The sequence below is a fragment of the Taudactylus pleione genome, unplaced genomic scaffold (genome assembly GCF_031769625.1).
Source record: "Taudactylus pleione unplaced genomic scaffold, aTauple2 ptg000393l, whole genome shotgun sequence".
NCBI classification, from domain to species: domain Eukaryota; kingdom Metazoa; phylum Chordata; class Amphibia; order Anura; family Myobatrachidae; genus Taudactylus; species Taudactylus pleione.
In genome coordinates this window covers 852,612-996,790 of record NW_028284794.1, presented here as the reverse complement: position 1 = coordinate 996,790, position 144,179 = coordinate 852,612, and the positions used below count along the sequence as shown (strand labels likewise).

The 144,179-nt window shown below is 46.2% G+C and overlaps 1 protein-coding gene across 1 annotated transcript; it reads right to left on the bottom strand.

The window, feature by feature from the left end:
- Positions 1-47,668: 47,668 nt before the first annotated feature.
- LOC148506832 (uncharacterized) lies at positions 47,669-131,693 on the bottom strand. The gene is made up of 11 exons (XM_088446081.1): positions 131,618-131,693; positions 123,069-123,122; positions 97,168-97,575; positions 79,594-79,938; positions 71,814-71,835; positions 70,101-70,114; positions 63,326-63,674; positions 51,218-51,325; positions 50,720-50,903; positions 48,691-48,710; positions 47,669-47,909 (listed from the first exon to the last, which is right to left on the bottom strand). The coding sequence occupies exons 1-11, from the start codon at positions 131,691-131,693 to the stop codon at positions 47,669-47,671; spliced, it is 1,821 nt and encodes a 606-aa protein (XP_088302207.1).
- Between the last annotated feature and the right edge of the window lie 12,486 nt (positions 131,694-144,179).

The window sequence follows — 144,179 nt, the reverse complement described above, 5'->3', positions numbered from 1 at the left end:
TCAGCATGCTTGGCCAGAAGAAAAGTGTCAGAAGAGCCTTGGTCCTTTTAAAGCCAAGATGCCCTGCCAGGGGTATTTCATGTTCTACCCAAAGCAGACTCTCCCGATAAGTTTGGGGTACTACAAGCTGTCGCTCAGTGACTTGCCCTGGTGTCATACGAGAGACAGGACATTCTCTGTATAAGTAACTATTTTCCCAGTACACCCTGCATGTGTGGTTTGCAGTGTCAGGTTCATCAGCTGCTACTCTGAGGGGGAGTAGGGAGGGGTCAATACTTTGCTCTGCTTGAAATGCTAAGCTCCCTAATGCACTCTCAGAGGGAGGGTGTTATTCCTGTGTATGTGGATTGCTCTCACAGGGGGGATCAGGGCGGAGAGATGCTGCAGCGTATCTCAGCACTCCACCGAACTGAACTTTCTGAGATCGTGTAGTGACAGCACACACACGTATGGCACCATCCTTAGCAGACATATTATTAAAAAATACAGCCTTCCCCTGGTCAGTCCTGCACATTTTCCTCAACAGTGTTGCATGCATTGGCAGAATTACTGGCAAGAGTGGCACAAGACAATACAGTATCAGCATTAACCACATTAACCCGACCTGGTGTATTCTTCTTGGGTATCATTACATGGCATCATTGCCCCTCTCTTACACATAGACATTGGTACTTTATTGGGATCACTTGCCACTTGGAGAGGAATGAGGTTAGTGGGAGAAGCTGGCAACATTGTATTAGATACATAAGTTTATGTCACATAGGTAGCTCTCAAATTACCTAGGTCAGTCCCAAGTAATACATATGTGGGTAAATGGGGCAACACATCCACCTCCTGGAAACCTCTGCCGACCCCGTCAGTCTAGGTATACCCGGGCCATGGCTACTTCAGAGTGAATTCCCTAGACATTGCGTTCCGCAATTGTCTTTCTGTGAATAAAGTTCTCGGGGTCCACTAATGTAGGATGCACTAATGTTGAATCTGCCCTGGTGTCATGTAGCCCCACATTTACCTGCTTTCCTATGACCACAGCTTGCAGATTGTTGCTGAAGCCCTCCTGGGACCCTTGTGCGTACAAAATGGCATACACAGGTTTTGCTGCTGAAGCCCCTGCAGGAGATGGTGTCCTCTTCTTCTTTACTGGACAACTAGCACTGAGGTGCCTGGGATAATCACATACAAAACACCAGTGGTCCGTGGCCCAAACCATATTTCCCCACACCCGCTTTACTGGTGCTGCCAGGCTGGCAGCTTCTTTCATCATCCTGGGTTTGCAATCCAGGACCCACTCCTTGACTTCTGCTGAGCATAGGGAGATGAAATGTTCCCGCTGAATGAGGTCCTTTAATGACTCAAAGTCAGTCACCTGCACTCCATCCAGCCATTGCTGCAGGTAGGTTGTTAGCTGTGTGGACAGTCCTGCATAAGTATCAGAGGCACTGCGTGAGAGACATCTGAACTTCTGCCTGTAAGCTTCCGGGGTAATGTTAAATCATGTCAACAATGCCTTTTTGATTTCATTATAATTCCCATCCATCTCCGGCGGAAGGTCGGCATACGCATCCAGTGCTCATCCTCTTAGGCCTAGGGTTAAATAACTGGCCCACAGATTCAAGTCCAATTGAAATTGACAGCAAGTCTTTTGAAAAGTACTGTAAAAGGTATCCAGTTCACTGTTCCTTTCCATTACTGGAAATATGATCTTGACGTGGACGATGGGTATTCACGTTGCCACCTACAGGATGATGGGTGAGTTTAGCTAACTCCAACTGGAGCCTGCGATCAGCCTCCTTTTCCTCTCGGCCCATAGCAGCTCTGCATTCAGCAGCCTCTATTGCCATAGCAGGTGCTTCCAGGTCCATAGCTGCCTTTATGCTCTGCAGCCTCTCTGGTCTCCTTAGCATTGAACTGCTCCATAAGCTGCAGCACCAAAACCAGGTCAGGCTTTTTCACATACTTCAGAGCCGACTGCAGATACAGATCCAAGATAGGGATCCCACTGGAGTTTTTAGAGGAGTCCGATCTAAGATGAGTGGGGCCCATAATGTCCAGTGCCATCTGTTCCTGAACAATAGAAATAGGATCCAACTGATCCCCTCCAGCTCCTTGCTGCGGGACTGCACCCATGAGGGCTTGGATCATCTGTTGCCTGGATTGGTACTCACTGGGCAGATCCTTCTGCCTGCACCACGCCTAAAGCTCTTCCTTCTTAAGCTCTTTGTAGTTTGAGGCCATCATTCGCCAAAATAAAAATAAGAGAACAGGGGTGGGGAAACAGAAATTGCTTTCACAGTGTGACCTTTTACTGATATAAGCTTTGAGTTCTGGTATCTGGTGAAATTTAGTTCCTCTCTCAGAGTACACCCTCCTTCACTTAAGTTTTTTAAAAAAAAACAATTATTATCCCATCGCTGCAAACAAAATGTCACGGTCCTGCGGGCCGACCCTCTAGATACGCCAATCTGAGAATCGCCGCCCGTGACTTTTACAGGTTACCTCAGCATGTGTGGTTAACTAAACCTGGTAACTGCCACCAGCAGAAGAAAACTGTAATGCTAAAGCCTAAGGTGAGCTTCTGCTCTCACATGCATACACAATTATCAATCCTTAGTAAAAATAGGTAACATAAGCCATATGAGGCCTTGGGTCATAAAACCACAGATCCAGAACTAGAATTAATGTTTAATTCAAGAATATCTTCAAAGCTTATTTACAAAAAGTTACAAGAATATAATAATGTTAAAAGGAATCACACAATTACTTACAATTTCCAATAAAACATAAATAAAATAACAAATTGGAGAAACAAACCAAGTTGACTTAAGTGGTTCTGGGATGAGGCAATCCCAATGGTGAGCTCTGGAAAATCAGTATCCTTTGATAGCCTCATGCAGAATGAACAACAAACTAGGGTTGCATCACATACTTATGCCTGTTTCTCCAGGCATCCCCCTCTCCACCCTCCCTGGGGTGATTTTAACCCATGTCAGCTCAGAGTGGATTGTCCAGCTGGCTGAAGCTTCAGAGTTTCCCGGCCACCTGAGCAGGGGTTCTTTCATTATACCTTCAGCTCTCTGTGAAGTTTGGGAACATAAGCTTAGGTCAATAAACGTGCTCACTGATTAGGTGAGGGAATATACGCATCTGTAGACTGACTGTCTATTAGTATAAACAACCAGAGGTGGATTCGGCCACAAGGACAGGGGGAAAGTCCCAGCTGGGCCTGTCCCCTCTCACCTCTACTGGGCCGCTTTACACTGACCATGGTGCCAGCCATCAGCTCTGATGGCTGCTGGGCAGCAGTCATGAATGAGCTTCTGTACATGCACAGAGCTCATTCAGCAGTAAAATGTGAAATGGCCATGGGAGGGTTGCTGCAGCAGCTCTTCCCATGGGCCATTGTGGAGCACGTGAGTGACATCTCCCGGCTCTACCTCTGAGTCCAGCAGCCACCACGCCCACCAGTTCAGGAGCTGGGAGTGGGTCAGAGCAGCCGACTGCAGGAATCAGGGAAGTAATTGGCTGTGTCTGGCACCAGCAGTGGCACTGTGTCATAAACTGAATACCTATACATATATAGGCTTAAATAATGCTGCATTCCAAGATTCTTGTAAATAATCAAACATGTATTGGAATCCATGATTCAGAGCCCCTGTGGCTATGTTTACTTTATTGCCTTTTAAAAAAGAGCCACAAGGGGCTCTGAAACGTTGGTGTATGCCAATACATGTATGATCATTTCCAAGAATCTTGGGGTGCCACAGTATTTATTTAAGCCTGACCATCATATTACTGAGGACACCCAAGGAGTTGTCTTTATCAGAGAGTGCCAGTCCAGTCATATATATATATATATATATATATACACAGGGGGAATGGCCAGCACTCAGGGGTCTTCTTATACAAAATAAAACACCACACTGTCACAGCATAGTGCGCCCAACACCATTTCAGTTTTAATAACTTTTTTCAAGGACAGATTAACTGTGATCCTTTTTTGGGGGGCCCTGGGGCATCTACGTCTATTTGTTAAAGCTGGAGTACCTGATTCTTGGTTTGTTTATATATATATAAAATATATTGTGGCAAGCATCTTCTTTAGTAATTTACCTGAATCCACCCACGTCACAATGCCAAGCTTAGCTTTCCACACACGATACGTGGATTTTTTGGTGCTTTGCCCAGGCATGGCAACAATGGGATTCCCACTACGGGCAACAACTGTTGCCTGATTTACAGTTTATACACAAACACCCTTGCCATCAACATCCTCATCATCATCAACATCCTCATCATGCTTGTTGTTATCGCCAACTAGATAAATATCCTCCTCATGCAATTCCACAGAAGCATCCTCGATTTCTACGTCAGAAGGCAAACAAATGGTGGAAGGAGGATCCTCTTCAAGTACAGTATTACTAGAAAGGTCAGGCTCACACATGACAACAGTGGACACAGTTGGTTCCGGTGTCTTACTCATCTTATCAATTTAAATTTTTTGTACCTCTCCAACCAGCAGAGGTGCTTAAATTATTAGACCCATCAGTCATCATAAATACAGGCCAATGCCTTATCCTTTCCTTGCCACTTCGTGTAGTGAATAGCATATTGCCAATTTTTTGTTTCTCTAAAGCTGACTTAGCTTTAATTTTATATATGAAAAAAATAGACAATAGTATCAATCATTGAGCAGTATAGTATCAGAGAGCTTTAGGATCTATGTTGCAGACCCATCAGAGGTAAATGTCATAGAATACAATCAGAACAGACAACTACTCGAAAGTTATTTAATAGCGCAGGCAAAGTCTTCACTGGATTATTAAAAAAAACTCTTTTTTTAGATGGGGCAATAGATCAGATAGACTCTTAGCATCGCTGACTAGATCTCAGAAATCAAGGAACCATATAACAGATATTTATGATACAGAGAATAATAGGTCAACAAGAAATAATGAGGAAATTATGAAATTATTTCAAAAATGTTATTCAAAATTATATACAGCCTCTCCACAGGAGGAGGATTTAATGAATGATTAATGCTGCATACACACACAACGATTTTGTTACGAACGATTTTATGAACGATTTTATGAATGATTTTATGTCAGATTATCTGTCAGATTTTTTAAAGTTTAATGAACGATTTTTTTGGACTACAAACGATTTTTGCATACTCCCTTAATGAAAATCGTTGATTTGACAAGTCTGACTGAACTACAAACGTGAAAACGCATGAACGATGATTGTTCATCGTTTGACTCAGAAAGTGAATGATTTTTTCAAATGATTATCGTTAAACAATATCGTTTAACGATAATTGTTCAAAAAATTGTGTGTGTGTATGCAGCTTTAGTATTAAAGGCTCATTTGCCAAAATTATCTCAAGCACAAAAGGATTCATCTCAGATATATCAATAGAGGAGGTACAGGCAGCGCTCTCAGCATTACAGCTGAGTAAGGCCCCTGGCCCGGACGGGTTTTCATCAGAATACTATAAGATTTGGATTACACCTATATTGTTTGACCTATTTCAGCATATACATAAAAACAATCCGATATACCCATCTTTTAATTTAGCATGGACAATTTTACTTTTAAAAACAGGCAAAGAACCGCAATTGGAGTCCTCATATAGACCTATAACGCTTTTGAATTTGGACAGCAAATTATTGTCCAAAATCATGGTAAATAGGTTACAATCAATAAGTAATGATCTATTGCAGAACACCAATTGGGGTTTGTAGCAGGCCACCATTTAGTTAAGGGGATAAGAACAGCCATAGCAGCGGTAGTACAGGCACAGTGAGTAACATGTTCCCCTAGTAATATACTTAGCCTGGATGCTAATACAGCTTTCGATACGATATCATGGTCATACTTACACAAAATATTGTCTATAAGGGACTGTGGAGGGAAATTCATTAAGTTCATTCAGTTCTTATACGATGATCCAACTACATCACTTCTTATTAACGGGAACATTAGCCAAAAGGTGACAATGAGTAGGGGGACACGGCAGGGGTGTCCACTCTCCCCTTTACTATTTAACCTTGCATCGGATCCAATGTTAAGATTGGATCCAAGATTGGGAAGAATTGAGAGGAATTAGGGAGGGTCCTCGGGAAAATAAGATGACCGCTTTTGCGGATGATTTGTTGATGTTCGTGACAAACCCGAGATCTTCCCTGGTTCCGCTGATGGAGAAATTGGCGGAGCTCAGGAGGGTATCAGGGTTTTCAGTAAAAGTCAGTGGCAATGTATTTAATGGCAGGCTATAGGAAACCAGCATGGGCAAGAGATTTGCCCTTTAGATGGGCATCTAAATTTATAACATACTTGGGAGTGAAGTTCCCAAAGACATAAGTGCTTTATATAGCTTTAATGTTAGAGTGGCAATAAAGGCATGTGAGAAAGAAATGCGGGGTTGGAGTTCACTCACTATGGGCTCTATTTACTACAATCCGCATTGGTAATGCAGATTGTAGTGTGATATTACCGAATGAATTCGCATTGCGAATTCAGGCAATATCACAGGGATTTACTACAAATCCCTTACAGGGACAGAGCTTGCAATAAAGCTCTGTCGCTGCGAATACCCTCCGGAGCCTTATCACGGTATTTTCACAAAAAATACCGTGATTAAGTGCCCGCAAATGCGCCGACCAGTCACCGCTGCTACCCCCCCACCGGTGCTAAGCCCCACCCCCCAGTGCTAAGCACCACCCCCCATGATCGCGGACCCCCCGTGACCCCCCCCTGTGACCCCCACCTCCCTTAATAGCACTTACCTGCATGCTCCGGGCCTTCGGTGATGTTCTCCATTCCACTGGTCAGGTGATCTCCCATACTGCACTGGGGCCCGATCACCTGATGACCGGGCAGCAGTGCACTGTGGGAGACCAGCTGACCGGAGAGGAGCCATCACCGGAGGCCCAATCACCGGTCCCTGGAGTCAGGTAAGTAAATTTTTTTTTATTATTATTTTTTTCTTTTTTCACAGTGATCAGCTTGCGGTCTGGTTTAGACCACACAGCTGATTACTGGGCCCGACTCCCGGCTCTGCTCTCCCCGTTAGAGCAGGGCAGGAGGCCGGTAACCGGTAACAGGGCTTTCCCCGATATTTTTTTCACATTTATTTTTAGTAACTTTGGTCGGATCACATTTCCCATTACAGTTATGGGAAATGCGATCTGCTTTACTAAAAATAAGTGATACTTAGGGCTTGGAGTAGAATTTTATGAATTCTACTCCAATTGCCCTTTAGTAACTATAGGTGATACTAAAATAATGTGAAAAGGGTGTGAAAACACCCTTTTTCACTTTATTTTAGTAAAAATAATGTTAATAAATAGAGCCCTATATCATTGTTAGGGCGAATTAACCTGATCAAAATTATATTATTTCCTAGGATTTTATACCCGCTGCAAGCACGTCCGATTGTGCTAGCCTGGAGGGATGTACGGGAGATTAATAGCTTATTTAGCAATTTCATGGGAAGGGAAAAGAACTAGGATAAGTTTCGAAAAGTTACAACAAGCGAAAACCAATGGGAGAGTGAACCTTCCCAATTTATAAATATATAATTTGTCAGCGCAGTTATGATATATTAGAGACTGGTTAGAGGAAAAGGATAACTATGCCCACACGTCGCTAGAGCAAACATTTCTTATAGGTATGGGTTTGCCGGCATTTGTTCATACACAGGATGGAGAAGTAGATTCAGTGCTGGATAAAAATCCACTTTTAATGGCCACAAGGAAAGCATGGCTAATCCTACATCATAGATTCAAAATAAACCCCCATATGTCACTATATCTGCCATTTATGGAAAATCCCAAATTCCAGGGAGGAGAGACGAAATAACCTTTTACCATATGGAAAAAAATGGGCTTATCCCAGGTCGGGCAATTATTTAATATACAAAGTAGGAAGCCATTGACTATGGTACAAGCAAGTGAAAAATTTGAAGGAATAAATGTTTGGGGCTTAGCATTCATCCAGGCTCAGTACTATATGAATAGTGTGATACGGGCGCTGAGAGAGAGAGTTTGGGACAATAATTTAAACAGAGTGTTGGGGCAAAGGGTTCCAAAACAAAAGGCGATATCACTTAATTATTCCTATATTCGTTCACAGATAGAATATAATGAAGTTAAGACGGGGTTAAGCAAATGGAAGGAATATTTTCACCAACTTTCAGTTAATACATTACTAAGTGCCTTGAAATAATCATCTAGACTACTCCCTGTTCCAACATATGGGGAAATGTTCTATAAGATCTACCACAGAGCTTACTTAGCCCCGCAGAGATGATGTGAGATGGGTCTATATTCTTTTCAAGTAAATGCTTCACATGTGGTGCTCAAAAAGCAGACCTTTTCCATTGTTTTTGGGATTGCTATGTCATTAAATGCTTTTGGAGAGGAGTAGGGGGTTTTGTGTGCCGGTATGTCGAAAGGGGGTTTCAGCTATCAGCAGAATGGGCCATATTTGGGATAAGACCATTCGGCGGCAGAGACACTTTGAGGAGACGTAAATTACTAATGGCATTCTCTGCAGTGGCTCGGAAAACAATATTACAAGTATGGGTGCACCCAGGAAAGCCTACTATGTCGATGTTTCTTGATAAGTTATACTACCTGTTCCATATGGATTGGGTAGAATCAGCAATCCAATAGGAAAAAAGTACTCAGAGGTTTTATGACACTTGGGGTAAATATATGGTAACATTGTCTAGACCAATTCAGGAAAAAATACAAGTATGCTTCACAGGGATTGTGTGGAATGATCAGGGGCAGCTAAGTAATGGCTTGGATGAGTAAGGGGTTTTTGAAATTATGATATACATATATTATGTAAACAGTATGGGGAGGGTGGGAGGGAGGGGTGGAGGGGTAGAGGATAAGGGAAGGTATATTTATGGGTATTAAGATATACATTTTTTTGGGAGGGTGGAAATATATAGTTAGTTAGGGGTTAGGGGTTCTCGTGATGTCGTGTCGTATAAGTAATCAAGATATTAGCCTTGAAGGCAAAAGAGCTTTTATTACTGTAGCTGAATGCTTGTAGTACAGGAAAAAAAGAAAAAGGAAGTAAAAATGTTTTTTACCCAGCATAGTCCTGAATATTGTATATGTCATGCAAGATTGTTATGTGTTAATATGGTATAGATTATAGATTGTAACTCACATATTTATTATGGGGAGTTGCATTTAATAATTTTGTAATTTATATAATGGATTGGTGTAATAAAGAGAATTTATAAAAAAAAAAAAAACAGGATAAAAGTAGATTTTTTTAGCCTGACTTTTTGGCCTGACACTGCCCTGGTACATCGGCCTTCATAGATGGCCTTGTATCAGCACCTTGACTGCTGCCAGCAACTACAAGACTGGTATGTGGATCTTGCTCTCCGGTCATGTGACTGTTCTCCATACTCACTACACAGACAACCACAACCACACAGCAGCCCTTGACAGACAGTAGCACAGCCCTGTGCAGCTACGCCGATGACAGTGACAGCCAGGTGTGGCTAACACGCACACAAATAAAAATATTTTTTTTCACACTGTGGGTGGGTGAAGATGAGCACCCCCTGGACAACACAGCACAACAGCCAGACCCTATATGGACAACAGTAGCCAGCCAGCCCCTATATGGACATCAGTAGCCAGCCAGCCACTATATGGACAACAGTAGCCAGCCAGCCCCTATATGGACAACAGTAGCCAGCCAGCCCCTATATGGACAACAGTAACCAGCCAGCCCCTATATGGACAACAGTAACCAGCCAGCCCCTATATGGACAACAGTAGCCAGCCAGCCCCTATATGGACAGCAGTAGCCAGCCAGCCCCTATATGGACAACAGTAGCCAGCCCCTATATGGACAACAGTAACCAGCCAGCCCCTATATGGACAACAGTAGCCAGTCAGCCCCTATATGGACAACAGTAGCCAGCCCCTATATGGACAACAGTAACCAGCCAGCCCCTATATGGAAAACAGTAACCAGCCAGCCCCTATATGGACAACAGTAGCCGTCCAGCCCCTATATGGACAACAGTAACCAGCCAGCCCCTATATGGACAACAGTAGCCAGCCAGCCCCTATATGGACAACAGCATATCCAAGCTCCCTCCCTGTGCGCAGGACCTATTATAAAATCCAAAACCCGTGAGTATCCGACAGCGGGATGAGGATGTTTTGCCTCTTTTCCAGATTCGAGCCAGGCGGGAAAACCTGAGCTGACTTGGATCTTCCCTTGTGAGTCTGCCCCTGCTTCACAGCAGGAGCAGACTCACAGACTCTAAAACCTCCTCTTGTACAGCATGGGGAGCGATTCTGCTCATCTCCTGTCTCCGCAGCCAGGAGTAGCTCTCACAGCAGCAGCGCTGCAACTGTTGCCACGCTGCTGCTGGCAGAGCTTAATTAACAATGTTAAAACAAAAAAAAGATTACCCTGGAAACTTTATTGTGAGATGACTGCAATTACTCAATTGTGATGCCAATATGTACTGTATACTGTAGGTGGGTACATGTGGGGTCCCGCTACTTCTAGTATACCTTGAGATTCCTACTTTTTTTAAGATTCCTAAGTTGCAGCAACTCCCTCAAATATGCAAAAGATGAGTTATATATAAATTATATGGAACCATATTCAATTTGAGGCGAAAAGTCAATTTCGGCGATACTTTTTCGTCGATGACGTCATTTTCACCTGTTTTGACTTTCTGCCGTATTCAAATTGGAAGACTTTTCGCCTAGGCGGAAATTCAATGCAATGCAATAGGCAAAAAAGTTTTGCCTATGAATAGCAGGCGGAAAAAAGTGCAGAATTGGGGTTTTGGGGTGCAACATTGCGGGAACCCCCGTGCAGCCTTCAGACAGTCCCCCAAAGGTAAACTGTGTCATTTGTTTTTTGAAAAAAGACTTAAGAACACCCCCAAAAAAGTAAAAAGTTAAAAACTAGTGATATACACTCCAGGGGGGTCCCCAAGTATGCCCCAGGTGTTGTTTCAATTGCAGGTGCTTGCTGCAGGTGGATTTTTCACTATATTTTTAACTTCACATTAGCAACTTTTAAATATGCTATCCCCCATTTTCAAGAACCCCAAATTTGATAGGAATACTTGTTTTGTCCAAAAAAAAATTATAAATACTATTCTTCACCACTTAACCAAAAACGCAAAACGGCACCTATTGAGCCAGTTTAAAAACCCCAAATACCTTCAGCAGGGCTATTCGTGGGTACCCATAGTGATCCCCCATTTCCGTGCATCTTTTGGGGGGTGTCAGGCTGATTTCCCCAAATCTGACAGCACTTTCCGCCTGTTTCAGTTTCGCCGTGTGCTGTTTTCGCGTACTTTCAAATTGAATATGGGGATATGTGGGGACGTGCGCAATACTTTTTTGAATACAAAACACGGGATGTAGGTGAAAAGTCCGGGAGGGGAAAAAATATTGCCGGCAGTTTCTAATTGAATACTTCTCTTACTCGGAATATGACAGTCATATATTTTTCATTCTTACTGCTTCCACTGTCAGGGAAAGACTTAATTAATGGGACATATCTGCAGATAATAATACACAAGTAAGTTTTCCGGAGACAATTGTAGAGTCCTTTCGGAACTAAACAAAAGAAGATGCCTCTGAGTCCACCTTTATGTTTTTAAGTTCATTTCAGCAATATAAAAAAAACTCTCTATTTATAGTAACCTTAAAATAAGGAAAAAGCTGATGTTCTGCACAATGCTGACACCCACCAGTGCATAATGCCGATACCCACCAGTACACAATGCTAACACCCACCAGTACACAATGCTAACACCCACCAGTACACAATGCTAACACCCACCAGTACACAATGCTAACACCCACCAGTACACAATGCTAACACGCACCAGTGCACAATGCTAACACCCACCAGTGCACAATGCCAACATGCACCAGGGCACAATGCTAACAGCCACCAGTGCACAATGCTAACACCCACCAGTGCACAATGCCGACACCCACCAGTGCACAATGCTGACACCCACCAGTGCACAATGCCGATACCCACCAGTACACAATGCTAACACCCACCAGTGCATAATGCCGATACCCACCAGTACACAATGCTAACACCCACCAGTACACAATGCTAACACCCACCAGTACACAATGCTAACACCCACCAGTGCACAATGCTAACACCCACCAGTACACAATGCTAACACCCACCAGTACACAATGCTAACACCCACCAGTGCAGAATGCTAACACCCACCAGTACACAATGCTAACACCCACCAGTGCAGAATGCTAACACCCACCAGTGCACAATGCCAACACCCACCAGTGCACAATGCCAACACCCACCAGTGCACAATGCTAACACCCACCAGTGCACAATGCCAACACCCACCAGTGCACAATGCTAACACCCACTAGTGCAGAATGCTAACAGCCACCAGTGCACAATGCCAACATGCACCAGTGCACAATGCCAACACCCACCAGTGCACAATGCCAACACCCACCAGTGCACAATGCCAACACCCACCAGTGCACAATGCCAACACCCACCAGTGCACAATGCCAACACCCACCAGTGCACAATGCCAACACCCACCAGTGCACAATGCTAACACCCACCAGTGCACAATGCTAACACCCACCAGTGCACAATGCCAACACCCACCAGTGCACAATGCCAACACCCACCAGTGCACAATGCTAACACCCACCAGTGCACAATGCCAACACCCACCAGTGCACAATGCCAACACCCACCAGTGCACAATGCCGACACCCACCAGTACACAATGCTAACACCCACCAGTACACAATGCTAACACCCACCAGTGCACAATGCTAACACCCACCAGTACACAATGCTAACACCCACCAGTACACAATGCTAACACCCACCAGTGCACAATGCTAACACCCACCAGTACACAATGCTAACACCCACCAGTGCAGAATGCTAACACCCACCAGTGCACAATGCCAAAATGCACCAGTGCACAATGCTAACAGCCACCAGTGCACAATGCTAACATGCACCAGTGCACAATGCTAACAGCCACCAGTGCACAATGCCAACATGCACCAGTGCACAATGCTAACAGCCACCAGTGCACAATGCTAACACGCACCAGTGCACAATGCTAACACCCACCAGTGCACAATGCCAACATGCACCAGGGCACAATGCTAACAGCCACCAGTGCACAATGCAAACACCCACCAGTGCACAATGCCGACACCCACCAGTGCACAATGCTGACACCCACCAGTGCACAATGCCGACACCCACCAGTGCACAATGCCGACACCCACCAGTGCACAATGCCGACACCCACCAGTGCACAATGCCGACACCCACCAGTGCACAATGCCGACACCCACCAGTGCACAATGCTAACACCCACCAGTGCACAATGCCAACACCCACCAGTGCACAATGCCAACACCCACCAGTGCACAATGCTAACACCCACCAGTGCACAATGCCAACACCCACCAGTGCACAATGCCAACAGCCACCAGTGCACAATGCCAACACCCACCAGTGCACAATGCCAACACCCACCAGTGCACAAAGCCAACACCCACCAGTGCAGAATGCCAACACCCACCAGTGCACAATGCCAACACCCACCAGTGCACAATGCTAACACCCACCAGTGCACAATGCCAACACCCACCAGTGCACAATGCCAACAGCCACCAGTGCACAATGCCGACAGCCACCAGTGCACAATGCCGACACCCACCAGTGCACAATGCCGACACCCACCAGTGCACAATGCCGACACCCACCAGTGCACAATGCCGACACCCACCAGTGCACAATGCTAACAGCCACCAGTGCACAATGCTAACACCCACCAGTGCACAATGCTAACACCCATCAGTACACAATGCTAACACCCACCAGTACACAATGCTAACACCCACCAGTACACAATGCTAACAGCCACCAGTGCACAATGCTAACATGCACCAGTACACAATGCTAACACCCACTAGTGCAGAATGCTAACACCAACCAGTGCACAATGCTAACAGCCACCAGTACACAATGCTAACACCCACTAGTGCAGAATGCTGACACCCACCAGTGCATAATGCTAACACCCACCAGTGCATAATGCCGATACCCACCAGTACACAATGCTAACACCCACCAGTACACAATGCTAACACCCACCAGTACACAATGCTAACACCCACCAGTACACAATGCTAACACCCACTAGTGCACAATGCTGACACCCACCAGTGCATAATGCCAACACCCACCAGTACACAATGCTAACACCCACCAGTACACAATGCTAACACCCACCAGTACACAATGCTAACACCCACTAGTGCAGAATGCTAACACCAACCAGTACACAATGCTGACACCCACCAGTGTATAATGCCGATACCCACCAGTACACAATGCTAACACCCACCAGTACACAATGCTAACACCCACCAGTACACAATGCTAACACCCACTAGTGCACAATGCTGACACCCACCAGTACACAATGCTAACACCCACCAGTACACAATGCTAACACCCACCAGTACACAATGCTAACACCCACTAGTGCAGAATGCTAACACCAACCAGTGCACAATGCTAACATGCACCAGTGCACAATGCTAACAGCCACCAGTGCACAATGCCAACATGCACCAGTGCACAATGCTAACAGCCACCAGTGCACAATGCCAACATGCACCAGTGCACAATGCTAACACCCATCAGTACACAATGCTAACACCCACCAGTACACAATGCTAACACCCACCAGTACACAATGCTAACAGCCACCAGTGCACAATGCTAACATGCACCAGTACACAATGCTAACACCCACTAGTGCAGAATGCTAACACCAACCAGTGCACAATGCTAACAGCCACCAGTACACAATGCTAACACCCACTAGTGCAGAATGCTGACACCCACCAGTGCATAATGCTAACACCCACCAGTGCATAATGCCGATACCCACCAGTACACAATGCTAACACCCACCAGTACACAATGCTAACACCCACCAGTACACAATGCTAACACCCACCAGTACACAATGCTAACACCCACTAGTGCACAATGCTGACACCCACCAGTGCATAATGCCAACACCCACCAGTACACAATGCTAACACCCACCAGTACACAATGCTAACACCCACCAGTACACAATGCTAACACCCACTAGTGCAGAATGCTAACACCAACCAGTACACAATGCTGACACCCACCAGTGCATAATGCCGATACCCACCAGTACACAATGCTAACACCCACCAGTACACAATGCTAACACCCACCAGTACACAATGCTAACACCCACTAGTGCACAATGCTGACACCCACCAGTGCATAATGCCAACACCCACCAGTACACAATGCTAACACCCACCAGTACACAATGCTAACACCCACCAGTACACAATGCTAACACCCACTAGTGCAGAATGCTAACACCCACTAGTGCAGAATGCTAACACCAACCAGTGCACAATGCTAACATGCACCAGTACACAATGCTAACACCCACTAGTGCAGAATGCTAACACCAACCAGTGCACAATGCTAACAGCCACCAGTACACAATGCTAACACCCACTAGTGCAGAATGCTAACACCAACCAGTACACAATGCTGACACCCACCAGTGCATAATGCCGATATCCACCAGTACACAATGCTAACACCCACCAGTACACAATGCTAACACCCACCAGTACACAATGCTAACACCCACTAGTGCACAATGCTGACACCCACCAGTGCATAATGCCAACACCCACCAGTACACAATGCTAACACCCACCAGTACACAATGCTAACACCCACCAGTACACAATGCTAACACCCACTAGTGCAGAATGCTAACACCCACTAGTGCAGAATGCTAACACCAACCAGTGCACAATGCTAACATGCACCAGTGCACAATGCTAACAGCCACCAGTGCACAATGCTAACATGCACCAGTGCACAATGCTAACAGCCACCAGTGCACAATGCCAACATGCACCAGTGCACAATGCTAACAGCCACCAGTGCACAATGCCAACATGCACCAGTGCACAATGCTAACAGCCACCAGTGCACAATGCTAACACGCACCAGTGCACAATGCTAACACCCACCAGTACACAATGCTAACACCCACCAGTGCATAATGCCGATACCCACCAGTACACAATGCTAACACCCACCAGTACACAATGCTAACACCCACCAGTACACAATGCTAACACCCACCAGTGCATAATGCCGATACCCACCAGTACACAATGCTAACACCCACCAGTACACAATGCTGACACCCACCAGTACACAATGCTAACACCCACCAGTACACAATGCTAACACCCACCAGTACACAATGCTAACAGCCACCAGTACACAATGCTAACACCCACCAGTACACAATGCTAACACCCACCAGTACACAATGCTAACACCCACCAGTGCATAATGCCGATACCCACCAGTACACAATGCTAACACCCACCAGTACACAATGCTAACACCCACCAGTACACAATGCTAACACCCACCAGTGCATAATGCCGATACCCACCAGTACACAATGCTAACACCCACCAGTACACAATGCTGACACCCACCAGTACACAATGCTAACACCCACCAGTACACAATGCTAACACCCACCAGTACACAATGCTAACAGCCACCAGTACACAATGCTAACACCCACTAGTGCAGAATGCTAACACCCACCAGTACACAATGCTGACACCCACCAGTGCATAATGCCGATACCCACCAGTACACAATGCTAACACCCACCAGTACACAATGCTAACACCCACCAGTACACAATGCTAACACCCACTAGTGCACAATGCTGACACCCACCAGTGCATAATGCCAACACCCACCAGTACACAATGCTAACACCCACCAGTACACAATGCTAACACCCACCAGTACACAATGCTAACACCCACTAGTGCAGAATGCTAACACCCACTAGTGCAGAATGCTAACACCAACCAGTGCACAATGCTAACATGCACCAGTGCACAATGCTAACAGCCACCAGTGCACAATGCCAACATGCACCAGTGCACAATGCTAACAGCCACCAGTGCACAATGCCAACATGCACCAGTGCACAATGCTAACACCCATCAGTACACAATGCTAACACCCATCAGTACACAATGCTAACACCCACCAGTACACAATGCTAACACCCACCAGTACACAATGCTAACAGCCACCAGTGCACAATGCTAACATGCACCAGTACACAATGCTAACACCCACTAGTGCAGAATGCTAACACCAACCAGTGCACAATGCTAACAGCCACCAGTACACAATGCTAACACCCACTAGTGCAGAATGCTGACACCCACCAGTGCATAATGCTAACACCCACCAGTGCATAATGCCGATACCCACCAGTACACAATGCTAACACCCACCAGTACACAATGCTAACACCCACCAGTACACAATGCTAACACCCACCAGTACACAATGCTAACACCCACCAGTGCACAATGCTGACACCCACCAGTGCATAATGCCAACACCCACCAGTACACAATGCTAACACCCACCAGTACACAATGCTAACACCCACCAGTACACAATGCTAACACCCACTAGTGCAGAATGCTAACACCAACCAGTACACAATGCTGACACCCACCAGTGCATAATGCCGATACCCACCAGTACACAATGCTAACACCCACCAGTGCATAATGCCGATACCCACCAGTACACAATGCTAACACCCACCAGTACACAATGCTAACACCCACCAGTACACAATGCTAACACCCACCAGTGCACAATGCCAACATGCACCAGTACACAATGCTAACACCCACCAGTACACAATGCTAACACCCACCAGTACACAATGCTAACACCCACCAGTACACAATGCTAACACCCACCAGTACACAATGCTAACACCCACCAGAACACAATGCTAACAGCCACCAGTGCACAATGCTAACATGCACCAGTACACAATGCTAACACGCACCAGTACAGAATGCTAACACCAACCAGTGCACAATGCTAACAGCCACCAGTACACAATGCTAACACCCACTAGTGCAGAATGCTAACAGCCACCAGTGCACAATGCCAACATGCACCAGTGCACAATGCTAACACCCATCAGTACACAATGCTAACACCCATCAGTACACAATGCTAACACCCACCAGTACACAATGCTAACACCCACCAGTACACAATGCTAACACCCACCAGTGCACAATGCTAACATGCACCAGTACACAATGCTAACAGCCACTAGTGCAGAATGCTAACACCAACCAGTGCACAATGCTAACAGCCACCAGTACACAATGCTAACACCCACTAGTGCAGAATGCTAACACCAACCAGTACACAATGCTAACACCCACTAGTGCAGAATGCTAACAGCCACCAGTGCACAATGCCAACATGCACCAGTGCACAATGCTAACACCCATCAGTACACAATGCTAACACCCATCAGTACACAATGCTAACACCCACCAGTACACAATGCTAACACCCACCAGTACACAATGCTAACAGCCACCAGTGCACAATGCTAACATGCACCAGTACACAATGCTAACACCCACTAGTGCAGAATGCTAACACCAACCAGTGCACAATGCTAACAGCCACCAGTACACAATGCTAACACCCACTAGTGCAGAATGCTAACACCAACCAGTACACAATGCTAACACCCACTAGTGCAGAATGCTAACAGCCACCAGTGCACAATGCCAACATGCACCAGTGCACAATGCTAACACCCATCAGTACACAATGCTAACACCCATCAGTACACAATGCTAACACCCACCAGTACACAATGCTAACACCCACCAGTACACAATGCTAACAGCCACCAGTGCACAATGCTAACATGCACCAGTACACAATGCTAACACCCACTAGTGCAGAATGCTAACACCAACCAGTGCACAATGCTAACAGCCACCAGTACACAATGCTAACACCCACTAGTGCAGAATGCTAACACCAACCAGTGCACAATGCTAACAGCCACCAGTGCACAATGCTAACACCCACTAGTGCAGAATGCTAACACCCACCAGTGCACAATGCCAACATGCACCAGTGCACAATGCTAACACCCATCAGTACACAATGCTAACACCCACCAGTACACAATGCTAACAGCCACCAGTGCACAATGCTAACATGCACCAGTGCACAATGCTAACAGCCACCAGTGCACAATGCCAACATGCACCAGTACACAATGCTAACACCCACCAGTACACAATGCTAACACCCACCAGTACACAATGCTAACACCCACCAGTACACAATGCTAACACCCACCAGTACACAATGCTAACAGCCACCAGTGCACAATGCTAACATGCACCAGTACACAATGCTAACACCCACTAGTGCAGAATGCTAACACCAACCAGTGCACAATGCTAACAGCCACCAGTACACAATGCTAACACCCACTAGTGCAGAATGCTAACAGCCACCAGTGCACAATGCCAACATGCACCAGTGCACAATGCTAACACCCATCAGTACACAATGCTAACACCCATCAGTACACAATGCTAACACCCACCAGTACACAATGCTAACACCCACCAGTACACAATGCTAACAGCCACCAGTGCACAATGCTAACATGCACCAGTACACAATGCTAACACCCACTAGTGCAGAATGCTAACACCAACCAGTGCACAATGCTAACAGCCACCAGTACACAATGCTAACACCCACTAGTGCAGAATGCTAACACCAACCAGTGCACAATGCTAACAGCCACCAGTGCACAATGCTAACACCCACTAGTGCAGAATGCTAACACCAACCAGTGCACAATGCTAACAGCCACCAGTGCACAATGCTAACACCCACCAGTACACAATGCTAACACCCATCAGTACACAATGCTAACACCCACTAGTGCACAATGCTAACACCCACCAGTTCACAATGCTAACACCCACCAGTACACAATGCTAACACCAACCAGTGCACAATGCCAACATGCACCAGTACACAATGCTAACACCCACCAGTACACAATGCTAACACCCACCAGTACACAATGCTAACACCCACCAGTACACAATGCTAACACCCACCAGTACACAATGCTAACACCCACCAGTACACAATGCTAACAGCCACCAGTGCACAATGCTAACACGCACCAGTACACAATGCTAACACGCACCAGTACAGAATGCTAACACCAACCAGTGCACAATGCTAACAGCCACCAGTACACAATGCTAACACCCACTAGTGCAGAATGCTAACAGCCACCAGTGCACAATGCCAACATGCACCAGTGCACAATGCTAACACCCATCAGTACACAATGCTAACACCCATCAGTACACAATGCTAACACCCATCAGTACACAATGCTAACACCCATCAGTACACAATGCTAACACCCACCAGTACACAATGCTAACACCCACCAGTACACAATGCTAACAGCCACCAGTGCACAATGCTAACATGCACCAGTACACAATGCTAACACCCACTAGTGCAGAATGCTAACACCAACCAGTGCACAATGCTAACAGCCACCAGTACACAATGCTAACACCCACTAGTGCAGAATGCTAACACCAACCAGTGCACAATGCTAACAGCCACCAGTGCACAATGCTAACACCCACTAGTGCAGAATGCTAACACCCACCAGTGCACAATGCCAACATGCACCAGTGCACAATGCTAACACCCATCAGTACACAATGCTAACACCCACCAGTACACAATGCTAACAGCCACCAGTGCACAATGCTAACATGCACCAGTGCACAATGCTAACAGCCACCAGTGCACAATGCCAACATGCACCAGTACACAATGCTAACACCCATCAGTACACAATGCTAACACCCACCAGTACACAATGCTAACACCCACCAGTACACAATGCTAACACCCACTAGTGCACAATGCTAACACCCACCAGTACACAATGCTAACACCCATCAGTACACAATGCTAACACCCACCAGTACACAATGCTAACACCCACTAGTGCACAATGCTAACACCCACCAGTACACAATGCTAACACCCATCAGTACACAATGCTAACACCCACTAGTGCACAATGCTAACACCCACCAGTACACAATGCTAACACCCACCAGTACACAATGCTAACACCCACCAGTGCACAATGCCAACACGCACCAGTACACAATGCTAACACCCACCAGTACACAATGCTAACACCCACCAGTACACAATGCTAACACCCACCAGTACACAATGCTAACACCCACCAGTACACAATGCTAACACCCACCAGTACACAATGCTAACAGCCACCAGTGCACAATGCTAACATGCACCAGTACACAATGCTAACACGCACCAGTACAGAATGCTAACACCAACCAGTGCACAATGCTAACAGCCACCAGTACACAATGCTAACACCCACTAGTGCAGAATGCTAACAGCCACCAGTGCACAATGCCAACATGCACCAGTGCACAATGCTAACACCCATCAGTACACAATGCTAACACCCATCAGTACACAATGCTAACACCCACCAGTACACAATGCTAACACCCACAAGTACACAATGCTAACAGCCACCAGTGCACAATGCTAACATGCACCAGTACACAATGCTAACACCCACTAGTGCAGAATGCTAACACCAACCAGTGCACAATGCTAACAGCCACCAGTACACAATGCTAACACCCACTAGTGCAGAATGCTAACACCAACCAGTGCACAATGCTAACAGCCACCAGTGCACAATGCTAACACCCACTAGTGCAGAATGCTAACACCAACCAGTGCACAATGCTAACAGCCACCAGTGCACAATGCTAACACCCACTAGTGCAGAATGCTAACACCCACCAGTGCACAATGCCAACATGCACCAGTGCACAATGCTAACACCCATCAGTACACAATGCTAACACCCACCAGTACACAATGCTAACAGCCACCAGTGCACAATGCTAACATGCACCAGTGCACAATGCTAACATGCACCAGTGCACAATGCTAACAGCCACCAGTGCACAATGCCAACATGCACCAGTACACAATGCTAACACCCACCAGTACACAATGCTAACACCCACCAGTACACAATGCTAACACCCACCAGTACACAATGCTAACACCCACCAGTACACAATGCTAACAGCCACCAGTGCACAATGCTAACACGCACCAGTGCACAATGCTAACACGCACCAGTACAGAATGCTAACACCAACCAGTGCACAATGCTAACAGCCACCAGTACACAATGCTAACACCCACTAGTGCAGAATGCTAACAGCCACCAGTGCACAATGCCAACACGCACCAGTGCACAATGCTAACACCCATCAGTACACAATGCTAACACCCATCAGTACACAATGCTAACACCCACCAGTACACAATGCTAACAGCCACCAGTGCACAATGCTAACATGCACCAGTACACAATGCTAACACCCACTAGTGCAGAATGCTAACACCAACCAGTGCACAATGCTAACAGCCACCAGTACACAATGCTAACACCCACTAGTGCAGAATGCTAACACCAACCAGTGCACAATGCTAACAGCCACCAGTGCACAATGCTAACACCCACTAGTGCAGAATGCTAACACCAACCAGTGCACAATGCTAACAGCCACCAGTGCACAATGCTAACACCCACTAGTGCAGAATGCTAACACCCACCAGTGCACAATGCCAACACGCACCAGTGCACAATGCTAACACCCATCAGTACACAATGCTAACACCCACCAGTACACAATGCTAACAGCCACCAGTGCACAATGCTAACATGCACCAGTGCACAATGCTAACAGCCACCAGTGCACAATGCGAACATGCACCAGTACACAATGCTAACACCCATCAGTACACAATGCTAACACCCACCAGTACACAATGCTAACACCCACCAGTACACAATGCTAACACCCACTAGTGCACAATGCTAACACCCACCAGTACACAATGCTAACACCCATCAGTACACAATGCTAACACCCACCAGTACACAATGCTAACACCCACTAGTGCACAATGCTAACACCCACCAGTACACAAGGCTAACACCCATCAGTACACAATGCTAACACCCACTAGTGCACAATGCTAACACCCACCAGTACACAATGCTAACACCCACCAGTACACAATGCTAACAGCCACCAGTGCACAATGCTAACATGCACCAGTACACAATGCTAACACCAACCAGTGCACAATGCTAACAGCCACCAGTACACAATGCTAACACCCACTAGTGCAGAATGCTAACAGCCACCAGTGCACAATGGTAACACCCACTAGTGCAGAATGCTAACACCCACCAGTGCACAATGCCAACATGCACCAGTGCACAATGCTAACACCCATCAGTACACAATGCTAACACCCATCAGTACACAATGCTAACACCCACCAGTACACAATGCTAACACCCACCAGTACACAATGCTAACAGCCACCAGTGCACAATGCTAACATGCACCAGTACACAATGCTAACACCCACTAGTGCAGAATGCTAACACCAACCAGTGCACAATGCTAACAGCCACCAGTACACAATGCTAACACCCACTAGTGCAGAATGCTAACACCAACCAGTGCACAATGCTAACAGCCACCAGTGCACAATGCTAACACCCACTAGTGCAGAATGCTAACACCAACCAGTGCACAATGCTAACAGCCACCAGTGCACAATGCTAACACCCACTAGTGCAGAATGCTAACACCCACCAGTGCACAATGCCAACATGCACCAGTGCACAATGCTAACACCCATCAGTACACAATGCTAACACCCACCAGTACACAATGCTAACAGCCACCAGTGCACAATGCTAACATGCACCAGTGCACAATGCTAACAGCCACCAGTGCACAATGCCAACACGCACCAGTACACAATGCTAACACCCATCAGTACACAATGCTAACACCCACCAGTACACAATGCTAACACCCACCAGTACACAATGCTAACACCCACTAGTGCACAATGCTAACACCCACCAGTACACAATGCTAACACCCATCAGTACACAATGCTAACACCCACTAGTGCACAATGCTAACACCCACCAGTACACAATGCTAACACCCATCAGTACACAATGCTAACACCCACCAGTACACAATGCTAACAGCCACCAGTGCACAATGCTAACATGCACCAGTACACAATGCTAACACCCACTAGTGCAGAATGCTAACACCAACCAGTGCACAATGCTAACAGCCACCAGTGCACAATGCTAACACCCACTAGTGCAGAATGCTAACACCCACCAGTGCACAATGCCAACATGCACCAGTGCACAATGCTAACACCCATCAGTACACAATGCTAACACCCATCAGTACACAATGCTAACACCCACCAGTACACAATGCTAACACCCACCAGTACACAATGCTAACAGCCACCAGTGCACAATGCTAACATGCACCAGTACACAATGCTAACACCCACTAGTGCAGAATGCTAACACCCACCAGTGCACAATGCCAACATGCACCAGTGCACAATGCTAACACCCATCAGTACACAATGCTAACACCCATCAGTACACAATGCTAACACCCACCAGTACACAATGCTAACACCCACCAGTACACAATGCTAACAGCCACCAGTGCACAATGCTAACATGCACCAGTACACAATGCTAACACCCACTAGTGCAGAATGTAAACACCAACCAGTGCACAATGCTAACAGCCACCAGTACACAATGCTAACACCCACTAGTGCAGAATGCTAACACCAACCAGTGCACAATGCTAACAGCCACCAGTGCACAATGCTAACACCCACTAGTGCAGAATGCTAACACCAACCAGTGCACAATGCTAACAGCCACCAGTGCACAATGCTAACACCCACTAGTGCAGAATGCTAACACCCACCAGTGCACAATGCCAACATGCACCAGTGCACAATGCTAACACCCATCAGTACACAATGCTAACACCCACCAGTACACAATGCTAACAGCCACCAGTGCACAATGCTAACAGCCACCAGTGCACAATGCCAACATGCACCAGTACACAATGCTAACACCCATCAGTACACAATGCTAACACCCACCAGTACACAATGCTAACACCCACCAGTACACAATGCTAACACCCACTAGTGCACAATGCTAACACCCACCAGTACACAATGCTAACACCCATCAGTACACAATGCTAACACCCACCAGTACACAATGCTAACACCCACCAGTGCACAATGCTAACACCCACCAGTACACAATGCTAACACCCATCAGTACACAATGCTAACACCCACTAGTGCACAATGCTAACACCCACCAGTACACAATGCTAACACCCACCAGTACACAATGCTAACAGCCACCAGTGCACAATGCTAACATGCACCAGTACACAATGCTAACACCCACTAGTGCACAATGCTAACACCAACCAGTGCACAATGCTAACAGCCACCAGTACACAATGCTAACACCCACCAGTGCAGAATGCTAACAGCCACCAGTGCACAATGCTAACACCCACTAGTGCAGAATGCTAACACCCACCAGTGCACAATGCCAACACGCACCAGTGCACAATGCTAACACCCATCAGTACACAATGCTAACACCCATCAGTACACAATGCTAACACCCACCAGTACACAATGCTAACACCCACCAGTACACAATGCTAACACCCACCAGTGCACAATGCTAACATGCACCAGTACACAATGCTAACACCCACTAGTGCAGAATGCTAACACCAACCAGTGCACAATGCTAACAGCCACCAGTACACAATGCTAACACCCACCAGTGCAGAATGCTAACACCAACCAGTGCACAATGCTAACAGCCACCAGTGCACAATGCTAACACCCACTAGTGCAGAATGCTAACACCAACCAGTGCACAATGCTAACAGCCACCAGTGCACAATGCTAACACCCACTAGTGCAGAATGCTAACACCCACCAGTGCACAATGCCAACATGCACCATTGCACAATGCTAACACCCATCAGTACACAATGCTAACACCCACCAGTACACAATGCTAACAGCCACCAGTGCACAATGCTAACATGCACCAGTGCACAATGCTAACAGCCACCAGTGCACAATGCCAACACGCACCAGTACACAATGCTAACACCCATCAGTACACAATGCTAACACCCACCAGTACACAATGCTAACACCCACCAGTACACAATGCTAACACCCACTAGTGCACAATGCTAACACCCACCAGTACACAATGCTAACACCCATCAGTACACAATGCTAACACCCACCAGTGCACAATGCTAACACCCACCAGTACACAATGCTAACACCCATCAGTACACAATGCTAACACCCACCAGTACACAATGCTAACAGCCACCAGTGCACAATGATAACATGCACCAGTACACAATGCTAACACCCACTAGTGCAGAATGCTAACACCAACCAGTGCACAATGCTAACAGCCACCAGTGCACAATGCTAACACCCACTAGTGCAGAATGCTAACACCCACCAGTGCACAATGCCAACATGCACCAGTGCACAATGCTAACACCCATCAGTACACAATGCTAACACCCATCAGTACACCATGCTAACACCCACCAGTACACAATGCTAACACCCACCAGTACACAATGCTAACAGCCACCAGTGCACAATGCTAACATGCACCAGTACACAATGCTAACACCCACTAGTGCAGAATGCTAACACCCACCAGTGCACAATGCCAACATGCACCAGTGCACAATGCTAACACCCATCAGTACACAATGCTAACACCCATCAGTACACAATGCTAACACCCACCAGTACACAATGCTAACACCCACCAGTACACAATGCTAACAGCCACCAGTGCACAATGCTAACACCCACCAGTACACAATGCTAACACCCACTAGTGCACAATGCTAACACCCACCAGTACACAATGCTAACACCCATCAGTACACAATGCTAACACCCACTAGTGCACAATGCTAACACCCACCAGTACACAATGCTAACACCCATCAGTACACAATGCTAACACCCACCAGTACACAATGCTAACAGCCACCAGTGCACAATGCTAACATGCACCAGTACACAATGCTAACACCCACTAGTGCAGAATGCTAACACCAACCAGTGCACAATGCTAACAGCCACCAGTGCACAATGCTAACACCCACTAGTGCAGAATGCTAACACCCACCAGTGCACAATGCCAACATGCACCTGTGCACAATGCTAACACCCATCAGTACACAATGCTAACACCCATCAGTACACAATGCTAACACCCACCAGTACACAATGCTAACACCCACCAGTACACAATGCTAACAGCCACCAGTGCACAATGCTAACATGCACCAATACACAATGCTAACACCCACTAGTGCAGAATGCTAACACCAACCAGTGCACAATGCTAACAGCCACCAGTGCACAATGCTAACACCCACTAGTGCAGAATGCTAACACCAACCAGTGCACAATGCTAACAGCCACCAGTGCACAATGCTAACACCCACTAGTGCAGAATGCTAACACCCACCAGTGCACAATGCCAACATGCACCAGTGCACAATGCTAACACCCATCAGTACACAATGCTAACACCCACCAGTACACAATGCTAACAGCCACCAGTGCACAATGCTAACATGCACCAGTGCACAATGCTAACAGCCACCAGTGCACAATGCCAACACGCACCAGTACACAATGCTAACACCCATCAGTACACAATGCTAACACCCACCAGTACACAATGCTAACACCCACCAGTACACAATGCTAACACCCACTAGTGCACAATGCTAACACCCACCAGTGCACAATGCTAACACCCATCAGTACACAATGCTAACACCCACTAGTGCACAATGCTAACACCCACCAGTACACAATGCTAACACCCATCAGTACACAATGCTAACACCCACCAGTACACAATGCTAACAGCCACCAGTGCACAATGCTAACATGCACCAGTACACAATGCTAACACCCACTAGTGCAGAATGCTAACACCAACCAGTGCACAATGCTAACAGCCACCAGTGCACAATGCTAACACCCACTAGTGCAGAATGCTAACACCCACCAGTGCACAATGCCAACATGCACCAGTGCACAATGCTAACAGCCACCAGTGCACAATGCTAACATGCACCAGTGCACAATGCTAACAGCCACCAGTGCACAATGCCAACATGCACCAGTGCACAATGCTAACAGCCACCAGTGCACAATGCTAACACGCACCAGTGCACAATGCTAACACCCACCAGTGCACAATGCCAACATGCACCAGTGCACAATGCCGACACCCACCAATGCACAATGCCGACACCCACCAGTGCACAATGCCGACACCCACCAGTGCACAATGCCGACACCCACCAGTGCACAATGCCAACACCCACCAGTGCACAATGCCAACACCCACCAGTGCACAATGCTAACACCCACCAGTGCACAATGCCAACACCCACCAGTGCACAATGCTAACATGCACCAGTGCACAATGCTAACAGCCACCAGTGCACAATGCCAACATGCACCAGTGCACAATGCTAACAGCCACCAGTGCACAATGCTAACACGCACCAGTGCACAATGCTAACACCCACCAGTGCACAATGCTAACAGCCACCAGTGCACAATGCTAACACCCATCAGTACACAATGCTAACACCCACCAGTACACAATGCTAACACCCACCAGTACACAATGCTAACACCCACCAGTGCACAATGCTAACACCCACCAGTACACAATGCTAACACCCATCAGTACACAATGCTAACACCCACTAGTGCACAATGCTAACACCCACCAGTACACAATGCTAACACCCACCAGTACACAATGCTAACAGCCACCAGTGCACAATGCTAACATGCACCAGTACACAATGCTAACACCCACTAGTGCAGAATGCTAACACCAACCAGTGCACAATGCTAACAGCCACCAGTGCACAATGCTAACACCCACCAGTGCAGAATGCTAACACCCACCAGTACACAATGCTAACACCCACCAGTACACAATGCTAACACCCACCAGTACACAATGCTAACACCCACTAGTGCAGAATGCTAACACCCACCAGTACACAATGCTAACACCCACTAGTGCACAATGCTAACACCCACCAGTACACAATGCTAACACCCATCAGTACACAATGCTAACACCCACTAGTGCACAATGCTAACACCCACCAGTACACAATGCTAACACCCACCAGTACACAATGCTAACAGCCACCAGTGCACAATGCTAACATGCACCAGTACACAATGCTAACACCCACTAGTGCAGAATGCTAACACCAACCAGTGCACAATGCTAACAGCCACCAGTGCACAATGCTAACAGCCACCAGTGCACAATGCTAACACCCACTAGTGCAGAATGCTAACACCCACCAATGCACAATGCCAACATGCACCAGTGCACAATGCTAAAAGCCACCAGTGCACAATGCTAACATGCACCAGTGCACAATGCTAACAGCCACCAGTGCACAATGCCAACATGCACCAGTGCACAATGCTAACAGCCACCAGTGCACAATACTAACACGCACCAGTGCACAATGCTAACACCCACCAGTGCACAATGCCAACATGCACCAGGGCACAATGCCAACAGCCACCAGTGCACAATGCCAACACCCACCAGTGCACAATGCCGACACCCACCAGTGCACAATGCCGACACCCACCAGTGCACAATGCCGACACCCACCAGTGCACAATGCCGACACCCACCAGTGCACAATGCCGACACCCACCAGTGCACAATGCCGACACCCACCAGTGCACAATGCCGACACCCACCAGTGCACAATGCCGACACCCACCAGTGCACAATGCCAACACCCACCAGTGCACAATGCTAACATGCACCAGTGCACAATGCTAACAGCCACCAGTGCACAATGCCAACATGCACCAGTGCACAATGCTAACAGCCACCAGTGCACAATGCTAACACGCACCAGTGCACAATGCTAACACCCACCAGTGCACAATGCTAACAGCCACCAGTGCACAATGCTAACACCCATCAGTACACAATGCTAACACCCACCAGTACACAATGCTAACACCCACCAGTACACAATGCTAACACCCACCAGTGCACAATGCTAACACCCACCAGTACACAATGCTAACACCCATCAGTACACAATGCTAACACCCACTAGTGCACAATGCTAACACCCACCAGTACACAATGCTAACACCCACCAGTACACAATGCTAACAGCCACCAGTGCACAATGCTAACATGCACCAGTACACAATGCTAACACCCACTAGTGCAGAATGCTAACACCAACCAGTGCACAATGCTAACAGCCACCAGTGCACAATGCTAACACCCACCAGTGCAGAATGCTAACACCCACCAGTGCACAATGCCGACACCCACCAGTACACAATGCTAACACCCACCAGTACACAATGCTAACACCCACTAGTGCACAATGCTAACACCCACCAGTACACAATGCTAACACCCACCAGTGCACAATGCTAACACCCACCAGTGCAGAATGCTAACACCCACCAGTACACAATGCTAACACCCACCAGTGCAGAATGCTAACACCCACCAGTGCACAATGCCAACATGCACCAGTGCACAATGCTAACAGCCACCAGTGCACAATGCTAACATGCACCAGTGCACAATGCTAACAGCCACCAGTGCACAATGCCAACATGCACCAGTGCACAATGCTAACAGCCACCAGTGCACAATGCTAACACCCACTAGTGCAGAATGCTAACACCAACCAGTGCACAATGCCAACATGCACCAGTGCACAATGCTAACAGCCACCAGTGCACAATGCTAACATGCACCAGTGCACAATGCTAACAGCCACCAGTGCACAATGCCAACATGCACCAGTGCACAATGCTAACAGTCACCAGTGCACAATGCTAACACGCACCAGTGCACAATGCTAACACCCACCAGTGCACAATGCCAACACGCACCAGTGCACAATGCCAACACCCACCAGTGCACAATGCCGACACCCACCAGTGCACAATGCCGACACCAACCAGTGCACAATGCCGACACCCACCAGTGCACAATGCCAACACCCACCAGTGCACAATGCCAACACCCACCAGTGCACAATGCTAACACCCACCAGTGCACAATGCCAACACCCACCAGTGCACAATGCCAACACCCACCAGTGCACAATGCCAACACCCACCAGTGCACAATGCTAACACCCACCAGTGCACAATGCCAACACCCACCAGTGCACAATGCTAACACCCACCAGTGCACAATGCCAACAGCCACCAGTGCACAATGCCAACAGCCACCAGTGCACAATGCCAACACCCACCAGTGCACAATGCCAACACCCACCAGTGCACAATGCCGACACCCACCAGTACACAATGCTAACACCCACCAGTACACAATGCTAACACCCACCAGTGCACAATGCTAACACCCACCAGTACACAATGCTAACACCCACCAGTACACAATGCTAACACCCACCAGTGCAGAATGCTAACACCCACCAGTACACAATGCTAACACCCACCAGTGCAGAATGCTAACACCCACCAGTGCACAATGCCAACATGCACCAGTGCACAATGCTAACAGCCACCAGTGCACAATGCTAACATGCACCAGTGCACAATGCTAACAGCCACCAGTGCACAATGCCAACATGCACCAGTGCACAATGCTAACAGCCACCAGTGCACAATGCTAACACGCACCAGTGCACAATGCTAACACCCACCAGTGCACAATGCCAACATGCACCAGGGCAGAATGCTAACAGCCACCAGGGCACAATGCTAACACCCACCAGTGCACAATGCCGACACCCACCAGTGCACAATGCTGACACCCACCAGTGCACAATGCCGACACCCACCAGTGCACAATGCCGACACCCACCAGTGCACAATGCCGACACCCACCAGTGCACAATGCTGACACCCACCAGTGCACAATGCCAACACCCACCAGTGCACAATGCTAACACCCACCAGTGCACAATGCCAACACCCACCAGTGCACAATGCCAACAGCCACCAGTGCACAATGCCAACACCCACCAGTGCACAATGCCAACACCCACCAGTGCACAATGCCAACACCCACCAGTGCACAATGCTAACACCCACCAGTGCACAATGCCAACACCCACCAGTGCACAATGCCAACACCCACCAGTGCACAATGCCAACACCGACCAGTGCACAATGCCGACAGCCACCAGTGCACAATGCCGACACCCACCAGTGCACAATGCCGACACCCACCAGTGCACAATGCCGACACCCACCAGTGCACAATGCTGACACCCACCAGTGCACAATGCCGACACCCACCAGTGCACAATGCTGACGCCCACCAGTGCACAATGCTAACGCCCACCAGTGCACAATGCTAACGCCCACCAGTACACAATGATAACACCCACCAGTGCACAATGCTAACACCCACCAGTACACAATGATAATACCCACCAGTGCACAATGCCAACACCCACCAGTGCACAATGCTAACACCCACCAGTGCACAATGCCAACACCCACCAGTGCACAATGCCAACAGCCACCAGTGCACAATGCCAACACCCACCAGTGCACAATGCCAACACCCACCAGTGCACAAAGCCAACACCCACCAGTGCACAATGCCAACACCCACCAGTGCACAATGCCAACACCCACCAGTGCACAATGCTAACACCCACCAGTGCACAATGCCAACACCCACCAATGCACAATGCCAACACCCACCAGTGCACAATGCCAACACCCACCAGTGCACAATGCCGACACCCACCAGTGCACAATGCCGACACCCACCAGTGCACAATGCCGACACCCACCAGTGCACAATGCCGACACCCACCAGTGCACAATGCCGACACCCACCAGTGCACAATGCTAACAGCCACCAGTGCACAATGCTAACACCCACCAGTGCACAATGCTAACACCCACCAGTGCATAATGCTAACACCCACCGCCAGTGCACAATGCTGACACCCACCAGTGCACAATGCTGACACCCACCAGTGCACAATGCAGACACCCACCAGTGCACAATGCAGACACCCACCAGTGCACAATGCTAACACCCACCAGTGCACAATGCTGACACCCACCAGTGCACAATGCTGATACCCACCAGTGCACAATGCTAACACCCACCAGTGCACAATGCCAACACCCACCAGTGCACAATGCTAACACCCACCAGTACACAATGCTAACACCCACCAGTGCACAATGCTAACACCCACCAGTGCACAATGCTAGCACCCACAAGTGCACAATGCTGACACCCACCAGTGCACAATGCTAACACCCACCAGTACACAATGATAACACCCACCAGTGCACAATGCTAACACCCACCAGTACACAATGATAATACCCACCAGTGCACAATGCCAACACCCACCAGTACACAATGCTAACACCCACCAGTGCACAATGATAATACCCACCAGTGCACAATGCAAATAACTACCAGCACACAATGCTAACACCCACCAGTACACAATGCTAACACCCACCAGTGCACAATGCTGACACCCACCAGTGCACAATGCCGACACCCACCAGTGCACAATGCTGACAACCACCAGTGCAGAATGCTAACAACCACCAGTACACAATGCTAACACCCACCAGTGCACAATGCAGCAACGTCCGCCCTTCCGGGCCAGCACGCTCTGCATTATGGGAGAGATGTCATGACGTATCTCCCATTACCCACTGCAGGAGCCGGAAGGGAGCCGGCTCTTGCAGTGGGCGCTGCAGCAGCCACTGAGATTCTATCTGACTCTCATTGGCTGCTGTTTAACACACACATCTCCGCCAGCACTGGTGGAGATGTGTGTGCAGCAGCAGCCAATGAAAGTCTGTCTGACTCTCTTTGGCTGCTGATTAACACACACATCGCTGCCACTCAGCGGCGATGTGTGTGTTATCACAGCCTGAGCCCGCCCGCCTGCCACCCTCCTCCTGGCGCTATTGGGCAAGTGCTCAGGGGGAGGGAAGGGGCTCGGCTGTGCAGCACAGGACCAGCGCTGGGAAGCCTAGTGCCAGTCCTGTGTAAATGTGTAGCGCTGACCGCACTCACTGCAGTCGGCACCACACTGCCTAACTAGGGCAGACCGGACCGTGGCCAGCAGCGGTCCCCCCCCACCCATGCCACCGGTCCTATGGCGCCCAGGGCACATGCCCTGCTCGACCCCCCTTAGTTACGCCACTGCCCACCAGTGCACAATGCTAACACCCACCAGTGCAGAATGCTAACACCCACCAGTGCACAATGGAATCACCACAGTAGGGGCCTGATTCAGTATGGATCGCAACTGCAATTGTGATTACGCACGCAGTCTCACTGTGAAGATATGCTAATGACTGCAAACGCTATGCCAGACGCAGCACAACACATGGACGCCCCCTTTACCTTACAAACATCCGTAGTACTTAGCAAGGCTTCGAATGCACCAGTAACATCGCAGCCTCACACACACTTGCAGAAGGTTACTCAGGAATTGCTAACCTTGTTGCAAGCAGTGAAAGTCCAAGCTGCGTATGGCATCACAGTGGCTAATTTATGCATACCCCTGTAATGGCGTTCAATCTCACTGGCACGCCTGCGTTTCTCCAACCACTCCCCCGTCACTACCCCCAAACGGTACTTCCTGTCAATCACTCTGCGATGGGTCTGCAGTGTCACTTCAATTGCAATCCTGATCACAGTGAGGTGTTTGCACACTGCGATGCACATGTATGCGCAGAATGTAACAGTCACCCAATTGCGTGCGTAATCGCAGTTACAATTGGTAGTGAATCAGGACCTAGGAGCAAAGTTACTGGGATGACTAAATGAACCCTATTATTATAACTGCAATTAGTTCCGACTAAACATAAAAATAAAATTAAAAATGTAAATTAAATTGTACAAGTATTTACCTGTGTGACACCACAGGGTCTAACCAGGCATCCAAGTGGTGCAGATGTGAGATGTGACTAGGAATACTAGGAGGAACTGGCTACTTTCTCATAGGGTCCCCAGCCTGGGCCACACAGGTAGTTACAGCTCTGTCCCGCCATACTCCTCAGTCAGAGAAATAGCAGCAGCATATAGGGGGCTGCACACAGCAAAGAGACCAAGGCCCCCATTTACTAACGAGTTTATCACCAAAATGAGTGATAAATGTCACTATGAGGGGTATTCAATATGAAACGTTAACTTCACTGTCGAAGTTAACATTTCATATCGGAGTTTTTACCTGTGTTAAGTCTGGTGCGTGCTCCCGCTTATCCCCGTATTCAATATAAAATTAACGAAAACGGGAACTCCGAAGTTGGATTTGCGTAAAGTTACGATTTTTTCTTTAAAATAATTGTAAGACCCCATAAAGTTGTAAAAACATGGGGGAACACTATGGGTACCCCCATTTTAGCCTTTAATTGAAAGTCGGGGATTTAAATAGCCGCAGCAGGTGTTTTTTTCCCGACATTGAAGAAGTGTTGCAGAAGAGCACTTAGGTTATTTTTTTCATTTTTTAAGTGGTCCCATCAAATTTGGGGTACATGAAAATGGGTACTAGCATATTTTGATGTCCCCAAAAGTAAGTTTTTTAAAATTCTGCATTTGTGCACCTGCCGCTATAATTCTATTCTTCAAAACACCTGCCGCATACTTGCAGAATAGCCCTGAACCTATTTCCCTATTGTTTAACAATTTTTCCCTTTTTTTTTTTTGCACCCCAATTTTTAAGTAAATTTTTTGGGGTGTCCCTATTTTTTTTTAAAACTTTTTTTGACACAGTTCTTTTTTAAATGTCATTCTCAGGGGTGCAGGCTATTTTTTTAAGCCTGCACCCCTAAACCCCAATTCTGCACTTTTTTTCGACACCTATTCAATGGTGAAAACTTATCACCGGTTTTTATCAAAGACTTGTCAAAACTGCGATAAGTCTTTGAAATTGAATAGGGTGTAAAAGTAAAACCTGCGATAATGACGTCATAATTGCGATATTAACGCAAAAACGATGTTATCGCTCCCTTATTGAATACCCCTATATGTATGATAAATGGTGCTCCAGCCAATCAGCAACCAACTGTCACTATGTATAATAAATGGTGCTCCAGCTAATCAGCAACCAACTGTCACTATGTATAATAAATTGTGCTCCAGCTAATCAGCAACCAACTGTCAACTGTTAGAAAAATGACAGTTGGGAGCTGATTGGCTGGAGCACCATTTATTATACATAGTGACACTTAACACTCATTTTGGTGATAAAACTCTTCAGTAAATGAGGCCCCAAACTTGCAGCAGGTTAAAGTGTGTTTGCAGATCATAATTTTCTCATGACAGCTGCTGAGACTAGGGAGTCTGTCTGTCCCCATCAGCAGCAGCAGCAGCACTCTCCTCCCTGCTTCCTCCATGTGGGTGCACACAGCAGTGCTGACCAGTGTTGCCAACTCTGAAATTGAAAACAAGCAACCCAATTTATGGGGGTGTCTCTTTGTCCTCACTCTCTACCTGCCTAACTTTCTTTATTCCCCCCTTCTCTAACCTAAGTATATTAGTGTATGCACAGCCTTATCTGCCTATATTGCTTTTCTCCCTCTACACCAGCCTCCATATTGTTACTTCCTCCCTCTTTTCATACCTCATTCCCTTGCCAGTCTTCAGCTGGGTACATACTTGCCGATGTGTGTGTCCAGAGATGTGACACCTGACCACGCAATATATATTGGGCGGTAGATACATACTGCATGATGAGATGACCGAACGCCTGATATGTCAAGCACCGGCTCCATCCACTATGCCAGTGTCGGAATCTGGGTTGTTCCATCGGCCCTACATGCAGGTCGATGAAACGACCCCGATGGACGACCCGGGGGAGTGCGCAGGGTCATGCATAGTGGGTACACACTGGTCGATGTGGACGATGTGTCAGCCCAATCAGCAGGATCAGGTGACATATTGTCTAGTGTGTATGTACCCACCTTTCCTTTACCTGACTCCCCATTCCTCTCACCCCTCTTCTTTACCTCCTTCATTCCTGTCACCTGTATAATCCCATTATCCCCTCACTATAACAGCCTCAGTCATTTTAACTCGCCCCCATGTACCTGCCTCATTTCTATCATCTAGTTTACCTCTCCTTCATGCCTGCCCCTTCCAACTTCACCCTATCCACTGGCTACTGCCCTCTAGGGATGGGACATCGAAAGAAAACATTGTAAGTACCAATGTTTTTAACATTGAATACAAAACATTATTTAGATAAAAACATTGGTTCTCTGGAACAGATATTAACTGATGTTTTCATTTTTTTTAATCAAACTCCATACTTAAACATATAGACTAATATACTTTTAAAATAAGTCTTAAGCTGGCCACACACTAGACCAACTTTCATCCAACCAGCCAACTAGTTGGCTGTAATAGTACATTAGTATGGGGATATGGAAATTATAGTATTCATCTAATTCCGAAAATTATGTATTTTTGGAATTTGATGGAGGTACTATTCGCCACGGTGAGGTGGCGAATAGCAGGTAACACTATGTCAGCGTGGGCAGGTCCTCCGCAGCTCCCTCCAGTGCTCTGGTCTCTCCTCTGGCTCCGTCTGCTATGCTGTCATGTGTTCTCCCAGCAGAACACAATAAAGTTTCTAAAAAATATGAGATATGGTAAGAACTTACCCTTGTTATCTCTATTTCTACGAAGTCCATAGGGTTCCATAGGATACCTTGGGGTATAGGTGTGACATAAGTCGCAGGGCACCAAAGAGTTAAGCTTTCAGCCTCCCAGGATGCACTAGGTCCCCCTCCTATACCCCGACCCCGAGCCAAGGCACCTCAGTTAGTTACCAAGCCATAGGCCGGAGGAGGAGAAGGAAGAGAGAGAACAAAGATATGGACACATACAAGAATCACATTCTCACCAGAGAGAGACGGAAAACTGGTGACCAGAGCAAAGCCCATCTGCAGCACAGGTGCGACAGGGCGGGAGTCCTGTGGAACCCTATGAACTTCGTAGAAATAGAGATAACAAGGGTAAGTTCTTACCATATCTCATATTTTCTACTTCAGGGTCCATAGGGTATCCACAGGATACCTTGGGGATGTCCCAAAGCAGTATCCTTTAAGGGTGGGGACGCTCCTGTGTAGAAAGGAGAATCCGCCGCCCGAAGGAAGCATCCTGAGGGGCGAAGGTGTCAAACCTGTAATACCTCATGAAGGTATGGACAGAGGAACACGTAGCAGCCTTGCAGATCTGGACTGCAGAGGCACCACGTCGAGCTGCCCACGAAGGACCCACAGACCTAGTGGAATGAGCCTTCAGAGAAGGAGGAACCGGTAGGCCTTCATGAAGATAAGCTTCAGAAATAGCCATACGGATCCAGGCTGCCAAAGTTTGCTTTGAAGCAGGCCAACCCTTTTTACGGAAGCCATAGAGGACAAACAAAGCGTCCGACTTCCTAAACGAAGAAGTGCGGTCAACCTAAGTCCTTAAGGCCCGCACAACATCCAAAGAGGCCTCACCCACGGAAAGACCAGGTGAGTTAAAGGCCGGAACAACGATTTCCTCATTAACATGAAACTGGGAAACAACTTTGGGAAGAAACTCGGGCCGAGTGCGGAGTACTGCCCTGTTCCCATGAAAAACCAAGAAAGGGGGTCTACAAGAAAGAGCCCCTAACTCAGAAACACGTCTGGCCGAAGCAACAGCCAGAAGGAAAACAGTCTTAGCTGTTAGCCATTTAAGATCCACTGATCCCAGTGGTTCAAACGGCGGTCCTTGGAGAGCCCTCAGGACCACAGCCAAATCCCAAGGCGCCACAGGTGGAACAAAGGGCGGCTGAATGCGGACAACACTTTGCATAAAGGTGCGCACATCCGGGATTGTAGCAATCCTAAGGTGAAACCAGACAGACAGGGCCCAAACCTGTACCTTCAAAGAAGCAAGGCGAAGCCCATGATCTAGTCCCACTTGCAGGAAGGCGAGAATCCGAGACAGACGAAACTCCCGCGGTGCATAACCTCTCGGTCGACACCACTGGAAGAACGTATGCCACACGCGATGGAATATCCTCGCGGAAGACGGTTTCCGAGCTCGCAACATGGTACGCACCACAGAGCTGGAAAACCCCCGGGACATCAGCATGGCCGGCTCAACAGCCACGCCGTCAAAGACAGCCGAGTCAGGTCCGGGTGATGACAAGGACCCTGAGACAGGAGGTCCGGTCGTAGTGGCAACCGCAGAGGACAGTCCACGGACAGACCCTGAAGGTCTGAGAACCAGTGCCGTCTGGGCCACGCGGGAGCTATCAACAGGAGCGTCCCTCCTTCCTGTTTGAATTTCCGGATTACCCGTGGAAGAAGGGAGACCGGAGGGAACAGGTATGTCCACCGGACGGACAGAGCATCCACCAGAGACGCCCCTTCGTCTCTTGTGCGAGACCCGTACACCGGCAACTTGTTGTTGTGCCGGGACGCCATGAGGTCGATCTCTGGAAGACCCCATCTGTCCACCAGTAGTTGAAAAACGTCCGGGTGCAGGGACCATTCCCCCGGATGAACGTCCTGGCGACTTAGAAAGTCCGCCTCCCAATTGAGCACTCCCGGGATGAAGACCGCTGATATGGCCGGAAGATTGCGCTCCGCCCAAACCAGGATCCGAGACACCTCTACGAGAGCCGCCCGGCTTTGGGTTCCTCCTTGACTGTTTATGTAGGCCACGGTGGTAGCATTGTCCGACTGGACCTGTACCGGGTGACCCTGGAGAAACCGATGTGCCTGCTGGAGAGCATTGAAGACCGCACAGAGTTCCAAGATATTGATTGGAAGCTCCGCTTCTGTCGGCGTCCACCTGTCCTGGAACAGATGTGGACCCAAAACTGCTCCCCAGCCCCGAAGACTGGCGTCCGTTGTCAACAGGACCCAATTTGGAACCCAGAACGGACGTCCCTCACTGAGGTGGGTCGTCTGTAACCACCAAGCAAGGGACAGGCGAACCTCCGGGGTGAACACAATCGTCTGGGACTTCAGAGACTGAGGCAGCCCGTTCCACTTTGACAGGATCAGGTGCTGCAGAGGTCTGGAGTGAAACTGGGCATATTCCACCATGTCGAACACCGACACCATGGAGCCCAGTAACCTCATCGCCGAGTGTAGAGACACCCGGCGGCTGTGCAGACAACTGCGCACCCTTGACTGTAAAGCAGAGATCTTTTCCTCCGTCACGAAGATCTTTTGCTGTCCCGAGTCCAATAAGGCTCCAAGATGCAGAATCCTCCGAGACGGGATTAGAGTGGACTTCTGCCAGTTGATTAGCCAGCCGTGCCGATGCAGCAGGGCAATGGTCAGGTCCATGTGGCGTAACAGGAGTTCTGGAGATCCCGCCACCAATAACAGGTCGTCCAAGTACGGCAACATGCGGACTCCCTGCAGCCGCAGAGAAGCCGCCATGACCGCCATCACCTTGGTGAAAACACGTGGTGCTGTCGCCAGGCCAAAAGGTAACGCCCAAAACTGGAAGTGGTCGCTGCGGATTGCAAACCTGAGGAACTGTTGATGGCGCAAAAGAATAGGGATATGCAGGTAAGCGTTCTGTATGTCCAATGACACCATGTAGTCCCCAGGTTCCTGCGCCAGAATGATGGACCGTAGGGTCTCCATCTGAAACTTTGGTACCCGCAAAGACTAGTTGAGTGCTTTGAGGTTGAGAATCGGACGATACGACCCATTGGGTTTCTGTACCAAAAAAAGATTTGAGTAGAAACCTTGGCCACCTCTGGGAGAATGGAACAGGCATTATAACTCCAGCCTGGAGCATAGTGTGCAATACCTTCCGCAGCTCCGTAGCCTTGTTCCGGTCTGATGGTAGACCCGTGGTGAAGAATCGAGCCGGGGGTCTGTGCCGGAAGGAGAGGGCGTACCCGTGGGAGACCACCTCCAGAACCCAAGTGTCTGTCGTAGTGACTGACCAACACTGGGCGAACTGCAGCAGGCGGCCTCCCACCCTGGGATCCCCCAAAGGGAGGCCCGGACCGTCAGGCCGCAGGCTTGTAATCTGGCTTGGGGGCCGGACATCTGGTACTCCATGCCTGCTTCCGGGGCTTGACCGATTTCCTAGGGCCAGCCTGACAAGGAAACGACTGTGGTTTGGGCCTGCCCTGGGCCCTAGATGACCGAAAGGACGATGGACCAGAACCAGAAGGAGCAGCGGCCGACGGGAGACAAGCCGATTTGGCTGCCGCCAGCGTGGCTACAATCTTATCCAGATCCGGACCGAAGAGAACTTCTCCGGTAAACGGCAACGCTTCCAGACCCTTCTTGGAATCTGCGTCCGCCTTCCAGGATCGCAGTCACAAGGTGCGACGAGCATCTACCGCTGCTGAAGAAATTCTAGACACCAGAGTACTAATGTTTAGAGCCGCCTCATTGATGTAGGTGGCCGAATCACGGAGATTGCCAATCAACTCCGCCTGTTCGGCCGGACAGTCGGAATCAAAAGAAGCCTCTAATGAATCCGCCCAGCGCTCCATCGCTCTGGCAACCCAGCAAATGGCCATAGCCAGCCGTGCTGCCCCCCCCCCGCAAGGGAATAAGCAGACTTCAGGCAGATTTCCACCTTGCGCTCCGTAGCATCCTTAAGGGAGTACATGGATGGCATCGGCAATGTGGCACTACGGACAAGACGGGTCACGTGAGAATCCACCTGTGGAGGGGATTCCCACTTAGTAAAATAATTATCCGCGAACGGATAAGCCACCACCAGACGTCGCTGCGGCTGGTATCTTTTGCCTGGCTGTTTCCCCGCCTCCTCTAAATGGTCCACCAACTGACCCGAAAGAGGAAAGACTGTGGCATCGCCCTTCACGTCTTTGAAAAAGGCATACTTAGACTTAGCCGCTGGGGGAACTTCGTCCTCAATCACCAAGGCTCTGCGGACCGCCCGAATAAGTCCAGGAATATATACTTTGGACTTAGCATCAACGTCCTTAGTATGGAGAGGTTCCTGATCGTAAGGATCCAGAATCTCCCCATCATCAGACGTCCCTTCGTCATCCTCATAAGGAGCGGACAGAGACACCACCGGCCGTTTATGAGGCCGCATCACAGACTCCCCTTGCAACACATCCGACAAGTGCTGTACAGAACTCGTCAGGGAGTTAACCCACGCTGGCTCCTGAGAAACCGGGAGCGGTGAAATAGGGAGACTGTGGGGTACCACCAATTGTCGTGGGAAACCCTGCATGGGTGACGACACCACAGACTGCTGGGACAAACCCATCGGAGTAAACGCGGGCTGCGGAGCTAACTGGCCCACTAAAGCTGTTAGCGCCTGAGCGAAACAAGCCCAGGGCGGCTCCTGTACCGGTACTGTAACCGTAAGAGGCCGCGCCATGGACAAACACTGCCAGCAAAAGGCCCTCCGCGCTACCCTCCCCCTCCGCTAACGGTACTTTACACGTGGTACACTGTAGCCGGAGGGGAAAATCACTTTCAGACATGATGGCACCACGTATGTGACCCCTCTCACCAATTATATTTTAAATAGGCGAGAGACCACCCTGCAGCACCGCACCGCAAGGGCTTAGCAGAAAGAACAGGGACAGTAATAAAGCTGACAGTCTTGAGAAGAAAAGTTACAGGCAGCGCTAGCACAGTCACATACAATGCAAAGAAAATCAATTCCTGCACTAACAGCACTGATCACTCAACTACACAGACACAGGGCCTGGTAGGACACAGCGCTGCATACACAGACCTGACCACAGCGGAGGAGAGGTATGCGGGGGGACCCAGACCACGATGCTTCCAATGCAGCCTTCCAGCAGCGTTCACCATGCTTCTGAAAAGATGGCTGCTGAGGAGAAGAGAGAAGGCTGGCCTGGGGGAGGAGCGCTGACACAGGGCCAGTCAGCACAGTGCAGAGAGGGCTGTGTGCAGTGGGGGAGGCGCCGGCTGTGAGACAGGGAAGGCGCACTCCCCTGGCTTGCATTTAACCCCTGGGACGCCGCAGCGCTACCGCTCTGCTGTGGTCCGCTGTCCCAGGGGGTAGTGGATGCGCAGGTTGGTCGCCTGGCTCCACGCTGCAGCCAGTCCCCAGGGAGCCCCCTGCCTGGGGACTTAGGACCATGTGATCAGCGGGGACCCACCACAGGACCCCGCTGCTTACCTCTGTCCCCCTTGAATCCGGCCATGGTCCGGAACATCTGGGGTCACTGCTAGCTGTGACCCCAGATGCCCACCAGCATCCCCGGATCAGTACTGGCGTTCTGGTACCGGCGGGGTGTAGGGAAGACAGCATGGACGTCAGGACTGACTGTCCATGCTGTTCATCCAGATGTGCAGCCACAGCTGCATGAAGAAAAAGCTTCATGGGGCTCTTCTAGCCCCCACTCCAACAGGTGCACCCGACTCCGGCCGGGCACCAAACTAAACTGAGGTGCCTTGGCTCGGGGGCGGGGTATAGGAGGGGGACCTAGTGCATCCTGCGAGGCTGAAAGCTTAACTCTTTGGTGCCCTGCGACTGACGTCACACCTATACCCCAAGGTATCCTGTGGATACCCTATGGACCCTGAAGTAGAAAAAAAAGTTTTTTTAATTTTTTCTAAACAGTACTGAGCTCTGCTGGGAGAACACATGACAGCATAGCAGACGGAGCTGGAGGCAGGTAAGTGCTGAACAGGGGGGGGAGATGAGCAGCGGAGGGGGGGCCACAAACTTACCGCATCTGTAGGCAGTGCTGCGCATGCGCTTGTTTTACAGATGTAACAGCGCATGCAGAGCACGGATTCCAGCTGTGGTAACTTAGAGCAGGCAGGGATAACTATCTATTTCCCGAAAAGCTGTCATCGCAAAAATGACAGCTTTTCGGAATAGATAGTTATGGGGAGGAGGAATGATGAATTCCTCCGGTAATTAGGTAGAACTCCATGCCAGTTCTAAACCTAATTACCTCCTGGGAAACTTTAGGTATGATGAATAGGCCCCTTACTCTCTTCTCTTTCTCAATTTAATTTCTGCTGTTGTCCATTCTTCCAGACATAACTCTTTCATTCTGAGCCTCCTCTTTCATTTTGTTCTCTCTGTCTCTTCTCAGTTTAAGTCTCTGTCTATATCATCATACTGTACACCAGGGGTGGCCAAACTCAGTCCTCGAGAGCTACCAACAGTTCACGTTTTCCAGGTCTCCTCACAGAATCGCAAGTGAAATAATTAGCTCCACCTGTGGATCTTTCAAAATGTGTCAGTGAGTAATGACTACACCTGTGCACCTGCTGGGTGACCTGGAAAACGTGAATTAATGGTAGATCTCGAGGACCGAGTTTGGCCACCCCTGCTGTACACACACTCCTTTTATCTCAGCTCCTCACCATTGATGTCTCTCTATAGACTTTTAGGCACCGCTGGGTCTGTCATACAGAGCACATGCAGTGAGTGCCTGACAGTGACACTGTGAGACTGACTGCTCAGTTACCAATAGCTGCAGCAGCCAGACACCCCAGCAGCCAACCAGTGAGCTAGGGGCGGGACTGTCCTATGTGCTGCAGCTAATTGACTGACCAGATTGTCTTTCACTCTGTCAGCCACCATCCCTAGCAGCATCATGCACGTAGCAGTAGTAGCCCAGCCATTGTGTTTTGTACTCTCTTCTAAAGTTGGGATTGATTATAAAACAAGGAGAGAGCCAGCCAGCAGCCCAAAGCAGTGACAGCACCTCACAGTGTGACACGAAAAAAAAAAAAAACATTGAAAGAGCAGGGAAAAACATTGGGGGAGAAATCTTGTGATGGTGATGAAACATTGAATCCAAAACATTGCAGGGTTGAACATCAAACATCAAAACCATTTGACCGATGTTTCCGATGAAACATCAAATGATTCCCATACCTACTTCCCTCTATTCCCCAGACACAACCTTCCCCCCTCCCTAAGTCACTACCAGTGCAAAACACACACACTTACTTACCTCTAGGGGTGCCTCTGCAATGCACACAAAAAAACAAGCCCAAAAACAAGCAACAAGCAACTTTCTAAAAAAAGAAGCCCAATTCCGCTTGTTATAAGCGGACTTAGCAACTATGGTGCTGACTCATGTGACTTCCTGACCTGGCTGTTTGTAACCCTCCCACTGACTCACCCTCCTTACTGAAATGATTGACAGACTCCTGAACCAATAGGCAGGAGTCTGCGGCCAATTTAAAAAAAAAAAACCAAAAAAAAAACCCCGCAGCTCCAGCCAGGGGCGCCCCTTGAGAGAGGGGTCCCAGGGGTACTTGTCCCCTATGCCCCTCTCCCCTTAATCTAGCTATGGTCTCTGCTTATCACTATCAGCCAGTATCAGCAGGGTGCAGAGCATTGTTGAGCTGCCCTAGCGATTTTTATTAATAGTAACTCATATTTATAATGTTGAATAATAAACATGTGTCATAGAGCAAAATACAGCTGTGTCTGCAAATAAAGAGTATTTTTGTGCCATATGTCGTGAGGCACACAGCCCAACTGAGACGCTCTGAGAGGAGAAAATTGCCGTATTATTCTTTACATTTTCCATCTTAGTCGCATCGCAGACACAGCAAAAAGTCACTCAGTGCACCTGAGAGGCTGAGCTGTGACAGTTACTGTGCAGGAATTGGTTTTACTAACCTAACACATCACAGATGATGCACAACAGAACTCGGAGAAAAGCCACGACTGCTACATTGCTCCTCTTTTACTAGAGATGTGCGGTTCGGTTCTCCAGAAATCCGAATCCACCCGAATTTCGTGAATCCGGGTAAAGCCGAGTCGCGGTTCAGATTTTTTTGTGGTTCGGAATTCGGATTTTAAATCCGAATTTCGTGTTTTGGATTGTATAAATTACATGATTTTAGCTGTTTTTAAAACTTTTTATCTATTTTTTTTAAAAATCCAGATCCAAAACCAAAACAAAAAACACTTGAGGGTGATTTTGCAAAACCAAATCCTGATCCAAAACCTTGAAGGAGATACAGATCCAAAACCAAAACACGGGGGTCCGTGCACATCCCTACCGTTTACACAGATTCAGGCTCCGTCACACACAGATGTACAGTACAAATGTCTCACATTAAACTGATCAGTGTTAGCTATACATGTAGGTTCATTGCTTCAAGAATGTGTGTTTTATATTTACAAATTAAAAAGATGCTTGGCACAGTGGAGGTGCCAAGAGGGGCTATTTACTTAGACTGAAGCAACAGTAGGAAAAGACACATCTGTAAGGCTAATTATACATCCCCATGAAAAATAGGCACTGAAATGAACACATTAGACCAGTGATTTTCAAACTTTTTCAACTTGAGACACACAACGCAAGATTTTAAAATTGACAAATCACACCATCCGGCGATGCGGTATTCGCAACTGATGAAAAAACATACACATTGGCTCCCACATAAAAAAACACAGGAATAAAACACACGCATTGGCCCCAGAGAAATAAAATACACATACATTGGCCTCCACAGGTATAAAACACACATACATTGGCCTCCGCAGGAATAAAATACACATACATTGGCCTCCACAGGAATAAAACACACATACGTTGGCCTCCGCAGGAATAAAACACACATACATTGGCCTCAGCAGGAATAATACACACTACATTGGCCTCAGTAGGAATAAAACACACATACATTGGCCTCAGCAGGAATAAAACACACATACATTGGCCTCAGCAGGAATAAAACACACATACATTGGCCTCAGCAGGAATAAAACACACATACATTGGCCTCCGCAGGAATATAACACATACATTGGCCTCCGCAGGAATAAAACACACATACATTGGCCTCCGCAGGAATAAAACACACATACATTGGCCTCCGCAGGAATAAAACAAACATACATTGGCCTCAGCTGGAATAAAACACACATACTGGATACTTGCCGACAATCAGCTCCCTTCCTCCGGTTTACAGTTTATTCTAGGGGGAGGTCGGGAGGATTAGTAGGTTCCGGGAGGCTTGCCTGCCTTTCTGGGGGGCCGGGAGTGGCACCCGAAAATCGTGAGGCTCCCAGCCAAATCGGGAGGGTTGGCAGGCCTGACATACTGTACATTGGCCCCCACAGGAATAAAACATATACATTGCCCCCCACAGAAAAATATAACATTGGCTGGCCCCCTCTGAAAGAAAAATAACAAAACATTGCCCCCACAGGAAAATGAATTACATTGGCTGGCCACACAGAATAATTATAAACCACATTGCTCCCCACTCAAAAAAAAACACTGACTGACCCCTACAGAAAAAACACACATTGCCCCCCCCACCAAAAAAAAAAAAAGTTACATTGGCTCACACAATAAATGTAATTTTTTTTGGCACCTACCTGTGCCTCATCAGCTGACAGTGCAGAGCTGGCAGCACAGCAGGCTGTGGGCCGGCGGGTGGAGCGGGCGGGGTGACTGACTGGCTGAGCGGGCAGGCCGGCAGAATGACTGGCTGGCTGAGCATGCAGGCGTGACCTGTGATGTCATGCCACCGCGCCTACAGAGGTTACAGTCCGGGTGCACCCGTACTTCCCAGAAGAGCTCAGTGGCAGCGGAGCCCGGGCTGCACTCATTGCACTGAAGCAATCTGATTGGCGGCTCTGAGGGCGGCGGTAGCACACTAAGGAACCGCCGGTGGCACACTGGTGTGCCGCGGCACAGCGGTTGAAAACCGCTGCTTTAGACTGACCAATCAGTTCCCTTCTGCCGTGATCTTCTATGTTTCTATGGAGAATACATGTTGGCATTTGATTTAGGAGGCAGATACAGTATTTCATTAAATAAAACTGTAATATTGCATATAATAAACAGAACATCAAATGTTATAGAAACATGGATAAACACATGACCCTGCACTCATTGTACGATATTTGGTCATATTAAATATTATCTCTAACAATATTTCTATGTTCAGTAGACAATTATGTTTAAACTGAAACCCAAAATAAGGTCATTTGCCATAATGCTAATTTTGGGATTATATATAATCTCATAATTGGCATCTTGGTTACCACTGGCACATACAAATCCTCAGTATATATTTTATTAAAAAAAAATTATATTTTTTATTTTTTCATTTTTCCATGAGTCCTGAAATCCATTCCTCAATCATTATATTGTTTTTATTATTGTGTATTAATACTTTAACTGCATTTAATTGCTATAGAACGTTAGAAGTCAATGTATGTATACTGATTATATGTATACTGATACCTCAGTCTACTGTATACAGGATAGTTACCTCTGAATACATTTATTGATAACTATTAAAGTGTAAATTACTTTTAAAGACTTAGGAGAAACATAATTTATTTGAATATTTTAGAATAATTAATATAATTAATAAAATACCAAATTAATTTAATTTAAGCCATTGCCGCTATAACTAGAGTATATTTTGGGCCATTGGATCTGAGGCTCAGATAGTTTAGGACAGAGGAGGATGGAAGCAGCAGCTCACACAGTAACTACATGATACATCTCCCTGTTCTGTAGCCTGCTTTACTCTCTGTCCTCTGGAAATACCTGGAAATAAAGTAGGATATTCTATATAAAACATAAAGTAATCACTGACCTTGGATAGCGAATAACAGTAGAAGAAGATCGGTGACTTCCATGTTTGGGCAAACGAAGCTACTGACAGGTTCTGTAATTTTTGGGGTGTTTTAAAAGAAATAAAATAAACTTATTTCCTGGACTTCAGTGTCTGTGGATAGAATGGTATCTGTGGTCAGAACGTTCTTCTGACTAGTTCTTCTTTCTTAAATTGCAAATATGACCACATTGTCATACTGTATAATACAGCAGCTGGAGTAAAACATATTGTTTCATCTTTTGCTGTATTCCACATAGTTTGTGTCAGTTGTTACTGCAGCCTGTAATAGAGCATTTATGTCAGATAATAATAATAATAATAATAATAATAATAATAATAATAATAATAATAATAATAATAATAACAATAATTAATAATATTTATTATTATTATTATTATTATTAATTTTATTATTATTATTATTATTATTATTATTATTATTATTATTATTATTATTATTATTATTATTATATAGTGTTTTTCTCCAGCAAGACCCAAAGTCACTTTACAAGCATCAAAAACATAGCATAGTTATTTAATATTACAGCAAGAAGTAAACAAACCATAAAACAATGAACATATTAAGTCACCAATTATTTAAATAATACGTTTTGCTACATACTTAACAAATAACTAGAAATAAACACTCAGAGGCATATGTGGAATTTAAAGAGGACACGGCCAAAAATTTATTGAATTAGAATTTGTAATTGAAAGATCGGTGGCAGTAAAAAGCAGCACTCCTGGGCCACAGCCCGATAAAGAAGTAAATAGGGCGGAACCCTGACCTAACGTAAACTGGCCTGTAGTGGTACCACTCTCCTCTAATTGGCACAGCATTGACCCCTCCCTTAGATGATGGCCTAGTCCCCCATTTAGGAAATGACTAACTTGCCGCTATCAAAAGGAAAATGCCACCCAGGCACTCTTAATTCCACAATAGGCTGCCCAGGAGCACTGCTTTCCGCCAAAGCTTGGCTAAAATAGCCGAGCCCCACTACCCATTTAGATAAATTCAAACCTCAAGGAAGGCGTGAAGGTCCTTTCTGAACCATTCCAGGCCCTTGCCAGTGAGGTGTATCCCATCTGCCCTATAAAAATTCACTTCCTCATATCTTAAGCCTGGATGCTTGATAACTCTCCCTCCCAAGTTAGTGATGAACCTGGAAACTGCTGCATTGTCCTTTTTTACGTACCCTATCCAATGCTGCACCCCCTTGAGACCTTCTCCAAAAATGCCTTTGCACTTTTTCTGACCACACAAAACCTACACCTGGCCATCTAGCCATGACTGTCTGCCAATCCCTCCTGATTGCATGAATGAGTTCAATGCCTTTACAAGAACCCAGGTCGTTACCTCCCAAATGAACCACTAACCTATCAGGGGTCCCAAATCTAGCTTATGATGACCACAATGCATTTAAAAGGCCGGACCAGCGTATACCCTGAAATCCGAACCACTGCACCTTGCCAGCACCTAACAAGTTACGGACCTGAAAGGCTAAAGGATGCTTGCTAGCCCAGTAAATGTATGAGTGACCTATGAACCACACCTGACAATTAGTCATCCTGGGAGTACCTGCTAATCCCATCAGAATTGGTAACAAATATTAAACGACCTAGCCAGGGAAAGAAAAACAAATAGTTGGGTGACCCATCTTGAAAGGGAAAAACAAAAAACCTCTGCAAGGATAAAACTGAAAGCCCCCTCAAGCTCCAAAGCGGCAGTAGGCATAAGGAGTTTCCCAACAAACTCGCCGGGAGCGCGGTTTAATCATGCAGCTTATGCCCTCGCAAAGTTTTATACGCTGAAAATTTCCAACAAACAAATTGTTTTAAGGATTCGAAGGAAACACCTGCAGCTGCTGCGCACATTGCTGCCCCAATTCTAAATGCCGCCAGAGCGACGCACACTATTAAAGCACTCAGCTAAACTAACCGGATGGAGGATGGTGTCCACATGCACCAGAATAGAAATCCATTTCCCTTTAGCTAAATCATCTGTCTTAGACTTGTGAATACGGCATAAAATAAGGTCTTTTTTAACTACCACGTTACTGAAAAGCAAACCAGACGATGTAGAGGTCTTATTAATCGCCACCAATTCAATGCACTGAAATAAGCTAACGAGAACAACAAACTAAAAAGAGCTGCTTCATACTCGCCCACCACGACCCCCGAAACCGCCAATATAAGTTCCCGTAAAAGAGTGGGATTGATAGGCCTTCTCGTGTCACCTGAAACAATGCGCTCCTTGGCCCAACCCCTCATTGCTTTAGTTAACAGAAAGGATTTTGTGGGGTCTGCCCTGCCATGTAATTTGAAAAATAAGCAATGCCAGACAGAGCAGCGGACATGGCCGCTTTAGAACGTCCCTGCTTGTGCCATACCCAAACAAACCGTAACATGGAGCCATGAATTGGCTTACCTCCCTCACTTTCGGAGGCTAAGAAGACTCGCCAATTTTTCAAAGCCGCCGAATAAGTCCTTAGCGTACTTGGGGCCAATGCCATTAATGCAAGTCTTTCGATGCTGGCTCAATAATCTAGCAGACATGCAAAGGAGAGGATAAACCAAACTCACTAGCGCACGAGGCGAGAGCCCTAAATCTATCCCACTGAAACCGAGACAAGGTGTCTGCGATATTGTTTTCCACGCCCGGAACATGGCGACCCCGGAAATCAATATATTTATGTAAACATAAGAGGGTTAAATGTCGCAATAAATGCGAAACTGGAGGAGAGTCCGTCCTCTGATTATTGATGGCGTACACTACCCCCAAGTTGTCGCACCAAAAAACAATACTCCTATTGGAAAGCTTATCGGACCATAGCTCTATGGAGGCAACAATTGGAAAAAGCTCTAATAGCAGCATGCACGCTGTTAAACCATGCTTCTTCCATGATTCGGGCCAAGGTTCTGCGCACCATTCAACCTCCAAGAAAGCTCCAAAAATTAACGAACCCGATGCATCCGTGAATAACTGGAGTTGGCAATTATCTACTGATGCCGAGAGCCATATTTGCACTTCATTAAACTCCCACAAGAACATGTGCCATACGCGCAGGTCCTCTGGCATGTCTTGCGATATGCGCACCAGGTGGTGAGACTTTTTAACACCCACTGTGGAACGTTCTAAGCGATGACAAAAAACCTTACCTGTAGGTATCACCCTGCATGCAAAATTTATAAGTCCTAGAAGATATTGCAATTGCTTAAGCAAAACCTTTTTAGCCAAAACAAAAACCTCCAAGAGTTCCCGTAACTTCCTTATCTTCTCCAAAGGTAAATGACAGAGACCTAATGCCATATCGATTTCTATCCCTAGATATGATAAACGAGTAGTCGGGCCTTCCGTTTTTTCATGAGCGATGGGAACCCGTCGCTATCCGGGTCCGTCGTGCGCATGCGCACTGGGCCAACATCAACCCGCTTGCAAGCACTCAGTGCTCGTGAGCGGGTCTGAATTAGGTCCTCAGGGTGAAGAGGAAGAAGTCTGAAGGCTGATTCAATATCCACCTTTACTAACAGCGCCTGCCTACCTAAACCTTGCACTATTTCGAGGGTCTGCTCGAACGATTGGTATCTCACTCTACAATCCTCTTCAGCCAGAGCATCATTGACTGGGCCCCCTTCTGGGTAAGAAAGGTGCTAAATGACACAACACTTGCCCTGCTCCTTCTTTGGAACCACCCCCAATGGTGAGATGCACAGATCCTTCTTGGGGGAGAAGAAAAGGGTCCTCACATGCGGCCCAATTGCACCTCAGCAGACACTTTACGCGCGGCCACGTCTGGGTGCTCCCTCACTGACCGCAAGTTCCGCTTGGAGGCCACATAAATAACCAGAGTTAAAGGGAGACGAAAAACATTTCTAAACCTGTCGAGCAAAAAAGCCACCTGTACCCTGAGTGAATAGCGGCCTAACCACTTCTCCAACTCAGCTAAATTGATGGGCGACTGAGCCTTACTTAAAACTGACATGCTGCTCCCCACGTTGCTCTCCACACCCTGTCCCCCAGTTCCCGAGTGGGAGCATTACTTGGCCAGATGACCGCTTCTGCACAGCATGCAGATGTACCAATATCTGCAACCTGTCCCTCTGCTGCACTGGGCATTATTGAAAGCATAACATTTTCCGCGACCGACCCCTGTTGGGTCAAAACACCCTGGGAAAGGCTATTTCCTGGTTACGCCTGCGTCCGGGGATGCTTTGGTTTGCTGGTTGACTTCCCGCCAGACTTCGATGCCCTTGAAAGAAATTGGAACACATCCTGACCCTCCTGTTTTTTCCAAAAGGTTTCATCATATTGACGCCACGCATTCCCTTAAGCCGAGTTACACATGCCATGGACTAACTGCATGTACTTCAATACATTCATGTATTCGCCCAGCATGGTTTCTAAGTAACATGTCGCAAAAACATAAATGCCGAACATGTATTTTTAAAAGAATTGAACCTTAAATGATCACTCTATGAAAAACTTCCAGTGCATAATTACACCAGGCTTCTTTACATCATTTAAGGACACTTTACTGTGCAGGATGGATGGCCATGTAATGTGTACAATACAATGTCTACAGCGGTTTGGCATAAAATGCAGCTGGGTTGCAAGTTGGGAGCAACGTACAGATGTGTTCACATACATCTAGCCTCCTTGCGGGTTAAACAGCCTTTCTAGTCACACCATGCCATGGCGTGACTCGGTATACTGTAATGTAGCATTTCACATGCAGTTACACAGAACACACACAGGGCCTAATTCAGCAGAGCAAGCAAGAGCACTGCTGAATGCAGATTCCCGATGTTCAGGAATCTGCGCAGGCGCATGACCCGTTCTGCGCATGTGCAGAATGGGTCTGCAATCCTGCACGCAGAACAGCCTGTCAGTGATTGGCAGTCTGCTGGCATTTGTGGGCGGAAAGGGGGTGGCGATAGCCTCCATTTCTTGAAACAGAGGCTTGTCGCTGCCATTTGAGGGTGGGAAAAGGCCAGGATCTCCATCAGCTGACAGATATTTCCTGGCCTCTTACGCTAATCAGCGGCAGCCATCCGATGGTCCGCAGAGTATCCATTGTTGGAAGCGTGATGCCTCCTGCTGCATTACCATAATTGCTGATCAGCCCCATATAACATAGGCACGCCACATATCATTTTGGGCTATGAGATGCCGTCTATGTGGTCATGTAACCCGGTCATGGAGTAGGTAATTCCAAAAGATCCAAAGTAGATAGATAAGTCCACAAAGGAACGCAAACATGTTTCAAGGTTTAAACCCCTTCTTCATGGTTATGTGAGCTGTTGTGGACCATGCTGGTTTATATAGGATTCCAATAGGAAAACTACAGTTAGGATTCCATGCAGAAACCATAAGTGATGGCAGATACCAGAAATTTGCTTCCACTGTAGGTAAAGCAGAAGTGGATGGACAAGTGCTTAAGGCCGGATGTGATTGTCTGTCTTTAATAAATGTTCATGCAGATGTGGCATATTTTGTATATAGGACTGGAAGTGAATATCCATTTTGCAGAAGGTAATGAAATTTTGGCTGGATATCCTTGGCTGTTTTTATGATGTGTATATGTAGATAGTCAATTGGTGCTTGAGACAGTAACTTAAAGTCGACATCTGTATTCATCATCAAGATATGTCTAACATGGTGTAGCCTGCAGTTCCTTTTATATACCCACAACACACCCTGAGGACACTTCGCCAAAAAATTGCAGGAACTGTCATAACTGGTCTTGTGTGCAACTCTGAATCAGACCCTGAATACTTAGTTAGGAGTTGCTTGTTATCACTGAACACCACTTCTCACCACTATCTCCTGCAGGTTATCTCTGAACATCACTTCTCACCACTGTCTCCTGCAGGTCATCTCTGAACACCACTTCTCATCACTGTCTACTGCAGGTCATCTCTGACCACCACTTATTCTCACCACTGTCTACTGCAGGTCATCTCTGAACACCACTTCTCACCACTGTCTACTGCAGGTCATCACTGAACACCACTTCTCACCACTGTCTACTGCAGGTCATCTCTGAACACCACTTCTCACCACTGTCTACTGCAGATCATTGCTGACCACCCCTTCTCATCACTGTCTATTGCAGGTCATCTCTGAATACCACTTCTCACCACTGTCTACTTCAGGTCATCTCTGTCCACCACTTCTCACCACTGTCTACTGCAGGTCATCTCTGACCACCACTTCTCACCACTGTCTACTGCAGGTCATCTCTGAACACCACTTCTCACCACTGTCTACTGCAGGTCATCTCTGAACACCACTTCTCATCACTGTCTACTGCAGGTCATCTCTGAACACCACTTCTCACCACTGTCTACTTCAGGTCATCTCTGACCACCACTTCTCACCACTGTATACTGTAGGTCATCTCTGAACACCACTACTCACCACTGTCTACTGCAGGTCATTTTTGAACACCACTTCTCACCACTGTCTACTGCAGGTCATCTCTGAACACCACTTCTCACCACTGTCTACTGCAGGTCATCTCTGAACACCACTTCTGACCATTGTCTACTGCAGGTCATCTCTGACCACCACTTCTCACATCTGTCTACTGCAGGTCATCTCTGACCACTACTTCTCACCATTGTCTACTGCAGGACATCTTTCAAGGAAGGTTTATTAAACTGGCCTCTAACTAACATTAGTTGCTTGAAAATTTAAATTTTATAAACCATCCTAGAGCAGTCATTGGCAAACAACAGTGAGCAGCTATATTGTTTACAACTTAGTAAGAGGACAGCAAAAATATACAGTAATTTCTTACAGGTTGAATCTACTATATCCAAAATGCTTGGGACCAAGGGTATTTTGGATATTGGAATATTCCATATTTTGGAATATTTGCACAACATAATGTGATATCTTGGGAACGGGACCCAAATCTAAATGCAGAATGCATTTATGTTTTATATACACCTTGTACACACAACCTGCAGGTAATTTTATACAATATTTTCAATAAGTTTGTGCATCAAACAAAGTTTGCGTACATTGAACCATCAGAAAGCAAAGGTTCTACTATCTCAGTCATGATTAAAAAAAATGTGTATTTCAGAATATTTCATATTTTGGAATATTTGGGAGACTCAACCTGCATTTACATTATTTGAAGACAAATCAGTTTATACCATATATTAGATTATATACGGTTTTGTATCATTACTTTATCTTTATGTAGATTAAAGCCACTACTAACAGTAAAATGAGAATGAAGAATTTGATCCCAACATAAATGGCAATTGGTACAAATTTTGTAAGGTGAGATGAGTTAGTCGGAGTTTGATCTGTAAATAAGAGAAGGAAACAGTAGTTAGGGAACAGGCATTATTCAGTATGTCACACAAACATATTAACCCAAGTTAATAGACTCCACTTATGTTTTGAACATTGGCAATTTAAATATATCACTGTGAAGTTTATTTTTAAACTGTATAAAACTACTTCTTGCAGAACTACACAGCCAGCAGTAGGGGCTGGAATTCTGGAGGATCACCTATCTCTGCTGCTGTACTTCCTGGAAGATGATGGAGAGACTGGGGGAAGGTGCAGCTGCAACAAGGAGATTACACTGTGGACAATCTTGTTAAGATCACCAATCAGCCTAAAGATAGCCACACATCTAAAGATTATCTGTCCAACCAGCCAACTAGTTGATTGGTTGGAATGAAAATCTGGTAAAGTATGGGAGTAAATTATGATCAGCAATTTGCTCCTAAATGCCAGAAAACAAATGAAAATGGTCATTCAGACAAGTTTGTTAAATATTTGATCTAAACAATTTGTTCAAACAACAGTTTTTGTCCATTTTCCAGTGTTTGGAAGCAAATTGCTAATTGTCATCTGCTTTCATACCTTACCAGATTTTCATTCCAACCAATCAACTAGTTGGCTGGTTGGACAGAAATCTTTCCATCTTATGAGCCACCTAAGGCTGCCCTGAGCTCAGTCTGCAGGAAGATTGTCTTCCTGCAACTTCTGGTGGGTGATCCTTGACTTTGGCCAGGGTGGGGCTTAGGGAGGAGGCCAAAGCAAAACCATCAGTGTCTGTGGAGCCCACAGATTACCATCCAACAGTCCCCAATGCAACATTTCAGGGAAAGTCCAGCTTAGCATGGTTGCTTCTGGCACGAGTACACCAGGCAAAGAGTTAAGACTTCCCCCAATATTCTAAATTTGTATTTTTAACAATTTTAGTGATGATTGATCAGTTTATAGACTTTCAATTATAAGCCCAGGTTCTATTAAAATTAAAGGTGTAGGTAAACACCAGAAATAAAATTTGAGCCAATTTGCCCAACTTTTCATCACCGATTTTTCATAACAAAAATGGTTGGAAAAACCTTTCAAAGACATAGAAAGTTGTTTACAATTGCAGTCTCTGCCACTTCTTGCTCTGCAAAATGCACTCTACTTTTTGCACTGGTCTCCAGAACTAGGAAGCACCGGAATGCAATCACTCTCAACATATTTTCCTATCATCACATTCAAATCTCATCATCTTGTTCCACAGACCCACTTTCATACAAAACTACACACTAGCATACATTGATGTATCACCAACTAAGAAGATGTTGCATAGGGCTCCTTCAATTCTATGTGTCAAAAATGACCTACTAAGTCACCATATTTCAGAAGGAAGCAACTTATGACAACACATTGTATTTCCAGCTTAATATTATTATAGAATTTAGTTTCTGTCACAGTTGTGTGATTTGTTTGTGAATCCAAGCCGTAGTCACTGGTAGGCGAGGGTTCAGGAGTGTGGATAGTGAAACTGTGAGGTTTGATGTAGTTTTGACTCATGGACTGAGAACTAATGGGCTGAACGATGACCAGTATCTGGGAAGTTGACTGAGACCCAAGTCTGCGGAATCTAACATGCCGGTGGTTTCACCAGTGATCCCTGCAAGGGGATTTGGGCTTGGCTGTTCCAGATGTGCAGGTCATGGTACCCTGCTTGTGTTTCCCTATACTGTGGTTGAGGTAATGAGAACATTCTGGATGTAGCTGTATGACTGGAATGGAACCAGATAGGATTCTCTGGGATAGGACCAGACAGGATAGACGGTAATTGGACTGGACTGGAAGCACCAGAATAGGACTGGACTGGATACTGGGAAGAAAAAGGACTGGGTTCACTGAGATGGGACTGGACTGGATACACCCGAATGGAACTGGACTGGATACACCGGAATGGGACCAGATGAGATTACCAGAATGGAACTGGATAGCAACTGCAGCCAGCGGTTCAGCAAGATAGGAATCTGCAGAGAGTTTCTACAGAAGCTCAGGCTAGGCTGAAGACAACATTGCAGTGGCAACTTGCACAGTTCTGGGAACTTCCTTTAATACCCTGGGCTAGCCAGGATTGGGTAATGGAGTCAGGTGATGGCATACTGGGATTTCATTGGCTGTGAGTTATTCATCTGATTAGGAACAATATGGCTGCACCCAGCAGCAGGAGCCGGTGGGAAATAATCCACGTGGGACACTGTAGTATGGCTGCCTGTGGAGTGAAGCAGGACACGGCCAGTGGGAGAGCAAAGAACAGCACTCAGACTTGCTGCTGGTCTGGCTGGTGATGGTCAGTAGTTCAAAACAGCGGGATCTGCTGTCGCTGGCATGCCGCTGAGATCTCCCAGCACACCAGCTCATACTTCTGTCAGGCAAGTGGAGGTGTCTGGTACTGGGGTCTCTGACTTAGTTCATGACAGTTTCTACTTTCTAGAGAATATTTTTTTATTACAGTTCAATGTCATGATATAGTCTATAATGACACACGGGGTCCAAAGTGGGCTCCTCAGTAATCACAACTGTTTCAGCAATTGTAATTATCTGTTGGCTTTTATAAGAGGCATGAAGGAGGGAGAAGTCTAATGAGCATTATTAGAAACACATGAAGTATCTTATTGGCATCATAAAGTGTCATTAAGGAGGTCTGAGGGCATGTGAAGTGTCTGATGGGCATCATATAGGGTCATTAAGGAGGTCTGAGGGTATGTGAGGGGTTTGATGGGCATATAAATGTGGGGGAACTTTTGCCATAGGAGTGCCATGAGAATCTAGGGTGTAGCAATCTGAGAAAGATTGGGAACTACTGCAGTAGCTTTGTCTAGCAATATTCTGGTTAAATGTCATTGGGTGTAAGTGATATAGGTATCTGGTCATTAGGTCTACATTGTCTAGATAGACAATGTTTGGGTAGAAAATGGAAGAGATAAACAGGCAGTAGGTTGACAGAGACTGAAGGTCAACAGGGTCTGAAGGTTGACAGGTACTGAAGGTTGACAGGGACTGATGGTCAACAGGGTCTGAAGGTCGACACACTAAATGTCAACTAGTAACACTGTCGACAGGTACTGAAGGTTGACAGGCAGTAGGTCAACAGGGACAATTTCTACCCCTCTGTGAATTTTTTTATCTAGTAGAGGGCCAAGAACAGGCTTTCTGGGTCAAAAATGACCAGTGTACACCTACAGGATGTCCAACTGGGACCTCAACCCCCTATTATGTCTTCTGTGATCCATTATTACCACTCTGTGAAGTTTTCATCAATATTCATGTAGTATAAGACTCAGAAAAGGCTCCCTGGATCAAAGTTCAGCCCCGCGTACACCAATGGGAGGTCTGAATGGGACCTCAATCCCCTAGTATGTCTTTTCGAATCCAGTGTTACCACTCTGTGAAGTATTCATTCAATTATGTGATGTTGTCCAAATCCATCCAGTGGAAGGCCCAGAACAGGCTCCCTGGGTCAAAGTTCTGCCCGGAGCACTCTATCTTGACATTTGACTGGAATCTCAACCACTCCATTAGGCATCCCAGACCAACTGCCACCCTTCTTTGAAGTTTTCATTCAAATACATTAAGAAGTAGGCCCAGAACAGGCTTCCTTGGTCAAAGTTCTGCCCAGCATCCCTTCTGCCCAGAGTACACCAATGGGAGATCTGAATGGGACCTCACCCCCCTAGTATGTCTTCTAAGATCTAATGTTACTATTCTGTGAAGTTTTTGTTCAAATTATGTGATGTCATCCAAATCCACCCAGTGGAAAGCCCATAGCTGGCTTCCTGGGTCAAAGTTTTGCCCAACATACACCAACAGTAGGTCCAACCAGAACCTCAACCCCAAAATATGTCTTCTGGGATTCAATGTTACCACTCTGTGAAGTTTTCCTACTAATCCATCCAGTGTGAGACTCAGAACAAGATCCCTGGGTCAAAGTTCTGCAGTTCTGCCCAGCAAATACTAACGGAGGGTCTGGCCAGGACCCTAAAACCTGGCCAGGATCCAACTGGACCACCTTGCATTGGTTTAATCCCAATCAGTGCAGGGGTGTCTGAATGCATAACCGGACAGACAAACAAACAAACAGACCAATTAATTTTATAAATAAGATATTGGTAACCTGCTGTTGTGAAGACCTGACATTTGCTGTGTAGTAGGCACTGAGTTGTGGTGAATAAAAACTACTGCTTTATCAGATCAACACCGGGAGTTATTAGTTATCAGACAAACACTGGGAGGGGTATTGGTCATATAACCATTACTGGGTAAGAATCATACAAACCTCTCTTCCATTAAATTCTCTGATAGGCTACAATGACACCATCTTAAGATATATGTATTTATCTCATGTGAAAGGAATGTTGGCTTCTACTCTGGTGGAGGGACTCAATAGTTCTGTAAGTTGTACACTACTGGTCAATAGTGCTACAACACCCCCAATGTTTTCAGTTCTTATTGAAAGTTAAGTAATTCAAGTCTTGAAAACAGCCTGAAATGGTACAAACGTAAGAGGTAAATTGCTAGAATTTTTTAAAAACAAGTTTACGTTATTAAAAACTGAAAAATTCAGAGTCATAAAAGAGGCCTTTTTCGGGGAACAAGTAATGGGTTAGGAACTTGCAGCTGTTCTGCAGTAATGAATGAGAGGCTTGGCCATTAAGCTTCTTCACTGGCCTACTAAAAACTTGAAGAAGGTCTTATGGGCCGAAGAATCAAAATGTGCAATCTTTGGTCCATCACGCAGGAATTTTGTATAATGTTGAGTAGGCTAAAGGATGGTTTATCAGTGTTTGGGGTTTATTTACTATTAAAAGCAATGCTTTATTATATTTTGGGCTTAAACAGACTGGGAAGCATTGGTTTTTACTAGCTGCCACTTAGTATATAAATGCCTGTGTTTTCAAACATAGGGAAAGAGGAAGGATGAAGGTCTTTTTTCAGAGATACCAAGTCGGCAAATTTTCAAAAAGTGACTGACAACCTGAACCAAAAAGGATAGAGCGCATTTTGCAGCGCCGTGTAATGCTTTCTGCTCTATGCATGGTTGGTCAAGGGTTCATCCTACAGTAAGATAACAACCCAAAACATACATTCAGGCTATGTCACAACTACAGAACCTTTGAGAAAAAGAACACAATGGTAGGCTTCCAATCATGGAATGGCACAGTCAGTCTCCAGATTTACACCCCATTCAGTTGATTTGGGATGAACTGAGCAGAAGGGAAAGCAGCCTACAAGTCCAACACATTTGTGGAACTGTCTGCAGCAGTATTGGCAAGAACTTCCCAAAAGATATTTGATTTCCATTGTATAAAGAACGCCATAAGTGTGTTCAGTGATTACATCTGCAAAAGGCGGCTACTTGGATGAGTCAAAAATGTATTAGGATTATATTTTCTAAAACAAAATTAGACATTAAACTGCGTAAATAGAAAAATGGGGGTGTTCTAAAACTATTGACTGGTAGTGTATATATAGTATATACTGTAAGATGATCAATTATCAGTTCAGATCACTGCTATTTTTCACTTTTGTGAATTAGTGGGAGATGTATCAATCTTCCTAAAGTGCACAAGGTGAGAAATTGCAAATAGCATCCAATAGCTTTTAGATTTCATTTATGTAGTATATACTAAACAATGAAATTGTCAGGTTGCGTCCTAGGATCGGCTTTTACTCACGCCAGCGCCGGCTTCTCCTGATCCCTCGAGTGGTGAGACGTCAGGTGCAGTTGAGAGGGACGCACTGAGTATTAACTAAGAACCACGTAGACATCCATGAGCTGTGTTGTGATTTAGTTCCTCGAGTGCTGTCATGGACGCAGCCCTGACAGTCTGGTCACCTGACTGCTATTAACCCAATGGTAGCATGGTGATGGTTAGCTGACGCTGTACACCAATGACCTGCTACCTCATGGTATTTAGCCAGCCCCCAGACAGCAGGAAGTTGCCGGTGCAATGTTGCCGCTACCTTGTGTATACTTGCTGTTACCTCATTCCAGGCTCCTTATGTGATATCCTTGAGTCTCAAGTGCCAACTCCTAGTGCAATAGTGTGTCCGAACATCTTGCCTGTGTGCGATACAAGTACCAACTCCTTGTGCAACAGTGCGTCGGAACATCTTGCCCGTGTGCGATACAAGTACCAACTCCTATTGCAATAGTGCGTCCGAACATCTTGCCTGTGTACGATACAAGTGCCAACTCTTTGGGCAACAGTGCGTCCGAACATCTTGCCTATGTACCAGTACAAGTGCCAACTCCTGTGCAAAGGTATTTCTTTTTAGAAGTATATCTCTTGGGCCAGTGTTTTATTGTCTCTATTCCCACGGTGTCAAACACCTGTCCAAAGGGCCACGATCATCCTGCTGGGTGCAGCTTAAACCCATATCCCACTTGGAGGGGTCACTGGTGAACACCTCACAGTTGGTTAGACTCTGCGCCTTTAGACAGGTCTCACCAACGTTTGATATTCGTGGATGAGGAGATCTTATATACAAGCCCCACATCTCCGATTCCTTCCTCAACCCGGGACCTCCGCTTCCACCCCCTCAGTAGGGGATTTCCCTAAGCCAAACTTGACAGACATGTAGGATCTGATTGGTTGCTATGAGCAACTTCAAGACTTTTTCTCTTTAGAAGGTTTAAAACATCTCTCCCTTAGTTTCAAATTGGAATATCGAGAGCAGTAACTAGGGGTGTGCGACTGGTGCTGGGCTCTGTGGGTGCCGCAGTCACTGCTCCATTGCCTTTGCTTCAGGCTTGCAAGGTGGCCGGAATGGCACCCTGCAGCTAGTATCACTGCAGCAGTGCCACCCATAGTGTATTTTCGAAGCTACTGTCAGGCACCATGCTGTGTGTACAGCTGCCTGGAGCATCTTCAAGAAGCTTCTGGCACTAATGCACTACTATGTGCTGGCGGCTCGACCCACTTTGCGCAACATCATATACTAAGAATTGGGGGCAGCACAGGGCAAATAAGCTCTGTTATGGCCCTAGAAATATTCTATTATGAGCACTTTATTCTATTGCTCATCTCCCTGTCAAATTGCACTTCCTGTCAATCACTCTGCTATGGGTCTGCGTGGCCTCTGCAAACACATTCCTGATCGCAACAGCTAGTTCACGCACTGCGATGCATGCATAGAGCGCAACAATCATCCGATTGCATGCGTATTAGCAACTGCGTACCTTGCTGAATCTGGCCCTGTATCAGTTACTTTCTACGTAACTCTATATCAATAGTTCTGATTTTACCTGTGTTCAGTGATGTCTGGCTCCCATATTGGATTACTGAGCTGATATTGTTGAGCCCATCACAGAATTTGAGCACCAGGAAGCAGTAATATGTAGCGTAGTCTGTTTCTCGAACCCCCTTTATATGGAAATCAGCCAGTCCTCTCAGCTCTGTCCTTCCTCTGTAGCTGGGATGAACCATCTCTTTGGAGGGGTGGTAGGCATACACATCACTTCTGTTGCTGACTCTCCAGTAGATTCCAATCCACATAGGGTCTCTGACTGGTGGGAGGGAGTACGAGCAGTTGAGGATGACAGAGTCTTCTGTGCTCCCTATGGCTCAAACTGAAGGGTTGTGAATTCAGGATACATTTCAGAGGCTGTAAAGAGAGTATGAGACAAAGAATATTCCATAAATTATTTTGTTATTATCACTAATGAATATCCACAGTTTTTACATTGAAATAGCATTATAAAGGGTTTTTAGATCATGGGAGGGTTATTTTATGACATTGTATTCATTCTGTAAGATGCTCTGTTATATAGTGCACTATCAGTGTGCCTCTGACATGTATTTACTTAGATCAGAGGGTAAGAAAACATTAATCAGTGAAGGACAATCTCATGGATGTTGGGGGCCTCACATGCCACCCCTGACAGTTTCATGAAGCTGCACAGGTTATTTAAGCTGCATTCACTGTATGGGGTACATTTACTAAAGTGAGAGTATTAGAAGAGATGTTACCCATAGCAACCAATCAGATTCTACTTAACATTTAACTAGCACCTTCTAGAAGATAATAGCTGGAATCTGATAGGTTGCTATGGGCAACATCTCTTCTAAAACTCAGTTCTAAAAGCTCTCGTTTTAGTAAATTTACCCCTATTGTGTGTATTCCAGCAGGAATGTAATTTGCAGGAATGCATTGGATGTGCACCTAAATGTCTTGATGGGTTGGGTATGAAATACCGGCAGTCGGAATGCCTCCTGTCAAAATGCCGACAGCAGCATTCCAATTCTTGGTATCCCTACAAGGGTCAGGTAAGTATGCTAAACCTCCCCCCTTCTCCCCCTAAACCCTTCCTCCTTGCACCCTAAGCCTAACCCTCCACACCCTGTACCCTAACCCTCCCTGTTAGTGCCTAAAACAAACCCTCCCCCTTAGTGCCTAATCTTAACTGTCCCCCCTTAGTGCCTAATGCTAACCTCCCCGTGGTGCCTAATACTACCCTCCCCACCCAAAGCGTAACCATAACCACCCCCTGGTGCCTAAATCTAACCCTCCCCCATGGCTAACAGCTAAGGCGCCCCGATATAGTTATGATCGGGATGACGTCTGTTGGGATTCTGGTGTCGGTATCTAAACTGGCATTGGAATTTGGACACCTATGTTTAGTCACAGGTCAGGATTTTGATGCCAGTATTTCAACAACTGGCATCGCATCTGCCGGCAAACAAACTACATCCCATCTAGATAATCCAACCAGCACATGCCTACTCCCTGCACTCGGGAAACTCCTTATATATCTAAAAATACAATTTTACAATTTCACTAAATAAATAATATTTACAAACTCAGCACCTCAACTCAGCATGCTAAAGCATCACCATGTGGAGTTGTATATAAGCGGTCAACAAGGGGAGCTGTATGCTAAGGGGTCACCATGGGGAGCTGTATGCTATGGGGTCACCATGGGAGCTGTATGCTAAAGGGTCACCATGGGGAGCTGTATGCTAAGGGGTCACCATGGGGAGCTGTATGCAGAGGGGTAACTACAGAGAACTGTATGCTAAGGGGTCACCATGAGGAGCTGTATGATAAGGGTCCCCATGGGGAGCTGTATGCTAAGGGGTCACCATGGAGAGCTGTATGCTAAATGGTCACCATGGGGAGCTGTATGCTAAGGGGTCACCATGGAGAGCTGTATGCTAAATGGTCACCATGGGGAGCTGTATGCTAAATGATCAACATGGGGAGCTGTATGCTAAGGGGTCACTACAGAGAGCTGTATGCTAAGGGGTCACCATGGGGAGCTGTATGCTAAGGGGTCACCATGGGGAGCTATATGCTAAGGGTCACCATGGGGAGCTGTATACTAAGGGTCAACATAGGGAGCTCTATGCTATATGGTCACCTTGAGGAGCTGTATACTAAGGGGTCACCATGTTGATACTATTACCCACTGTGTACTAAGGAGTCACCATGGGGAGCTGTATGCTAAGAGGTGACCACAGGGAATTGATTTGCTAAGGGGTCACCATGGCAAGATCTATAATAATTGTTCACCATGTGGATCTGTCTGCTAAAAGGGCACCACAATGTGATGTTTGCTAAGTGGTCAAAATGTGGAACTGTATGCTAAGGGTCACCATAGACAGCTGTATGCTAATGGGTTTCTTCTGGGAGCTGTATGCTAAGGAGTCACCATAAGTAGGTTTATGATGAACTGTATGCTAAGGGGTCACCACTGGGAGCTATACTAATTGGTCACAACAATGAGCTGTATGCTAAGGGATCACCACTGGTAGCTATGCTAAGTGGTCACAGCAATGAGCTGTATGCTAAGGGGTCACCACTGGGAGCTATGCTAAGTGGTCACAGCAATGAGCTATATGCTAACTTGTCACTATTGGGTATTTGGAGATTAAATCTAAGGTGTTACCACAGTGAATTGCTAAGGGGTCACCACAACATGATATATGTTAAGGGATTACCATGGAGTAACACATAGTAGTCAACACATAGAGATGTACGCTAAGTGATCACCATGGAAAAATGTGTGGTAAGTATCAACAAGAGGAGTTGTATGATAAATGGTCACCATGGGGCACTGTATGCTAAGGGTAAACTTAGGGAGCTATATGCTGTAGTATCACCACAAGGTGCAGTATGCTAAGGGGTCACCATCTTGATGTGTATTACCCTCTGTGTACTAAGGAGTCACCATGGGGAGCTGTGTGCTAAGGAGTCACCATGGGGAGCTGTGTGCTAAGGGATAATAACAAAAGTTATATGCTAAGGAATCACTAATGTGTTCTGTATGCTAAGGGGGTCCATACAGGGAGCAGAATGCTAAGTGGTCATCACAGAAAACTGTGGACCTGATTCAGACATTCTCGCTAGGGTGCGTTCACTCTAGGGGTGAGCGGGTTCGGATTTCTGAAATCTGAACCCCCCCAAGCCCGCTCGATCTGAGGCCGATCCGAGTCAGGCTCAACTTTTCCCGCCTGACCCGGATCTGAAATAGAGGCAAAACGTCATCATTGCACCTTCCGGGTCTCGTGTGTTTTGGATTCTATATAAGGTACCCACGTCGGTGCCATTTTCTCACTCGGCTGTGGACAGTGAAGAGGGAGGGTGGGAGTTAGGGCTGGCTTGGCTGTGTAGTGTAGTGTAGTGTAGTGCAGTGTAGTGTCGTGCTGTGCTGCTGTTGTCCATATGGGCTGTGTCCACTCCTCCAAAGTCCATAGGGGCTGGATGGACAGTGTTGTGCAGTCAGTTGTCCACAGGGGCTGTGTCCACTCCAAAGTCCTGTGCAGTGTCCCAGTCCTAAAGGGGTGCTGTAGTGTTGTCCAGGGGGTGCTCTGTCCATCAGGGGTGCTCCCCCCAAGTGCAAAAAATAAATATTTTTTCTGTGTTTGTGAATTGTGTGCGCAGTAGCCGCACGTGCATAAACAAAGTAGCGCCAAGCGTGCGCCTGTGTCATAAGCAAAGGGCCGGCTGGCTTGACCGTTAAAGGGTGCTGTAACCCCCAAAGTGCACTCCAAACCAAATAAAATAATATTTTCTGTGTTTGTGAATTGTGTGCACGGTGGCTGCACGTGCATCAACAAAGGAGTAGCGCCAAGGGTGCGCCTTTGTCCTATAAGTTAAGGGCCAGCTGGCTTGTCTGTTAAAGGGTGCTGTAACCCCCAAAGAGCACTCCAAAAAAAATAAAAATATATATTTTTTGTGTTTGTTAATTGTGTGCACAGTAGCCGCACGTGCATCAACAAAGTAGCGCAAAGCGTGCGCCTGTGTCATAGGTAAAGGGCCAGCTGGCTTGACCGTTAAAGGGTGCTATAACCCCCAAAGTGCACTCCAAAAAATATATATTTTTTTGTGTTTGTGAATTGTGTGCGCAGTAGTCGCAATTGCATCAACAAAGTAGTGCCAAGCGGGCGCCTGTGTCATAAGTAAAGGGCCGGCTGGCTTGACCGTTAAAGGGTGCTGTAACCCCCAAAGTGCACTCCAAACCAAATAAAATAATATTTTCTGTGTTTGTGAATTGTGTGCACGGTGGCTGCACGTGCATCAACAAAGGAGCAGCGCCAAGCGTGCACCTGTGTCCCATAAGTAAAGGGACAGATGGCTTGTCCATTAAGGGGTGCTGTAACCCCCAAAGTGCACTCCAAAAAAAAATATATATATATTTTTTTGTGTTTGGGAATTGTGTGCGCAGTAGCCACACGTGCATCAACAAAGTAGCACCAAGTGTGCGCCTGTGTCATAAGTAAAGGGCCAGCAGGCTTAACCGTTAAAGGGTGCTATAACCCCCAAAGTGCACTCCAAAAAATATATTTTTTTGTGTTTGTGAACTGTGTGCGCAGTAGCCGCACGTGCATCAACAAAGTAGCGCCATCCGTGCGCATGTGTCAAAGGTAAAGGACCGGCTGGCTTGACCGTTAAAGGGTGCTGTAACCCCCAAAGTGCACTCCAAAAAAAATATATATATATATTTTTTTGTGTTTGTGAATTGTGTGCGCAGTATCCACACGTGCATCAACAAAGTAGCACCAAGTGTGCGCCTGTGTCATAAGTAAAGGGCCAGCTGGCTTAACCGTTAAAGGGTGCTATAACCCCCAAAGTGCACTCCAAAAAATATATTTTTTTGTGTTTGTGAATTGTTTGTGCAGTAGCCGCACGTGCATCAACAAAGTAGCGCCATCCGTGCGCATGTGTCATAGGTAAAGGGCCGGCTGGCTTGACCGTTAAAGGGTGCTGTAACCCCCAAAGTGCACTCCAAAAAAAAAATATATATATATTTTTTTGTGTTTGTGAATTGTGTGCGCAGTAGCAGCACGTGCATCAACAAAGTAGCGCCAAGCGTGCGCCTGTGTCAAAGGTAAAGGACCAGCTGGCTTGACCGTTAAAGGGTGCTGTAACCCCCAAAGTTCACTCCAAAAAAAAATATATATATATTTTTTTGTGTTTGTGAATTGTGTGCGCAGTAGCCGCACGTGCATCAACAAAGAAGCGCCAAGCGTGCACCTGTGTCATAGGTAAAGGGCCGGCAGGCTTGGCCGTTAAAGGGTGCTGTAACTCCCAAAGTGCACTCCAAAAAAAATAAAAATATATATTTTTTTGTGTTTGTGAATTGTGTTCGCAGTAGCCGCACGTGCATCAACATAGTAGCGCCAAGCGTGCGCCTGTGTCATAGGTAAAGGGCCAGCTGGCTTGACCGTTAAAGGGTGCTGTTACCCCCAAAGTGCACTCCAAACCAAATAAATATATATTTTCTGTGTTTGCGACTTGTGTGCACTGTGGCTGCACGTGCATCAACAAAGGAGCAGCGCCAAGCGTGCACCTGTGTCCCATAAGTAAAGGGTCGGCTGGCTTGTCCGTTAAAGGGTGGTGTAACCCTCAAAGTGCGCTCCACAAAAAATTTTAAAATCTCTTTTTTTTTCTGTCTTTGTGAATTGTGTGGGCTGTAGCTGCACCTGCATCCTCAAAGCAGCAACGACAAGCGTGCGTCTGTCTGTTAAAGGGTGGTGTAACCCTCAAAGTGCGCTCCACAAAGAATAAAAAATTCTTCCTTTTTTTCTGTCTTTGTGAATTGTGTGGGCTGTAGCTGCACGTGCATCAACAAAGGAGCAGTGCCAAGCGTGCGCCTGTGTCCCATAAGTAAATAGCCGGCTGGCTCATTTCTTAAAGGGTTGTGTAAACCACAAAGTGCACTAGTCTCCAACAAAATAAAAAATAATTTTCTCTGTTTGTGTGCGCCTTAGCCGCACGTATATATCAATATAACATAAATGAAGGACCAAACTTTCTCCGATAAAAATAAAATAGGGAAAGATCAAGAACCACTTCCTCCTAGTGCTGAAGATGCTGCCACTAGTCATGACATAGACGATAACATGCCATCAACGTCGTCTGCCAAGGCCGATGCCCAATGTCATAGTAGAGGGCACATACAATCACAAATGGCAAAGTTCAGGAAAATGACCTTTAAAAAAAACATTTAAAACATCTGAAGAGAAACGTAAACTTGCCAATATGCTATTTACGACACGGAGTGGCAATGAACGGCTAAGGTCTTTCCCTATGTTCATGACTAGTGGTTCAGCTTCACATGACAATGGAAGCCCTCCTCCCGCTAAAAAAATCAAACAAGTTAAGCTGGCAAAAGCACAGCGAAGAACTGTGCTTTCTAAGAAGATATCACAAATCCCCAAGGAGAGTCCAAGTGTGGTGGCGGTTGCGATGCCTGACCTTCCCAGCACTGGACGGGAAGAGGTGGCTCTTTCCACCATTTGCACGCCCCCTGCAAGTGCTGATCGGAGCACCCACAGTCCACTTGCTGATATGCAAATTGAAGATGTCACTGTTGAAGTACAACAGGATGAGGATACTGGTGTAGCTGGTGCTGAGAAGGAAGCTGGCGAGGAGGATTCTGATGGTGATGTGGTTTGTTTAAATCAGGCTCCGGGGGAGACAGTTGTTGTCCATGGGATGTGAAAGCCCATCTTGTTCATGCCTGGGCAGAAGACCAAACATTCCACCTCTGGTCTGACAATATTTCTATCCAAATCCGGACAACAACTGTCTTGCCATATGTACCATATGTAAAGGCGAAATATGTAGGAGTAGAGCCATTAACCACCTAGGAACTTCCTCCCATATACATCACCTGCAGCGCGTTCATAAAAAGTTACTGTCAAGTTCAGAAACTTTGGCTAAGACCTTAAGCAGTCCAGGGACACCTAAATCCCTTTTTCCTGTTGTATCCAAGCACCTGCAAACCACACCGTCAACTCCCTCCTCATCAATTTCCTCCTTAGTCAGGATCGGAAGTAGTCCTGCAGGCCATGTCACTGGCATGACTGACTCTCCTATCCGGGATTCCTCCGGAGGATCCTGCATTGCTATGCCTACTGCTGCCGCTGCTGCTGTTGCTGCTGCTGGGAGTCGTTCATCATCCCAGAGAGGAAGTAGGAACACCACTACTTTTACTAAACAATTGACCCTCCAACAGTCCTTAGCAAGGAGGATGAAGTACGACAGCAGTCATCCTGAAGCAAAACGTATAACTGAGGCCTTGACTGCTATGTTGGTGTTAGATGTGCATCCTGTATCTGCCATTTGTGCAGTGGGATTTAAACAATTGATGGAGGTAGTGTGTCCCCGGTTCCAAATCCCGTCTAGTTCCACTTCACTAGGCAGCCGATACCGAGACTGTACAGAAACGTCAGAAAAAATGTCCTCAGTGTCCTGAAAAATTCGGTTGTACCCAATGTCCACTTAACCATGGACATGTGGACAAGTGGAACCGGGCAGACTAAGGACTATATGACTGTGACAGCCCACTGGGTAGATGTATCACCTTACGCAGCAACAACAGCAGCATCATCTCAGAAACGCCTGCTTGTTCCAAGGCAGGCTACGCTGTGTATCACCAGTTTCAGTAAGAGGCACACCGCCGACAACATCTTTGAGAAACTGAGGGAAATCATCACCCAGCGGCTTACCCCACTTAGACTCTCCTGGGGATTTGTGATATCTGACAATGCCACCAATATTGTGCGGGCATTACATCTGGGCAAATTCCAGCAAGTCCCATGTTTTGCTCACACAATAAACTTGGTGGTGCAGAATGTTCTGAAAAGCGACAGGGGCGTGCAGGAGATGCTTTGGGTGGGCCAAAAAAATTTCTGGACACTTTCGCCATTCAGCGACTGCGTGCCTAAGACTGGAGCGTCAGCAAACACTCTTGAACCTGCCCCACCATCACCTGAAGCAAGAGGTTGTGACGCAGTGGAACTCAACCCTCTATATGCTTCAGAGGATGGAGGAGCAGCAAAAGGCCATTCAAGCCTATACATCCACCTATGACATAGGCAAAGGAGGGGGTATGCACCTGACTCAAGCGCAGTGGAGAATGATTTCCGTGTTGTGCAAGGTTCTCCAGCCTTTCGAACTTGCCACACGTGAAGTCAGTTCAGACACTGCCAGCTTGAGTCAGGTCATTCCCCTCATCAGGCTTTTGCAGAAGCAGCTGGAGAAAATAAAGGAGGAGCTAAGACGGAGCGATTCTGCTCGGCATGTGGGACTTGTGGATGAAGCCCTTCATTCGCTTTGCCAGGATTCCAGGGTGGTCAGTCTGTTGAAATCAGACCACTACATTTTGGCCACCGTGCTCAATCCTAGGTTTAAAGCCTATGTGGTGTCTCTCTTTCTGGCCGACACAAGCGTGCAGAGGTGCAAAGACCTGCTGGTGAAAACACTGTCAGCTGAAGCGGAACGTGACACGTCAACAGCTCCTTCTTCATTTTCTCTCTTGCAACTGGGGCTGCCAGGAAAAAACTTATGTATCCTAAGCAACCCACTGGCAGTGATGCAGGGCAGGCAGGACCAAGTTTGGACATCTGGTCCGGACTGAAGGACCTGGCAACAATTTCTGACATGTCTACTGTCAATGCATATGATACTGTCAACATTGACAGAATGGTGGAGGATTACATCGGTGACGGCATCCAAGTAGGCATGTCAGACAGTCCGTACCTGTACTGGCAGGAAAAAGAGGCAATTTGGAGGCCCCTGTACAAACTGGCTCTATGTTACCTGAGTTGCCCCCCTCCAGTGTGTACTCCGAAAGAGTGTTTAGTGCAGCCGGGAACCTTGTCAGCGAAAGGCGTAGGAGGTTGCTTCCACAAAATGTGGAGAAGATGATGAATTATCAACTCTTCCAGGGAGACCAGCCTCCAGAACGTACAGAGGGACCTGTGGTGGTGGATTCCAGCGGGGACGAATTAATACTCTGTGAGGATGAGGATGTACACAACACTGAAGAGGGTGAGGAATTGGTGGATGAGGAGGATGAGGACGACATCTTGCCTCCGTAGAGCCAGTTTGTGCAGGGACAGATTAATTGCCAGCTTGTTTTGTGGGGGCCCAAACGAACCAATCATTTCAGCCACAGTCATGTGGCAGACCCTGGCACTGAAATGATTGGTTTGTTAAAGTGTGCATGTCCAGTTTATACAATATAAGGGTGGGTGGGCCCAAGGACAATTACATCTTGCACCTCTTTTTTTTCTTTGCATTATGTACTGTTTGGGGCCTAGTTTTTCAAACTGCCATCCTGTCTGCCACTGCAGTGTCACTCCTAGATGGGCCACGTGTTTGTGCCGCCCACTCGTATCTCTTAGCATAGTTATCGAGCTACCTCGGTGCAACCTTTTGGACATAAAAACACTATTGTGAGGTGTGAGGTGTTCAGAATAGACTGGAAATTAAGGTTATTGAGGTTAATAATAGCATAGGAGCAGAAAAACCCACAAATTCTGTGATTTTAGCTGTTTTTATGCTTTTTTTTTTCAAAAAAATACAGATCCAAAACCCAGAACCCAGAACCCAAAACATGGAAGGGTGGTTTTGGCAAAACCAATCCAGATCCAAAATACGAAGAAAGATCCAGATCCAAAACCAAAACACGTAAAGTGGCCGGTGCACACCCCTAGTTCGCTCATAGCTGGCCGATTGACCCTTTCTATGCATGCATACGCATCGCAGTGCGCATGCGTGAACCACTGCAAGAGATCGGGAAGCGTTCGCTCTCTGCCCAGCAGAGTGAGTGACATGAGAAGCCATTTGTGGGTGCTGACAGGGGCTGGAAGCTAGAAACGGGGGAGTGTACATGCGAAAGCAAGTGTGCCTGAGCATCTCAATGCCGTTTCAGAGGCGAGCATAATAAACAGGCAGCATCATAGTACACTGTAGTCACGTCACCTGGTTGTATTTCACACTGAAGTGATCGCATTGCTTGCGCAGGGTATAGTCAACCTCAAGCGCTGCGATCACATCCAATGGTAACTGATGTACCGATGGTTGCATACACTTCCTGGAGATGACGTGTGCAAGTGGGTGTCTTACGATAGGCTGGTGGGCATCTACATACAGAGAGCGATCGCACACCAAGACATAGTGGGCATGCTTATGCCTTGCCGTGCGATCGCCTGCCGCGTCGTCACTTAGCCAAATTTGCATACGCTGGGTGTGAGCGTACGCATCTAGCGAGCGGGTCGTAGGCTAAAGGGTCACCACAGGGAGCTGTATGCTTAGTGGTCACCACAGGGAGCTGTATGCTTAGTGGTCACCACAGGGAGCTGTATACTTAGTGGTCACCACACGGAGCTATGCTAAGGGATAATAATAGAAGTTATATGCTAAGGGATCACTAATGTGATCTGTATGCTATGGGGACATAACAGGGAGCTGTTTGCTTCTGTAACTGGTCACCATGGGGAAAAGTATGCTAAGGAGTCACCACAGGGAGCTGTATGCTAATGGTCACCATTTAGCAGTTGTATGCTAAGGGGTTTCCTCTGGATGCTGTATGCTAAGCAGTCACCATACAGTAAGTAGGTGTATGACCAACTGTATCTAATGGTCACACAGAGAGCTGCATGCTAAGTGGTCACCATAGGGAGCTGTAGGCTAAGGGGTCACCATAGGGAGCTGTAGGCTAAGGGGTCACCATAGGGAGCTATAGGCTAAGGAATCACTGTGGGATTTGGATGTTAATGGATCCCCATGGAGAGTTATATGCTAAGTAGTTAACACAGAGTGATGCATGCTAAGTGATCACTGTGGAATCTGTAAATTATATGATAAGTGGTCACCATAGGGAGCTGTGCGGTAAGAGGTCATCTCAAGAGTGTTTTAATCTAAGGGATCATTTTAAGATTCTGTATGCTAAGGGGTCAATTTTGGGAGTTTTATGCTGAAGGGTCACCATGTTGAGATATATACTAATTGATTGCTAAGTGGCCACCATGTAGGGCTGTATGATAAGAGATCAACATAGGGAGATGTATGTGTATGCTAAAGGTTACCACAGTGAGCTGTATACTAAGTCATCTCTATGGTTAGTTGTGTGCTCAGGGCTCACAATGGGGAACTTTATGCTACTGTAGGTGGTCACCACAGTGAGCTGTATGCTAAAAGGTCACCACAGGGAAGGTGTGACTATTACACTTTTTTGGACATTTTTATGAAGAGGAACTTGGATGGAGTCTCGCCCAAGAAACTTTAACAAGTCTCTACAATATACTATTTGTGTTCTCACAGTATCATTGGTGTCTGCCATTAACTATACAGTGTATAACATATATATATATACTGTATAGTTATATATATATATATATATATATATGCATTTCACTATATCTTATTTTGTAATATTCTTGTAATGATTTATTAAAATCCAATTAAATATCTTTATTTGGTACTATTTCAAATACTTGCTCCACATAATTGTATTTATTCATGTGGGATGTCAACATTATGCATAGACCAACAGCAGAGATTAGGATTAGGCACTGTGGGGTGGGTTAGGGTTAGGCTATGGGAGTAGATGTTAGGGTAAGGCACTAGGGAGAGGGTAAGAGTTAGTTTTCAGGAGTGGAGGTTAGGGTAAGGCAATAGGGGGAGGGTTTAGGTTAGTCTTTAGGCGCACCATGTTAACAATCTCATGTTGACATTTGGGATGTTGACATAATGAATTTTGACAAAATATATAGTACCATATCAATCTCCAAGTACTTATGTAGAGTACATGAGAGGCAATAGTCTGCTCCCAAGGGTGTCAGCTGAGAAAGAACCCCACTGAGATAGGGGAGCCTGTGAAATATAGGGGCCTGGGAATGTACTTTATCCCCCTTTCTCCAGTTCCTCTGTGTCAATGCTCCTGGGAGCAGCATGCCCTCCTTGTCTGTGCCTAATTGTTGTAACCCCCCCATACCAACTGATGGTGGCCCTGTGCATCATTCTGCCCTACTCTAGTTTTCTCCTCTCCAGGAGAAGCCTCTAGAGGAGATGCAGCTGGACACTTTGGGGGCAGGGATGGGCTCTTTGTGTCATTTAGCCCCGCTCACTCTTCATGGACACAATATTATCTCACTAGGAAGTGGGCAGGTTGTGGGAGATCCACCCACTCTTCTCCGGGTCTTCTAAATAATTGGAGGTCTCTCACACATTTTGGGAGAGTATGTAAGTATGCTGTGCATGCACCGATCAGACTGCAAGTGTAAATGTGCCCATGAAGACTTTTTTGCCAGCCTCCATCAGCTTGTTCCAAGATGGGTAAATCCGGATAGAGTGGTGGCGTTCCAACCAAGTCACTGTATCTAATGAACTGTGATTGGCTGACTATGACTGCCTCGCTGACATCGATACCTCTGATATCTTCAGTAATAGATTTATTTAATAATTATGATACTGAAATCATGCAGAAACTGCCATTTCCACATGATTTTCAGGACTGATCAAATTAATACGTAGGCCCATAACTGTGAATAACTTCCATAGTGATCCAGATCTGAATGGAAAACCCTGAAAATGATCATATTGCTCATTACTAGTCTTAGTAGTTGAAAAATCATAAAAATAGAGAAAAAAATACTGCACATATGACTTCACATATTCTCTATGAACCACTATTAATTTTTACATTAACATTTACTTACATGGCTGTAACTAGGGGTGTGTGTGAGCAGTGCCATTGCACAGAGGGACGGATTCAGACCGGCTCGCTATGCTGCGTTCGCACGTAACTGGCTGATTTTTGCTATATGAGCATGAGTAAAAGACGCAGTGTGCATGCGCAAACCAGTCACTGCGATCGGGAAGCGGTCACATGTTTACCTTAGAATGCTCACTCGAATGAGTGACAGCAGAGCAGGGCTGGGCCGGGGGGCAGGGTGACAGATGCCCCCCGGGCCGGTCATATTTTCAGCACTCTGGGCTTGCCAGTGGTCCCTGCAGAATGGGCTGCGCTTTGCAGTGCTTAGGAATAGTGCAGATGCATGGCTCCACCCACTTTATGTGCCAGCTCTAGTCTGAGTCTCTCCTCCCCTGCCTGCTGTCTAAAGGCAAGCGGCTGGCTCATGCAGTGTGCCTGACCCCAGCAGTCCCCTCACTGAGCCACTGTCTCTAATGCTCAGCCACAGGGGCACTGAGAGGGGGGCTGTAGGGGCTGACACTGCTACCCCCTCCTTCCTAGTACCTATCAGCAGAGCTGTAACTAGACTTTTTGGTGCCCTATGCCAGAAAGAGCATTGGCGCCCCCCTCATTTTTCAAATGGATATAGTGCACCCAAAAAAGGGCCATGGCCTCATGGGGAAGGGCCAGGGAAGAGATAGGGGAGGCCAGGAGATGCTGGGGATGAAATAAGAGGAAGCTACAAGCAAGAATGATAATAAACAGAAATCTAACAGGCCCAAACAGCGCCCCCTGACCTGTGGTGCCCTGTGTGATGGCACCGGCCGCACTACCCTAGCTACGGCCCTGCCTATCAGCATGCACTGGGAGACTGCTCTCTTCTACTAAGCAGAAGTCCTCTCTTCTGTCTGTGGGGGTGGGGAGTGATCACGATGACTGCACGCTCACCCCAACCCCCCCTAGATTTTTTCAGGGCCAAAAAGTTTTTTTTTCCAGGGGGCGTGGCCACGCCTCCCACGAATAGGTAACATCTCCTTCAGGTTTCTATGGCCCACCTGATTAAATGGGTGGTACCTGGATTCATGTATCCTGTCACAGCTTACTACTCTTGTCCTGATTACAGCTCTTTCCCTCCTCTCCCTGGCTCCTCGTGACCCTGGCTCTCCTCCAATACCCAGCACCCCTCCACCTCCTATGCCTGCCTACTACTCCTATCCCTGGCACCTCGTGACCCTGGCTCTCCTCCAATACCCAGCACCCCTCCACCTCCTGTGCCTGCCTAATACTCCTATCCCTGGCTCCTCGTGACCCTGGCTCTCCTCCATTACCCAGCACCCCTCCACCTCCTATGCCTCCCTACTACTCCTATCCCTGGCTCCTCATGACCCTGGCTCTCCTCCAATACCCAGCACCTCTCCACCTCCTATGCCGGCCTACTACTCCTATCCCTGGCTCCTCGTGACCCTGGCTCTCCTCCAATACCCAGCACCCCTCCACCTCCTATGCCTGCCTACTACTCCTATCCCTGGCTCCTTCGTGACCCTGGCTCTCCTCCAATACCCAGCACCCCTCCACCTCCTATGCCTGCCAACTACTCCTATCCCTGGCTCCATCGTGACCCTAGCTCTCCTCCAATACCCAGCACCCCTCCACCTCCTATGCCTGCCTACTACTCCTATCCCTGGCTCCTCGTAAACCTGGCTCTCCTCCAATACCCAGCACCCCTCCTCCTCCTATGCCAGCCTACTACTCCTGTTATTGGCTCCTCCTGTTGCCATCTCTCCTCTAGTAGCCAGCACCCCTCCTGCTATGCCAGCCTATTACTCCTGTCCCTGGCTCTCCTCTAATACCCAGCACCCCTCCACCTCCTGTCCCAGCCTACTGCTCCTGACTCTGGCTCTTCTTTACTACCCAGCACCCCCCTCCTCCTCCTGTTCCAGCCTAATACTCCTGACCCTGGCTATCCTCTTATGCCTATTACCCAGAACTCCTCCTCCTGTCCCAGCCTACTCCTCCTGTGTCCCCAACTCTGCTTCCTACACATCAAGAAGAAGAGGAGCCGTAAGGAAACATTCTGGCTTTTCACTAAAGCCGACATTTCTAGTCTGTTTTTCCAAACAGACTTCTTCTGGGGGTTTTAAAACATATAGGACAGGAACCTGGGACAGACATAGAAACCATTCAACACTGCTCCAGTGCTTCTATCAAAGTATATATATATATATTCTGAACAGTATATATAACATGCATGTATATAATACACATTACACACACACTTACTATGCAGGAGCTACAGGTTGTAGGTGAGGGTGGGACTGAGTGTTATTAGGCCCATCCTCTTGCAGCAAAATGTCAAAGACTCCTCCGATATGATGGGGAAGTATCTCTCTGGGACAACGGTTATCACTACCGCTGTCTACGCGAATTACATTTAGTAAATAGCCGGGATAATAATGTTGGGAGGTATAGGGGTCAATCCTATTAGGTGCAATGATCTCGCTGGTGCAAGTCATCATGGCAATGGTCGCACTTTACAGCAGCCCAGATTTGCTGAATTTTGCTTGCAGCTCCATAGGGCTCCAAGCAAAATTCAGCAAATTCAGGCTCTGAGTGGGCTGCTAAGGGTGCGAGGTGCCGGTCCGTTGCCAGTGTTTTAACACCATTGCAACAGCAACTCGCACCCTATGTACTTTATAGGATAGACCCCATAGTGTTGCATTGAACAAATGCTTCATTCCAAGAATCAAGCATTTAGTTTTTCATTCTGTTGACATATCTGTGGATGGTATTACAGGGAGTACCACCTAGATAGTTAATAATTATGGCTGCCACTCATGGGCCAGTGCCATGAGCATGCCCCCCAGGCAAAATTTTGCCAGCCCAGAGTGCAGAGCCCTATGGGCGACACCATCACTGAACCATGTGACTAGCATGATGCCTGGAATGACACTTTGCAGAAGGAATTGCTTCTGCAGTTCTGCCCATTACATTCTTTGGATACTCCAGACATGCATAATGCAGTCTGTACAGCCCCCTGGAGCATCCGAAGGAAGATCCAAGCAGTGCTTTTCTTACCAGTACTGGTGGCCCCGCCCCATCTGCATGATCTCATGACATCATCTGCTCAGGGGTGCATGGCCCACACAGGACACAAGCCAGCCCTGTTATGGTGCTGTTTATTTCTATACAACCAGCCTAATCTGTTACTCTTTTTCTATTATTATTTAGCTTTATAAGAGGTAAAATTAATAAAGTAATTTTTTTGTTGATTTAAAATCAATGGAAAATATACTTTGTATGTCTTGGGCTAAATCACTTATTAACTAGTACTTAAAAATCAAATAAAAAAAAGTATGTTAGTAAATTTGTGATTTAGCCCCAGAAACACAACAGCAATGTTAATTTATTTTCTTCAATTTTAAATCAATTAAACACAATTAAAATCAACCTTTAGTTAATATACCCCATGCTCTAGTATATATATCTACTGACAGTACTTAAGGAAAACATGCATTTTAGGAAATTTACCAGAATTCAAGACTGTTACCTGCAACTACTAAATCTGTGCCACGTGCAGATCCAGGGACAGGACTTCCTAGCCTTGTCCTCACCTCACAGCAGTACCGGTTACTGTTAGACGATGTCACATTTCTTATATGTAATGAGAGGTCTTCAGGGAAATTCACTAATGACCATCGTCCAATCTTCTCTCCCTTATTCTCCTCCTTCCATTTATTAATTATAGAATTATAATAGCACAGGACACTTGTTCCCATCCTCCAGGTGACTTCTCTTATATCATTAACAGGTTTTTTGTAGACATAACATGGTATAGTTACATCTTCTCCCACTGTAGCAGGAACAACATCCGGCTGTTCTACATAGGACTCATCTATGGAGAATGGAGAGGACACAGTGACACAGACAGAAGGGAGCTATGAGCCTGTCCCTCCCCCTGCAGGGTGACACAGTGACACAGACAGAAGGGAGCTATGAGCCTGTCCCTCCCCCTGCAGGGTGACACAGTGATATAGACAGAAGGGAGCTATGAGCCTGTCCCTCCCCCTGCAGGGTGACACAGTGATATAGACAGAAGGGAGCTATGAGCCTGTCCCTCCCCCTGCAGGGTGACACAGTGATATAGACAGAAGGGAGCTATGAGTCTGTCCCTCCCCCTGCAGGGTGACACAGTGACACAGACAGAAGGGAGCTATGAGCCTGTCCCTTCAACCTGCAGGGTGACACAGTGACAAAGACAGAAGGGAGATATGAGTCTATCCCTTCAACCTGCAGGGTGACTCAGTGACAAACTGAAGGGAGCTATGAGCCTGTCCCTCCCCCTGCAGGGTGACACAGTGATATAGACAGAAGGGAGCTATGAGCCTGTCCCTCCCCCTGCAGGGTGACACAGTGATATAGACAGAAGGGAGCTATGAGCCTGTCCATCCCCCTGCAGAGTGACACAGTGACACAGACAGAAGGGAGCTATGAGTCTGTCCCTCCCCCTGCAGGGTGACACAGTGACACAGACAGAAGGGAGCTATGAGCCTGTCCCTTCAACCTGCAGGGTGACACAGTGACACAGACAGAAGGGAGATATGAGCCTGTCCCTTCAACCTGCATGGCGACACAGTGACAAAGACAGAAGGGAGATATGAGTCTGTCCCTCCCCCTACAGGGTGACACAGTGACACAAATAGAAGGGAGCTATGAGTCTATCCCTTCAACCTGCAGGGTGACACAGTGACACAGACAGAAGGGAACTATGAGTCTGTCCGTCCCCCTGCAGGGTGACTCAGTGACACAAACTGAAGGGAGCTATGAGCCTGTCCCTCCCCCTGCAGGGTGACACAGTGATATAGACAGAAGGGAGCTATGAGCCTGTCCCTCCCCCTGCAGGGTGACACAGTGATATAGACAGAAGGGAGCTATGAGCCTGTCCCTCCCCCTGCAGGGTGACACAGTGATATAGACAGAAGGGAGCTATGAGCCTGTCCATCCCCCTGCAGGGTGACACAGTGACACAGACAGAAGGGAGCTATGAGTCTGTCCCTCCCCCTGCAGGGTGACACAGTGATATAGACAGAAGGGAGCTATGAGCCTGTCCCTTCAACCTGCAGGGTGACACAGTGACACAGACAGAAGGGAGCTATAAGCCTGTCCCTTCAACCTGCAGGGTGACACAGTGACACAGACAGAAGGGAGATATGAGCCTGTCCCTTCAACCTGCATGGCGACACAGTGACAAAGACAGAAGGGAGATATGAGTCTGTCCCTCCCCCTACAGGGTGACACAGTGACACAGATAGAAGGGAGCTATGAGTCTATCCCTTCAACCTGCAGGGTGACACAGTGACACAGACAGAAGGGAACTATGAGTCTGTCCGTCCCCCTGCAGGGTGACTCAGTGACACAAACTGAAGGGAGCTATGAGCCTGTCCCTCCCCCTGCAGGGTGACACAGTGATATAGACAGAAGGGAGCTATGAGCCTGTCCCTCCCCCTGCAGGGTGACACAGTGATATAGACAGAAGGGAGCTATGAGCCTGTCCCTCCCCCTGCAGGGTGACACAGTGATATAGACAGAAGGGAGCTATGAGCCTGTCCATCCCCCTGCAGGGTGACACAGTGACACAGACAGAAGGGAGCTATGAGTCTGTCCCTCCCCCTGCAGGGTGACACAGTGATATAGACAGAAGGGAGCTATGAGCCTGTCCCTTCAACCTGCAGGGTGACACAGTGACACAGACAGAAGGGAGCTATAAGCCTGTCCCTTCAACCTGCAGGGTGACACAGTGACACAGACAGAAGGGAGATATGAGCCTGTCCCTTCAACCTGCATGGCGACACAGTGACAAAGACAGAAGGGAGATATGAGTCTGTCCCTCCCCCTACAGGGTGACACAGTGACACAGATAGAAGGGAGCTATGAGTCTATCCCTTCAACCTGCAGGGTGACACAGTGACACAGACAGAAGGGAACTATGAGTCTGTCCGTCCCCCTGCAGGGTGACTCAGTGACACAAACTGAAGGGAGCTATGAGCCTGTCCCTCCCCCTGCAGGGTGACACAGTGATATAGACAGAAGGGAGCTATGAGCCTGTCCCTCCCCCTGCAGGGTGACACAGTGATATAGACAGAAGGGAGCTATGAGCTAGTCCTTTCTTCAGAAAGGTACATAGAAACAAAGACAGAAGGGATCTATGAGTCTTTCTCTCCACCTGCAGGGTGACACAGTAGTATAAACAGAAGATTAGTTGCAACCTGAAAAGGAAGGTAGAATTTTGGTCAACTGTTGCTTGGTAGAGTAGTTGAGGGGTTTTATTTGGATGATTGGTTCTCACCATGTGTGAGTTTTCATGTACTCAACTGCCCCCCACGCCCACCACCCCAACAATTGTACCCCAAGCCGGAGCCTCACCTCCGTTTTGTCTTGGCCATGCCCCCCGCCTCCAGCTCCTCACATTCTTTCCTTACACGGGCGAGCGGTCCCTGCCACCCGCTTGGTCACCGATCACTCCCACACCTACCCACCATTTCCACATCCGCGGGCATGGCATCATTTCCGGCACCCACGGGCAGACCTCTTGCCCCCTCTCCTAGCACTGTAAATGGCCTTCTGCCATCTGCCCCACTGGGTGTTCCCCTATAGCACAGCATCTTGCTTCAGGGGACCCGGCTCCACTCCCTCCTCACCCCCATGATGCCCCAGCGGGTGCGGTGTCATCGTTGGCACCCGTTGGCGGCCATCTTGCCCTGTGCCCAGTACAGTTACGGCCTTCTGCCGCCCCGCCATTCCCCTGGCACCCCCCCCCATGGGGCAGTATCATGCTGCAGGGGTCCGGTTGTCAATTTGTGGAGAATGTCTCTGTAGCCAGGGTAATCCAAGAACTAGAGAATGAGAGGCTTTGGGAATCACTAGGAAGGGCAATTCCTCAGAGTGGAGAATCCCGATGGTAAGTTTAAGTTGCTTGATGTGATGAGTGATGGTTCCACTATTAATTCGACTACCATCGATGGCAGTCAAAGTGAGGACTCAGGATAGTGCTTCGACAGGAATCCGATATTTATGAATGAAGTCTGTAGTCATAAAATTTCCTGCCGCTCCAGAATCTAGAAGAGCTAGAATGACTTTAGGACCCTGTGGAAGTTTTATTTAAGCCTGGATGGTGGAATCTGACTTCCTAGGTGAATCAATGGCAACTCCTAACTTAACCTCAATGTGATAAGTTAGGAGGAGGCATTTCTGGGACGAATGGGACAAGTCTTAATTAAATGTTTAGAGCAGGGGATCTCAAACTTTTTTGCTCTGGGACCCCGTCTAACAATTAAAATGATTACAGGACCCCAGCAAGTTACTGCAGAATGACTGCCACACATGCATGGTCAGCAGACCGCTCATGCACAGTAGCACTATGGAGACACAGTAGACTATGGAAACTGAAGTGAGGTATCTGCTATTGCAGGGGCAGAACTATGGGAGATAATGGAGGTGCCTCCTATATTGCCCACAATATAGTCACCCCACTTAAGGCTATTCTATATTAGTGTTTTTGTGCATAAGTGATAGATATATAGATAGATAGATAGATAGATAGATAGATAGATAGATAGATAGATAGATAGATAGATAGATAGACAGATAGATAGGTATGCACCACATTTATTTTCCATTTTTTTTTAGGGGGGCACAAAAATAATAACTTGCCTCCTGGCATCTGGTATGAACTTACGCCACTGTGTTAATGCGTTGATTTCATTTAGACATTGCAGGGACGAGCTCCTTTCAAAGTCCCTGTCCCTGCAAGGTGAGGCAGAGAGTGACTGGGGAGACAGTGGGTGACTGGGGAGGCAATAGGTGACATAGGAGGCAGTGGGTAGTAGGGAGAAGCAGTGGGTGACAGGGGGTAGGCAGAGGGTGGCAGGGAGAAGCAAAGGATGGCAGAGGGTGAGGGGAAGGCAGTGGGTGGCAGCAAGAAGCAGTGGGTGACGGGGGGAAGTGGGTGAAAGAGAGAAGCAGTGAGTGGCAAGGAGCAGCATAGGGTGTCAGGAAAGACAGTGGGTGACAGGGGAGGCAAAGGGTGACATAGGAGGCAGTGGGTAACAGGGAGAATGAGTGGCTCACATGGGGAGGCAGAGGGTGGCAAGTGGTGACTGGATGACAGGTAAAGACAGGGTGATAGGGGGGAGGCAGATTATGGCATGGAAAGGCAGAGAGTGACTGGGGAGGCAATAGGTGACATAGGAGGCAGTGAGTAATAGGGAGAAGCAGTGGGTGACAGGGGGAGGCAGAGGGTGATGGAGAGGCAGTGGGTGGCAGGGAGAAGCAGAGGATGGCAGTGGGTGACAGGAGGTAGCAGTGGGTTGCAAGGAGCAGCAAAGGGTGGCAGGGAAGACAGTGAGCGACTGGGGAGGTAGTGGGAGGCTAAGGGTGACATAGGACACAGTGGGTAACAGGGAGAACCAGTGGGTGACAGGGGGAAGTAGTAGATGAGAAAGACAGAGGGTGCAGTGCATTTCAAGGGGGAGGCAGTGGATGACAGGGGGGAGGCAATGGGTTTTTAATAAATTAGTTTTTTCTGTTCCCCCCCTCCAGTTCCCACACTGCGTGCTCCCCTGTTCCCCCATAGGGTCTGTGCTCAACATTCCCCTCATTCCTCCTCCTGCTTAAGTTTCTTCTCTCTAAACAGCAATCAACACACATTCTGTGTCCTCCCACCCTGGCAGCAGTGGTCCCCTAGGCTGCACTTACTTAACAACATCTGCACAGACTGCAGAGAGAGTCTGGCAGCTGGCTCCTCTGAGTCTGCTGCTGAGGCTTGCTGCCTGTGTGTCAGTTTTTGCTGCTGGGCAGGAGGACAAGACAAGCTGAGCACTGGGGTGGGACGGGGCTGCCTGATGACTCCTCGGATCTCTCAGCCAGTGATCCGAGGAGTCTGAAATAAGAGACAGTTCAACTGGTTTCACTCTAAGAGGGGTCATCAACCTCACCCCATTTGAGTCGCGACCCCAAGCTGGGATGGACGCGACCCACTTTGGGGTCACGACCCACAGTTTTAGAACTTCTGGTTTAGAGGATCCACAATACATGCAGAGATTCTGTATCTGCCTCTTCTGTCACTCCTCAGCAGACAAGCGGAAACAGTTAACCTGCATGGGTTCTTCGCCCACAGAAGGTGAATGGAATCGAGGAGCAGGTCGAGGTTTACCCTGATCAAATCTGCCTCTCTCCAGAGCATGTTCTCTATGCCGTATATCCACTTTATTACAGAGGGAAATTAACTCATCCAATTTGGGAGGAAGATCGCGAGAAGCCAAGTAATCTTTGAGCCTTTCAGAAAGGCCACTCCAAAAGGCGGCAATGAGAGCATCCTCATTCCAGTTGAGCTCTGAGGACAAGGTTTGGAATAGGATAACATACTGTCTGGCCGTTTTACTGCCTTGCCGAAGATGAAGAATATCTGTCGAGGAAGACGTGACTCTTCTGGGTACATCAAAGATCCTACGTAACATGGCAATGAATTCAGAGTAGTTAGAGAGTAGCAGATCAGATTTTTCCCAAAGTGGCAAAACCCAATTGAGCACTTGTCTGGAATGTAACAAAATTATATAGGCTACCCCAGTTCTGGCAGTTGGGAAAATAGCCGGTTGAAGTTCGAAATGAATCTCACACTGGTTTAGAAAACCCCTGCATAGTTTGGGGTTGCATTCAAACTTGCTTGGAAGTGCGAGTTGGAGCCAAGGAGTAGGTGGGACTGAAGGCAAAGTTGCCACAGATGAGGGAATTGCAGCTTGAACATTAGTTGGAGCAGGATTTGATAATATAGCCTGAATACTATCCAAGCGAGAGGACATATCTTGAATGAACTGGATGAGTAGAACTTGAGAAGTTTCCTGTCTTTCCAGATGAGAAAGGACATCTTGAGAGGAATCCGCACTAGTTCCCAGACCACTTGCCGAGTCCATCGGGCCAGTGCAAACTGTCATGGGTGAGGATTCTTGAGAATGTGTTCCCGGGCTGGGTCTTGGACTAGTTTTATTCAACTCAGATGTTCTCTGGAGGAGACTAGGTTTCATAAAGTTTCTATGCATGAAAAGACATACAAGGCCAGTAGGAACTTATGAATGTGTGAAGAAAGTAGGAAGAGAACTACGACAGCACAGGATTGTGCCGATGTAGCAGTGATGGTGCTGATGTAGCTGATGAAGTGATGGCTACTCAGGAGCTGCTGGGTGCGGCTGGGTAGCCATATGATGAGTGGTGGTAGCACAGAAGCTACTTGAAGCAGCTAGGGAGCCGTATGATGAGTGCTGGTAGCGTGGACACTACTTGATGCGGCTAGGGAGCTGTATAATGAGTGGTGGTAGCACGGAAGCTACTTGGAGTGGCTAGGGAGCCATATGATGAGTGATGGTAGTGTGGACACTACTTGGTGTGGCTAGGGAGCAATGTAATGGGAACGGTGGTAGTAAATACTATGGAGCGCAGTGTGGAGGCTCACTTAGACAAGCTAAGGGGACTTGTTGCACCTGCAACTTGTGTCAGCAGTAGAGAATCTTTTATAGGGAGTGCAGGGTGCTGGTAGGCTGAGAGAGAAGGAGAAGCATCCTCATTGGTGGTAGTGGAGTCACATGGGCAAAACCAAGATGGCCGCACCCATGGACCGGAGGATGGTGTTTCCAGCATGTGAGTACTGGAGCCAGAGAAGTCAGCAGGAGTCAGTGTGGAGGAAAGAAGACAGCGGGACCCGTCAGAAAGGACAGCAGTGGAACCTGCACCTGAGGGAGAAGAGTCTGCAGCACAGCACGGGAGCCAGAGAGCACGGCTGGATAGGACCCGCAAAGGTAAGTGCTGGGGTCTGATTCTGGGGTCTCGTCGGAAGGCTGTGACTCTACCCCCCTCTTCATGAGTGGCCACTGGACACTTTCTAGGTTTATGAGGAAATTTCCTATGAAAGGTCTTGACTAGACAAGGAGTATGCACATCGGTAGCATTAACCCAGATTCTTCTGGACCATAACCCTTCCAGTCGATGAGGTATTGGATATGATTGTATCGACAACGGGAGTCTAAGATTCTGTCAACTTCAAATTCCTGTCCTTGCTGAGTTTGGACGCTAGAAACCTTAGGAGGATTCTTCTGGAATCTGTTGAGGATCAATGGTTTCAGAAAGGAAATATGGAAGGAATTGGGAATGTGAAGATATGGAGGCAGTCTTAGTTTGTAAGCCACTGGATTCAGGACTTTGGTAATTGGAAGTGGACCAATATAACGTGGAGCGAATTTCATCGAGGGAACTCCAAGTCTGATGTTACGAGTGGAGAGCCAGACCATATCACCAGATTGAAGACTAGGTACAGCTCATCTTTAGGAGAGCAGTGGAACCCACACCTGAGGGAGAAGAGTCTGCAGCATAGCGCTGGAGCCAGAGAGAGTGGCGGGATAGGACCCGCAAAGGTAAGTGCTGGGGTCTGATTCTGGGGTCTCATCAGAAGGCTGTGACACTGGCGCTTTGCATGTGGTCTCCCAGAATTTGCATTCGGCCAGAGAGCTTCCCCATTTGGTGTGACAGTAAGCTTAGCTGATGTGGCTTTTGGCCATATGCCGGGCTGTTTGCCTCCCCTCCTTTGCCAGATCTGTGCATTCCCCCTCCAGGAGTTGTACCAAGGTAGGTCCAGGGTAAATACCGTTTTATTCAGCTTTTGCCGTAACTTCATGGGGGTTCTGTGAATTATGCAATCCCTCACTTGTTTTGCCATGTTCAGTACCAGTTGTTTGATGAGGCGCTCGTGATAATTAAGGGTTTTGGTCCTGGGGCTTTGATGACTAAATTGGACGTGGAATCGGCTTTTGCCTGCTGCCTTTGCAACCCGAGTCCCTACGTTGCATGTGTTTTAAGTTGGATGTCCAATTTTTGTGGACAGGTGCCTCCCCATGGGCTTCTTTCATTGGTGTGTCCAAGCTGGTATGGGCCACGTGCGATTAATTTTTGTTTGTCGGTCCATTGGATAGCACAGTTTGTGGGGACGTTTTTGTTTTCTCATCCGGTGCATTCGGTCCTAGGTTAATTTAGTTTTGCTTGCCGGATTATACCGATGGGGCGGGTGTTTGCAGTAGGATAAAGCGTGCTATTGCGGGCGTCTCCAACCCACATTTCTGTGTTTGCCTTTACAGGGACATCCTAAATGACCTCATGGTGTGGGCTTTATTTTGGGGATTTCAATTTTGGAGTTGATTTGGCCCTAGCAGCCGTTTGACAATGCTGAGTTACATTTGTTCACCGATGCTGCTGGTTCAACTGACTTCAGAGTGTTCTTTCAAGGTGCGCTGCTCCATGGCCAGCATCATGGATATCACATGGTTTTGGTCCAACCAGCTGTTATTGGAATTTTTCCAGTTATAGTGTCTGTGGATTTGTGATGATCAATGGTCTAACCAAAATATATTTTGGTGGAGCAGGCTGAGAATGGTGCACAATGATAATTATTAGCTTTCTTTTTATCCTATGGCATTGCATCTGTTGAGGTTCTTGGTTTTGAGGTGTTTGCAGGCATTATTGTTTTTATGGCACAACACGTGCCGGTCATTGCAAATGGGATAGGGATTCCCTGCCCCATTATCACTTTAATTGGTGTTGGATGTTGGTCCCTGAGGCTAATCTGATTGGGAAGACTTGTCCGTCTTGTGTACGGCATACTGTCTAACCGGGTTAGTCGGCCTGGCTTGGAGATCCCTAGCTCCGTCTGCTTTGCGAGGCAGCATGGTGGGACTGGGACACTTATCTGGTAGGTATCCAGCTGCTGTTAAGTCTTTTTCTCTCTCTTTAATAGTGGGCACAACCCCACAGTCATTTGTGCTGTCTAAGGCCCTTAAGGCTTGGGCTCTAGAAAGCCCCCTGGTGGGTGATTCTTGCCGCCCAATTGATGAGGCACTGCTGCTATGTCTGGTAGGGGTGATTTTGTTAATCTCTTCTTCTGACTTTGAATCTGTTTTGATCCAATTTGCATTTGCGCGGACATACTTTAGCGCATTTAGATCTATTACTTAAGCATGTGGCACTTTAGGCCGGGACTGTCCTGTGCAAAATTCCCCATTCTAATACTGATTAGTTAGGGCACGGGCGTTGGGTTGCCATAAAGCCTTATCCTATTACTGAGTTTTGCCCTTTGTGCTTGGCTGGTTATATGAGGGTCTGCGCCCGTCAGCCAGCCCATAATGGTTATTGCATGTGGACTCCTCCCCCTGGGCTAAGTTCCAGTTTGCTGCTTTGTGTAAGCGCTGTTTAGGTCAGTTGGGTTTAGATGTTGCACAGTATGCTACTCGCGCTTTACCTATTGGCAAAGCTGCTTGTGCAACGGGTATCGGGTTACTTCCATATGTCATTTAATCTATTGGTAGATGGAAGTCATCTGTCTTTCAGTCATATGTTAGATGTGATAAGCTTTAAGTTGTGTTTTTCCTACCCAGAAACTCTGTTTACCTGCCAGTTTTTGAATGGCTAGCATTCATAAATTGAGGGTGTGAAGAGAATTTGTAATTTTTCCTCCAACGAGGGCCACAATTCAATTGGCTTATTATACATGGCTCCCAGAAGGTTTTTTAGATTTCCTCCTTTGCTTGGGTATTGCTACTAACATTCTCCTTCTAGGTTACCACTCTATCCTTTTTCTTATACAGTATATGTTCTATTACTGCAGCTTTTTAGTTCTGTTAGTTTATACAGCGTTGCCTGTGTCTTCTGAGCAAGTGTGGCTTGTGGGCCACTCATTTATTTATTGGGCTGAGGAGCACAGGATAGCAAGAAGGACGGCCCTGTTGGGTGGCCATCACGTTCGGTGGTCTTGGGGTCCGAGTTATGCATTGGTCGGCTCTTTGTACCTTCTGTTTTATCATGAGAAGTGCTGTGGGTGCGATTCACCTTGGAGGCAATTTATTGGGTCGGGGGTATTGAGCTGATCTTGTGGATGTGGGCTGACTTGGCCGCCCTACGGTAATGGTGACCTGAGGTGTGCTTGGTGTGGTCAGATATTGTCCCTCTCCATGTATGAATGGTTTTTTGAGACCTTTTGTCCTTATATACAGCTCATCAGAAGTTTAATAGGACTGTTTCTTGTTTTGTCTCAGGGTCTGGTGGTTTGTTGGTGTGGCACCCAAGTTTGCAGCTGGAATAAGCTCAAGTTTTCCGCTCTGATTGGGTGCATTTGTCAGAGTTATGGTAGGTGTGTTTTTGGGTGCTGATTTTTCTTTTGGATGCGGGCTAGTGTTTTGATTTGGGTGGCAGGCTGCAGTTTCTTTGAACATGGCGTTGCGGGAAGGTGCTACAAACAGGGGCGGCCATGGAAGGTGTAAGAAAAAGCTGTGGAGCACATTTCCTTTGAAGGGCCATAGTATGGCCTACCTCTGCGGGAGAACTTCGGGCATCCATCTCTGCAGACACGCTCATACTATGCAATATTATAGGGGGTTGTGAGTCTTCACAGCTCAGCTTACAATAACAACAGGGGGGGCATTTCAGTCTCTTCTTAATATTGGTTATGTAACATATGGCTGGAACTGAGTGTTTGTAGCATCCTTATTTGCCTCCCAAAAGTAAATTAAAAGCTCAGGGTCATACCTTCAATAAAAGCAAGTTATGACCATTTAACCAAAGCAGTCTGTGTCCGTGTCTTTATTTTAGTGTAAGTTAGTTGTAAGTTGTTATATTGTTTTTAATTTCAATAAATTTCTGGATGCCTAAGGGCTCTATTTACTACAATCCGCATATTGAATGCGGATTGTAGTGTGATATTACCGAGTGAATTCGCATTGCGAATTCAGGCAATATCACAGGGATTTACTATAAATCCCTTGCAGGGACAGAGCTTGCGATAAAGCTCTGTCCCTGCGGATCCCATCCGCACTCTAGTCGCGGTATTTTCGGAAAAAATACCGTGACTAAGAGACCGCGCATGCGCCGACCCACCGTCGCTGCTACCCCCCACCGACGCTAAGCCCCGCCCCCCATGATCGCGGACCCCCGCGACCTCCCCTCTCCTTTCATTACACTTACCTGCATCCTCCTTGCCTCCGGTGATCTTTTCCGGACTTCCCTATCAGGTGATCTCCCATACTGCACTGGGGCCCGATCACCTGATCACCGGGCAGCAGTGCACTGTGGGAGACCAGCTGACCGGAGAGGAGCCATCACCGGAGGCCCGATCACCGGTCCCTGGATTCAGGTAAGTAAAAAAAAAATGTTTAATTTTTTTTTTCTTTTTTTTACAGCAATCAGCTTGCAGTCTATTTAGACAACACAGCTGATTACTGGTACCAGCTCCCACCTCTGCTCTCCCCGTTAGAGCAGAGTGGGAGCCTGGTAACTGGGGGAGACCCTGGATAATGCCACCTCCAGGTGGCGTTATTATCACAGGGCTTCCCACGGTATTTTTTTACAATTTATTTTTAGTAAGTATGGTCGGATCACATTTCCCATTACAATTATGGAAAATTCAATCTGCTTTACTAAAAATAAGTGATAATTAGGGGTTGGAGTAGAATTTTACTAATTCTACTCCAATTGCCCTATTGTAACTACAGGTGAAACTAAAATAATGTGAAAAGGGTGTGAAAACACCCTTTTTCACTTTATTTTAGTAAAAATAATGTTAATAAATAGAGCCCTTAGGGAGCTATGAGCCTGTCCTTCCAACTGCAGGGTGACACAGAAACAAAGACAAAAGGGATCTATGAGTCTGTCCCTTCCCCTCCAGGGTGACACAGACAGAAGGGAGCTATGAGCCTGTCCCTCCCCCTGCAGGGTGACACTGTGACACAGACAGAAGGGAGCTACGAGTCTGTCCCTCCCCCTGCAGAGTGATACAGACAGAAAGGAGCTATGAACCTCCCCCTCCCCCTGCAGGGTGACACAGATAGAAGGGAGCTATGAGACTGCCCCTCCCTCAGCAGCGTGACAGAGAGAAGGGAGCAATGAGCCTGTCCCTCCCCATGCAGGGTGACACAGTGACACAGACAGAAGGGAGCTATGAGTCTGTCCCTCCCCCTGCAGGGTGACACAAACAGAAGGGAGCTATGAGTCTTAACCTCCCTCTGAGGGTGTCACAGACAGAAGGGAGCTATGAGTCTGTCCCTCCCCCTGCAGGGTGACACTGTGACACTGACATAAGGGATCCATGAGTCTGTCCCTCCCCCTGCAGAGTTGCACAGACAGAAAGGAGATATGAACCTGTCCCTCCCCCTGCAGGGTGACACAGATAGAAGGGAGCTATGAGACTGTCCCTCCCCTTGCAGGGTGACACAAACAGAAGGGAGCTATGAGCCTGTCCCTCCCCCTGCAGGTTGACACAGACAAAATGTAGCTATGAGTCTGAACCTCCCCCTGCAAGGTAACACAGACAGAAGGAAGCTATGAGCCTGTCCCTCCCCTTGCAGGGTGACACAGTGACACAGACAGAAGGGAGCTATGAGTCTGTCCCTCCCCCTTCAGGGTGACACAAACAGAAGGGAGCCATGAGTCCTAACCTCCCCCTGAGGGTATCACAAACAGAAGGGAGCTATGAGCCTATCCCTCCCCCTGCAGGGTAACACAGTGACACAGACATAAGGGAGCTATGAGTCTGTCCCTCCCCCTGCAGGGTGACACAGTGACAGACAGAAGGGAACTATGAGTCTGTCCCTCCCCCTGCAGGGTGACACAGTGACACAAACAGAAGGGAGCTATGAGCCTATTCCTCCCCCAGCATGGTGACATAGACAGAAGGGAGCTATGAGCCTGTCCCTCCCCCTGCAGGGTAACACAGTGACACAGACATAAGGGAGCTATGAATCTATCCCTCCCCCTGCAGGGTGACACAGTGATACAGACAGAAAGGAACTATGAGCCTGTCCCTCCCCCCACAGGGTGACACTGTGACATGGACAGAAGGAATCTATGAGTCTGTACCTCCCCCTGCAGGGTGACACAGTGACACAGATAAAAGGGAGCTATGAACCTGTCCCTCCCCCTGCAGGGTGACACAGTGACACAGATAGAAGAGAGCTATGAACCTGTCCCTCCCCCTGCAGGGTGACACAGTGACACAGACAGAAGGGAGCTATGAGCCTGTCCCTCTCCCTAAAAGGTGACTTAGAAACAAAGACAGTAGGGATCTATGAGTCTGACCCTCCCCCTGCAGGGTGACACAGTTACACAGACAGAAGGGAGCTATGAGTCTGACCCTCCCCCTGCAGGGTGACACAATGACACAGACAGAAGGGAGCTATGAGTCTGTACAACCCCTGCAGGGTGACTCAGGGCCCGATTCAGCAAGCAACGCAAGTGTGCACACGCATGCACGCACTCGGCCGCTGCGAGTATATGCTAATTAATGCATTTGCAGGGCAATATACAGACGCCCAGCACTACACAATGCCATCCACTTCCCTATACTCAAAGCCTGAGTAGTCCGCAATACAGTGAAAACATCGGTAACATTGAGAACCATATGTAAAATAGAGGTTGACCTGTACTCGTGCAGGATTTTGGCCACTTCGTGCATGCATCGAGTCGTCTGGCTGCGTATGCCGACACACGGCCTTAATAATGCTCGCCCCAGTAACGGCGTCCCAACACACAGGCACACCTGCGTTCGCCCAACCACTCACCATCTTCACCCACAAATGGCACTTAATGTCAATCAACATCAGAGGGGTCTCTGTGCTCATCACTGCATATGCCGAGCGATCCCTTACATGGGCGGACTGACAAGCAGTGCAGCTTATATGCATGCGCAGTGCGAAAACTAGAGATGTGCACTGACCCCCGTGTTTTGGTTTTGGATCTGGATCTCCCCTGGTTTTGGATCTGGATCTGGTTTTGAATTTTTTTTTCTTGGTGTTTTGTTTTTAGGTTTTGGTTTTGGATCTGTATTTTTTCCAAAAAATGATATAAACAGCTAAAACCACATAATTTGGGCCTGTTTTTGTTACTACAGTATTATTATCCTTAATAACAATAATTTTCAGCCATTTATAGGCATTTTTACCCACCTCACAGCTCACAATATTGATTTCACTATTTTTCACCAATATAGGCCAAAGGCTGCAGTGGGCTGGCTGGCAAAAGTAAGTTACAGAGCAGCGGCACAAATGCACGGCAGTTTAAAAAAATATCAGACATCTATGAAACATTGCCACACAGCAGTGGCAGACAGGATGGCAGTTTAATAAACTATAATAATGTCAGTCGGAAATGCCCCAAATTGTGCAAAATGTAAAGAAAAGAGGAGCAAGATGGAATTGTCCCTCCCACCCACTCTTATGTGGGATATTAAAAAGGACATGCACAGTTTAACAAACCAAGCACTTTAGCCACTAGGACTGATACTTTCATGACTGAACTCCTTGGTTTGTTTGGGCCCCACAAAACATATTTTGAAAGGACTACCTTCAATTATTAAGGAGGAGGTTGATGATGAGGGTGTTGGTGGTGGAGATTGCATGTGCTGGTCCAAACTGCTGGTAGCTGATACTGGACTGCTTGTTATTAATCTACAAATTATAATTTTGCTAAACAAATTGCATGAACTCGCTGCAAATGATGTAACAGGGAGAAGTTGCCTAGATGGTTGACGTACCTTCCACTGCTAACTTTGGCCTTACAAATGGAACAGATGCCTTCACAACTGTTATCAGAATTTAGATTAAATTAATTCCACACCCAAGACATGGCTTTTCTGACTTTCTTTTTATCATGAGCAAGAACTGCTACCACTGGTGGCTGATTTATGCAAACAACATCCTTATCATCAACATCCTCATTACCGAAAGATAGGACACAAATTTCACACTATTATCCTCATTTTTTATTATTTCACCATCTAATACTAGCACAGCCATCATGGCGTCAGTGATCCGTTGTGAAACTGGGTGACAGCTGTAATACTTTCTTCCTCTATCAAAGGACTGTTTAATAGTCAAATGTTTTTTTAAATTACTACTAGTAGTAGTCTTTTGGTCCCTTTCTGGGATGAAGATCCACCCACAGCAGCAGCAACAGGCGTAGCACTCAAGGATTCTTCTAAGGAATCACGGATAGGAGAGGAGTCAGTCATGCTTATGAATTTGGATGCAGGACTACTTCTGATCATGAATGAGGATGTTGATGATGATGCAGGTGTTGGTGGTAAAGATTGCAGGTGCTAGTATCCAGATAGAAGGGAGCAGCTAGGAGACACTGGACTGATTGTTTTTTTTTTTTTGTCCCCAAAATTTTAGAATTTGAAGTACCCTTTACAATTTGCTGAATGTGTTGTAAGTGACGTAACAGGGAGGAGGTTCCAAGATGATTAAGGTCCTTACCTCTACTCACTGTTACTTGGCAATGGTTAAAAATGGCTTGGCAAAGGTTGTCCAGATTTGGATGGAAATCATTTCACACATGAGATGTGGATTTTTTGGTCCTTTGCCCAGGCATGCCAACAATGGGATTTTCCCCACCATGGGCAGCAACTGTTGCCTTATCTACAGTTTTTACACAAACATCTTCGCCATCAACATCCTCATCTTCCTTGTTGTTATCGCCAACTAGATAAATATCCTCCTCATCCTCCTCGTGCAATTCCACAGAAGCATCCTTGATTTCTACATCAGAAGGCACACAAATGTGGAGGAGGATCCTCTTCAAATATAGTATTACTAGAAAGGTCAGGCTCACACATGGCAACAGCAGACACACTTGGACTCTCCACTGGGATTTGTGATTTTTCAGAGCACACAGTTGGTGTTGGTGTCTTACTCGTCTTAATAATTTACATTTTTTTTGTACCTCTCCTACAAGCAGAGGGGCTTATATTATCATTACATCCATCAGTCATCATAAATTCAGTCCAATGCCTTATCCTTTCCTTTTCCACTTCGTGTAGTGAATGGCATATTGCCATTTTTTTGTTTCTCTAAAGCTGACTTAGCTTTAAAAAAAAATTCTTTAGCAGGGTATAAGTTAATTTTTTTAGCCTGACTTTTTGGCCTGACTTAAGCCCTGGTACATCGGCCTTCATAGATGACAGTGACAGCCTTGCATCATCATCATGACTGCTGCTGGCATCTATAAGACTGGTATGTGGATCCTGCTCTTTAGTCATGTGACTGTCCTCCATACTCACTACACACACAACCAAACACAATTTTTTAAATTGTTTTTTTATACTGGGGTGAACCATTGAAAGACGCAGCAGCTCCTTGACAGACAGCAGCACAGCACCCTTGTGCACCTACGCTGATTACAGGTGTGGCTAACACACACACAACAAAATTGGTTATTTTTTTGGGGCAGCAGCCCCCTGACAGACAGCAGCACAGCTCCTACACACCTACACCAATTATATGTGTGGCTAACATGCACACACAAAAAAATGTTTCTAATTTTTTATTTGAACACTGGGGGTGAACCCATGAGACAGCAGCCCCTTGACAGACAGCAGCACAGCACCCTGAGCAGCTACTCTGATGACAGGTGTGGCTAACATGCACACAGAAAAAAAAAATCACGCTGGGAGTGGGTGAAGAGCACTCCTGAAGGACAGAGCACCCCCTGGACAACACAGCACTACAGCCAGCCAGCCCCAATGGACAGGACAACAGCCAGCCCCTCTATAGACAACAGCCCTTATGGACAGGATAGACAACAACAGCCAGCCCCTCTATAGACAACAGCCAGCCCTTATGGACAGGACAAAAGCCAACCCCTATATGGACATTAGTCAGCCAGCCAGCCCCTATGGTCAGCATCAGTGTCAGCAAGATCCCAGCTCCCTCCCTCTTCACGCTCCACAGCCGGAATAAAAAAATGGCGGCAATCACGGGACCTTTATAGAATCCAAAACCCGTGAGAATCTGACAGCGAGATTATGATGTTTTTCCTTGTTTTTCAGACCGAAGTCAGGTGGGAAATCCAGAGCCGACTCGTATCTGTCTCGGATCCCCAAAGTTCAGGTGGGTTCGGTTCTTAGGGACCCGAACCCGCTCATCCCTAGAAAAAACATCGACAGAGTATGTGCAAATTAGCATCTGCGCTCTTTGCTGAATCAGGCCCTCAGTGATACGGTCAGAAGGGAGATATGAGATACAGTATGGCTGATGAGTTTTACCTTTGAAGAATATAAATGTTCCGGGACGATTTTGCCACCGTTGTGCTGTTTCTGTGATTCTTCTATTATTTTCTATATGGACCCGGCAGCAGAACATGGGACCATCTGTCCTCCTCAGGTCCTGGATTCTGACAGTCGCTGTCCTCTGTTCCTTGGGGTTTCCCACCAATGAGATCCGTCCTCTGTATTTATTATGTGTCCAGTCTCCTGTGTGATTGTAAATAATGTCCCCATCCCAACAGTAGTTTCTGGTTTCCTCTCTCCAGTACACACTGACCTCTGTGGAGCTGTCCCAGTCCTGGGGATAACTGAAGTTACATGGAAGCATCACTGATCCTCCTTCCTCCACCATTATTGTGCCTGGTTGTTCTGTGCAATATGCTTTATCCGGGTCACAATAGGCTCCTCCTAAAGGGACAAAGATCATTAATTTCTCTTTTGTAAAGTTGGAGAAATTACACAAATTTGCAGATTTTAAACTTTTATTATTTTTTCTTTTTGATATAGGGCCTTATTCACTACGGATCGCAAATCTACTTGTACGCCCGCAGCGCAGTTGCTGATAACAGCGATGCTATTTAGATGTGTGCATTCACATTGCGATCGCAGCCTGACATAAGGACGCCCACTTCCCCTCACTCACATCCGTATACTAGGGCAACATAGCAAAACCATCGGTAACATCGAGTAACATCGGACCCATGGGCACACTTGCAAGAACCCTGATCTTACTCAGCGTGCGTGGCTGGTAGCAATTCCTGTCAGGACTCGGGCTGCTTATGGCCACGCAGTGGATAATTTATATATGCACCTGCAATGTCGTTGAAATGCACTGGAACACCTGCGGTCACCCGACCATCCGTCTCCCCCGTCACCACCCACAAACAGCACTTTCCATCAATCACTCTGCTCTGGATCTGCGTAGCCGCTGCAATCGCAGTTCCGATCGCAATTGCTAGTTCGCGCACGTGCACTGCGATGGGCAGAACGCAGCAAACGCAACAAACGGAACAAACGGCCGACTGAGTGCGTATTAGCAAATGTGTTCCTTGCTGAATCAGGCCCATTTTTAGTTCTCAAACTTATTATTGCTAATTCAGGAGTGATTTGTTTTTAATGTTTTTATAGCTCGTCCTGACACATAAAGGATCATTCATTTATTTTCTAAAAGTGGTGAATTACCAATTTCTTACTTCACATCATTTAAACTTGAAAGTTTATTCTTATTGCCGCTATTGCAATCCACCCTAAGGGCAGTATTCAATTTGGCTGCGAAAAGATGTTATCATTTACGCATTTTTCAATTATCCCCGTGTTTAATTACGCCGGTGCGAAAAGTCTTTGTTAAAGAACTGGTATAACTTTTCACCATGTTTTACATGGTGAAAAAAAGTGCAGAATTGGGGTTTAGAGGTGCAGGCTTAAAAAAATAGCCTGCACCCCTGGGAGTGTCCTCTAAATATAAACTGTGTCAAAACAAATTACAAAAATCTTCAGGAAACCCCCAAAAATTTGTTTTAATTTTGGGGGTAAAAATAAATAAATAGGGGAACAAAGTGCCAAACTAGCGAAATTAATTAAGGTGGGGTCCCCAAGTATGCGGAAGATGTTTTCTTCATTGCGGGTTGAAGCGGCAGGTGCATTTTTGCAGAATTTTTAAAAATAACATTTGCTTACCCCCATTTTCATGTACCCCAAATTTGATAGGAATAGTTATTTTTCCCCAAAGAAATTCACCACTTCTTCATAGCTACAAATATGCACCTGGCGCGGCTATTACAAACCCTGACTTACTTCAGCAGGCAAAAATGGAGGTACCCATAGTGATCCCCCATGTCTGGACATCTTTAGGGGGGTCCCAGGAACATTTCACGAAAATTCAAGTTTTTCTCGATACTTACCTTTCCACCGCCTCCCATTTTCGCTGATTCCTAATTGAATATGGGGATAAAGTGGGCGTGCGCCCGATACTTTATCCCCGTCAAACCTCCGATGTGGAGCAAAAAGTCCAGCACGGACTTTTCGCTCCAAATTGAATATCTTCATAAGGCTTTTTATCCGGGACTGGTACGTGACACCACTCCTCAGGATTACCAATGCCGGCAACCCGACAGGGTTAGGAAACTGACATCTGTTGTTCGGTATCCTTACCCTCCCCATCTCCCTAACTCTAACCTTAACCCACCCTCCATGGTGCCTAAACCTATCCCTCCCCCTCCCCTCACCCTAAACCTAACCCTCCCCTTAGTGCCTAACCCTAACCCCGCTAATTACCTTCGGGATTCCAGTGGTTGGGATTCTGGTGCAGACACATCTGATCCAAAAATCACCCTCTCCCCTGTGTCTTTTCACTGCTCCAAAAGTGTCATGAATGCACACAAAATCCCCGGCGTCTGGCGGAAGGGGTTGGACAGGCAGGGGCAAACACTGGATTTTTAGGGGGGTTTCCATTTATATATACACATACATATGTATGAACACCATGTGTATGTATATATATATATATATATATATATATATATATATATTTGAGACACACACAGCATACATACACACACACCGCATACACACACATGCAGAGCATATATACGCATAGCATACTTACCCCAGTGATCGCGCAAAGTGAAAACATTTGTGGGTCTCAGGAACCTCTCACTTGAAAAATTTGGGTTCCTACTCCACCGTTAATGGGTCCCATCCTATATTATTGTAACACCCTCAGCGATATTGGATTGGTACCTCCCCTGATTACTACACTGAGAGTCACTATTCACAGATGGTTTTTCTGAGAGAATGGATTTGATTTCTTGTGGTTGTTTGCAATGTAATCAGTCAATTGGTCTTCCAAATCGTGTCTCTTTTATTAACAATTACTTTGTAAGAGCATAAGACTTGGACAAAGGTACTTATACTTTAGTAAACATTCAGTTTATATAAACGCATGTTATCACAATCCGCTGCATATAACAGACACCAAATAACTAAGGTTTTTATTATGCAGGAACAACTCCGTCTCCGGACTGTGCGTCTGTAAACTTAAAACAAGTTAACTCATGGCACACAAAGCAATTTAAACACAATGAATCAGATCCTAACTAATTACCCTACTATCTATCTCAGTAATGTAATCTACCTTAACTAAAACAGTTCACACGTTGCTGGCCAGATATTACTTTAAGGGTGTTGCACGCTGGTCCTGATGCAGTTCTGTACCTTGCTAATATACTCTCCTCTCCTCAAAGCTCCTCTGTGCATTGCGGCAAAAATATTATGTTGCAATTGCTCAAGTTCACAAGAAAGTATTCTCGTAATTGCAGTTAAGTCTCTCTTTCCACCTATATGTACTTATCCTGCGCAATGCCTGATAGCCGCAGAACTGATTTTATGGGAAAGGCACTCTATAACTTGTACATTGGCTTGATCTCACGCTGAAGTGTTATAGTTTTTGAAACAATTTCAATCACGGAGATCCAGACTCAATCTAATTCATCTTCATAAGCAACGTGGTAAATAAGTTTCCAATGACAAGGGCAGACGCCTGTCTATCGGTGGGAGAACAGAGAGTCTGGGCAGTTACAGTACTTAGAGGGGTTAATGGGAGGCTGGGGATACTATGTCTGCTAGCACTCACTAGCGGCGGGGTAATGTTAGATGCCTAAAGGTGTTAGTCTCTTTATTAAGTCCAAAATTGTCTATCTGTGCTGGCTACACACGGTATGGTGGTTGTAACGGGGAAAGCTGTTTAGCACAATATAACTGATAGACTGTAGTTGGTATTTCCTCCACTGAGCTGGCAAGTGTTAATGTGCGGCTATTTTACATGTCATTACAGACCTTCTCCTGCAGTCACATAGGCTGATAAGACTGTCACTCAGACTACTAATCTCCGCCTCCTTTTGTCCAGGTTGGCCCTCTCGGCACAGGACTCAGCTACAGACGCCGCCCTGAACCTCCTCCTTTCCCGGCTACTCTGCCTCCTTTTCTCCATCAGGGAAGTCCGTCCCAGCTACTCTGGCTTCCTCCTGTAGATCGCTCCCTCTGGACCCGCGATGGATGTCCGCGGTCAGGTAAGTGCCTTTGTCATGTAACTCTGCACTGCGTCACCAACAGTTCAGGGGTGCCAACCGTTTTGTGGGCACCTTCTTATATACCCTTCATCTGGGTCTCTAGCTCGCGGCGGCTCTCCTCCTGGTGGTCCCGCGTGCCTGATTGCTGCTCCGGGCTCATGGACAAGTGGAGCTTCCCTTCTCTACACAAGAGGGGAACCCCTGTCCTGCGCTCTGCCATGAGCAAGAGTCCACCACAGTGGGATAATTCATAGTCCCGGGGGATACAAGGGCAGTTCTCAGCATGGAAACATGGCATAAGAATACCCATACTTGGCACAACATACGTGCACAATATAGCCTTATATTAGCAAAACATACTGTATTTTATATGCAAACAAATAGATATTATACTCTAAACACATTACAACTGAATTATCCCCGAACTCGGAGGTATCACATTCTTCCCCTCTAAATTATGCATGTGCTCACGCATTTTACATCACACACTTACAAAACTTTCTTTAAAATTACTATCAACTAATTTACATTGGCTCTGTTACCAATCAAATTTTATTATTGATAGCGTAGCGGCAACTTCCCTTTCGTACTTCTGGTTGAACGTCTTGGTTCTAAGGAAGTTGAACTGGCTAACGTTGTATCTTCTCTCCTTAGATTTGAAGTCACCACCTCGGAGAGGATGGGGTCATCGCGTACCCAACTGGGGGTGGCTGGTGGCCACTACAGTGAATAGGCCAATACATACTCATTAACAAATGCATATAATTGTCTGAGTCTTCAATGGAAGAAGTATTGGACCTTTCGACTTAGGAATCAGATGAGTCTTTGGATTTATCGATTAGACCTTGACATTTTTTTAAGTTGATCACGATGAACCAACCGTCGGCAAGTTCCATTTTCCTTTTGGATGTAATACAAGGCCACGCACTTTTTAGGTTTTTCAGTTATAATTTAAGGGAAAATTTCCAAGTAATGATCCAGTTTACTAATGCGCTGATTCTTCTTCCTCCACACCAGGCACCCAACTTCCAAGGGTTCTGCTTGGGCCTGCTGATTATAATTTTGCTCTTGCCATTGTCGGGTCACCTTACTGTGTTCTTTAACTAATTTATGTGCTATCTTTAGGCATCGTTGATGCTCGCTGACCCATTCGTTTTATGGATTGACATTCGACCCTTTTTCCAATGATATGTCCAATTTGACATCTGCAGGGAGCTGACCTTGTTTCCTGAACAAAAGGTAATAGGGGGTAAACCCGGTGGATTGATGGACTGTATTATTGTAGATATACACTAATTCAGCTAGAAGGACAGGCCATTCGGTTTGCTGTGGTAAAGGGATAGCTCGGAGAAGATTTATGAGAGTTCGATTCATTCCTTCACACACTCCATTCCTTTGCGGGTGATAGGCAGTAGTTTTTATTTTTTTACAGCCATACAATGTACACAGTTCTTGAAACAGGTTGGTTTCAAAGGCTGACCCTTGATCCGCCAAGATCTACTCCGGGTATCTGTACCGCCGTACAAATGCACTACAAAAGATTTCAGCAGTAGTCTTTGCAGTAATGTCTCGTAGAGGTAGGATAACGGTGTACTTAGTGTAATGATCTACTATGGTTAGCGCGTATTGATAGCTTGTCCGGCTCCATTCCAATTTCACATGATCTAATATAATGATCTCCAGTGGACAATAAGTTATGATTGAATGCAAAGGGGCCTTTTTTGAAACCGGAGCTTTCTTCTTCAGGGTACACGGAATGCATTCACTACAACTATTCTCGATGTCTTGTCACATGTTGACCCAATAAAACTGTTTTCGGATGTTGTTTTCCGTTTTCTTTGAGCCGAAGTGACCAGAGTCATCGTGGTAGGCCTTCAGGATAGAAGTTGCGGCGCTACTGGGTACAACAATCTGTGTTAGCTTGAAGTGAGTCTTAGGGTCAATGCTATGTTGAACCAAGAGGCGACCCTGTATAGACAATCTCTCCCGTTGCTTCCACAACTTCAAGAATTTCATTGGGGCTGCTTGTCTTTCTTTGACAGTCAACTGACTGTGACCTTGTATCCGTCCCTTTAGTTGCTGAATGCTGGGATCGTCTTCTTGCCATTTCAGCCACAGGGTCTTTGCGTCATCCCTATAACTATCGACCTCTCTGGGTTGGGTGACATTCTATGGAGCTGAACTTATCCTTGGTAAAAATAGAGGCATCTCCACCGACTCCTCCAGATCCTCTATTTCCGACTGCTCTCATTGGTAAGGAATTTCGAGATAAAGCATCCGCATTGACGTTTGATTTTCCACTTCTATATTGAATGTCAATCGGGAAATTGGCTAACTGGGAGACCCATCATTGTTCGAGGGCTCCTAATTGAGTCGTTTGTAGGTGAACCAAAGGGTTGCAGTCTGTGTAAGCAATGAAGGGAGTGGCCAATAGATAATTCTTAAATCTGTCCGTTTCAAGCTTCTACTGGCATAGGCGATTACTCTTTCTCTCCTACCCTGCTGTTGTGAGAGTACCGCTCCCAGTCCTTGGCTACTGGCATCTGTATATAACAAAAAAGGACTGCCATAGTCGGGGTTGGCCAGTAATGGTGCTGCAGTAAGAAGGATCTTTAGATGGTTGAATGCTTCTTTGCCTGGGTGGATTACTTCCTGGAAGGTGATATGCGATAATTTAGCAAAACGGGGTAGTGACGGAATAACTGGATGTGATGGTTATGCAGATTCTGGATTCGTATGGGTACTCGGCCACCAACAACCTCCACCAGTGCCCTGGCGACAACAATATCCTCTCGACTGGAACTCTCACTTGGTTCAATGAAGGCCTCATAGTTGGTTCCCTGTGGCCCACAGCGTGCCTTAGCCCAAATCACCATTTCCAAGTTGGGTTGCAGAATCACTGGCCTTGAGTCAGCCACTCGGGCTTTACCAATTTCTCCATCCAATGCAGCAAATTTTTGGTGACCTTGGATGACCCTAATGGTATGTTGCAAAACTTGTCTTTCTGTTGAACTTTTCAGGTAAAGCTCGGCTTTTAGAGCCAATATCAGCTCTTCTGGGCAATTTTGGAGAACGTTCATCCCAATGAGGATGGGTATAGCATTAGAGTCATCCACGTTGGTGATGATACACCCTTGTTTAGGTAACACTGCTTCCCGACTTTGACATCTACCTCCCAATATCCCTGACAGGATATCCCCAATCCATTATTAGCAATAAGTTGTAGTAATGTCGGTGGCGGAAGGAGAAGTTTTTCAGTGTTCCAATATTTCTGATAAGTGTTGAATTGCATGGTGGTCACCTGGGATCCTGTGTCAAGCGTGGGCAACATTTCCACTCCACTTAACATGATGGGCACAACAGGGCACTTCCCTACAAACTGAGGCCCACCACTGTTCAGGGGAAGGGTCTATTCTGCTTGCATTCCCTGAGGATTGTCCTCCATCCTCGGGGAATTGGCGTTTAAAGGATTTGGCTGATTGCAGTTACGCTCGATATGCCCAATCTGGTTACATTTACGGCAGATCTGGCGTCCTATGGAATCAAATCTATCAGTTGGACGGTGTCCATTAGTGCGAGGAGGGGTCCACCACTCAGAGGTTGCCCTCCTTCTCTCCATGTGCCACTGATTCCCAGTGGGGTCTGCATTTGGCCTGGTGAGTTTCTTTATGTATTGGCACATCTCTGTCACTCCTGATGTAAATTTTTCCATTTGACTCGTCAGATTATTTAGATGGGTATGGTTAGTTTGTGCATTTTGTACTGCATTTCCTTTTGACTTGCTAGGAACTCCCATAGTAGATTCCTGACCTGTTTCTTGGAACCCTGGCATTTCTAATAATGAAATTTCATCATCTCGGGAATATCCCATGACCTTAATTGATGCTTCCTTAAAGTCCAGGAAGGAATCTCTAGGCATCTGCAGTCATAAGAGACGCAAGTGTGTTCTGGTACCCTCCCCTCTTGAACCTTCGATGAATTGATTAATGAGAGTTTCATCAGAATTCCAGACCTCGTTAGTATCTCCTGACTGTATACATCATAGAGCCTCTTGAAGGCCCAGTGCAAAATTACAAAGGGATTCCCCTGCTTGCTCCGACATTGTTTGTAGGTCAAAGGTGTCGGCTAGCCTCTGAATAATTTGATTGACATTTTGGGCCAAATGTAATAGGGTGAGAGTTTAGAAAAGTGAGAGTTTCTGACACTTTTTAAACTTTGCCAATGTAATAGAGTCCAAAAACAAAGTAACAGAGCGAACTTGCATGTTTTTTTAGACTTAAAAAACTCTCACGATTTAAAATCTCATTCAGATGTTTTCCCATTTTGAAGATAAAATTCAACAAATGTGAAAGGTTACTGCTAAACTCTCACATTTTCTAAACTCTCACCCTATTACATTTGGCCCTTTGTTTCTCTTCTCTGGGCCAAGAGGTGACCTCTCTTAGAGCCGAGCCCTTCAGCTGCCCAATTAATTTCTCTACTTGCTGGCATTCTGTTAAAGGATATAACCTGAACATACTTTGCATCTTGTGTTTAAATTCTCTCAATGAATTGCTGTCAGACTCTATTCCTCGTTCATCCACACTATAGGTGTGGAGCCACAGTGCCCCGAAATAATAGGGCATGGTTATGGGGTTCAGTTGAGACATAACTGGACTTTGGTGGCTTGAGTCTCCCGCTGAACGCTGCTCTTGTGACATCTTTACTTGTTTAATTTGGATCCCAGATCCTGTTCCAGTGACGCCAAATTATGTAACACCCTCAGTGATATTGGATTGGTACCTGCCCTGATTACTACACTGAGAGTCACTATTCATGGATGGTTCTTCTGAGAGAATGGATTTGATTTCTTGTGGTTGTTTGCAATGTAATCAGTCAATTGGTCTTCCAAATCGTGTCTCTTTTATTAACAATTACTTTGTAAGAGCATAAGACTTGGACAAAGGTACTTATACTTTAGTAAACATTCAGTTATATAAACACATGTTATCACAATCCGCTGCATATAACAGACACCGAATAACTAAGGTTTCTAATGCCTTTGTCATGTAACTCCGCACTACATCACCAACAGTTCAGGGGTGCCAACCGTTTTGTGGGCACCTTCCTGTATACCTTTCGTCCGGGTCTCTAGCTCGCGGCGGCTCTCCTCTCGGCGGTCCCGTGTGCCTGATTGCTGCTCCGGGCTCGTGGACAAGTGGAGCTCCCCTTCCCTACTCAATAGGGGAACCCCTGTCCTGCACCCTGCCATGAGCAGGAGTCCTCTGCAGTGGGATAATTCATAGTCCCGGGGGATATAAGGGCAGTTCTCAGCATGGAAACATGGCATAACAATACCCATACTTGGCCCAACATACGTGCACAATACAGCCCTTATAATAGCAAAACGTACTGTATTTTATATGCAAACAAATAGATATTATACTCTAAACACATTACAACTGAATTCTCCCCAAACTCGGGGGTATCACATTATGGGGAATGAGCCTGCCTAAGACACGTAAAAACATGCTATAGAGTATATTTTGCAATCACTGTTATATTTGTTTACTATTGTTTTGTCCAAATATATAAACCCAAATATAGACATTAAAATGAAATACACGATCATGAAAAATGGAAGACTGTAACCTAGACTTGCCGACCCTTTTGATCGGTTTGAGAATTTGCCTAGTTCCTTTGGCAAATATATATTTGTCCGTCAGGCCTGTTTGATGATTGATGATTTATCTTTGACCTATTAATCAGGGTCTTTTGTCTTCCCCTTGTCTACCCTACTCAGGAATTAGCTACTTGCCACCGTTGGCAGTGGAGGTCTTGAGGAATTTGGCCTCTTTTGCCTAAATTCGACCTAATTTGACTGATTGGATATATTTTAATCACAATGTCATAGTCCCTAAGCAGGTTTTGGTTTTACCTCTTGCCAATTTCTTACTTGTGTTACCCCCTCCCTAGCCTCTACCCCTCCCCTCCCTCCCCCACCTTGGTTCTTACAGAGGTATCCTGCTACATCTTTGCTGCATATGCAGAAAATCACACCACGCATGGCACAAAGCGTGTGCCCGCAAGTGAATACGCACACTGATTTTGCACCTGTGCCGCCATAGGAATACATGGTGCGATTGCAGTGTGTGCCATAGCATATGCTCCTGTTGATAATGGCATGGTGTGTTGTGTGTGCTCATGTTTGTAGCACAATCGGCAAAAATGTACAGTAGCAGGACACACCTGTAGTTTACCCTCTTTATGTTGCTTTGAATTGGCACCGAAGCTTGTTTTTATTTGGCTACTTGGTTTTAACTAAATATTAAAAAAAATATTTTGTCAGATCCTCATTTCATTAAATTCATTAAAGTTAAATTCATATGAAATTAGCAATTTCTTTTTTTTCTCCCTCTTTATAGGTGTTAAGTTTGACTCCCTTAGAGTGTGGACTGTTGGCCATTCATTTGTGTTTTGGGCTCCTAGGTTCATGTCTGCCAATGGTACTCCTACCCCTCTGTGGTCGGCGTGTGTTTGGTGGATTGGTATGAGAGGTATGATGCGGCAGGCCTAGCGTTCTAAGCTTTTGAAATTAGCCAAGCCCTTTGGTGTTCCCAAAATTTTTCTGATACGTCTAGGTGGTAACTTTCTAGGAAAGATGACAGGTATGGAATTAAGGTGCTCCATAGTGAATGATATTGCCAGTATTTCATTGGCTTGGCCTTCTTCTAAAGTTGTTTGGTCATTTATTGTGGCTAGGTTTATTTGGCATTGTTGCCATGATTATAAGGCAATTGACGAAGCCAGGAAGAAGGTGAATGCAGTGGTCGCAAAATTTGTATTGGCCAACTGTGGTAGCGTGAATGTACATTCCATCATTAGGTTCTGCTATGATTATTTGTATAGGTTCCTCTGTTTGAGGAGGGACTTTTGCTTTTTGTGAATGATCTATTTCAGGTTACTGCTTCTGTGTTTAAGGTGTAGTATGCCTGTGGTGTAATGGTTCTGTAGTCAGACCTTCACTCAGGCACGAAAGAATGGCAAGTTACCACTTCAAGTGCAAATTTTGTTGAGTTAATTAATGTTATGGTTTTTGGTGTGCTCACCTACATTGACTTCTTTGTTTGCCAGACCACCCTGATGGGGGCTGCGTCATCACCACAGGGTGGGTAGTCATGTTAGAGGGTTGAGTGGATACCTATTGTTGGTAGTTGTTGATGTTAGCTGGGTTGTGCATTTTTGGAGTGGGCAGATTATGGCCGTCCTTTCTTTCCCACCATACTTTAATTTATTTAAATATATTTGAATATTCCTAATATGTGTTTAATAAATAGCTAACAAATTTTATTCTGCCAAATCCATGTCCGATTCTTTATTTTATTATTGTTAATATTGAATGTGTTAATTATATGCTGTATGTATGGGTCACCCGTAAGACGATTGAACGTTAAAGGGTATTAGTGTGACTGAAAGTTATTATTCCAGCAGATACTGTATCTTTCTTACCTTCAATACAGCCTTGGATATTTCTGCAGGTGTTTTAGCTTATTAGGCTGCATCACTATGTATATGTCCCTGTCAGCGATGGTACGCTGGAGCCATGAGCGGTGACCAATCACTTCAGTGCATATACTGTATATGCAAACAGTTTTAACTCACTGATAGATACAACTGTATCTGCATCAGCTTCACCTCCCTATGCTAGTCTGAATTACCTCATTTTCACACTGACAGATGACTCAAGAGGTAGAGGGGTCTATTTACTAAAGTGAGAGTTTTTAGTAGTGGAGATGTTGCCCATAGCAACCAATCATATTATAGTTATTATCTTCTAGAAGGTGATAGTTAAATGTTAATTCAAATCTGATTTGTTGCTATGGACAACATCTCCACTTATAAAAACTCACTTTAGTAAATATATTTCAAAGGGTCTGTTTCCTTTGGTAAACCACCTTTAACGGCAGGACCTCCCTCTAATCCTCTGTCACCATTGCCCATTGGGCAATCAAGTCAGCAGAGCTGCACTGAAGCCAATCTCTGCACGTCCGCTATACCTTCTGGACTGGCATTGCTACAAGGCTTTACCTCAGACAGGGGGTGCACTAAATGGTACCTCACTAAGGGCCTTATTTATCATTCTGTTTTTACAAAAAAAATGTGAGAAAGGGTGTTATCACATCCTTTTCACATTCTTTTAGATTCACATAATTGTATTAAAGGGCTTTTGGAGCAGTTTTTGTGAAAAACTGCACCATTCCCTGTAATTCACATATTTTTAGTAAGCAGATCGCATTTCCCATACTTGTCATTAGAAATGTGTTCTGACCAACTTTACTAATGTTCAGTTGTAAAAAAATAATGGGGAAAAGCCTGTAATAACCCCATTCCCCCCGGGTGACGCCTGGTCAGCTGATTTGTGCCGTAAGCCAGCATTTTAGTTTACAGCACACTTCAGATGACCGGTGTCACAGTGCAGGAGCCCGGTTACAACCTGACTGGAGGCACAGAGGAGCTCATCGGATCACCGATCACTAAGGTAAGTGTTATCTCTTAGTGGGGGAGAGGGAGAGGGTCTGCAGGGGTATCACAGGGGGGCTGATTGTGTGAGAGGGGAGTTGTAGTGGTAAATAGCAGTAGTACATGCACAGAGAGCTTTCCATTGTAATTTTTGCAAAAAATATCATGATAAATGTGCAAAGAGTATTTGTAGAGACAGAGCTTTATTGCAGGGTCATTCCATGCTATGCAGATGTTAGTACATCCAAGGGATATTTCCTATATTCACAATGTGTATTTACAGTAGTCGAAAAAGGATGGGATTGAAATACTGGTGGCTGTTTTGCCACCGGTTGAAATCCTGACAGTGGATGCCCGACAGGATGAAGATCCTGCTTGGGACTGGTAAGTACCCAAATCATCCCCTGCCCCCCATAACCCTAAACCTCCCTTAGTGGTGCCTAACCCTAACCATCCCCCCTAGTGCCTCACCCTAACTTCCCCTCGGGGGTGCCTAACCCTAACCCCCTCTTACCGCTCCCTTAACCTAACCCTCCCGGGGAGGTGCCTACCCTAATCTCTCCCTGGGGGTGCCAAACCCTTGGGGGTACCTAACCCTAATCTCCTTCCCCAAACTTAACCCTCACCCCACTAGACTCCCTAATCCTAACCCTGCCCTTCCCCACAGCTAACGCTAAGGGCGCCTTAGCTTTGTACGGGCTTTCGTCCTCGGAGTTTCGGCATTGGGATTAAGATAGGCGGCGGTATTTCAACACCTATCTTAAAACCCTTGCTGGGATTCCAATGTCTGGAATGAGACCAGCGGCCTTGTGGTTGCCCGTCTCATAACTACATCCCGTCTAACATATAACACTACAACCCAATGCTTGAAGTGGGAATTGAGAGGTTGGGGTATGGAAATTTGAATCCTCCAGGTGCTATCAGGTCCCTTCCCTTCCTTCCCTTCTTTCTCCTTTCTTCTTCTTCCCTTCTTGTTGCTAGAGGCTGTAAAAAGCAAACACTGCTCAAACAACAATGGTACACAGATATACAGGGGCGTAGAGAGCCCTGCCGGGCCCTGGTAAAGATGGGGGCATGGCCTAATTGCGGGGGCGTGGCCATGCTGGAGAGGGGGGCGCTGTGAGATGCCCAGCACAAAGCCAGGGGGGGTGCAATCAGTGTGATCGCTCCCCCCCACAGGCATAGGAGACTGCTGTGGCTGCTGAACACAGAAGCCATGAGCAGTCTGCCACTGCAGATCAGTGGCTGCTGTGAGGGAGAGGGGGTGGCGCTGGACCCTGGCCCCCGCCGGGCCACTCAGGAAGCCCGGGCCCAGGTAAATGTTACTCACCCCCCCCTCTCGGTGCCCCTGCAGATAGAGGCATAGTCACTCAGCATAATACATAAAAACTCTGCAGTGCAGACATTCCAATAGCAGCAGTTTGCAGCAGAGGGGGAATCTGTGGTTTAGCAGTAATAGAACCATCATGTTGTCAAAGTTAGACCAGCAGCTGATAAATCAGGTGGCCCTTCTGGAAGAGAGTAAGGGCAGCGCATGCATTGATGTGCAAAGTTCTGCAAGTTATCTGAGAAGTGGCAAAGGCTTTGGTGTGCACTATTCAGCGATATCCAGCATCAGGGCTCAGCTGCACTGCAGTGCATTGCTCTGCTCCCAGACTGATGGCTCACATTATACAAATTATACGTGTTACAGCTTATGGTAGCCAGGGGGGAAGTCATTTTGTTCACATTACAGCAGGTACCAGCCCCTTCTGGCGGATATGCAATAATGTGCTATGCAGGGGTGGCTGGCGGACTGGCCACCAAATTAAAAAAGGGGACGCTTCTCATTGGTTTGCGGTCCATGAGCCGATTGGCTGGCTACTAGATTCAAAAAGCTGCCCCCTCATTTGATTAGCAGCTGGTCCTCAAGCCAGGATTGGCTGGTGGCCAGAGCAAACTTTGAACTGCAGTGCAGCTGGGACCCGATGCTTCTGGATCTGTCCCTGCACCACAGCCAATCGAGATGTGTCCCCAGCAGGACACATCTCCACACAATGAGGCTGCTATACCAATGTTGGGTTCCCATACTTGATCCCAGCACTGGTACATTCTCTAATGTAGCGAAAATGAAGTGGCGGTGGGAAGTGGCGTTATGTCATACCATCATATAACACCCCACTTCCAGCACTGCTACAACCACTTTTTAAATGCATATTGTAGTAAATAGGGGCCTAAGACCAAGACTTATCACTAATTAATATTCCTGTTATCACTCTTTACTAATCTTAAATAGTGCTCCAACCAATCAGCTCAAAAACTATCATGTTTTAAAAAAATGAAAGGGGCTGATTGGTAGGAGCCCCATTTAAGATTACTAATGAGTGATAGCAAGAATATTGCTCATTGATAAATCTGGGCCTAACTCCTGTCACAACTCTCTGCTGGATAATGGATGCAACCCATATTGGGATTGGCGAGACCTATTTCTGAGGCACGGAGTCTAACGTGCCAGTGGTGTTCACCAGGAATACCTGCAAGGAGGTATGGACTTAGCTGCAACCAACATGCAGGTCGCAACCCTCAGCCTAGGTTCCCTTATACTGGTGCTGGAGAGGTCTGGATGGTGCGGATACTTTCAGCATAGTTGACATGCTGGGTCAGAACCAAACGTACAAGATGGTACCAGGGAGCAGACGTATGAGGGTCAGGAAGGATAGCCAAGGTCAAATCCAGACTACCAAGCGCAGTACCAAGTAGCAGACTAAATTGGGTCACGAGCAAAGCCAAGGTCAGGATCAAGCATTGAGTTTACACCTAGGAAAGCTGGAGTAAGGTTTGGGAGCCTATTCCCTGGCACAAAAGTGCTCCCAGGAACTTCCTTATAAATGTAGGTCTTGAATTAGGGTGCCTCCTGTGAAGTCACCAGGAGTGTGTATCTCTTTAAATACTTTCGGGTCAGCGCGCACGCCAGCAGGGAGCCGTGGCCACCTGTACCATGCCACCAGGGGGAAGGAGCACTACACAGCAGCAGGCACCGGGGACTCCCCACCCACTGCCCTGCCATATACCAGTGCCGCCAGAACCGGTAAGTGCGTGCCAGTGTCCGCCATGCTGTGACATTGCCCCCTCTTCTAGGGGTGGGCACCGAACACCCCACATATGGCTTGACAGGAAAATTCTGCTGGAATTGAGGTGCATGAGTATCTGAAGCCTTAACAGAACAACATTGATCTGGACCATATCCCTTCCAGTCTACCAAGAACTGAACAGATCCCCTAGAAATTCTGGAGTCCAGGATCTGCTTCACTTCATATTCTTCCTGATGGTCTACAAAAATTGCAGAGGGAGGAATGCAGTTTGCTGTAAACCGATTAAGCACCAGGGGTTTTAGGAGGGATATGTGAAATACATTGGGTATCTTAAGTGTACCAGGAAGTTTCAGATGGAATGCCACTGGAGTAATCACCTGAACAATTTGGAAGGGATAGATGTATCTAGGAGCAAACTTCATCATGGGAACTCTTGATCTCAGGTGCTTGGTTGACAGCCAGACTTTTCACCAGGACTCAGTACTGGACCCTTCCTCCACTGCCTTTCCACAAACAGTTTATACTTTGAGGAGGCTTTGCATAAATTCCTCTTTACCTCATTCCAAATCATAAAGAACTGGTTCACTGTACCACGGACGGCTGGAAGTGACACTGATCGAAGACCTGGTAACTCAGGTAACACTGGATGCAGACCATAACTGAGTAAAAAATTGAGAGTGTCCTGATGACTTGTGATACAGATTATTGTGGGCACATTTAGCCCATGGCAATAGAGAGACCCAGTCATCCTTATTGTCTGAAACATACATCTGAATGAACTTTTACAAATCTTGGTTTACTCGCTCTGTCTGGCTATTACTCTGGGGATGATAGGCCGAAGCGAAGATCAGTTTGATGCCAAAGTACCTGCATAATGAGGTAAATTGCACTGCATGGTTGGAAACAATGTCTTTAGGGAACCCGTGCAAAATTAAGATTTCTCTTATGAATACTTCTGCCAACTTTGATGCTGAAGGAAGACCCTTTAATGGAACAAAATTAGTGGCCTTGGAGAACCTGTCCACCACCACCAGGATAGTGTTGAACCCTTGGCATGAATGTAGAGCCATCACAAACTCCATGGAAATGTGAGTCCAAGGACCATCAGGCACTGGTAGTGGCAACAGGGGACCTGATAGAGATTGCAATGGACCTTTGTGTTAAGCACAAGTATGACAAGCTGCCATGGAGTCCCTAACATCTTGACGGACCGTTGGCCACCAGTACCTCCTAAATAGTAGCTCTAATTTTTTTTTACTCCTGTATGCACACTGAAGCATGATGAATGTGCCCACTGAAGTAAATTGGACAGGAAATCAGGGGCTATGAATGTTTTCCCCTGTGCAATTCTGACCTTGTTGGTGACAGCTTTGAAACAAGCAGGGTTCAGAATTAGCTTGTCTACCTCTATTTCCTCCATTTCAGCAGAGGTGAATGCACGGGACAGGGCATCAGCCTTGATGTTTTAATTACCTGGTCCGTAGGTATTCACCAGATTAAACTAATCAAAAAACAATGACCATCTGGACTGATGATAATTTAGGCAGTGGGCTGTCTTAAGGTATGTCAAATTCTTATGATCTGTATAGACTATCACTGGAAATTTCACTCCCTCCAATAAATACCGCCATTCCTGAAGAACTAACTTGATGGCTAGTAGTTCTTTATCCCCAACAGCATAATTCTCTGGAGCCGAGAATTTATGGGAGAAGGACCCAGAGGAATACCACTTGCCTTCTTCATCTCTTTGTGACAGTAACTCCAACCGTGGAAACGTCCACTTATAGTAAATAAGGTTGGTCACAATTTTGTTGCCTTAGAATGAGTGCTGAAAGAATACATTGTTTTATCAAGGAAAATTCTTCCTCTGCCTCAGAAGGCCATACTCGAGTATCCTGACCCTTCCTGGTAAGATCAATGATGGGAGCTGCAATGGATGAGTAGCTCCTGATGAACTGACAATAGAAGTTACAAACACCAGGAAGCATTGTATTGCTTTCAACCCAACTGGATGAGGCCAGTTGACAATGTTGGAAAGCTTCTCTTGATCCATCTGAAGGTAAGACCCCGAAATGATGTATACCAGAAATGTCAATTCCTCCTGCTCGAAGGAACATTTCTCAAGCTTGCAGAAAATCTGGTTGAGTTGTGACAGCACTTCACGTACATCTTGGACATGACTCATTACAGTATATCTTCAGACAATATCAGAATGTTGTCACCATATACCACTACGTACTTGTATAATAGGTCCCGGAAGATGTGATTCATGTACTTTTGGAAAACAGGTGGGTGTTGCTTAAACCAAAAGGCATGACTAAGTGTTCTTAGTGGCCATCAAGAGTATTAAAGGCCATCTTCTATTCAACCCCAGATCGGAATCTGATTAGGTTATAGGCACCACGATGGTCCAGCTTGGTGAAAATCTTTGCCCCTTTTGTCCAATCAAAGAGCTCAGAGGTCAGAGGTAGGGGAAACTGGTCTGTGATGGTAATTGCGTCCAGACCCCTGTAATCAATGCATGGTCGCAAGCATCCATCTATCTTTTTAACAAAAAATAGGCCAGCTCCGGTGGGGGATTTAGGGCCTGATTCAGACCCGGACACTAAGAAGCGTTTGCTCGTGGTTGCCCATGTTTTGCAATGTGCACATGTGTATGCATCACATTGCATCTGTGTGAACTACTCTGAGCGATTGGGAAGCGTACGCTCACCCAGCAAAGACAGTCTGGCTGAATGAGTGACAGGAGAAGCCATTTGTGGGTGGTAACAGGGGCAAACCACTAGAAATAGGTGTGAACGCAGGCATGCCTGACCATCTAAACATCATCTCAAAGGCGTCGATAATTAACAGGCAGCGTCATAGTACACATCCCCTGGCTGGTTTTTACACTGAAGTGATCACAGTGCTTGTGGTAGGGTATAGTTTACCTCAGGCACTGTGAATGCATCCGATGGTACCCGATGTACTGATGGTTGCATACAGTACACTTCCTGGAGATGATGTGCGCAAGTGGGCGTCTTAAGACAGGCTAGTGGGTGTCTGCATTCACAAAGCGATCGCACGCCAAGATATAGTGGGTGTGCTTATGACTTGCAGTGCATTTGCCTGCCATGCTGACACTTGGCCGAATTTGGATACACTGGGAATGAGCATCTAGCGAGCGGGTCTGAATCGAGCCCTTAGACTCCTTGATATACCCATGTTCCAGATTCTCCTTAATGTATTATGTCACCAACTGGAACCCGGGAAGTGAGAGAGTACAAATTCTTCCACGAGGGGGCACTTTCCCAAGTAACAAGTCTATGACACAGTCACACTCACTGTGGGCAGGAATCGTCTCAACAGCCTTTTTGCTGAATACATCTCTGTAGGACTGATATGGGGCTTGAAGCAGATCTTCTGGCAAGAAAACTGAACTCCGATTGGCATGGTGTGGAGGTTTAACAGATGACAAACATGACCCATGACATTAAGAACCCCATGACAGGATTTGAGATTCTCTCAAAAATTTTAAATGGGGGCATGCTTGCGGAGCCAAGGAAGACCCAGGATGACCGGACTTTCAGCAAATATAAAATGCTATCAGTTCCCAATGGAGAACACCCACTTGCATGGTAACTTCTATTGAACCAGTGTAGATGGTAGCTGTGGGAAATTTATTCCCATCCACTACAGTGGTGTTTGTAGCTGCACACTAGGTATTCCTAGTTCTTGAACCATTTTTGCAGAGATGAAGTTGCCATCGGCAGCTGAGTCTAGGAAGGCCTTGAGGACTTTGGAATAATTTCCCAGAACCAGTGTCACATTGATAACATAGGTAACATTGTATTATGGGGAGTGTTGAAATACATCTAATATGACCACCCCTCGATCAGTTTTCGTTTCCCGGACGTTTTGAACAACCAGAGAGAAGATGACCTGGTTCACCACAGTACAGACAGAACTTTTTCTTGAACCTCCTTTCTCTCTCTTCAGTAGGAAGGCAAGATTTCTCAATTTGCATGGGCTCCTCTGGAGGCTCAACCGGTGCTGCAAGCCATGGTTCGAGCTTGAAATTTAAGTGATGTGACTGTTCCATCTCCCGTACCCTGTATCTGTGGCAAAGAACAAACCGGATGCACAAGGAAATCAAGTCATCCAAAGAAGTTGGTAATTCCCTGGAAGTGAGTACATCTTTGATTTGATCCGACAGCCCTTGCATAAATGCAGTGACCAGAGCTTCATTGTTTCACCTTAACTCCCAAGCAAGGGTTTGAAACTGTACTGCATACTTTCCTACAGATTGGTTGCCCTGCTTCAACTGCAGGATTGTCGACCCTGCAGAGGATACTCGCCTGGACTCATCGAAAACCTTAGGGAAAGCTGTCAGGAACTCAACGCTATTGTTGACTAGAGTATTTTTCCTTTCCCATAACAGAGAGGGCCAAGACAATGCCTGACCGGACAGTAGCAAGATCACATAAGCCACTTTCATCCATTCAGAAGGAAAATTTGCTGCCTGCACATCAAACTGAATCTAGCACTAGTTTAGGAATCCTCTGCAGCCTTTAGGATCCCCCTCATACTTCAAGGGATTCAGAATCCATAATGGCGTGGAAGCACCTGCAGGCTGTACCGTCACCGTAGGAGGTGGAGCTGGTTGCAAACACTGCATAAACTGAGCCTGGTCTTGTTCTTGTTTCTCGACTCTGGTGAGAAGGTTCTTAATCAAATTATGTGATAAAAGATTGCCAGCAGCATCCATGTTGTGGCCAGAGTATTCTGTCACAACTCTTGGGTGGATAATGGATTCAACCAGTATTGGGATTGGCAAGACCTACAACTGAGCCGTGGAGTCTAACATACTGGCAGTGTTCACCAGGGACCCCCGCAAGGAGGTATGGACTTAACTGCATCCGACACACAGGTCATGGCCCCAGGTTCCCTTATAAAGGTGCTGGTGAGCTCTGGATTGAGCGGAGATGTTCAGCGTAGTCGACAGGCTGGGACAGAACCAAACAGACAAGATGGTACCAGGGAGCATACACATGCAGGTCACGAAGGATGGCCAAGGTAAAAACCGGATTACCAAGCTCAGTACCAAGGAGCAGAGAATATTGGATCATGAGCAAAGCCCCTGACACTGAAAGTGCATCTGAAACCCAACACTCGAGCCCCTGCACCCCATAACTGTATGGGTGTGTGTCATTGCAGGGTGCGGGGGAGTTGTGGAGCAATGTAGTGCCTTCAATACACTACTGCAACATTATTGAACAGCAAATCATGTGGTCTTACTTAAAACTGAGGTTGCATTTGAGTCCCTGAATTTCAACACTTGTGGGTGCGTCTGACCCATCTAAGCCCCTGAACCCTGGACCATGGCAATATAAAACCACCACTCTACCTATAGGCCAAGGATGCTTTCACATGCATCTACCCCCTGCCGCCAGGGAGGGTGTAGTGAAGGAAGAATATTAATAATAATAATAATAATAATAATAATAAAAATGTGTTTCCAAAATATTATATTAGTACATGTGAACACATAACCCCACCATTAGTGAATAATAATTCATCCCGTCTCTTTGAAACCTGAGCGTGCATCTTGTTAATGTATCAGTTATACCATCATTATTACACTACTGTACAGTACTGTATGTGTACTGATTTGCTTCCCATTCAACGAGCTTCTGGGATATTGTTAAAAAGATTGGTAGTGCGAACATGCAACACGCAAATATACTGCGTGAACATGATTGGCCCAATTGTTAGGGATAGCCTTCCACTTCTACAGTATGGTATTCAGTAGTATAAATTTCAACAATGGAGCACTCGCCATGCAGCAGTTAAGCGGCTACATGCTGTGGATTCTCTTACATTGTAGAATGCCATGGTGCCCCTCCTTTTCAGCCATCACGCAACATTCCAAGGCGCGAGTCAGAAGCTGACATGATGCGCTATGAGCAACAAATTAGCTGGGCCCATCTGTAGTTTTGCTTTGCTCATTAAGCTGATCATTTTTTAACAATTATTTGCATCCAAATTTAATTTCCATTGACTTTTTGGGACTGATATAGCAGTATTTTGGTGATAGGGCTGTATTTTGGTGATAGGGCAGTATTTTGGTGATAAGGCTGTACTTTAGTGATAGGGCAATATTTTGGTGATAGGGCTGTATTTTAGTAATAGGGCTGTATTTTGGTGATAGGGCAGTATTTTGGTGATAGGGCTGTATTTTAGTGATAGTGCTGTATTTTGGTGATAGTGCTGTAGTTTAGTGATAGGGTTGTGTTTTAGTGATAGTTCTGTATTTTAGTGATAGGGCTGTATTTTAGTGATAGGGCAGTATTTTGGTGATAGGGCTGTATTTTGGTGATAGGGCTGTATTTAGTGATAGTGCTGTATTTTGGTGATAGTGCTGAATTTTAGTGATAGTGCTGTATTTTGGTGATAGGGCTGTATTTTAGTGATAGGGCTGTATTTTGGTGATAGGGCAGTATTTTAGTGATCGGGCTGTATTTTAGTGATAGTGCTGTAGTTTAGTGAAAGGGCAGTATTTTACTGATAGTGCTGTATTTTGGTGATAGGGCAGAATTTCGTGATAGTGCTGTATGTTAGTGATAGTGCTGTAGTTTAGTGATAGAGCAGTATTTTGGTGATAGTGCTGTATTTTAGTGATAGGGCTGTATTTTGGTGATAGGGCTGTATTTTAGTGATAGTGCTGTATTTTAGTGATAGTGCAGTATTTTGGTAATAGGGCTGTATTTTAGTGATAGTGCTGTATTTTGGTGATAGGGTTGTATTTTGGTGATAGTGCTGTATTTTGGGGATAGGGCTGTATTTTGGTGATAGTGCTGTATTTTGGGGATAGGGCTATATTTTAGTGACAGGGTTGTATTTTAGTGATAGGGCAGTATATTGGTGATAGGGCTGTATTTTGGTGACAGGGCTGTATTTTAGTGATAGTGCTGTACTTTAGTGATTGGGCAATATTTTATTGATAGTGCTGTATTTTGTTGATAGGGCAGAATTTCGTGATTGTGCTGTATTTTAGTGATAGTGCAGTATTTTTGTGATAGTGCTGTAGTTTAGTGATAGTGCAGTATTTTTGTGATAGTGCTGTAGTTTAGTGATAGGGCAGTATTTTGGTGATAGGGCTGTATTTTAGTGATAGGGCTGTATTTTGGTTCATAGGGCTGTATTTTAGTGATAGGGCTGTATTTTAGTGATAGGGCTGTATTTTGGTGATAGGGCTGTGTTTTGTAGGATATTGATTTAAAAAGATTAAAATTACTGTACAATGTTATAACTAAGTTCCCCTCCTTGCACTTCTGACTCCTACACATGCACTCCATAATGCTTTCCGCATGGAATTCTATGGTTTGATTCTATCAGTGACGTCAGTGATCAGAGGCCCTGATTGAGAGACGGATGCTCTGAAAGAGTGCTCGCTCTGAATCTGGGTGGGTTTTTTATGTGTGTGGACTCCTGGCCGCTCACATAGCTTTGGGTGACCACCCGCTTGCGACCGGGTCTGAATCAGGCCCAGAGATCATTGCAGGGTTGATGGGTAAACATGAGGAGATCCATTTTGCACCTATGCAGAACAGATTTCCTCCTTAATAGCTGGAGAATGCAGCAGGACGGGACTGTCGCGTAGGATGCGGTCATGTCAGCCTAAGCAGCAATTTTTATATTATATTGTGTATTATGACTTTAAATGCATTTTCTTGATATATTTTTCCCTAAATATCCCAAAGAGTAATTATATTAGCGACAGAGCACCAGTTATCCCAATCCGATTCCTCAGCCTATATAACATACTGTCCTCAGCCTATATAACATACTGTATCTGTAGCTAACAATATACTAGTAATTCTGCAAAGTCTATAGAAACTGAAATTATTTGAATATTTCAGAATAATCAACTTAACCAGTGATAAATATGTTGATTTCAATTGAACAGTATGTAACTAGGGAGTATATTTACTAAGCAGTGTTATGAGACATAGTGAAAAGTGATAAGTCTGTGATAAGGTGCCAGCCAATCAGCTCCCAACTGTCATTTTTCAAACAGCCTGTGAGATAACAGTTGGGAGCTGATTGGCTGGCACCTTATCACAAACTTATCACTTTTCACTCTAGATGTCTTATTTTCCTACTGGATCTCCAGCTCAGTGAATAGCGTAGAATAGAGGAGCATAGAATCAGTGCTCACACAGGGCTCTATTTACTACAATCCGCATATTGAATGCGGATTGTAGTGTGATATTACCGAGTGAATTCGCATTGCGAATTCAGGCAATATCACAGGGATTTACTATAAATCCCTTGCAGGGACAGAGCTTGCGATAAAGCTCTGTCCCTGCGGATCCCATCCGCACTCTAGTCGCGGTATTTTCGGAAAAAATACCGCGACTAAGAGCCCTCGCAAGCGCTGACCGACCACCGTTACTACCTCCCCACCGACGCTAAGCCCCGCCCCAGGCGCTAAGCCCCGCCCCCACGATCGCGGACCCCCGCGACCCCCCCTCCCCCACCGCGACCCCCCCTCCCTTCATTACACTTACCTGCATCCTCCTGGCCTCCGGTGGTCTTCTCCGGGCTTCCCGATCAGGTGATCTCCCATACTGCACTGGGGCACGATCACCTGATGACCGGGCCCCAGTGCACTGTGGGAGACCAGCTGACCGGAGAGGAGCCATCACCGGAGGCCCGATCACCGGTCCCTGGATTCAGGTAAGTAAAAAAAAAATATTTAATTTTTTTTTCTTTTTTTTACAGCAATCAGCTTGCGGTCTGATTAGACCACATAGCTGATTACTGGTACCGGCTCCCGCCTCTGCTCTCCCCGTTAGAGCAGAGTGGGAGCCCGGTAACCGGAGGAGACCCTGGATAACGCCACCTCCAGGTGGCGTTATTATCACAGGGCTTTCCCCGGTATTTTTTTACAATTTATTTTTAGTAACTTGCACACAGATCACATTTCCCATTACAATTATGGGAAATGCGATCTGCTTTACTAAAAATAAGTGATACTGGGGGTTGGAGTAGAATTTTACTAATTCTACTCCAATTGCCCTGTAATAACTACAGGTGAAACTAAAATAATGTGAAAAGGGTGTGAAAACACCCTTTTTCACTTTATTTTAGTAAAAATAATGTTAATAAATAGAGCCCACAGTAACTACATTGTATATCTCCCTGTAATCTGCATTATCACCTCCATTATATAACTGTACCTGAAAATAAAGTTAAATAGTCTGCTTAATGCAATAACAACATGTATCACATAAAGTGATCACTAACCTTGGATGGAGAATAACAGGAGGAGCAGCTTGGTGACTTCCATGTTAGCGTAAATGAGCTGCTGTCAGGATTTGATTTCTGTCAATTCTACATGGATATAAATATAATCATCCTATTTCCTGGATTTCAGTATTTGTGGTCAAAACTTCCTCCAAGTAGTTCTTCTTTTTTAAATTGCAAATTGCTTAAATGGCATACCCTAACTAGGCTAACAAATATTGTTTAGTCTTTAGCTATGATCCATCTAAATAGATACCATACATACTTGCCTACCCACCCGATTTACGTGGGAGCCTCCCACTTTAAGGTGGGAGCTCCCACTACCCAGGAAAGCATACATGATTGCCCGGTTTCTCCACTGTCCCATTGAAAATCCGGACTGCGATGCGCAAGAGACCAGAAGTAGCGGGGGCTGGGCTCGGGCATGGGATGTCTTTAATACTATAGATGGGCCACCACGGGGTTACAGGTAGTAGTGGCTGCCGGCGTCTAGCCCATCACGCAGCTGCACTTCAGTGCAGTTCCTCCCCGCCCAGATTCCGATACCAGCGACTAGGGCCGCAGCAGCTGAGCAGAGTGATCTGAGGCTGTGTCGGGGGATGAGTGATCTGCACTGGTACAGGGACTAGGGGAGCCCCCATGGTAAGTACTAGTACTAGTATTGACTAATTGTGCTGATGTCATGCAAGTGGCTGGGTGACCCTGTCAACTATATATACATTCGCGTTACAAATATCTTCATTCTGGTCAAACCAACTATATATTTACAGGCGGTTCCTAGTTGTATTCTTTCAAGTCCACACCTTGCAGACACCAGTACGGAGATTTTCTGAATTTGGTGCCATTCAGTTGGATTACATTGGACTCCAGGGTTTGGGTGATTAATGCTTGAATGCTATGCTACAAACCAAGTTTTTACTTTCTACGTGTTCTTAATCATATGCTGTTAATATAAAGTTTTGATATACTATACCATGATCCTTTCTTGGTTTTTGTTTTCTTGATGCTGGGCTATGTCTCTGGATATCTTATGAAAATCGTGTCCTGACTCATCATTTCATTTTGATTGGAGTCGAGATAAGCGTAAATCTATAAATCAAATGTACGCACATTATTTATTTTTGAAATTATTCAGTGTCTAACATGCTACACTAATAGCGCCTTCTTGTCTTGTTTTTATTTATATATATATATATATATTAGGGGTGAGCGGGTTCGGATTTCTGAAATCCGAACCCCCCCGAGCCCCCCGATCCGAGTCCGATCCGAGTCAGGCTCGACTTTTCCCGTCTGACTCGGATCTGAAATCGAGGCAAAACGTCATCATCCCGCCTTCGGAGTCTCGCGGGTTTTGGATCCTATATAAGGTACCCGCGTCGGCACCATTTTCTCAGTCGGCTGTGGACAGTGAAGAGGGAGGGTGGGAGTTAGGGCTGTGTAGTGTAGTGTAGTGTAGTGCTGCTGATGTCCACTACTTCAAAGTCCATAGGGGCTGGCTGTGTTGTGCTGTGCTGCTGTTGTTAATAGGGGCTGTGTCCACTACTTCAAAGTCCATAGGGGCTGGCTGGACTGTGTTGTGCAGTCAGTTCTCCATAGGGGCTGTGTCCACTCCAAAGTCCTGTGCAGTGTCCCAGTCCTAAAGGGGTGCTGTAGTGTTGTCCAGGGGGTGCTCTGTCCATCAGGGGTGCTCCCCCCAAGTGCTAAAAAAATAATATATTTTCTGTGTTTGTGAATTGTGTGCGCAGTAGCCGCACGTGCATCAACAAAGTAGTGCCAAGTGTGCGCCTGTGTCATAAGTAAGGGGCCGGCTGGCTTGACCGTTAAAGGGTGCTGTAATCCCCGAAAGTACACTCCAGTCCAAACCAAAAAAATAATTATTTTCTGTGTTTGTGAATTGTGTGCGCAGTAGCCGCACGTGCATCAACAAAGTAGTGCCAAGCGTGCGCCTGTGTCATAAGTAAAGGGCCGGCTGGCTTGACCGTTAAAGGGTGCTGTTACCCCCGAAAGTACACTCCAGTCCAAACCAAAAAAAAATTGATTTTCTGTGTTTGTGAATTGTGTGCGCAGTAGCCGCACGTGCATCAACAAAGTAGTGCCAAGCGTGCGCCTGTGTCATAAGTAAAGGGCCGGCTGGCTTGACCGTTAAAGGGTGCAGTAACCCCCGAAAGTACACTCCAGTCCAAACCAAAAAAAAAATTATTTTCTGTGTTTGTGAATTGTGTGCGCAGTAGCCGCACGTGCATCAACAAAGTAGTGCCAAGCGTGCACCTGTGTCATAAGTAAAGGGCCGGCTGGCTTGACCGTTAAAGGGTGCTGTAACCCCCGAAAGTACACTCCAGTCCAAACCAAAAAAAAAATTATTTTCTGTGTTTGTGAATTGTGTGCGCAGTAGCCGCACATGCATCAACAAAGTAGTGCCAAGCGTGCGCCTGTGTCATAAGTAAAGGGCCGGCTGGCTTGACCGTTAAAGGGTGCTGTAACCCCCAAAGTACACTCCAGTCCAAACCAAAAAAAAAATATTTTCTGTGTTTGTGAATTGTGTGCGCAGTAGCAACACGTGCATCAACAAAGTAGTGCCAAGCGTGCGCCTGTGTCATAAGTAAAGGGCCGGCTGGCTTGACCGTTAAAGGGTGCGGTAACCCCCGAAAGTACACTCCAGTCCAAACCAAAAAAATATATATTTTCTGTGTTTGTGACTTGTGTGCACTGTGGCTGCACGTGCATCAACAAAGGAGCAGCGCCAAGCGTGCGCCTGTGTCCCATAAGTAAAGAGCCGGCTGGCTCATTTCTTAAAGGGTGGTGTAACCCACAAAGTGCACTACTCTCCAGCAAAAATAAAAAAATATTTTCTGTGTTTGTGTGCGCTTTAGCTGCACGTATATATCAATATAACATAAATGGAGGACCAAACTTTCTCCGATAAAAATAAAATAGGGAAATATCAAGAACCACTTCCTCCTAGTGCTATTGCTGCTGCTGGGAGTTGTTCATCATCCCAGAGAGGAAGTAGGAACATCACTACTTTTACTAAACAATTGACCCTCCAACAGTCCCTAGCGATGAGGATGAAGTACGACAGCAGTCATCCTGAAGCAAAACGTATAACTGAGGCCTTGACTGCTATGTTGGTGTTAGACGTGCGTCCGGTATCCACCATTACTGCAGTGGGATTTAGACAATTGATGGAGGTAGTGTGTCCCCGGTTCCAAATCCCGTCTAGATTCCACCTGCATCTTCAAAGCAGCAGCGACAAGCGTGCAGCTGTCTGTTAAAGGGTGGTGACACCCTCAAAGTGTGCTACACAAACAATAAAAATATTGTTGGTTTTTTTTCGGTCTTTGTGAAATGTGTGGGCTGTAGCCGCACCTGCATCCTTAAAGCAGCAGCGACAAGCGTGCGTCTGTCTGTTAAAGGGTGGTGACACCCTCAAAGTGTGCTACACAAACAATTAAAATATTGTTCTTTTTTTTTCTGTCTTTGTGAAATGTGTGGGCTGTAGCCGCACCTGCATCCTTAAAGCAGCAGCGACAAGCGTGCGTCTGTCTGTTAAAGGGTTTTGACACCCTCAAAGTGTGCTACACAAACAATAAAAATATTGTTCTTTTTTTTCTGTCTTTGTGAATTGTGTGGGCTGTAGCCGCACTTGCATCCTCAAAGCAGCAGCGACAAGCGTGCGTCTGTCTGTTAAAGGGTGGTGACACCCTCAAAGTGTGCTACACAAACAATAAAAATATTCTTCTTTTTTCTGTCTTTGTGAATTGTGTGGGCTGTAGCCGCACCTGCATCCTTAAAGCAGCAGCGACAAGCGTGCGTCTGTCTGTTAAAGGGTGGTGACACCCTCAAAGTGTGCTACACAAACAATAAAAATATTCTTCTTTTTTCTGTCTTTGTGAATTGTGTGGGCTGTAGCCGCACCTGCATCCTTAAAGCAGCAGCGACAAGCGTGCGTCTGTCTGTTAAAGGGTGGTGACACCCTCAAAGTGTGCTACACAAACAATTAAAATATTGTTCTTTTTTTTTCGGTCTTTGTGAAATGTGTGGGCTGTAGCCGCACCTGCATCCTTAAAGCAGCAGCGACAAGCGTGCGTCTGTCTGTTAAAGGGTTTTGACACCCTCAAAGTGTGCTACACAAACAATAAAAATATTCTTCTTCTTTTTTCTGTCTTTGTGAATTGTGTGGGCTGTAGCTGCACTTGCATCCTCAAAGCAGCAGCGACAAGCGTGCGTCTGTCTGTTAAAGGGTGGTGTAACACTCAAAGTGCGCACTACAAACAATAAAAATATTGTTCTTTTTTTTTCGGTCTTTGTGAAATGTGTGGGCTGTAGCCGCATCTGCATCCTTAAAGCAGCAGCGACAAGCGTGTGTCTGTCTGTTAAAGGGTGGTGACACCCTCAAAGTGTGCTACACAAACAATTAAAATATTGTTCTTCTTTTTTCTGTCTTTGTGAATTGTGTGGGCTGTAGCTGCACTTGCATCCACAAAGCAGCAGTGACAAGCATGCGTCTGTCTGTTAAAGGGTGGTGTAACCCTCAAAGTGCGCTCCACAAACAATAAAAATATTCTTCTTTTTTTTTCAGTCTTTGTGAAATGTGTGGGCTGTAGCCGCACTTGCATCCTCAAAGCAGCAGCGACAAGCGTGCGTCTGTCTGTTAAAGGGTGGTGTAACTCTCAAAGTGCTCCAAAAAATAAAAAACTATTTTTTAATGTGTTTGCGACTTGTGTGCGATGTAGCCGCACTTGCATCCTCAAAGCAGCAGTGACTAGCGTGCGTCTGTTTGTTAAAGGGTGGTGACACCCTCAAAGTGTGCTACACAAACAATAAAAATATTATTTTCTTTTTTCTGTCTTTGTGAATTGTGTGGGCTGTAGCCGCACATGCATCCTTAAAGCAGCAACGACAAGCGTGCGTCTGTCTGTTAAAGGGTGGTGACACCCTCAAAGTGTGCTACACAAACAATTAAAATATTGTTCTTTTTTTTTCGGTCTTTGTGAAATGTGTGGGCTGTAGCCGCACCTGCATCCTTAAAGCAGCAGCGACAAGCGTGCGTCTGTCTGTTAAAGGGTTTTGACACCCTCAAAGTGTGCTACACAAACAATAAAAATATTCTTCTTTTTTCTGTCTTTGTGAATTGTGTGGGCTGTAGCTGCACTTGCATCCTCAAAGCAGCAGCGACAAGCGTGCGTCTGTCTGTTAAAGGGTGGTGTAACCCTCAAAGTGCGCTCCACAAACAATAAAAATATATTTATTTTTTTTTCTGTCTTTGTGAATTGTGTGGGCTGTAGCCGCACTTGCATCCTCAAAGCAGCAGCGACAAGCGAGCATCTGTCTGTTAAAGGATTACATCGGTGACAGCATCCAAGTAGGCATGTCAGACAGTCCGTACCTGTACTGGCAGGAAAAAGAAGCAATTTGGAGGTCCCTGTACAAACTGGCTCTATTTTACCTGAGTTGCCCCCCCTCCAGTGTGTACTCCGAAAGAGTGTTTAGTGCAGCCAGGAACCTTGTCAGCGAAAGGCGTATGAGGTTGCTTCCACAAAATGTGGAGAAGATGATGTTCATAAAATGAATTATCAACTCTTCCAGGGAGACCAGCCTCCAGAACGTACAGAGTGACATGTGGTTCCAGCAGGGACGAATTAATACTCTGTGAGGATGAGGATGTACACACTGAAGAGGGTGAGGAATCGGTGGATGAGGAGGATGAGGATGACATTTTGCCTCCGTAGAGCCAGTTTGTGCAGGGACAGATTAATTGCCAGCTTGTTTTGTGGGGGCCCAAACGAACCAATCATTTCAGCCACAGTTGTGTGGCAGACCCTGGCGCTGAAATGATTGGTTTGTTAAAGTGTGCATGTCCTGTTTATACAACATAAGGGTGGGTGGGAGGGCCCAAGGACAATTCCATCTTGCACCTCTTTTTTTTCTTTGCATTATGTACAGTTTGGGGCCTAGTTTTTCAAACTGCCTTCCTGTCTGCCACTGCAGTTTCACACCTAGATGGGTCACTCGTGTCGCTTAGCATAGTCATCCAGCTACCTCGGTGCAACCTTTTGGACATAAAAACACTATTGTGAGGTGTGAGGTGTTCAGAATAGACTGGAAATTAGTGGAAATTAAGGTTATTGAGGTTAATAATAGCATAGGAGCAGAAAAACCTACAAATTCTGTGATTTTAGCTGTTTTTATGCTTTTTTTCAAAAAAATACAGATCCAAAACACAAAACCCAGAACCCAAAACACGGAAGGGTGGTTTTGGCAAAACCAATCCAGATCCAAAACACGAAGAAAGATCCAGATCCAAAACCAAAACACAAAACACGAAAAGTTGCCGGTGCACACCCCTAATATATATATATATGTATATTATATATATACACTATATATATATATATATATAAATATAAACATATCTAAATATATATACATATATATATATATATATATGTATATATATTTACAGTCAGGTGCATAAATATTGGGTACAAGTTGATCTTTGTCTCATCTGTCCATAGGATGTTGTTCCAGAACTGCAATGGCTTTTTTAGATTTTGTTTGGCAAACTCTAATCTGGTCTTCATTGTTTTTGAGGCTCACCAATGGTTTACATCTTGTGGTGAACCCTCTATTTTCACTCTTGTGAAGTCTTCTCTTGATTGTTGACTTTGACACATATACATCTACATCCTGGAGAGTGTTCTTGATTTGGCCAACTGTTGTGAAGGGGTTTTTCTTCGCCAGGGAAATAATTCTTCTGTCATCCACCACAGTTGTTTTCCGTGGTCTTCCGGGTCTTTTGGTGTTGCTGAGCTCTCCGGTGCTTTCTTTCTTTTTAAGAATGTTCCAAACAGTTGATTTGGCCACACCTAATGTTTTTGCTATCTCTCTGATGGGTTTGTTTTGATTTTTCAGCCTAATGATGGCTTGCTTCACTGATAGTGACAGCTCTTTGGATCTCATATTGAGAGTCGACAACAACTGATTCCAAATGCAAATGTCACACCTAGAATCAACTCCAGACCTTTTACCTGCTTAATTGATAATGAAATAATGAGGGAATAGCCAACACCTGTCCATGAAATAGCTTTTGAGTTGATAGTCCCATTACTTTTGGCCCCTTAAAAAGTGGGAGGCACATATACAAACCGTTGTAATTCCTACACTGTTCACCTGATTTGGATTTAATCACCCTCAAATTAAATCTGAAAGTCTGTAGTTAAAGCACATCTTGTTTGTTTAATTTCAAAGCCATTGTGGTCGTGAATAGAGGCCAACATATGAAAATTCTGTCAATGTCCCAATATTTATGCACCTGACTGTATATATATATATATATATATATATATATATATATATATATATATATTATAGTGGTGTGCACCAGCCACTTTTTGTGTTTTGGTTTTGGATATGGATCTTTCTTCGTAATTTGGATCTGGATTGGTTTTGCAAAAACCACCCTTCTGTGTTTTGTGTTCTGGGTTTTGTGTTTTGGATCTGTATTTTTTTTTAAAAAGCATAAAAACAGCTAAAATCACAGAATTTGTGGGTTTTTCTGCTCCTATGCTATTATTAACCTCAATAACATTAATTTCCACTCATTTCCAGTCTATTCTGAACACCTCACACCATATTTTTTTTAGTCCAAAAAGTTGCACCGAGGTAGCTGGATGACTATGCTAGGTGACACGAGTGGGCGGCACAAACACGTGGCCCATCCAGGAGTGACACTGCAGTGGCAGACAGGATGGCAGTTTGAAAAACTAGGCCCCAAACAGTACATAATGCAAAGATAAAAAAGAGGTGCAAGATGGAATTGTCCTTGGGCACTCCCACCCTTATGTTGTATAAACATGACATGCAAACTTTAACAAACCAATCATTTCAGCACCAGGGTCTGCCACACGACTATGGCTGAAATGATTGGTTCGTTTGGGCCCCCAGAAAACAAGCTGGCAATTAATCTGTCCCTGCACAAACTGGCTCTACGGAGACCAGATGTCGTCCTCATCCTCCTCATCCACAGATTCCTCACCATCTTTAGTGTTGTGTACATCCTCATCCTCACAGAGTATTAATTCGTCCCTGCTGGAATCCACCACCACAGGTGTTCTGGAGGCTGGTCTCCCTGGAAGAGTTGATAATTCATTTTTATGAACATCATCTTCTTCACATTTTGTGGAAGAAACCTCCTTCGCTTTTCGCTGACAAGGGCCCTCATTCAGAGCCGTACGCTCTGAGCAGAGCGCACGCTCTGAATGAGGGCCGGCCTCCATGAAAATGGAGCGTCCTCCTGGACGCTCGTATAGCTGTGGGTCACCACCCACAGGCTATACGAGCGTGCATTTTGATGGCCGCGATGGTCGTGACCATCGCGACCATCGAAACTGCTAGCCGGAGCCTGCGGTTGAGGTTTTCAACCGCAAGCTCTGGAGTGATTTTGGCTCTATCAGAGCCAAAATCACTCCCACTGACATCACTAGTGATGTCAGTGGGCCGGCTTCTGACGGGAGGCGTTCCCGTGGGAACGCCCCCATCAGGGAGGCACGCCCCCGGAACGCCTACCAAAGGGGGCATGCTGTCAATCAACATCGACAGCACGCCCCCTTTGATCAGACACAACGAGCGAAGGACTTTCCTTCGCTCGTCGCGTCTGGCGCATGCGCACGACGGAGCTCCCTCCGTCGTGCGCATGCTCAGTCCAGAACATCGACCCACTTGCGAGCGGACAGCCGCTCGCGAGTGGGTCTGAATCAGGCCCAAGGTTCCCAGCTGCACTAAACAGAGTACACACTGGAGGGGGGGCAACTTAGTTAAAATAGAGCCAGTTTGTACTGGGGCCTCCAAATTGCCTCTTTTCCTGCCAGTACAGGTACGGACTGTCTGACATGCCTACTTGGATGCTTTCACCAATGTAATCCTCCACCATTCTGTCAATGGTGACAGTATCATATGCAGTGACAGTAGACATGTCAGAAATTGTTGCCAGGTCCTTCAGTCCGGACCAGATGTCCAAACTTGGTCTTGCCTGCCCTGCATCACCGCCAGCGGGTTGCTTAGGATACCTAAGTTTTTTCCTGGCACCCCCAGTTGCGGGAGAGAATGAAGAAGGAGCTGTTGATGTGTCATGTTCCACTTCAGGGGACAGTGTTTTCACCAACAGGTCTTTGCACCTCTGCAGGCTTGTGTCCGCTGGAAAGAGAGACACCACATAGGCTTTAAACCTAGGACTGAGCATGGTGGCCAAAATGTAGTGGTCTGATTTCAACAGATTGACCACCCTGGAATCCTGGCAAAGTGAGTGAAGGGCTTCATCCACAAGTCCCACATGGCGAGAGGAATCACTCCGTCTTAGCTCCTCCTTCACTATCTCCAGCTGCTTCTGCAAAAGCCTGATGAGGGGAATGACCTGACTCAAGCTGGCTGTGTCTGAACTGACTTCACGTGTGGCAAGTTTGAACTGCTGGAGAACCTTGCACAACACGGAAATCATTCCTCACTGCGCTTGAGTCAAGTGCATACCCCCTCCTTTGCCGATGTCATATTTGGATGTATAGGCTTGATTGGCCTTTTGCTGCTCCTCCATCCTATGAAGCATATTGAGTGTTGAGTTCCACCACGTCACAACCTCTTGCTTCTGGTGATGGCGGGGCAGGTTCAAGAGGGTTTGCTGGTGCTCCAGTCTTTGGCATGCAGTCGCTGAATGGCGAAAGTGGGCAGAAATTTTTCGGGCCACCCAAAGCGTCTCCTGCACGCCCCTGTCGCTTTTCAGAAGATTCTCCACCACCAAATTTATTGTTTGAGCAAAACATGGGACATGCTGGAATTTGCCCAGATGTAATGCCCGCACAACATTGGTGGCATTGTCAGATATCACAAATCCCCAGGAGAGTCTAAGTGGGGTAAGCCACTGGGTGATGATTTCCCACAGTTTCTCTAAGAGGTTGTCGGCGGTGTGCCTCTTACTGAAACCGGTGATACACAGTGTAGCCTGCCTTGGAACAAGCTGGCATTTCAGAGATGCTACTACTGGTGACGCTGCTGTTGTTGCTGCGTAAGGTGATACATCTACCTAGTGGGCTGTCACAGTCATATAGACCTTAGTCTTCCCTGTTCCACTTGTCCACATGTCCGTGGTTAAGTGGACATTGGGTACAACCGCATTTTTTAGGACACTGAGGACACTGTTTTTGATGTTTCTGTACAGTCTCGGTATCGCCTGCCTAGTGAAGTGGAATCCAGATGGGATTTGGAACCGGGGACACACTACCTCCATCAATTGTCTAAATCCCACTGCACTAATGGCGGATCCCGGATGCACGTCTAACACCAACATAGCAGTCAAGGTCTCAGTTATCCGTTTTGCTTCAGGATGACTGCTGTCGTACTTCATCCTCATCGCTAGGGACTGTTGGAGGGTCAATTGTTTAGTAAAAGTAGTGGTGTTCCTACTTCCTCTCTGGGATGATGAATGACTCCAAGCAGCAGTGGCAGCAGTAGGCGTAGCAATGCAGGATCCTCCAGAGGAATCCCGGTTAGGAGAGTCAGTCATGCCAGTGACATGGCCTGCAGGACTACTTCCGATCCTGACTAAGGAAGAAATTGACGAGGAGGGAGTTGACAGTGTGGTTTGCAGGTGCTTGGATACAACAGGACAAAGGGATTTAGGTGTCCCTGGACTGCTTACGGTCTTAGCCAAAGTTTCTGAACTTGACAGTAACTTATTATGAACGCGCTGCAGGTGATGTATAAGGGAGGATGTTCCTAGGTGGTTAACGTCCCTACCCCTAATTATTTCAACATTACATATGGTACATAATACATATGGGAAGACAGTTGTTGTCCGGATTTGGATAGAAATATTGCCAGACCAAAGAGGTGGAATGTTTGGTCTTCTGCCCAGGCATGACTGTGATGGGCTTTTTCATCCCATGGACAACAACTGTCTCCCCCGGAGCCTGATTTAAACAAACCACATCACCATCAGAATCCTCCTTGCCAACTTCCTCCTCAGCGCCAGCTACACCAGTATCCTCATCCTGTTGTACTTCAACAGTGACATCTTCAATTTGCATATCAGCAAGTGGACTGTGGGTGCTCCTTCCAGCACTTGCAGAGGGCGTGCAAATGGTGGAAAGAGCCACATCTTCTCGTCCAGTGCTGGGAAGGTCAGGCATCGCAACCGCCATCACACTTGGACTCTCCTTGGGGATTTGTGATATCTTCTTAGAACGCACAGTTCTTCGCTGTGCTTTTGCCAGCTTAACTCATTTGATTTTTGTAGCGGGAGGAGGGCTTCCATCGTCATGTGAAGCTGAACCACTAGTCATGAACATAGGGAAAGACCTTAGCCGTTCCTTGCCACTCCGTGTCGTAAATGGCATATTGGCAAGTTTACGTTTCTCCTCAGATGATTTAAATGTTTTTTTTGAAGGTCATTTTCCTGAACTTTGTCATTTTGGATTGTATACGCCCTCTACTATGACATTGGGCATCAACCTTGGCAGACGACGTTGATGGCATTTTATCATCTATGTCATGACTAGTGGCAGAAGCTTCAGCACTAGGAGGAAGTGGTTCTTGATCTTTCCCTATTTTATTTTTATCGGAGAAAGTTTGGTCCTCCATTTATGTTACATTGATATATACGTGCGGCTAAGGCGCACACAAACACAGAAAAGAAGAATTTTTAATTATTTTGGAAGTGCACTTTGGGGGTTACACACATCCTTTAACAGACTTAAGACACAGACGCACGCTTGGCGTTGCTCCTTTGTTGATGCACATGCGGCTACTGCGCATACATTTTGCACACAAACAGAAAAAAAAGAATTGTTTATTTTTTGTGGAGCACACTTTGGGGGTTACACCACCCTTTAACAGACTTATGACACAGTCGCACGCTTGGCGCTGCTCCTTTGTTGATGCACGTGCAGCCACAGTGCACACAATTCATAAACACAGAAAATATTTTTTTTTTTGTTGGAGTGCACTTTGGGGGTTACACCACCCTTTAAGAGATGAGCCAGCCGGCCCTTTACTTATGGGACACAGGCGCACGCTTGGCACTGCTCCTTTGTTGATGCACGTGCAGCCACAGTGCACACAATTCACAAACACAGAAAATATTTTTTTATTTTGTTTGGAGTGCATTTTAGGGGTTACAGCACCCTTTAAAGGTCAAGCCAGCTGGCCCTTGATTTATGACACAGGCGCACGCTTGGCACTACTTTGTTGATGCGTGTGCGGCTACAGCACACACAATTCACAAACAGAGAAAAAATTATTTTTTATTTTGTTTGGAGTGTACTTTGGGGGTTACACCACCCTTTAACAGATGTGCCAGCTGGCCCTTATGACACAAGTGCACGCTTGGCGCTACAGTACTTTGTTGATGCACATGCGGCTACTGTGCACACTGGGCCTGATTCAAACCCGGTCGCAAGCGCTGTGTGCTCGCAACCGGGTCGATGGTGGGCCAGTGTGCATGCGCACGATGGAGCCGTCTCCGTCATGCGCATGCGCGAGACCCAGATAGCGACGGGCACTCCGTCGCTCCGGGTCTCATACCAAAGGGGGCGTGCTGTAGATGTCGCAAGTACAAAATGCATGGAATATGGCTACAGCGAGACTTGCCTACTGTACCTTCCTGGGGAGCTGGAAGAGCCACTTGATTTTTGGTAACCTCCCGGCTGTTCTGGGAGAGTAAACATGTATAGTTTATAGAGAGGACAGAGTCTACCTCTCCTTAATAGTCACAAAGTGTGTCCTAGGAATGCACTGAATGTTTTCATTTGAAAAATTTTAAACTGCAGTACATTTAGAATGAGCTATAGTGGAAAAGTGAGACAGGTCAATGGCTTAAATCCTTCAAGCTCTTATGAGCAGGGCCCTCTACCCTCTCCTTACTTTACTTTCATCTACTTCTTACTCCCCACTAGGGCACCTAACCCGTGGCAAAACTAGGGCAGGGCTGCCAGGGCTCATGCCCTGGGCACCGTGGAACCGGTAGGTGGTGGGGGGGGCACCGCTGGCCATAGTACAGGCCCGTCCTGGTTAACCAGTCTAGTGAAGATCGCAGTGCAGGAGCCGGGCTGGAGCTCTCTCATGATTTCCGCATTCCAGCTCCTGGAGTGGGTGATGAGAGAGACGTCATGACTTAATGCAGAGTGCGCCAGCTGGGAGGGCTGAGGTGCAGACAACAGCAGGAGCTTGAGCTGAAGCAGGGATTCTGGAAAATGCTTTTTTTTTCTTTTTTATTACTTGTATGTCTTACTATGCACTTCTGGGGGCACTGCATTGTGGGGGACTGCTACTGGGAGCACTGCATTGGGGGTGACCACTACTGGGGGCACTACTGAGGGGAACCTCTACTGGGGACTACTACTGGAGGGGTCTACTACTGGGGGAATTGCATTGGGATGGACCACTACTGGGAGCACTACTGTGGAGGACTTTTACTGGGGACTACTACTGGGGGCTCTGCATCGGGATGGACCACTACTGGGGGAACCTCTACTTGGAACTACTTCTGGGGGCACTACAACTGGGGGCTACTACTGGGGGCACTGCATTGGGGGGGCACTACTGGGGTGGACCTCTACTGGGGGCACTGCATAGGGGGGACTACTACTGGGGGCACTATATAAGAGGAACTGCATAGGGGTACTACTACTGGGGGCACTATATAAGGGGAACTGCATAGTGGGGACTACTACTGGGGGCACTGCATCGGGATGGACCACTACTTGGGGGACCTCTACTTGGAACTACTACTGGGGGCACTACATCTGGGGGATTACTACTGGGGGCACTGCATTGGGGGGCACTACTGGGGTGGACCTCTACTGGGGGCACTGCATAGTGGGGACTACTACTGGGTGCACTATATAAGGGGAACTGCATAGGGGGGAACACTACTGGGGGTACTGTGTAAGGGGCACTACCGGGGGCCTGAAAAAGAGGGACCACTACTGGGGACATTGCATACTGGGGGTACTGTATAAGGGGCACTACTGGAGGCCTGCATAAGGGGGGCCACAACTGGGGGCCTGCATAAGGGGGACTGTATAAGGTGCAATGCATTAAGGTGCATATGGAATGGAGAGCAATGTTCAGAGTGACGAGAAAGGGGTGTGTGTTATATTGACATGCCCCATTTTTAAGTGGCCACACCCCTTGTGACCACGCCCATTTTTTTGCACACATAGGAGGAGCTCCATTTTCCAATTTGCCCTGGGCTCCAAATACCCTAGTTACACCACTGGACCTAACACTTGGTTTCTTTGCTCTGTTGCTTATGTGGGTGTTATGGTCACTAATGTAGCAATGTGTATTATCCATGTCCCTGTCCTGCATTGTATTGTACTGTAAGTCACTGGTCACTTATTTGTTTATGTACTGGAATCCATAGGAAGAATGAGCCCCTCTAGGAAGAAACAGGCAAGTGTGGAAATCCTTATCCAGTAGCTATTTCTCATACCACCTGGAGAGTGAATGTGGGGTTAATAAATATATAAATATTATTAAAAAAAATACTTAATATTGTTCTTTATTAGCACACTACATGTCCCAGATATTCCTGTCATCAGGGTTGTAAATAGGGAAGTCTGATGGGATAGTTGCCCAGGATCACGTATCCTCACAGCTAGATACTGTAGCACAGTATCCCAGCAAACCCATATGATTATGAATGTGGATGTTGTGGCTTTACTGCTGGCTTTTAGTGGACTGGAATCAGCCTGTGGTGATTTCATCTGACCCTAAATTTCAGACAGTTCTATGCCTCTTTTCCAGGGGCAGTTTTGAAGAAACCACCCACAGAAAAGAGGCAATTTCTTTCTCTAATAGAAAAAACATGCAGATTGTGACTCATAGACATGCACCCCCCCACATTGATCTCTGCCAAGCCAGACAACACAGCTAAGTCAATGGCTGCCTTTTGGTTATTGGCCATGCAAAACCCCAATGCTGTGGTACCTTGGGACCACCCTCCTCCATCACATGGTCCCAGCATAGTAACTGGCTCTCCTAGGATGCAGGAAACCCCAGTATTGATAGAAGACATAACTGCAGCCATTGGTGGGAAAGGATTGTGCCCCCCACATGGCCATGCCCACTTGCAGTGATGTGGTTAGCCCACTTCACTGCCTTCCTTCTCTATGTAGCTCTCCCAATATCTCCCACCAATGTCACTGGAGGAAGGGCTTGTGTCTAGTCAATGCTGTTAATTACAGGAGCACAAAATAAGAATGGACATACAGTACATATGTGGAAGAAGGGGAACAATAATAGACATAAAGTATGAGAGAGGGTGGATAAAGCACAAGAATGGCCATGCATATGTGTTGGAGAGGAGAGCACAATATATAACATACAGATTAGTGGGCAGCACAATACAGATGAGGAGATGGCATAGTATAGAACATCTCGACAGGAGGAGAAGATAGAGGCATAAGACAACATATTAGAGGGTGTGTGCTCATGTGGTGTCTCCCCCTCTAATGTGACATGCCGGTGGGACAAAATTACTGCTGGGTTTGTGCACATGTGCAAACTCCATTCATATTACTGTGTAGATTTCTGTGTTCAGAACTTAGGCCCTCATTCAGAGCCGCTCGTTAGCGGCAGTACGCTTGTTCCGAGCGATGTTTGCACATCTGCGCATGCGTACGGTTTTTAGTACGCATGCGCGAACCAGTCAGTGCGGCCAAAAATCGTTGGTACGCAATATAGCGAGTGCCTGCTATTTTGAATGACAGAATGAGGCGTATGTGGGTGGTAACAGGGGAAGGTGCTTGAAAATGGGGAGTGGAGATCCGAACGCAGGCGTGCTTAAAGGTCAAAACGGGCGTTTTATGGGTGTGTATATTTAAAACAGCAGCGTCATTGTTCACGTCACTGGGTTATTTTATAGCCAGAACTGCTCGCAAATTTGTGGTAGCAAACACCAACCACAAGAATAGCGAGCAGTTCATACGCTGGTCGATGTACTCGATTAATCTAATAAATAGCGGACATGACGTAGGATGCGAGCGGCCAGGGGGCGTTTTTAACAAATAAACGAGCGTATGTTTTGCTCGCTCGTTCAGACTTAGAGGTGTGAACAGACTACAATGTGCGTACGGATCATTTGAATAGCCACCCCTTGTTTTTAAACGAACGACCGCAAATAGCGAACGGCTCTGAATGAGGGCCTTAGTTCCAGCTAGTAAGACCTGATTAAAGCTGCCATAGCCATTACTGTTACTGCTGTTAACCCTGTGCTTACTACAGTGTGTGCACTGCTGCAACTGCTGTTAACTCTTTATACACTGCTGTTACCATAATAAACCATTCAGCCTGGTTAAGGACAGCTGTGTGGGCTAATCTCCATTTCACATTCCGCTGACACCTATTGTGACCAAACAGGTTCCACCAACAGGTTATACTAGTAGGTTACAGGCCCAGTACCCTGAGTGTGTAGTACACAGAAAGTCCTGCATTTGGATCAAGACAGAAATTGCACAGTGCAGTAGCCAGCATGAGCTTTATAAATCTGAGAGGCTCAGATAATTACATGGAAATTTGCTATTGAGATGCAGCTAAAGAGAGAAACGTGGAAGTTTACAAATGACCCAGGTGACAATCCAAACCGTGATGAAGTGGTCAGCATAAATTATGTAGTCATTACTGCCTCACAGCACTGAGGTCCTGGGTTTGATTCCCATCATGACCCCAACTGTATAGAGTTTGTATTCTCCCAGTGCTTTTCTGTGTTTCTTCGGATTCTACGGTATCCACCCACAATACAAAAATATACCAGTAGGTTAATTGGCTACTAATTAATATTAACCCTAATATGTATGTGTCTGCACACATGGTAGGAAATATAAATTGTAAGCTGGGGCAGGGACTGATGTGAATGGAATATATTCTCTGTAAAGCAATGCAGAATATGTGTGAGCTAATAAATAACTGGAATAATAATAATAATAATAATAATAATAATAAAGCCATGAGAACCATTGGCCTAGCAATAAACAGCAGGTATATTCCATAATTCACAGGAAATTGTCAGCGCATGACATGTAGATAGCCATCCTGGCAGTGTATGAAGATATACAGTAGGTCTAATGAGGAGGATAAACGTGAGGCATACACTGTATGGTGCCAAAATGCGTGCTTGACGAGACATGAGTGAGTACATTTACAAGTTGTTACCCATATCTCAGCAATTGATAATGTAGGAGTCCGGATGGATGAGGAGGAGGTTGCAATGGTGGTGCTGCAAACTCTAACACCTGAATTTATTTTCTTAGTATGGGCTTTAGATATTGTGTGACTATTCTATCAAAGGAGATCATGAGTGCTAAGCTGCTGCAGCTAAAATTACACAGTGGTTGAGAAATGTGCTAAGTTCTGCTTTACTCACAAAAGACACTAATTCCAAAAGGCCTAAGTAAACATATTTCATATTTCACAAGATGCAACATAAAGCCAGTGAATGTAAACTGAAAAACTCAAGTGATGCACAAAAGTAGCATGAAAAAGAGAAAGTCAGCATTAAATGTCACTGACAGTCACAAGAAGGATTGCTGGTACATAGATTAGGGAGGCATTTTAGTATGGTTTACATCATTGACCATGTGTGATCCTATATTAGTTAGAGGGATTAGAGAAAGGTTATTCCATAGTCACAGACATTCAGAATGTGTTATTCGTATCAGATTTTGGGACAAAATGTATTGCCAGAAGTGTCCTAAAAGGAAAATGATTCAAGGGGACTTTTGGAGCAACAGCATCCAGGTGTCAACAACTATATGTCCTAGACATGGAGGGATGTTATGCTATGGAGGTCTTTGATTCAAGCCAGTCCATGAAGCTGAAGCATAGGTGATTAGGTCACCTAGGATATGTCCAGAAACTCCATAATGTGTGATAGGAATAGCCATGAACAATCTAGATGGAATGCAACTGCAGCAAGGTCATATCTCTTGCAACCAAACCATCCTCCTCCATCCCCCAGCATTTTAAGAGGAAATCTATTCTGTACATAAGCAGAAAGGATTTCCTACTTCTTGTCTGGCCCCCAGCAGTGATGTAGTGGTCTCGGACTGCAGACATTGCTGACAATTTTGCACACTAGAATGCCACCTGAACGACAAAAGTACATAGGAAATTATCTGTAAATGCAGAGCTCAGCTCACTGTAGCAGGGAAACTGATCATCAGTTCTCCTTACACATGCTCCTGTGTTCTCTGCATGAGCGTGAGTGGTACTGCCAGTACGGAGTTGGTAGTGCCACAGGAAGAGGATCTAATGGCACTGGGGGGTGGTACGTAAAGCCTTGCATAGGTCTATTAGTTATTGTGAAATTGGAGGGCTGTGGCACTTTGTTTGGTAATAGTAGGGAATAGTGCCACAATAGGGACCCATGGACACTGCTGGTTGGAGTTATGCCTCTTTGGATCTATTACCACTTAAAGGGAAACTGGGGCTTTATTGCTACTGGGTAATTTATTGCTAGAGGTGGTGGGAGGTAATGTTCCAATGGGGACACATGGACACAGGGGAGTAGGAGACAGCACTTAGACATTTTCTTTTCCTAACATTTTTAAATATATTTTTAAAAAATAAGTTTTTAACTTAATTACATTTAAAAAAAAAAACATTTTTGATGAGCTTTTCGCATTAAAAAAAAAAATTGTCAGTGTAGTGGTTAATTAATGTAGCAGCAAGAGTGAAAATGTATGCTGTAACCATCTGTAATATATAACAATTTATAGAAATTCGATTTCAAAACTCTCACAGTATTTGAAGTACTTGTAAAATGGGTAGTGTTCTTTTTTTAAATACACGTGGTTTCATTATGCCACATATTAGAACATTAACCAAATGCTTCAATTCCTCTAATTCAGTGGTACTCAATGTTTTTTTCCCATCAAACACTAGGGGGAAAACTTATGATAAGATGATTTGCTGGGACATCTAAAACTGTCCTCCTGTTGAAAAAAGAAAAGAATCTCTGTCCTGTACCATAAGGTATTACTACTTAGCATTTGTTCTGGTCCTCAGGAGGACACTAAGGCCCTCATTCAGAGCCGCTCGCTATTTGCGGTCGTTCGTTCAAAAACAAGGGGTGGCTATTCAAATGATCTGTTCGCTCATTGCGTTCTGTTCACGCCTCTTGTCTGAACAAGCGAGCAAAACTTGTGGTTGTAATTTTGACAAAAACGCCCCCTTGCCGCTCGCACCATACGTCATGTGCGCTATTTATTGGATTAATCGAGTACATCGTACAGCGTATGAACTGCTCGCTATTCTTGTGGTTGGTTTTTTCAACCGCTATTTTGCGAGCAGTTCTGAGTAAAAAAAAACCAAGTGACGTGGTCAATGACGCTCCAGTTTTAATTATGCACACCCTTAAAACGCCCGTTTTGACCTTTAAGCACGCCTGCGTTCTGATCTCCACTCCCCGTTTTCAAGCACCTTCCCCTGTTACCACCCACATACGCCTACTCCTGTCACTCAAATTAGCAGGCACTCGCTATTTAGCGAACAAACGATTTTCGGCCGCACTGACTGGTTCGCGCATGCGTATTACAAACCGTACGCATGCGCAGATGTGCGAACATCGCTCAGAACGAGCGAACGGCCGCTTACGAGCGGCTCTGAATGAGGGCCTAAATACAGAGAGTCTCCCATATCCAATATGCTTGGGACCATAGGGATTTTGGATATTGGATTATTCTGTATTTTGGAATATTTGCATATCATAATGAGATATTTGGGGAATTGGACCTACAGTAAATCTAAACACAGAATGCATTTATGTTTCATATACACCTTATACACACAGGGCCTGATTCAGAGCAGCTCTTAAGCGGCCGCTCGTTCGCTCCGAGCGATGTTCGCACATCTGCGCATGCATATGGGTTGTAATGCGCATGCGCCAACCAGTCAGTCCGGTCGGAAATCGTGTGCTCGCAAAATAGCGAATGCCTGCTAATTTGAGTGACAGGATGAGGCATTTGTGGGTGGTAACAGGGGAAGGTGCTTGAAAACGGGGAGTGGAGATCCGAACGCAGGCGTGCCAAATGGTCAAAACGGGCGGTTTAAGGGTGTGCATAATTAACAAAGCAGCATCATCGACCACGTCACTTGGTTGTTTTATAGTCAGAACTGCTCGCATGATTGCGGTAGGAAAATGCTACCACAAGAATAGCGAGCAGTTCATACGCCTTTCGATATACTCGATTAATCTAATAAATAGCGGAGATGACGTATGATGCTAGCGGGCAAGGGGCATCTTTACAAAATAGCGAGCGCATGTTTCATTCGCTCGCTCAGACATAGAGGCGTCAACAGACCGCAAAGAGTGAGCGCTCAATTTAAATAGCCGGCCACTTTTTCTGAACGAGCGTCCGCAAATAGCGTCCGGCTCTGAATCAGGCCCACAGCCTGAAGATAATTTTATACAATATTTGGAATTTATTTCATTCATGATACAAAGTTTGTGTACATACATGAATTAATTTATGTTTCATATACACCTTATGCACAAAGCCTGAAGATAATTTTGTATAATATTTTTAATCATTTTGTGCCTTAAACAAAGTTTGTGTACATTAAACCATCAGAAAGCAAAGATTTCATTATCTCAGTCATGCTCAAACAATTCAGTATTTTCGGAATATTTCGATATGGGAGACGCAACCTGTAAATGTTCATGCCGCTGTTCCTCGGGATACCTGCAACAATGCTAAGTTACATTGACCCCATCCTTGAGCCACCATGGTTAATAAAGGAAATGTGACCCCTATATTTTAACAAAACTATTTTCCTTAATATTTATATGTAACTCCTTCTTAACAAGTTTGATGTTCCACTATAAATTAAATAATAATATACAGTATGTGCCACTTTTAATATTTTTTATACACTTGTGTGGGTGTTTTTGCCAATAATATTTGTATATGCATTCCCTATGCTGACAATTACTATGCCATTATTCAAAATGAAGTTGATATGGTTTAGATACTAACATCTAACATGTTGACAGCTGGAATATATTAACACGAACACAATGTCAACATAGGACATGTCTATATAGTGAAAATGTCGACATTATGGTTAGGTCATAGGTTACCAAACTTGGTCCTTAAGACACCCTAACAGTCCAGGTTTGAGGATATCCATGCTTGACCAGAGGTGAATTAATTAGTACCTCAGTCAATTTGATATAACCACCTGTGCTCAGTCATGGATATCTCTAAAACCTGAGCTGCCGGGGAGCCTTGAGAACCACGTTTGGGTACCTCTGGATTAAGTTTATTGTTAGGGTTAGATAAAAAATGGTTTGTCAACATTGTGACCATCAATATTAACTTGCTGCACTTCAACATACTCCATGGGAATTGCTATTTAATGCCATGATCAAATAACCTCCCCTAGTGGTGCCTAACCCTAATCCTCCTTTCCCTATTTTATCCCCTCTTGGGGGGTGCCTACCCCTAAGTCCCGCCAGGGGTCCCTAAACCTAACCCTTCCACCCCACAGCTAGACGCTAAGACACCCGGCTTACCTTTGTTCAATATACAGGATGTCTGGATTTTGTAGTGGGGCTAATGATAGGCGTCAGGATTTTGATTCCTATCTTTGGTCCCCTGTCAGGCTGTCAGTGTCAGGATAATGGTGGGCAGTATAGCGCCCGCCGGTATTATGTCTGCATCACACTCCATGTTCACACACTGAACATCTCTCCATGTTTCTCTTGACATTTTCATGTTGACTTTATAAATGTCTATATGTTGACTGTCAACCTAATATACTGAATTATAATATTTGGGCCCAACTTTTCTGTAGTTTAGTGGTTGATACTCACCTTCCACCTTCCTGTCTTAGTCTAATGAAGTGCAAAGTGTATAAAAGGGTATAGTATAAAATGAAGCAGACAGTGATCCTTTGGCAAACCGGTCTACTTTCTGCTCTCCACAATGGTACACCATCAGGGTATTATCCCAAGGTCTAGCAAGAGGACTATAGAACCAGGCAAGTGATGGTTTTACCTATGCATCCTCCTTTCCTTTAGAGTTTAGTGTGG

What these genes read in the sequence shown, in the direction of transcription:
- LOC148506832 (XM_088446081.1), bottom strand. Translation starts at nt 131,693, where the DNA reads ATGCTTCATAGGATGGAGGAGCAGCAAAAGGCCAATCAAGCCTATACA. An exon ending in TGACATCGGCAAAGGAGGGG is followed by an intron (nt 123,123 to 131,617) that starts GTATGCACTTGA and finishes GATTTTCATAAG; the next exon opens with ATATCCAGAGACATAGCCCA. An exon ending in AAAACCAAGAAAGGATCATG is followed by an intron (nt 97,576 to 123,068) that starts GTATAGTATATC and finishes TTGTCCCTTTAG; the next exon opens with GAGGAGCCTATTGTGACCCG.